This window comes from Helianthus annuus, chromosome 16 (assembly GCF_002127325.2).
Source record: "Helianthus annuus cultivar XRQ/B chromosome 16, HanXRQr2.0-SUNRISE, whole genome shotgun sequence".
Taxonomy (NCBI): Eukaryota; Viridiplantae; Streptophyta; class Magnoliopsida; order Asterales; family Asteraceae; genus Helianthus; species Helianthus annuus.
In genome coordinates, this window is record NC_035448.2 from 177,465,639 (window position 1) to 177,609,817 (window position 144,179).

General features: G+C 39.4%; 2 protein-coding genes, 2 long non-coding RNA genes and 1 pseudogene across 4 annotated transcripts in view; 3 read left to right on the top strand and 2 right to left on the bottom strand.

The window, feature by feature from the left end:
• LOC110917813 (ent-kaurene synthase, chloroplastic) overlaps positions 1 to 5,748 on the top strand; it is a 6,585-nt gene extending 837 nt beyond the window's left edge. The window contains exons 5-15 of the mRNA XM_022162258.2: positions 31 to 211; positions 281 to 489; positions 3,303 to 3,423; positions 3,497 to 3,594; positions 3,676 to 3,866; positions 3,948 to 4,060; positions 4,141 to 4,239; positions 4,314 to 4,529; positions 4,609 to 4,750; positions 4,834 to 5,079; positions 5,165 to 5,748. Coding sequence (XP_022017950.1) covers positions 31 to 211; positions 281 to 489; positions 3,303 to 3,423; positions 3,497 to 3,594; positions 3,676 to 3,866; positions 3,948 to 4,060; positions 4,141 to 4,239; positions 4,314 to 4,529; positions 4,609 to 4,750; positions 4,834 to 5,079; positions 5,165 to 5,455 — 1,907 coding nt within the window. The 3' untranslated portion in view covers positions 5,456 to 5,748. The remainder of the gene's footprint in view (positions 1 to 30; positions 212 to 280; positions 490 to 3,302; positions 3,424 to 3,496; positions 3,595 to 3,675; positions 3,867 to 3,947; positions 4,061 to 4,140; positions 4,240 to 4,313; positions 4,530 to 4,608; positions 4,751 to 4,833; positions 5,080 to 5,164) is intronic.
• Positions 5,749 to 13,567: 7,819 nt separating this feature from the next.
• Positions 13,568 to 15,218, bottom strand: LOC110917620. Its single transcript, XR_002580705.1, has 3 exons — positions 15,136 to 15,218; positions 14,944 to 15,070; positions 13,568 to 13,780 (listed from the first exon to the last, which is right to left on the bottom strand). It is a non-coding gene; the product is annotated as an uncharacterized LOC110917620 (long non-coding RNA).
• Positions 15,219 to 39,042: 23,824 nt separating this feature from the next.
• LOC110920061 lies at positions 39,043 to 89,358 on the top strand (annotated as a pseudogene).
• Positions 89,359 to 91,405: 2,047 nt separating this feature from the next.
• Positions 91,406 to 93,055, top strand: LOC110920060. The gene has a single exon (XM_022164298.1). It carries the CDS (start codon positions 91,406 to 91,408, stop codon positions 93,053 to 93,055), a length of 1,650 nt encoding a protein of 549 aa, XP_022019990.1.
• Positions 93,056 to 94,500: 1,445 nt separating this feature from the next.
• On the bottom strand, positions 94,501 to 96,725 carry LOC110917799. Its single transcript, XR_002580861.2, has 2 exons — positions 96,385 to 96,725; positions 94,501 to 95,268 (listed from the first exon to the last, which is right to left on the bottom strand). It is a non-coding gene; the product is annotated as an uncharacterized LOC110917799 (long non-coding RNA).
• Between the last annotated feature and the right edge of the window lie 47,454 nt (positions 96,726 to 144,179).

Below are 144,179 nucleotides of genomic sequence, written 5' to 3' on the forward strand. Positions count from 1 at the left end.
CATTCATTAAATAGTCGACTCTTGTTGTAGGTCTACGTTTTATCGAGTCGAATCTTGCTTCAGCTACGGACAAAAGTCAACCATCTCCCTTTGGTTTTGACATCATATTTCCCGGTATGCTGGAGTATGCGCAACAGTTGAACATAAACCTACGTTCAAAACAGACAGATTTTACTTTAATGCTACATGAGAGAGATTTGGAGCTAAAAAGGTCATTTTTGTTAGTGATTATTGCAAAGAAAATAACTTTGATTGTAATTAACTAATCGTAATCATATAGATGTCATTCAAATGAGATGGAAGCATACCTGGCATATAATTCAGAAGGACTTGGGAACTTATATGATTGGCATATGGTGAAGAAATATCAGATGAAAAACGGTTCTGTTTTCAACTCACCATCAGCAACCGCAGCTGCGTTTATTAATCGTCAAGATACCGGTTGTCTTAATTATCTAACTTCGCTTTTGGACAAGTTTGGTAATGCAGGTACGGGTTTCTTACTCAGCTATTTATCAATGTTTTAAATACTGGTATGAATCGGCTGGTTAAACCGGATACGGCCCTATACGATAAAGGACGGTAAAACCCAAATACGTTATGTCTTATGTACCGGCGGTAAACCGGTTCAAACCGGCTTGCATTATCTTAAAATTTGATTTTTAAATTTTAATCAATCAATCAATCAGTCGTACCCAATAAATGTTACAAATAGCAAAGCTATTGGTAAAGTCTGGTGAGTGTGAGATGTAGGCACACCTTACTTCTATCCCTAGGTATAGAGAAGATGCTTCCATAGAGACCCCAAACACCAAAGACATATAGTAGAAAAGCGAGAAACTAAACAAATCTATAAACAGAGCGCTACTAAATAACAAAAGAAGTCGTGGATAGGTAACATAGTGAAATACGAATCGCAAGATTCCACTTAAGCATATATGAAAAAAGAAACAATCAATGCAAAATCCGCCTAGACCATAAAGAAACGCTAAGCATCTACCTCAATGCTCAGACCTAATGAATATACTCCTAAAAGTTCTTAACCTTAATCCTAGGTCTTTATAAACCCCTATCCTAGACTATGTCCTCAGAGAGGTGTAACTCTAGCAAATCTTTCCTAATCCGCTCATCCCAAGTCAACTTGGGCCTACCTCGACTCCTCCTCCCTTCCACAGTTAAACCTTCTACTGCCCTAACTGGCGCTGTATCCTCTTCACATGCCCAAACCATCTCAATTTTCCTTCATTTATCTTATCTGAAATAGTAGCTAGTCCTACCCTTTCCCTAAAATCCTCAATTCTTATCCGGTCTAACCTTGTGTGCTCACACATCCACCTTAGCATTCTCATTTTTGCTACCTCCATCTTGTGCTCTTGTGCTTTCTTAATGGACCAACACTCTATCCTATACAACATAGCAGGTCTAATTGCAACCATATAAAAATTCCCCTTTAATTTAGTTGGGAACCTTTTGTCGCACAAAACCCCAGTGGCTGCTCTCCACCTATACCAACCAGTTTGGATGCGATGTGCTACATCGCTTTCTATCTCCCAACCCCTTCTTACAAACGATCCTAAGTACTTGAACTTAGTAACATGCGGAACCCCTTGACCATTAATAGTAATTTGAGTGTCATCGCCATCGCCTACACCACTGAAATTACAATAAAGGTACTGCGTCTTGGAGCGACTAATTCTTAAACATTTCCCTCTAAAGTTGCTCGCCACTCCTCTAACCTCGCATTCATGCTCTGTTTAGGCTCCTCCACTAACACAATATCATTTGCGAAAAGCATACACCATGGAATTGTCTCTTGAATCGACCTAGACAACCCATCCAACACTATCGTGAAGAGAAACAGACTCAACGTAGACCCTTGGTGAAGTCCTATCTCAATAGGGAAGAAATCGGTATCCCCTACAACCGCACGGACACTAGTTTCAGATCTAACATACATATCCCTAATTATGTCAACAGACTTCCCAGGAACCCTCTATCCTCCAAACTACCCCAAATTAATCTACGTGGTACACTATCATATGCTTTTTCAAGGTCAATGAACACCATATGTAGACCCCGCTTCTTCTCCCTATATTTTTCCATAAATCTTCTTAGGATGTGTATCGCTATTGTAGTTGACCGCCCTGACATGAAACCAAACTGGTTTAACGTAACCTTGGTTTCTTTTCTAATTCTAGTCTCGATTACCCTCTCCCATAATTTCATAGTATTACCTAGCAGCTTTATCCCTCTATAATTCCCACAACATTGGGCGTTTCCCTTGTTCTTATATAAAGGCACTATGACACTACTCCTCCACTGATCTGGCATTTTCCTAGATCTGAAAATAAGGTTGAACAAACTAGTTAGCCATTGAACTCCTTCCTCCCCTAAACACTTCCATGCCTCTGTTAGTATGTTGCCAGGACCAACTGCCTTAGATCTCCCTACGTGATACCCTTCACATCTTCCTAAGTGTTGTCTTCACCTCTCCCTACGTGATACCCCTACAATAGCAATTATTTTGTTTTCGCTTTTGAGTGGTTGGGTTTTCGCTTTCTTGTTGATGTGCGCCCTTTGGTTGTTGAATAGATTGTGGAAGTAGGTCTGCCACCTTAGCTTAATGTCATGTTCTTTGACCAAAACACGTCCATCCTCTGCTTTTATAAATTCACTACTTGTAAATCCTGTCTTCTACGCTCCCTAGCTTTAGCAATCTTGAACATATCATGCTCCCCTTCTTTAGTTTGTAGGCGTTCATACATCCTCTTATAGGCTATGTTCTTTGCTTTTGTCACTGCCTTCTTCGCCTCCCTCCTTGCCACTTTATATCTCTCCCTCAACCTTACTCTCTCATCCTCGTCTGTGCACCTTAAAAGAACCCTAAAACTATCATGCTTATCCCTTATTTTGGTCTTAACATCTTCATTCCACCATAAGGATGGAATTAACCTTCCATATTTCTGGTAATTAACCTAGTGACTTCTATTCCAATATTTCATCATTGTTTAAACTGTTACCCACCTCGTCCAATGTAATATTGTTTATAAGTAATAAAAATGCTCTTAAAATACTTAATAATATTTTACAAGAAAATAGTTGTTTTTAGATAAACACCATGATCAACTACATAAATTCTAGTTGTGACAGGATTAGTTTTTTAGATGAATTTGTATTTTATGAACCTGTTGAACGAGTCCAGCCGGGTATGATTTAAAAGCCGTTTTTAAAACATTGCTATTTATGAATGTCTTATGGAGAAATCCTACATTGAGCTAACAAATCTACGTGGTGAATCTCAGTCCCAACAGTTTATCCTCTTGATTTATATATCCGGCTTTCCATGGTTGATACACTTGAAAGATTAGGAATCGCACGCCATTTCAGTGTGGAAATTAAAAATGTTTTAGACGAAACATACAGGTAATTAAAAGCATTCACTTTTATCTAATAAAAACACCTGAAATATTAATGCAAATCATTTGGTCAAATTTAGATGTTGGGTGGAGAGGGATGAGCAAATATTCATGGATGTTGTAACTTGTGCTTTAGCCTTTCGGTTATTAAGGATCAATGGGTATGAAGTATCTCCAGGTATATCCTAAATAATAGACATATAATTATAAGTTGTTTATTCTACTTTCTGTTATATATTTCACTTCATCACTTGTGTAGATCCATTGGAAGAAATTACTAATGAAGGAGCATTCAAAGACGAATATGCAGCTCTTGAAGTGTATAATGCATCACAGATTTTATACCCAAAGGAATTATCTTTTGGAGAACAAATCTTGAAGTCGGGTGATTTCCTCAGAAGGATAACATCCACTGATTCAAACAGGCTCTCTACATTTATTCAAAAAGAGGTTCTGATTTTGACTCGTAATTGCGTCTCTTTTTCATGTCTATTTAATATGTAGATCTGAATATATGGTTAACTGAATCAGGCGGAGAATGCTCTTAAGGTTCCCTTTAATACCGGTATAGAACGCATAAACGTTAAACGATATATATATCATTACGATGTGGACCATACAAGAATTTTGAAAACTACATATCGGTGAGCTTTTATTTCAAGTGTAAATATTTAAAATATTAAGCAATGCATAGCTCTGAATATATTACCCTGATTGATGCTAGATCATCAAATATCAGCAACGAGGATTACCTAAAGTTTGCAGTTGAAGATTTTAACTCCTGCCAATCTATTTACCTAGAAGAAATGAAAGGTTTTAAAAGGTGTGTATCTGAAGTTAATTTTGTTATATTTAGGATTTGATTTGATTAACAAATAAGTGATGACATGGCGCCAGGTGGATAGCAGAGACAAAACTGGACCAGCTCACGTTTGCTAGGGAAAAGTCAGCCTACTGTTATTTCACTGCTGCTGCAACACTACCAGCTCCTGAGTTATCGGATGCCCGTCTTTCATGGGCTAAAAATAGCATCCTTACTGCAATAACTGATGACTTTATTGATGGTGGTGCTACTATCGACGAATCGATCAACCTAGTTTACTGTGTTGAAAAGTATAATCTTGATTCATGTATATAATTGATTTTCTTAATTATTTTGAACTTCTAAAGGGTTTTGTTTTTTAAACTGCAGATGGAATGTAGATGTTGACAAAGATTGTTGTTCAGAGACAGTTCGAATTCTATTCTCAGCAATAAAAGATGCGATATGTTGGATGGGAGACGCTGGTTTCAAGTGGCAAGAACGAGACGTAACAAGCCATGTTACTCAAATTGTAAGATGTTCAATCTTTTCTACTTCACATAAGAGGACGGCGTCCGTCTAATTTTTTTTATTTGTTTCTTTTTTTTTCTACAGTGGCTGGATCTGTTGAATAGTATGTTGACGGAAGCTATATGGAGAAGAGATGCTTATACACCAACAATGGATGAATATATGAAAAATGCTTCCGTGTCGTTTGCATTAGGCCCGATTGTACTGAACACTCTGTACTTTGTGGGACCCAAGTTGTCAGAGGAGATTGTCGAAAGCTCTGAGTATCATAACATATTTGACCAAATGAGCGTTATGGGTCGGCTTCTGAATGATATCTATAGCTTCATGGTATATGCTTGTAAATTTTATTTTATTAAAAAAACAAAAGAAGGTAGTATAGTAATAATGGGTTTTTTGTTAAATGTTAATGCAGAGAGAAATTAAGGAAGAACTAAATGCTATAGAATTGCAGTTGAGGAATGGAGAAAGTGCAACTGGGGAAGAAGAGATTATAAAGGAGATCACGACGGTGATAAAGAACATGAGGAAAGAGATTATGAAATTAGTCACGGAAGAAAAAGGAAGCATTGTTCCTAGAGCTTGTAAAGACGTATTTTTGAACATGAGTAATGTATTGAGTCTTTTTTATGCAACGGATGATGGGTTTACTGGAGACGCGATTCTTGGTATTGTGAAGGACACCTTTTACGAGCCGTTGAGTTGAATGGAAGTGAAGAACAAATGTAAATCATGTTTGAAAATCATGTTTGAAAATCATGCTTTTGATGGGGGTACTATACTACTGTTGTATGTCAAGGTAGTAGATAAATAAATACAAAGCATGAGTAATAAAGATTTTGCTTTTCATTGTTAGAGTGGCTTAATCAGGGAAGCAAGTTGGTTGGTTTGAGATCCAAACAGCCTGGTTCATGGTTTAGTTGTGCCGATTTAGCGGTTTGCCTTGTTTGGAACATGGAATCCTTTGGGTGAACTGAACAAGCTTGTTTTTTCTTTTCATTTTTTGGTAGCAGTATCATGAATCATCTTTACCGTTTAGATAGTTATACTATAAGGCATATGCTTTAGAAAAAAAATTGTTTGAACAGCCAAATTCAAAAAACCAGCTGGTGCCGATTCACCCAACTTGCCAGATTGGTTTGTCGTCATCCACAACTAACTATAGCGGTTCAGCCCAATGTTCTTTTGGAAAATTTCGAAATTGCTTGGATAAATCTGAAGTCGTGTAATCACTTTCAGATCAAACAATTGGAGTGGCTACCAATCTTTGATCGGATAAAATCAGATTTGATTCTAGATTTCTGTATGAGAATTTGATTGAGAGAATTTTGAGGAATTTGACGAACTGCTAATTCGTCTAGGGTTTTGAAAAGCGTTTGAAAGAGCGTATTTACAGTTTTCCATAACTGCCTGCAGTTTTTGTTTTGAACAAAAACACCTTTAGTCCCTCATGTTTCAAAAGTGCATATTTAGCCCGAAATTTAATTTCTGATGCAGCTCGACCCCAGCCAGGGGCTCTGCCCCTTGGACCCCGCCAGGGGCTGCCGCCCCTTGGACCCCGCTTCTCTCGGGGGCGCTGCCCCCGAACCCCCGCCAAGGGGGCGCTGCCCCCTTGGATCCCCCGTTAGTCCCGATGACATCCAAATAAGTGTGCACTCTTATTGTATGTCACGCGCAATCTCAAATTACACTAAAAAAATCCAACATGTTCTTGTATAAGATGGCTGAACTGGACCGTAAACACTCCTAGTACACACTACAACCACGAGCCACCTCTGTGATTGTTCTTAGTTCTTGCATCACCGCACATCACAATGAACCACTGGGTCATCGTCATCACAAACCTTGGATCAAGACCATCCATGCCATGCCTTGTCATGAACCATCGTCTTCACAATAACTGATTTTTCTTGAAAAACCCTAACTACCTTCATGTCCTAACCCGAGATCTAAACCTCCGATGCTGCCAATATATCTCCCAGACTCAATGGATCACTGATTGTTACGAGTGGTCAGTAGGTCAAACTGGGACTAAATAGTTAATATTCGATAGTTCAGGGGTTTAGTTGTAAAAATAGAAGTTAGGCTGTTGTATTCTGTTAAATACCGTTACACAGTTAATAACAACTCATCGTTGATTTGGACTATTCTTCTCTGTTATCTTCTTCTTCATTTCCACACACATCAATTGGTATCAGAGCTTTCCGATCCTCGGAACCTCCATATTCCGATCCTCGGAAGCTCTATAACTGATTGAATTGTTCGTTTCAATTCACTGAAATCAATCAACTGTTCGATTTAAATCAATCAACTGTTCGATTTATTTTGTTCGTTTCAATCCTGAATTGATCATTGTTCGATCAATTCTAGTTCAAATTCTATCAATTCATCGATCATTTGATAATTCGATATGACATCAACTCGAAGTCAAACATAATTGGAGAAAGTGATTAAAGATCACACAACATCATTACTACGATTTGAAGCTTTTGTTGAAAAAGCAGAGCAATCTTTTACTGATATTAGATTCATTCTTGAGAAATTGGCCAATAATCAATCCAACTCAGACACTTCTTCATCTCATCAGGAGAATAACAATGGTATTAACTGTTGGTATCATCGTCATCGGAAACCCAGGACCAATCGGAACGGATGGTATTGTGACCACACACACAATCGTTCTCGAACAACCCACAACAATCACAGTACTTCATGATGAATTGAACGAAAAAACAGATTTGCAAAAGATAACTAACCGAATTGAACTTTGAATGATAACTAGAACTTGAATAATAATAACTTGATTCTTCACAAACTTGAACACGATAACCGACCGGAGAACAAAGGCATGTGCAGCGGCTTTATAGCGATGAACAGGTATGTTCCAACAGTCACGTCGTTTCAAACTAAGGGATATGACGTTTCAGAGATAACCGCTCATGCAGTTATTTTGCTAATGGACATACCGATTCATTAAGCTTGGCCCAAACCCACTTGTTCTAACCGATGCATAACATACTGGACTAAACATTCTGTTTGACCCATACATGTGGCCTACGGCCCAAATAATAAACATAAACAAACTATTGTTTGACCCATAATTAACTAGACTAAAATAAAATAAACATAACCGGGCCGAGAGGCCCATTACTTGTACTCGGATGGACTTGGTTAACGTATCGTTCTTCATTCTCCCCCTTAAGCAAGAACATCCGAGTCCTTCGATCACGATCACTCCTTGCGATTGTTGGTGACCTCGATCTTGACCACCACGTCGTCGTCGCTTGAATCGTCGAGCCAACCGCAATTGTTGCTTGAGCTTTCAGCCATGCCAACTTTCTCTCTTGCACGCTCCTTCTTGATGTAGTCGAAATACCATTCGACCAACTCCAAATAATAAACGTAGGCGACCTTTATCTCGTAAGCGTCATCCGCTTCGTAGCCATACTTCACCGAAATATCGCCCCACATGTCTTTCTCCATTATCTCTTTGAACCCACCGTTATGCTTCACGATGCGGTGTAGTAGTATGAGACTGAGATCACGTCCATCAATTAACTCTGGTGGCATTGCTTTCTCACAAACAATCCCTAGAAAATCCGTGATGAACCAAACCAAAACTTCCTCGAACGGTGCGTCGAAGAACCTTGGGTGTTTCTTGATTTCCTCGTGTAGTGTGATAAGATCCCCCGGTTCCACGCAACTTTCCATAATCAACCCTCTTTCAACAACGTCCTCCTCGAGTTGAGAGAGAGTTATTGCCCGTTCTCGAAGCATTTCTCTTGATTGGCGCAGATTATCTTTCTCGCCTTCAATGTAGATTAACAATGCCTTTTTCGCTTTCTTGGAGTACACAACTTTTTCTTTCCTAGCGTTTGAACGTTCACCGTACACTTTCTTTTTGTTTTTCGACTTCTCGAATTCCCGTTCATAATAATCCCCCAGACACTCATGGAATTCCTTTTTCTCCTTCTTGTAGCCATTATCAACCCCAAGATTATCGTAGAAAGCATTAAGATAATCTTGTTCCAAATCGATTTCCAACTTGTCTTCGTATATGTCGAACCCTTTTGATCGACAACCAAACATTTTCTTCAACACACACTTCTCACCCATGGTGACCGTCTCAATCCCTTGAAACAAGAGTTGTTCTAGACTTAGAACATTCTTGTCAAGTCTTGGTGCGTAACTTACGCACGGGATTGTCTTATCCTTGCCGTCCACCGGCACTCTCACTTCTCCTATTCCATGTACAAACGAAAAGTCTTTCCTACTTTCGTTCGTTACAACCCCAAAGTGTCTCTTGAAACACTTAAACAAATTTCGATTTCTCGTCATATGCGTTTTAAACGTGGGATCAACAATCCAGATTGAATCCCATTTACCCCCGCAAGTATCTTTCACAATATAATCACTTTCTATTGGCAATGGTGATAACATGATATACTTACTAGGGCAAATTGATGCGATGTGGCCGAATTTCTTGCACTTGAAACACCGAACCCCCGGTTTTCTCGGCCTACCCACTGGTGCATTAGATTTCTTCCCGGACTTCTTCACGAAACCCTTTTGAAACACTTTCTTTGGAAACTTTTTCATTGGTGATTTCTCGGTCCGCATGGTTGGCTTCCCCTGCGCGTACTCATCCACTTCCGCCGCCCGGCCGCACTCTCCACTACGAACAAAATCCTCTTCACCATAATCGGTCACCACCGATTTCCCTTTGTTTCCACGAACCCGGTTTTCTTCTTGATCACAATCCCTTCCGCTTCCTGTTAAACCTTTGGCTCTGATACCAATGTTGGTATCATCGTCATCGAAAACCCAGGACCAATCGGAACAGATGGTATTGTGACCACACACACAATCGTTCTCGAAAAACCCACAACAATCACAGTACTTCATGATGAATTGAATGAAAAAACAGATTTGCAAAAGATAACTAACCGAATTGAACTTTGAATGATAACTAGAACTTGAATAATAATAACTTGATTCTTCACAAACTTGAACACGATAACCGACCGGAGAACAAGGGCATGTGCAGCGGCTTTATAGCGATGAACAGGTATGTTCCAACAGTTACGTCGTTTCAAACTAAGGGATATGACGTTTGAGAGATAACCGCTCATGCAGTTATTTTGCTAATGGACATACCGGTTCATTAAGCTTGGCCCAAACCCACTTGTTCTAACCGATGCATAACATACTGGACTAAACATTCTGTTCGACCCATACATGTGGCCTACGGACCAAATAATAAACATAAACAAACTATTGTTTGACCCATAATTAACTAGACTAAAATAAAATAAACATAACCGGGCCGAGAGGCCCATTACTTGTACTCGGATGGACTTGGTTAACGTATCGTTCTTCATTAACGGTGGTACCATAACGGATAGATTGTTTAGATTGGGGAAGATCGAGTTTCCGAAATTTAATGGTTCGGATGTGGAAGAATGGATTTGCAGATGCGAACATTTCTTTGATGTCGATGATACACCAGAAATTTTAAAGTGAGATATGCGGCCATTAATTTGGAGGGCAATGCTATGAAATGGCACTCTTCTTTCCTAAAAACTCTGGTCAAACCTATAACTGAGGTAACATGGTCTGAATTCACTGATCGATTTTCTACTAATTTGTTTCATGATGCTATGGGTCTTTTAACTTCAACTTTTCAATCGGGGTCTTTTGAAGAATATTGTGAGAAATTTGATGAAAATCTATTGAGAGTGAGTATTTGTGAAGAATATATTAGTTATATATATATATAAACATAATTATATTTATTTGTATGTATTAAACTTATACTTATTAGATATGTATGTAGATGGACGGATAGAATCGAATGGGTATGATGGTCAGATAATACCGTTTCAAACAAGCGGTTATTCCCGCCAAACATAACCACTCGTATAACCGTTTTAGTGAAGACATATATATATGGTTTACCGGCAATAATTAGCGGTAACAAGACATTCATAATTCAGTTTATTGTTTGTCCATTTTCTCTCAATTCCACTGTTACATCATGCCTTCAAATCGTGTGAGTAATCCCCTGTTTCGTGCCAAGACACCAAAACCTCTACTTAATGAATATAATGATCAAAGGCTTCCGCTAACAAGTGGTATCAGAGCCGGTTATGTAAGTGATGATGATTTAAAGCCATCTTCAACCATGATGCCATGCATGCACTGCACTGAAGAAAAACGTGAACGGAAATGGATGCAGCGATGTTGTTACTATTGTAACAGACCAGGCCATAAAATTTCTACATGTCAAGAGAAGGAGAAGGATGAAGAAAGCCAGTTACTCCGTCTAGCGGTTAATACGGGTACGCAGAAAGATCAAGAAGCCGAAAAGGATACACAATCCGATCAGAGACAAGAATTCGTGGTGATCGGAACCGACGGCGGATACTGGTCGGAAATATGGCATGTAAGTAAAACTTTCAAACATCACTTTTCTGGTAATTTAGACATGTTTAAGCGTATGAAGAATATGTCGTGTGTTGAAACGGAGACGGGGGAAAACAATTTCCTCTTTGTTAGAGGAATCGGTGTTGTTGATATAATAACTGGGTCAGAAAAAATTCGAGTACAAAGTGTGTTCTACGCACCCGACATTGAAAGAAATGTCTTAAGTCTCGATCAACTGATGATTCAAGGATTTACGGTGAAGTTTATGGGTGATGTATGTAAAATATTTCCAACATTTAGTGTTCCTATATATAATAAAAGGAATAATCATACCGGTTTAACGAAGGAGGAAGAGATCAGAGAATTAGAAAAACAATATGTGGTTAGTAGGAATTCCGATCATGAGAAATTCAAAACAGAATTTCTTAATGAATACTTCGAAAATTTGAATATTTCAACCGATGAACCGGACTGGAATATTCTAATTTTACAAGCAATGGTTTTCAAAGATTTTCAAGATTGCAAGGCCTTATTACACATGCTTGAAGATGAAGACTATGTCTTCAAGTATAAATGCTATCTTGAAACTGTTTTTGAAAACATGGTAGAGTGGTTTATTAAAGAAAAACTGGAGATTCAATCAAGACCGTTACCGGCATATGCAACAAACAATCGGAAAGTGGGGTTATTAGACTTATATATGGCAGTAAAGAGAGAAGGGGGCCACCGGCGAATCACAGAGAATGGTATGTGGTCGATGATAGCAAAAGACACAGGATTCGAGTATGAGGATGGTGAATACATGCGTCTGATATACGCTATGTATTTGGATGTACTTGTATACTACTACAAGTTCAAGTTAACACAAGAAAAAGCCATCGGAATGGAGGAAGAAAAGGTGGTGGATCCCCGGCAGTGCATGAGTGAAGGCGATAAGAACGATATAACTAGTGCAGGTCAATCGGAAATGGCTGAATGTTCGAGTAGTTCTGGAGCGGTGGAGAAGGAAGTAAAACAATATGCCTTGTTTGCAAATCAGACAGATGCAGGATTACAAGAACAATCGGAAGTCACTCAAGACATAGCTGAAGATCATTATGCATTTTATGGTGGCGGTGACTGGCATGGAATCAAGAAACTGAAACAAAGAAAAAGGTTCGACTTCACAAGGGCAAAGAAAGCAATCACTGAAGCTAATCACAGTGTCATCAAGACCTCCCTTAAATCTAATTATGTTTAGGGGAGAGTATTAGTTATATATATATATAAACATAATTATATTTATTTGTATGTATTAAACTTATACTTATTAGATATGTATGTAGATGGACGGATAGAATCGAATGGGTATGATGGTCGGATAATACCGTTTCAAACAAGCGGTTATTCCCGCCAAACATAACCACTCGTATAACCGTTTTAGTGAAGACATATATATATGGTTTACCGGCAATAATTACCGGTACCAAGACATTCATAATTCAGTTTATTGTTTGTCCATTTTCTCTCAATTCCACTGTTACATCATGCCTTCAAATCGTGTGAGTAATCCCCTGTTTCGTGCCAAGACACCAAAACCTCTACTTAATGAATATAATGATCAAAGGCTTCCGCTAACAGAATATGCTATAAGCATATTTTTGAATGGTCTTAAACCTGAGTTTGGTTGTCCAATTAGAATGTTTGAACCAAAGACTATGAAGGAAGCGTATAAACTTGCAAAGAAACAAGATGCGGCTAATCATTCCTTGACCATAAAACCTAAGTTCCACTCTAACCATCATGGTAAATTTTACCCTCCAAATCCAGTTCATAACCCTAGTCCTATAACAACACTCAAACCTCCTACAAATACTTCACATCTTCCACTTTTACCCTCACCTCCTATACATCATAAATCTCTTAATAGTAAATCACTAACTAGTAAAGCAATGGCTGTCAAAAGATCTAAGGGAGAATGCTTCTGCTGTAATGACAAATTTACCCCCACCCATAAATGTCCCAATAAACAGTTGTATAGCATTGAATTAATGGGTGAAGCTGAGGAATATCTTAATGTTCTTGAAGAAGGGGAGATAGTAATTGATGCAACAGTAACTCATCCATTAATTTCAATTCATGCTTTAACAGGTGTACCTTCTTTTTCTACAATGCAAGTAGACTCTGGGTCAATTCACAATTTTTTAGATGAAAAATTAGCTAAGAAACTCAATTGTTCTTTACAAGAGATTAGACCTATGCGAGTAGGGGTAGCTAATGGGATTCCACTTATTTGTAACAAGATTTGTCATGATTCCAATGGCAAATGCAGGGGTTATGGTTTAAAGCAAATGTTTTAGTCATACCATTGGATAGTTATACCAGTTCAAGGGTAACCATACAAACAAAGTGCTTTATGTTCAACGAGAACTATGAATGACGTTCTTAATCAAGATAGTCAGGCAGTTCACAGCCAGTTGTTTAGTTCAAAAATAGAAGGGAATGAAGGACAGTATCAACATAAGACTTTTTTTCATTACACAGGTAATCATGAAGTTATTGATACCTTATTGAATTCATTTGGGGTTGTTTTTCAAGTACCATCGTCTTTACCTCCTTCCAGGCCCTACGACAATAGAATTGTGTTAAAAGGTGAATCTATGGTAATCAATCTGAAACCATACAGGTATCAAATGGCCCAATGGATGTTATAGAGGCTATGATTAGAGAATTATTGGATACAGGGGTAGTAAGGGGAATTTCAAGTCCATTTGCAGCCCCTGTTGTGTTGGTAAAAAAGAAAGATGGCAGCTGGAGGATGTGTATTGACTATAGAAGGCTTAATGAGGCTACTATTATTCACAAAGCAAAGGAAGGTGTTAGTGGGAAAATGTGAGGAATTGCAGTGGGATATTATCAAATTATGTCATAGTTTTGCTATGGGAGGTCATGCCACTATTCAAAAGATCAAAGGTTTGTTCAAGTGGAAAGGGCTAAATAAGCATGTGAGACAATTTATATAAGGGCATGTGATGTATGTCAAAGGATTAAAACTGAAAATGTAGCATATCTGGGCTTGTTACAACCTCTGCCTACTCCAAAGTATGTTTTTTCTAATATTTCTATGGATTTTTTTTTGGGGGGGGGGGGGGGGTTCCTAGGGTGCAAGGTAAAGACACTATCTTGGTAGTGATTGATCGTTTGACTAAGTATGGGCATTCACTTCCATTGGGGCACCCTTACACTGCTGAGAATGTTGCACAACTCTTTTTGGATCATATCTTTAAGTTGCATGGATGGCCCCAATCTATTGTGTCTGACAGGGATCCTTTGTTTCTAAGCAACTTTTGGAAAGCTTTTACAAAAATGCAAGCATTAGCTGGCTGCATATCATCCCCAGTCTGATGGAGAGACTGAGGTAGTTAATAGATGAATCAAGTCGTATATTAGGAGTATCACAGTGGCTACAAACACTTCCTGGTTGAAATGGCTTTCCTTAGCTGAATGATGGTATAACACAAATTTTCACTCATCAATCAAGACCACACCATTTCAAGTACTGTATGGGTATCATTCGCCTATTCTTATCCCTTATATTCCTAATGACTGTTCTAATGAGGCAGTAGATAAGATGTGTAGAGAAAGGGAAATTACTATTCAAGAGCTTAAGCATTCGTTATATACAACCTAGAATAGGATGAAGCAATTAGTAGATAAACATTGAATTAAAAGAGAATACAAGGTGGGTGATTCGGTATTTTAATTTAAAAGGTGGGAAAGGTTGCATACCGGCTTGATTTACTTGATGCACAAATGCATCCAACTTTTCATGTGCCTCTACTCAAATTAGCAAAAGGAGATCATGCCATTGTTTCACCACTTCCAAAACAACCCAGATTTTTGTAAACACCTGCGACTGTAATTGAGCATCGTATGATTAAGAAGCAAGAGTGGAAGTTTTAATCAAATGGAAGGATTTACCTGTGTTAGCTTCGAAAATGAGAATTAGAACACAGAAGAGAAGTTCACACAATCAAAGCTGTTTATTCCAACTAATCAACAACTACTTATACTCGATTACAACTAACATAACTGCTCACTCAACTACTTCCAGCTAATTAACTAAACTTGACTACAATTTTCACACAAACGACCCCTGAACTTCCCTATTTGACACTTATAACCCTTCTATTTATATACAATAGTAACATAACTCCCCCCCCTCGAAAAAAACAAATCATTTTTGTCCTCCAGAATGAAAATCTGGAAATCTCAGTTTAAAATCATCAGCGAACTCCCATGAGACTTCTGAAACTGGCAAATCTTGCCAATGAACTAACACTTGTTGCATCATTTTGTTATTCCTTTTCACAACCCTCTTATCAATAACAGATCTTGGCGGCAACACGAATCTCAAACCAGCTGGTATTGGTAAAACAGGAATATTAGACCCATGATGTCACACCCTCAATTTTCACATGCGGAGTACTACCACAAGGCGTGTGACTGACCAGGATCAAGCCACCAATCATATTGAACAATCATAATAATAACAATAAAGTTTTTATCAAAACCAATACGATTAGTGACTAATAAAGTCCAAGTCCAATGTTTAAGTTTCAAAACAATGTTTAAAGATAATAGCGAAAGCATAAGTAAACAGTTCAAACAAAGTTTTCAAAGTTCAAAATTATCATAATGGAAATCCCATCACGGGTTTACGCGACCACTACACTTCCCAAGCTGCAAGCTCCTGCTGTCACTATGTACCTGCAAAGCATGCAATAGAGTATCAACATAAAGTTGGCGAGTTCACGAGTTGTCCAGTTTTAATTCCATAAAACTTGTTTTGGTTGTTAAGTTACTCGTTTATACCATGCCATGGGGAGCTACCCCATATGTAAGTTACTAAACTGCGTAATACCGAATACTTTGCGAACTCATGTTTTGTTGTTGCCGCATTTGTCAATGTCTATCATCATTGACGGTTTGCTAAGGTCTATTAGTTCACGACCGATCCTCTCCAGGCACGGTGTGAGGTTGGTGAAACCTAAATAGCGCTATCAACTAATAACCCGTTCGTCAGGCCCCGACGAGTAATCGGTATAGAAAGTAGGGACTTCGTGATAGAGTTTCATTTAGTACACTTGTTGCATCTAATATAAATAGTAATTAACTGTATTCCAAACTAGAAATAGTAAGCAATCCCAAACCAGGGAAAGTGTTGTTTGTACCATTCAAGCAAATCCCAAAACAGGGAAAGTGTTTTTCGTTCCGTTTCCCAACCACCGGGAATGCATGCTTTTAGTAAAGTGTGTGAACTCACCTTGGTTTGCTCGGCAGATAGTTTACTTGTTTTAAAGTTTGGTCAACCACTTCCTATTATGGTTACCAATATTGGTCAGGTGTTTGTTATGCAAATAGTTCACGTAATTGTACATATAACTAATCAAGTAGCACACAAGGTATCACAAGCCCAATAATATACAAGTAACACATCAGTCCACTGTACATATGTAGTTTGATTGTTCGGCCCAACAGGTCATGAGCCCACTAGAGTGTGCGGCTAGGTTAGATGTGTGTGACCCAGTTATTACATAACCAATTAATCAGGTGTGCGGTCCAGTTAAGATATTAGCCCGTTAAGTGTGCATCCCAATGACACATTGGCCCAAATAAGGGTGTGCGGCCTACTGCCTAGTGTGCGGTTCTTAAGCAGTGTGCGGTCATCCAGAAGGCAGTTGTACAACATGCACCAGATCCGGTAACTCAGTTAGTGTGCGGTCTCTAAGAGTGCAGGTTCAAGAATCTACGGTCATGCATGATCTGAGTGTATAGGATGCATCACGAGTTGTACCTCTTTGGGGTGTGCGGTACACGTTGCACACTTGGGTGTGCGACCTGTTTGGGTGTTGTACGATGCGCAGAATGTGTTGTACATTCATTGGGTGTACGGTATTATTCAGACAAACAGTAAAACAATCAGGTTTTCATATTTACATAGATCAAACACATCTTATCAATCTTTCCAACCTAACATCACATCTATCATCATTTCATCAGACAATCATCATCACCAACGTTCCAATCATCACATAATCAGATTTATGTACAGTTTCATCAATCATCCTTATTGTTCTTAGATTACTATTTCCTCAAACAATTCCTAAACAAGTTATTTCATCATTCATCCAAGCACACATTAACTCTGTTCTATTCACATGGCAATTAAATCAACTTCAATCAAATACGTTTAAACATTAAATCAACAACACACATGGGTTCAATCGGGGATCATTAACAACATCAAAAGATCTAAACCTTCAACAATTTTTAGCATGTTACTTGTCACAAATCAGCCATTTATTACACAAATTCATTACCAAGCTAGCACCTTTAACATCTATTATCATCAAACATGGAGATAGTAAGCTAACAAGTTAGACGAGAGTGAAAATGTGTGTAGAATCGGAAGGAATGAAGCTCCTTTGTGGTGACACTAGCTTCCGTTTGAGAATGATAGCGCTACTGTCGAAGGTTGATGATTATGCCGTCCAAACCAAAGAAGAAGGAGGGATTTTAAGTGTATTTTAGGGTTTTTAGAGAGAGAAAATGGATGAGGAGAGAGAGAGGGAATGTTCTTAGGGATTTGTGCCCTAATGATTTGCTGCCAACAATTCCCAGATGTCGGCTATGAGGGTCCTTTTATACACATGAGTATGCCACACACTTAATAGGTGAGCACCTCACAAGTGTGCGGTCTATTTAGGGTTCAAGTGGACTGATTCTTGGGCCTGATCCAACAACTGTGCGGTCCATCAGGTGTGAAATAGCAAAGGAGGGTGTGCGATGTTGTGGTGCGTGCAGGACAGGAAGTAAGTGTACGACTGAGCACACTTTGTAATAATGATAATAATTATAATAATTTACATGTTAACCACATAATTGTCAATTAGATTTCATTTAGTAAATTCACATAATCATAACGTAAAATCAAATTGTGTAGGAAAACCCGAAGTGTCACACATGCTCTCAACAACGACACATGAAACACATGATGCATCTGAGCACTTTCTGGTAGATCTAGCTTATAGGCAACAGTCCCTATTTTTTCCAAAATAAAAAATGGCCCAAAATATTTCGGTCCCAACTTTGAATGCTTCTGAGTTCATAAAGAAGTTTGCACAAAAGGTCGAAGCTTAAGGTAAACCCAATCCCCTATCTCAAAATGCCTTTCTGAGCGATTTTTATCAGCAGATTGTTTCATGCAATGTCTGGCTTTGATAAGAGCCTATTTCAAATTATTGATCATTAACTCTATATCTCTGTGTAACACTTCCACAGCTTCGAAGTTTGTATCATTAGGTATATAAGGAATGTGTAAGGGAGGTGGAAAGCCATATAAAGCTTCAAAAGGACTAAGCTTTATTTTTGAATGGTAAGAAGTGTTGTACCACCATTCAGCCAAACTCAACCACTTCACCCACTGAGCTGGCGAATGCATGCACATACATCTTAAATAGGACTCCAAGCACCGATTTAAGACCTTAGTTTGACCATCACTTTGAGTATGGTATGTTGTAGAGTATAACAATTGGACACCCTGCAATTTCATAAACTCCCTCCAAAATTGGCTCAAGAACAAAGGGTCTCTATCAGATACAATGGTTATTGGACAACTATGTAACTTAAAAATAGAGTCTAGGAACACCTAAGCCACTTGTGGTTCAGTATAAGGATGACATAAGGGCAAAAAATGAGCATATTTTGTTAGTTTGTCTACCACCACCAGGATTGTATCTTTTTGTTGAACTTTTGGCATAGCAGATATAAAGTCCATTGAGATATCTGTAAAAACAAGACTTAGAACATGAAGAGGTTGCAACAAACCAGGACTTGCTAGTGGCTCATACTTAGCATGCTGACATTCATGGCATTCTTTGACAAAATTATAGACTTGCTTAGAATACGCTTTCCAATAACAAAAGGCCTTAACTTTTTTCAAAGTTGGCGTGAACCCTGAATGACCTCCAATTGGTGATTTGTGGAAGAGATGTAAAATATCCTTTTTAAGTTGTACATCATTACCTATCCACAATTTCCCTTTATTCTTCAAAACCTGCCCATCCCAAGTCACCTTTTCTACCAACTGACCTTGTGTAATTCTTTGTATAATGGACTGCAAATGAACATCCGTTTCCCAAGTTACCTTGATCCTTGAGAACAACAAAGGATCTATGGAACTCAAACTGACCTCAAATAAAGCCAACCCATTAACTCTAGATAATCCATCCGCCACTAAATTCTCCGACCTTTGCTTATAAACTATTTCATATATATACCCCATGAGTTTAGGGAACCAGGTTTGTTGCAAAGGTGTAGTAATCTTTTGGGTAAGAAAGAATTTTAAACTCTTATGATCAGTTTTAATAAAAAAAACTTCTTAACAATCAGATACACCACCAACAAAATAGCCAGCAGCTCCTTCTCATAGACTGAAAGTAACTGTTGTTTTGTAGACAAGGCCTTTCTAATGAAAGCTAAGGGATAACCCTCTTGCATTAGAATTGCCCCATGCCCGTTTCTATCACAAACTCTTTATTAAAATCAGGCAAAGCAAGGACGGAGCTGTGGTTAGGGCCTCTTTTAACTGCTCAAAAGCCTGCTGAGCTGGATCTGACCATTCAAAAGCATCTTTCCTTAATAACTCATTTAAAGGTCTAGCAAGGATTCCAAAAGATTTAATAAATCTTCTGTAATATACTGCAAGCCCAAGGAACCCCCTCAACTGCTTCAAAATTTTAGGAATAGGCCATTGCTGAACTGCTATAATCTTTTGTGGATGAGTCTGCACCCCTTGCCCCGATATTATATGTCCCAAATATTCTATTGATGAACCCCCAAAAGAACATTTGGACTTTTTAGCAAGTAAGGAATTTGCTCTCAACAATTCTAAAACTTGTCCCAGATCTAAAACATGTTGTTTCAAAGTAGGGCTATAGACTAGAATGTCATCAAAGAAGACTAAGATAGTTTTCCTTAACAAGGGCTTAAAGGTAGCATTCATTAATGCCTGAAATGTAGCAGGTGCATTTGTCAAGCCAAATGGCATGAATACAAACTCTAACAGTCCCCGATGGGTTCAAAATGCCGTCTTATGCACATCATTCTCATCCATCCTAACTTGATGATATCCAGCCCTCAAATCCAACTTAGAAAATACAGTTGCTCCCCCAAATCCATCCAACAATTCCTCTATTAATGGAATAGGGAACGTGTTCTTCACTATGGCTTCATTTAGTTGCCTATAATCCACACAAAACCTCCAAGATCCATCTTTCTTTTTCACCAACACAACTGGAGAAGCAAAAGCACTCTTACTATTCCTGACCACCCTAAAATCCAACAATTCTTGTGTAAACTTTTCTAAGACATCCTTATGTCCAGCAGGATATCTATAGGCCCTCTGATTAATTGTTACATTCTCTTTTAGGATTCTCATCTTTCAAAATAATCCTATGATCACAATCTCTTTTAGGTGGTAAGGTAGTAGGTACCTCAAACACATCAGCAAATTTGTTATGTAAAGCTATTAATGCCTCATCTTTACTACCATCACTTATCTTGGCAGCATGTTGGAAATAATCACTTCCCTCAGTCTTTAAGCTAAACAATTGAATTGTTGCTACACCCTCTCCTTCACTTAGGATATGCTCCATCTTCTCAGTAGAACACAAAGAAACTGTATCAGCTTCTATTCCCTTTAACTCTACCCATTGTTCTCCCACTTTAAACTTCATGGTCGATTTCTTAAAATTCCACACTATGTCATTTAAGGTCTATAACCACTACACCCCAGAACCATATCATAGTTGCTCAAAGGTATTAACATCACATCTGCAACAAACCAATTACCCTGCATGACCCACTCGAAATCTTCACATAGCTGATTACAAGACATATGATCAGCTATGGTAATGTTCAGTGAACCAACTTCCTTAACTGGACACCTCATATTTCTGGCCAAATCTATATTCACAAAATTATGGGTAGAACCTGAGTCTACCAAAATATGTAAAGATTTTGTACCAATTGACCCTTTTATCCTCATAGTGGAAAAAGTTGGTACTCCCATTATCGCATTCAAATATATCTTGGCCTTTTGAATATCTTGCAACATTATCTCTGGAAAATTCACTTGATCATCATCTTCTACCCCTATTAATTCAATAGAGAATAATTGCTTATTTTTACAGATATGACTAGGAGCATACTTTTCAGTGCATCCAAAACATTCTCACTTTGCTCTCTTTTCCTCAATCTCTTTATGTGTCAATTTTCTTGAATTTAAGGGTTTTGGCTTACTATCAGGAGCAGGTAATAAGGGTAGATTATTGGTATTGTTTGTAAGAAATGGTTACGAATTAGACTCTCCACTTCTTATATTGTTGTTATATGTACCCCTTATCATATTTCTATTAGACTGAGTAGCATTTAAAGATTGCATTGTTGTTAACATATATGCTTCAGGAAAACTTTTTGGCCTCAACATTCTCACTGGATAACCAATTTCAGGCTTAACATCCTTCAAGAAAAGACTGATAGCATATTCATCACATATTGAAACGAGCCAAATCAAATTCCTTACACAAATCTTTCAATGATCCTGTTTGTCTGAGAGATGCTAATGTACCCATAGCATCTTGATTCAGAATTACCCCAAATCTAGTAGTAATAAAACTTATATACTCTAACCAAGTCATACTTTCTATGCTTCCTCCTCTGGATTGAACAAACGATTGGTGCCAAAGAATTGCCATGTCCTCCGTATGGACAATTACCATTCTGATCTTAAGATGATCTGGAGTTTCATCTATAGCAAGGAAATGTTCTACTCTACATAACCATCCTTCTAGATTCTCACCATTGAATTTAGGAAAGTCCATCTTAGTCAATTTGTTGTTAGAATTGTTGTAAGCGGTACCTGTCCCATTGATTGAATACTCTGCAAAACCTCCGTCATTTGGCTTCCATTTGGTTCTTAATGACCGCCAAATTTTCAGCGAATCTGTTCATTGAACTTTCATGATCTTGCATTCTCTGTTCCATAGTCTGATTACGAGTCGCCATTATTAGGGTTTCAAGGGTGAAATTGACCGAATCAATTATCAATTCGTGAGATTGAAATGAAATCGCACAAAATTTGACCGAACAATGATCAAATTCAAATGAATTGAATCGAATTTTTAGCTAATTAAATCGATGTTTATCGAGAGCTAGCCGAGGATCGACTGCTCTGATACCAATTATTAGCTTCGAAAATGAGAATTAGAACACAGAAGAGAAGTTCAAACAATCAAAGTTGTTTATTCCAACTAATCAACAACTACTTATACTCGATTACAACTAACATAACTGCTCACTCAACTACTTCCAGCTAACTAACCAAACTTGACTACAATTTTGACACAAACGACCCCTGAACTTTCCTATTTGACACTTATAACCCTTCTATTTATAAATGATAGTAATAACCTGTAAGTGATGTAACATGGGAAGATTTGCTAGAGATGCAGTGCAGGCTAGGTTCCCTGAATTTGTGTTTTAATTTTGAGGTCAAAATCGGGTTTTAAAAGGGGAAATTATTGTTACAAGTGGTCAATAGGTCAAACAGGGACTAAATAGTTAATATACGATAGTTCAAGGGTTAAGTTGTAAAAATAGAAGTTAGGTTGTTGTATTCTGTTAAATATCGTTACACAGTTAGCAACAACTCATCGTTGATTTGGACTATTCTTCATTGTTATCTTCATTTTCATTTCCACACACATCACTGATGATGTCTCCTGTTAATAACCAAGGCCGGTCCGTTGGGCTTTCCACCTTAGGCACGGCCCAGGGTCACGAAAAATCAAGGGCCTCCAATTTTTTTTCAGTCAGTTTTGTATATTGTATATGTATTAAGCCAAAATAAAAGGAAAACTAAACTAGTTGTTTTTATTAAAGGAGCCTAGATAAAAATTGTTTAGGAAAAAGGTCCCACATTTAAGGCCCAGTTTTGAATTAACCTACACACATCACTATAGGGATGAGCATTTAGTACCGGTACCGAACCGTACCAGGTATATTTGGTAGGTATATTTGGTACTGGTACCCACTTTCTCCGTTTTTCGGTACCGGTAATGGTACGGTACCGGTATTTACTACCGGTAGTTACTACCGGTAGTTACTACCGGTAGTTACTACCGGTAGTTACTACCGGTAGTTACTACCGGTAGTTACTACCGGTAGTTACTGGTAAATACCGGTACCGTACCGTTACCGAACCGGTATATTCTGTACCGGTATCCACTTTTCCCGTTTTTCGGTATCGGTACCTTCGGTAACGGAATGGGTTCGGTACCGAACGGGTACCGTGCTCATCCCTACATAATTGCAAGCCTCCAACAACTAGCGACCATTCAAGGACGCATCCCAATTCATCGAATCAACGGCTAAAAGACCTAAAATATGCTGCAATCATCGTTCTCATTTCCCATTGACAACCTGCTCTGTCGATAATCAATCATGGCGTCGGGATTGGAGGATTATTTATGGGCGGAATTAGGGCTATTTACTCAAGTTAGATTAACTTTAACAGCTAATTTTTCTATTAATCTCTATATATTTTGTATGATATTTAAAAAGGTCTCCACTTCGTAGTTCACTTAGGATATCAAAAAACATTGGAACGCTCTGTTAATAAAATCTAGGTTCTTCTGATCAACTCCAAATCAACAAATCTTACTAACTTTATTAAATCAAATTCATGAAAATTATCCCATGGATTCAAACTCACTATACAAACTTCAGGATTTGTATATCTACAATTGTGTCGAAATAGTTGAACTTATAATAATATATGTGATATTTGTCCTTTATTAGGAAAGCGTAAGTTGCAAAAGCGGAGGGCTTTTCACATGTGCTTATATTTTTTTATATATCCTATAAGGTTTTAGCATCTCTTACCCAAAATATAGTTATAAATAAGGTTTATATATGATTTAATGTATAAATCACTTAAATGTACAACCACTTTAGTTGCATGTATAACTGATGCGTGTGTAGCGTTATATATTTTTGTTTATATTTTAAGCCCTTTGAACACATTAGTCAAGTTTTAAATTTATAAAACACGATATTCTACTAACACTAAACACACATATGGGCAAGTGCACCCATCGTGAGCGTAGTATAGCGTTGGTAAGATACGGAGGTCGTCCAAGCACACAAGAGATTTTAGTACTGGTTTATCCTCAACGTCTAATCAAATAAAAATTTTTAGAAAAGGTTTTAAACATGAAAAATAAAAACTAAAAATGCTGAAAAAAATAAAAAGAAAATAAAACAGATAGACAAGATGAATCACTTGGATCCAACTCGCCTTTAATGTAACCTTTGATGATTTCTGCACTTTTACACTTTTTAAGAGATTATCTTAGTTATAGTAGTAGGCCCCTCTTTTGAAGGTGACGTTACTCTCAACCCAGTTGTTTGAGTCAGCAAGGATACAATCCCAAATGGTCGGAATATTGAAAGATAATTAATTAAGTTATTAATGCGTAATGTGGTAGGCCCCTCTTTTGAAGGCAACGTTACCTTCGGCTAAGTGGTTTGAGTCAGTAGGGATACAATACCAAGTATCCGGGTTAATGAATTAATAGTAGTTTACATATGAGGGGATCAAGCCATTCGCACCCCCGCCATCCAATACCAGTGGGTATTGAAGGAGGTCCTAGTAAGATTGACCTAGATCCTTGCAGGATCTATACACTAAACAAGGCAAGAACCTTACCAAACCATTTCCTTAACCCCCGACCATGTAGCCAACATATCTCTATATAGACTGTGGAGATATGAATGATGAAAATCTTTTATTTTATATAGACAGTAAAATAACGCCAAGACACCACAGACAAATGATAAGGAAGTTTCACTTTCAACATCAGAAAGTAGTTATTAAAGTCATTAATACAAAACCAAATAAAAAGTGTGAAAAAATTAAAAATCAAAAGTATTACATTAAATGCTTGTCTTCACCAAGTGATGTAAGAGACTTAGGCAAACATGGCCTTTGATTGTCAAGAACTCTTACTATCAATCTTGGATCCCGAGACTACTACACACACTCTAAGGTGGATGATGGATGATGGTGGTGGATGTGGGTGTTGTAGTGGTGGTGGAGTGGTGGTGAAGTGGGAGAGAGGTGGTTTGCCAAGGGATGCCTTTGAAGTAAATCAAGCACCCCTATTTATAGCATGTACAGAAGCCCGGACACGGCCCCGTCACCGTCCTCTTTCTCTTTCTTCATTAATTACAATTGTCTTCATTAGGCTCCACACGCCCCCGTGTTCGCTAGGCACGACCCCGTGTGCAGAAGTGTATCTGTACTATCAAGATTTGCAAGATTCTGCGAATCTTAGCGTTGACCACGGCCCGTGTTGAGCTGGGCACGCCCCCGTGTTGGGAATAGAAGCTTCTATCACTTTGTCATTTTCTGTAGACAACTGGCCGCTGTTTCTTGTTTTTGCTTGGGAAGATGCTGTCGAGGGGTCGGACATGCCACGTTTATTCCTTTTCTTTGTATTTATGTTAGATTTTGCTGCATATTTGTTCCTTTTGTTCATTTAAGCTCATTTGGTCCTGAAATACAAAGAGAAGACAAAAGCACACGTTTTCCAACATTAGTACTAAAAAATGTTTAGTTTTATGCCTCATTTGATGTAATTTATATGTTGCATTTTACACACATCAAATACCCCCACACTTGAATATTTGCTTATCCTCAAGCAAAGCTCTTTATTTTGTGGCTTACACACCCAAATGGAATGGGTAGAAGAGAAGTTTTGGGCTTGTCTTGAGTGTCGGGAATCCAAGATCTTTATTGGGTTTATTTTTATGCTGTTTACAATCCTATTCGTTATGATTTACTTAGAACGTTTCATAAGAGAAATTACTTATTTGGGCATAACATGCCTTTTTAAAAATCCATTTATATACAAGTTCACATACCTCACGGGAGATCACTCAACACTCGGGCGAAGATGTATTTTTGTGAAACACTCGGGACCGGCATGGAACTTACTTCTACCATATGCTTACCAAGCAATCAATCCTCCTCCTTTTTAACTATAAACCTTTGTAAATATCAAGAGGACTTTGGGGAAGGGTTAGGCTTGGGTTAAAGGTATGTGGTTTTGGGTTATTGGTTAGTAAAAAAGGGCTAAAAGCGTAAAAAGCGTCGGTCGTCGTAAAACTTTTTGTTTTTGTGACTTTTATTCAAACTAAACACTTTCAAACAAAGTTTCTTTGAGGAACTTGTTTGTTTATTGCTAGACTTCGTTTTTTTATAAGGAATGTTACAAGAAAACCGAGCTTTTTACTAAAATAAAGGGTTTAAAAGAAAAAGGGTTTGGTGAGTGAAGGGTGTTTGTTTTGTGTGTTTGTTTTTGGGTAGGTGAAAAATAATGGTGTTGAAAAGAAAATGGGTTAGTTCTAATGCCTCCATCATTTACTTACTTGGATTTTAGTTGGTAAGGACCGGGAATGTATCGTCATGGCAAGTTCTAGAGTCGTAAGAAACCAAGCGGCTATTCACACAAGAAACGAAAGATGAGCATTTAGTTTAAAGATGTATGCTTGTATGCTCAATAAAGGCTCAAAACTCACTTTTTGTGGGAATGGGTTTTAATGTGATCAAGTATATATAATCAAATTTTAACTAGATTTGTCATGCCGTTTTATAATTTTCTTATGTTGGTTCTTTTTATCACGACGCTATCGGTTGTAAATTTGTAAAAATATAACCTTTTTAAAACTTGTTATTCCTAAATTAAACCAAGACAAGTAAAAAAAAACGAAAAGTTTTTGAAAAAATTTGGGGTGATTAGCGGTTCCAATAGAGTTTTGTGTAAGGGTTGTTATTAGAACTTGCAAGATTCAAGGTTTTAGCATCCCGCCACACTTAAATTACATTGTCCTCAATGTGTCCCAAAAATAAGTTTTAGGTTGATTGAATGTGTAAAAATGTGTTTAAAAACAAAATTTATGTTACTGGGCGTCTGGGCACGGGCCCGTGTTGGTCCGGACATGTCCCCGTGTTCAGATCGCCAGTATCACAATTAACAGAAGGCTGGGCACGGGGGTGTGTTCAGTGAGCACGGCCCCGTGTCCAGTTACCTGAACTGGGTGTTTTCTATAGATCCTTGGGCACGGGGGCATGTTGGGATGAGCACGGCCCCGTGCTGAACTTGCTATAATGAAGAAAAAATTGTCGGGAGGCTCTGTTTTTGTGCATGGGGTGTGGGTTCAAGTTTCCCTTAGTAACCTCCACCATTTCGAGTGTGTTTTATTCCTGAAAAGTAAAATTAAACTAGAAAACATAAAAGTTAATCTAAACTAAAACTAAGGATAGTTCCGCGGAAAGCCTCCGTGGTGCGCCACGTTTATAAGGGTCCTTGGCTAGACCCAAAGTCATTCGTATGTTACCCAAGTGGGATGTTTTGCTTCCCATGTTGCACCGTCGGAGAGCATTATCCAAACTTGAGTCTATGACACTCTTGTAATTGACCGGGTCGTCGTCTTCTACTCTTTTCCCAACCCCGAACTCCATCACTTTGTCCACAACCCTCAATGTTAATTTCCCACCATTCATGTCCACCATTGCGTGACCGGTGGCTAGGAATGGTCTTCCTAGGATGAGTGGTAATTCGGTATCTTCCTCCATATCTAGTATGACAAAGTCGGCCGGGAAGACAATGTTTCTGACTTTTACCAATAGATTTTCGACGACACCTTGTGGATACTTGATAGACCTATCGGCGAGTTGTATGCTCATCTTTGTGGGGCTTGTTTTACCTAGTCCGAGTCGGTCAAACATTGATGCGGGCATGAGATTGATGCTAGCCCCAAGATCGGCTAGCGCATTGCGTATGGGTGATCCCCCAATGGAACAAGGGATGGTGAAGCTTCCGGGGTCGATTTTCTTTTGTGGGAGTTTGTTAAGTAGTACGGTGGAACATTCTTCACTTAAATTAACTAATTGCTGTGTTTCAATTTTCCTTTTGTGAGTGAGAAAGTCCCTCATAAATTTTGAATATTTAGGCATTTGAGTGAGAACTTCCACAAATGGAAGATTGATGTGCAATTGTTTTAGTAAATTTACGAATTTTGTAAATTGCTCATCGGTCTTTTGGCGAAGTAACCGACCGGGGTAGGGCACCGGGGGGTTCCTGGTAGGCTCTTGATTTGGCGGAGGAGTCGTCTCTTTTTGGGGTGTTGGTGAAGTTTCGGTTTGGTTAGACAGACTCTTTTCAGATGGAGGTAGTGGAGCTTCCTCGGGACCTACGGTACGGTTTCTCAATGTGATGAAATGCACTTGTGCCTTTGGCTTCGTTTCGGTATTGTTGGGTAACGCGTCTTGTGGTCTGTTGGAGAAATTTTGAGCTAGTTGATTTAGTTGCTTTTCAATGTTTTGAGTACTAGCTTGTTGATTCGTAAAGTTATATTCCATTTGTTGGAATCGATCCGAGTTTTTCTTTTCGGTGTCGGAGATGAAGCGTGAGATAGTATCTTCAAACCTCTCTCGTCCCCCTTGTTGTTGCTGAGAGAAATTTTGTGACTCATTTCTTGGTTGTTGAAAGTTTGTTCGTTGGTTCTAGTTTTGTTGGTTACTACTATTGATGGGTTCTCTCCAACCAAGTTTAGGGTGGTTACGCCATCCTTGTTTGTAGGTACCTGTTGGAGGACCTGACGGCCTAGGTCTATCATCAATGTAGTTTACCGTCTCCGTTTGATTATCCATTTCTTTCATATAACTCCAATTTTCATGTGGCCCACCGCACCCTTCACAAGCCATAACCGAGGCCGTTTTTGCCATTTCTAACTTTTTGATTTTCGAAAAGAGGGCCTCGATTTGGGCTTGTAAAGAAGTGCTTTCGTTTACCTTATGGGTGCCAAGGGTAATAGATTTTGTGCCTCGGGGAGTGTGCCACTGAAAATTGTTTTGAGCGATTTCCTCAATTTGATTATAAATTTCATTTGGGCGATGATTACCTAGAAGTCCCCGGAGCTAGAGTCAAGTATTTGTCTTGTGTGGCAACAACCCATTATAGAAAGTGGATACTTGTTACCATACCGCAAGACCATGATGCGAACATTTTCTTAATAGCTCCTTGAATCTTTCCCAAGTTTCATATAAGGATTCCCCGTCCTCTTGTGAGTATGTGTTAATTTCAGTCACTAATTTAGCCTTTTTAGAAGGAGGGAAATACTTATACAAAAACTTTTGGGCTAGTTCATCCCAAGTGTTTACCGAACCACTTGTGAGGGTGTTAAGCCAAGCCTTAGCTCAGTCTTTTAGTGAAAATGGGAACATTCGGAGGCGGATGGCGTCATTTGATGCTCCGTAGATCCGAAAAGTATCACATATTTCCAAAAAGTTGGTAATATGTAAATGGGGATCTTCGTCCGCAAGCCCCTGGAAAGTTGCGGAGTTTTGAAGCATTTGTATCAAATGCGGCTGAAGTTCGAAGTTGTTTGCATTAACATTCGGTGCATTGATAGCGGCGCCGAGATTACCTACTGTGGGTCGTAGGTAATCCATCAGGGTACATTGATCCGCCATGGGAAGTGAGTCCCCCGAAACTCTTTCTTGGATTTTAGCTTTAAGTCTTTTTCTTAGAAAGCGTTCAGATTCGTCTAGAGGTTCTTTTATGTCTTTATTGGAACTGGAGCTCATACACAGCGTAAGAAGTTCATGTGCGGCGCCTGGGTTCCAAGTCCTGCGATAAAAACAAAAAGATTGCTGGTCAGAAGTCTCACCACGGCCCTGTGGTCGCTGAGCATGGCCCCGTGGTCGTGGTTACATTTTTTGTTTTCTGGATCCCTGTTACTGGAAAGTTCAACACGGCCCCGTGTTCACCTTTCTTTAACTCAGAAAATAAAAACTGCCAGTAAGGATGCTGGGCACGGCCCCGTGCTGCAGTCTGCAGAAGCTGAAAAATTTAGAGAAATCCTAAAAAAACAGAAAAATAAGAAAAACGATTAGGCCGTTGATTCTTAACTTTCTAAAAATCCTTGTGTCCCCGGCAACGTCGCCAAAAACTTGATGCGTGTGTAGCGTTATATATTTTTGTTTATATTTTAAGCCCTTTTTAACACATTAGTCAAGTTTTAAATTTATAAAGCACGATATTCTACTAACCCTAAACACACATATGGGCAAGTGCACCCATCGTGAGCGTAGTATAGCATTGGTAAGATACCGAGATCGTCCAAGGACACAAGAGGTACCGGTTTATCCTCAACGTCTAATCAAATCAAAATTTTTAGAAAAGGTTTTAAACATGAAAAACAAAAACTTAAAATGCTGAAAAATAAAAATAAAATAAAACAGATAGACAAGATGAATCACTTAGATCCGACTCGCCTTTAATGTAACCTTTGATGATTTCCGCACTTTTACACTTTTTAAGACATTATCTTAGTTATAGTAGTAGGCCCCTATTTTGAAGGTGACATTACACTCAACCCAGTGGTTTGAGTCAGCAAGGATACAATCCCAAAGGGTCGGAATATTGAAAGATAATTAATTAAGTTATTAATGCGTAATGCGGTAGGCCCCTCTTTTGAAGGCGACGTTACCCTCGGCTGAGTGGTTTGAGTTAGCAGAGATACAATCCCAAGTAGCCGGATTAATGTATTAATAGTAGTTTACATATGAGGGGATCAAGCCTTTCGCACCCCCGCCATCCAATACCAGTGGGTATTGAAGGAGGTCCTAGTAAGCTTGACCTAGGTCCTTGCAGGATCTATACACTGAACAAGGCAAGAACCTTGCCAAACCATTCTCTTAACTCCCGTCCAGGTAGCCAACATATCTCTATATAGACCGTAGAGATATGAATGGTGAAAATTTTTTGTTTTATATAGACAGTAAAATAACGCCAAGACACCACACCACGGACAAATGATAAGGAAGTTTCACCTTCAACATAAAAAACTAGTTATTAAAGTCATTAATACAAAACCAAATAACAAGTGTGAAAAGATTAAAAGTCAAAAGTATTACATTAAATGCTTGTCTTCACTAAGTGATGTAAGAGACTTAGGCAAACATGGCCTTTGATTGTCAAGAACTCTTACTATCAATCTTGGATCCCGAGACTACTACACACACTCTAAGGTGGATGATGGATGATGGTGGTAGATGTGGGTGTTGTAGTGGTGGTGAAGTGGGAGAGGGGTGGTTTGCCAAGGGATGCCTTTGAAGTGAACCAAGCACCCCTATTTATAGCATGTACAGAAGCCTGGACACGGCTCCATGTCCGGTGGACACGGCCCCGTGGCCTTCCTCTTTCTCTTTCTTCATTAATTACAATTGTCTTCATTAGGCTCCACACGCCCCCGTGTTCGCACGCCCCCGTGTTCGCTGGGCACGGCCCCGTGTGAAGAAGCGTATCTGTACTATCAAGATTTGCAAGATTCTGCGAATCTTAGCGTTGACCATGGCCCGTGTTGAGCTGGGCACGCCCCCGTGCTGGGAATAGAAGCTTCTATCACTTTGTCATTTTCTGCAGACACCTGACCACGGCCCCGTGCACGCGTGTCCGCTGGGCACGGGGCCATGGTCAGCCTTCTGTTTCTTGTTTTTGTTTGGGAAGATGCTGTCGAGGGGTCGGACATGCCACGTCTATTCCTTTTCTTTGTATTTATGTTAGATTTTGCTGCATATTTGTTCCTTTTGTTCATTTAAGCTCATTTGGTACTCAAAATACAAAAGAAAGACAAAAGCACACTTTTTCCAACATTAATACTAAAAAGGGTTAGTTTTATGCCTCATTCGATGTAATTTATATGTTACATTTTACACACATCAATAACACTTTGCACAAAAACACCCTCAATGGAAGAAGCGAACGGCTCAATGGATTTTTTTCCCCAAAAAACACACTTTTTGTGCACTTCTTTTACAGAGCTCGCCTTATGTCACACAAGGCGCAACTCTTTGCACCTAGCGCACTTTTTTAAACCAGGACTACTTTACCATTAAACAATCTTTGTGAAAAGTCATGGACAGGTAGTTGTAAACTTGTAATAGACCTCTGATTAAATATGTTAATCTAATAAGACATTATTCAAATTAACTACGTAGGTAATAGCATTTGAACTAAAGTAGCTTAAATAACTAAAATCTAAAATAAAAGACATCCTAAACAAGATTAGCAGCTTTCAAGAGTGGCTCTATGTAGAGATGGGCATAAAACCCAAACCCAATTTCTACCTTATTCGAACCGTGTAGGGCTGTCCATACCGCTCAGCGCTCGTTGCTCGTTTGACGCTCATTCGGAAAACGTTTAGAAAATGCTCGTTCGATCTTTGGCTCGGTTGTAAACGAACCTATCGGCTTTGTTCGGTTTGTAAACAAACCGAGCACTAGCAAAGATCCGTTCGGCTCGGTTCGCTCGGTTTGGCTCGAATTGGATTTAAAAATATTATATACACACACACACACAAATAATGGGTTAGGTTCATTTGTGAACAACCTCCTTGATAGTGAACTGTGTGAACTAATCCTAGCCCTTGATTATCAATACACAAGTGTAAATTAATGGCCAAGATTTGTTGATGAAAATATACAATTGTATTTTACAATTCGATAATATAAATCAATGGCCAGGATTTGTTCACTCAGTTCACAAATACACTAGTGTTCACTCTAGAACCTTGCCCTACATACAATTATATATGTATATACACAAATATGGATTATATTTATAGTTTTGTATATACCACTGATTTTGTGCCACTATATACAAATATATAATTATATCTATGCATACTACCACAAACAGCTCAATATTAACTTTAACCCTAAATCGAAAAGTAAAGCCCTAAATCGAAAAGTAAAGCCCTAAATCGCTAAGCGATAGTCTTTGACCCGGACAATCTACTCTTCATCTCATTGTATCCCACTCTCACTATAAGTCGATCGGCTCTCGCTCTCACTCGTCATAGGTCTTCGCAGTCTAGTCATCGGCTCATCAGTAACAACTCAACTTCATTAGCGGCCACAACATTATCATTTTATAAACACTTTTATTATATAGAATGTGGTTGCTTTTTAAGGCATAAAACTTGAAACTCAATATTTTCATTATCCCTCTTTGCAAATTTAAACTGGAAACAATGGGGCTAACAAAATCGCTCGTTGCTCGCTTGACATTCGCTCAGAAAATTAATGCTTGGATAATGCTTGTTTGATTTTCGGCTTGGTTTGGTTTGTAAACGAACCGAGCACGAGCAATCTATACGGTTCCTTTTAACTCAATGGGCTTTCAAATTTCAATTTAACAAAACAGCCAGTTAAAAGAGGCCAGTTTGAAAACACGCCCAACTTGACAAACCGACCTGATGTCTCATCGGGCACTTGGGCAGCATGTTTGGATGAAACTTTCACGTCTCATCGGGTACATACGTATCCTGGGATTTTAATAACACGAATATTTTGAAAAAGTTATAATGAAAAGAGAGGAAATTCAAATAAAAGTAAACGAGAATGCAAAACATTCTCTCCAATTAGTGAGCAATATATAGCATTTAAGTTTGTTAATAGTTTTTTAATAGCAAACTAACCCACTTCTAAATACCTCTACAGTTGCATCTTGTGACGGAAGACACCTTACTACCGCATTACCAAATCATGTCCATTGAAAACACGAAACTCTCGGTTGATGACTACGCATATAATATCTTTACATAAACTAAGAAAATTTATGTTACCATAATAATAATAATAATAATAATAATAATAATAATAATGATAATAATAATAATAATAATAATCTATATTACTACATAAAGCATTTTCTATGTACAAAATTGTAAATTCTTATTAAATTTTAAGATGGTATATGAAGGGTAAAGTTAAATTGCCTAATTTTTTTTACTATTTTCTTCCATTCATACCCCATTTCCCCTAATCAATGGCATTTATGTCTAATAAATTTATACTATATATTAGATTATTTATAAATAATAAAAAATAAACTTACGGATAATAAATTCATCACATTTATCAAGAACATATATTCAATAATACATTTTATTGTATTTGTGTATTTGGACTAATGACTAATTAGTGAACCAAAATTAATCAAATTTAACATAAAATGTGTTTTATAATTTTAGAGAAGTTAGTTAAAAATTTAGATATAAATTGTTGACTCCGTCACGACACGCGGGTTTTCCACTAAATAAAAACTGTTGCAGCATACCACATATAGTGTTTATCATAAGGGTTTCACTGTTTATCATAAGGGTTTCTCATGCGTTGCAGCCGTGAAGCGCGAGTGCTTTTATATATATACACGCAATATAGACGATTTTTTAACGTTTCATATTTGAATTATATTCTCGGCTCATATTGTTGAATCTGCGCAGGGTCCCTACTATAATAATAAATACTCACATTTTCTTCTTTCTAAAAGTACATGGATGGTCCCTATGGTTTGCACTTTGTAACAAATTTAGTCCTCAGCCAACAAATCCAAAGGTTTTAACATATCCAAGTTAGAGACTAGATATGTTACAAAGTGCAGCCATCCATGTACTTTTGAAAAAGCTGGAGACTAAATGCATTACAAAGTGTAAACCAAATGGACCACCTATCTAAAATTGGAAAGCTGTGGACCAAAACCAAAATCTGGAAAACCGCAGGGACCATCTGTGTACCTTTCTCTCTCTCTTTCTCACCCCCCTCTCTCTCTCTCTCTATATATATATATATATATAGGTGCTTCGACTCTTGCATAAAGTTCTTGCTTCGACAATTCAAAAGTCGGAGAAGGTTTTTTACTAATGAATCGATAGTCAAACTCATTCCATACAGTATCTTTTACTCTATCAAAGCGGCGGATTTCTAAATTTTCATAGGGCCCTCCCGGAATTCCTTCTAGGGCCTGTTGAATAATTTTTATGGATTCTGTCATTTCGCTGATTCGTACTAAATAACGAGCTAACGAATCCCCCTCTTTTTGCCATTGGACTTCCCAATCAAATTCATCGTAACACTCATAATGATCAACTTTACGAAGCTATCGGTTTGCACTTTTACCCAATATGGGAAGCAGCATCCGTTGATGAATGGTTATACAATGGTGGTCCTTATGAACTAATTGTTCTACACTTCTTACTTGGTGTAGCTTGTTACATGGGTCGTTAGTGGGAGCTTAGTTTCCGTCTGGGTATGCGACCTTGGATTGCTGCTGCATATTCAGCTGTTGTTGCAGCTGCGACTGCTGTTTTCTTGATCTACCCAATTGGTCAAGGAAGCTTTTCTGATGGTATGTGATGAAACAATGGTTAACCGGGCAGGGTTAACTCACTGGTCTCGTCAAGAAGGGTTAATCCCTTCCTCTCGAGGATCGCTAGCTGGATCACTGGTGGGTTGATCTCCTGCACAAGGAAACAAAAAGTGACTCGTAACAAGGAGGATGGGGTGGGGGTGCTCCTTGTTACCACTCTCCGGCGTAAGAATCAGTATTCTGCTTGGGAAGCAAAGTAAGATTGTAGTAGTAGTGAGAGAGTTGTGAAGAGATACCTCAAACCTGGTTTGGGGTTGGTATTTATAGCCGAGGAGTGAAGGAGGAGGTGGATGGATAGACTGACGGCATGCTGCACCTTTGCATCAGACATGTCGGCCGTTGAGACGATGCCACGTCAGTCTGTCGCTTCCGTAGATCTGACAGGTGACTGCCATTGGTTCCACTTGCACTGTGGTGTCAGTCCCACTTGTTGAGCGTATAGGATGCGGTGCTAGCCGCATCGCTGTCTGCGGTAACATCTGATGTTATCGCGTCTCTTGCTAGTGATCAAGAAATACGCGAGATGCGGTGCTGGCCGCATCGTCGCCTGTGGTGACTGTTGGTGTTATCCAGCTTCCTTGTATTGATAGAAGTGTTCACTGGACGCGGTGCGAGGCCGCATCGCTGTGAATACTTCCGTTTTCATACACCAGATGTGATGCTATGTCGCATCACTCTACCGTTCTCATGTTCCATGTAAGTCCTCCTTCGTTACTAGATAGATTGGATTCACCCCTTGTGTCGATGCGTTCTCGCATGGGCACAAGTAGGTTGTTAACTGGTGGGGGTTTTGATAAGGGTAATGGTCACTCGCGGTCGATGCTGACGCGAGATCTGGGACCATACCCCTTCAAGTCCCCCCAGTCTAGTGTTGCTGCCACATACAAGTTGTATGTGGGAGGAGTACTGGACTATGGTGTTTAGAAGGTAGTTTGGAGTCTGGAGAAGATCCTAGACCATGTGGATGGTCTTTTCTGTTTGTAGATCAAGCTGGAGGTTTGGAAGGGTCGTTTGACGCCTCTTCCGTACCGGTGAAAATGTTTCGTCTGATGCGAAATTCTCAGCCTTTGGCTGGTTGCCACCTGTTGGTGTGCCGAACCAACTGTAGGAATTAGTTGGAGGAAGTGTACAAACTTCGAACCAATCTTTGAGATGTGGTTGAAGGTGTGCACAAACTTCGACCCAACCTTTGAAGTGGTGAATGAAGAAGAGAGCATGTTGTTCCCGTGATTGGATATCTAATGATGATTCCGTTCGTGGGGTGTTCATGTTCTTCCCATTAGCTCTCAAGTAACCGCACGTCTGTTGCGGTTACCTCGTTGCTTGACATTGTTGGCCACGGTTGTGAGAGCAACGTTGGGTACTTGCGTCATTGTTGGCCATGTTTGGTCGAACAATGTGATTCTGGATAACGGTCAAATAAACATGATCATAGGCATGGTAATGCCCATCATTGTTTATTCTATCCAACGTACAAGTAGGGTAACAAAGTCATAAGCAGACTTGTTACCACTTGTTCGACCGCTTGTTGTTCGACAAGGGCTCGTGTGATTATTGTGAATTTCGTCCGCATCTCTTCCTTAGGCACCTTCCTTCCCGCTCCAATACCGAGGAGTTTTCCTTGGAGTAGTTTCGTCCCTCGATGTGGAGTTAGTTGTGGCTCCACCGTAGCAACCATTTCCGGAAGCTATGGTTATGTCCGCAGTGACTCATGAGTGTCTGCGGTTTTGCATTCCCATATTCGCTCGAAACGGGTGTGTTGCTCGGATGTGGCTCTTGAAGGTTCAGGAGTCAGGGTTGCTGATGTGCGCGTGCGTACATTCCCTTCCTTCTTCAAGTTAAAGAAGGTGTTCATGTACCCTCTGCGGTTGTGAACCGGACAGGAGGGATTTGAAGCTTGAAGAGAATGAAGGCAATGCGGTTTACCTATTTCTGAGATGCGGTTAAGTCCAAAGAACAACGCTGGTTCTGAGTATCTGACACACCTGAATGGGCTCGTGTGTGTCATTTCCGCATATTCCACGTGTGCTCGTGGGTAGTGCGGAAAGGTATTATACCCCCTTATAGTGTGAAGACATATCTTTTTGCCTATTTTTAGGGGTATGTAAAAAAACGATATGCGGTATGGGTTATGGTGCGGGAACCAGAGAAACCGCATACCGCTTGCAATTGGATAAGGTAGTCGCTTTTTGTTACATACGTGGCTGAGCGCACGTGTGAGTTGGTGGAAGTTGGTGAGATTTTCTGGCATGTGCTGAAATGAAAGGACATTTGCACTGCCCGAGGCATTAAATGCACTGTAGCGAAGAGTGTAAACGTCTCTTATGTCAGGCGCGTAGGCGGCCACGCGCGCGTGATAACTGTCAGCGAAAACGGCGCTTGACACGTGGTGTCGCGCAATTCGTTCTTTTTGAACGTGATGATTCGTTTTCTCCCTCCGCATTAATTGCGATGGGTATATAAGGGGAAACCGTTCGTGGTTTCCCCTCACTTGTTCGAAATTTCAAAAATTTGCCGGTGAGAGAAACCTTTCCTTTGTCTTCTCCGACGATATTTGTTGAACTTCTGGTGAGGTTGAGTTTAGTTTTTCTACTCACTTTCTTTCGTTTCTTCAACATTTTCTGATGGCTGAACCATCAAGTCCACACAATGTGGAGGGTGAAAACCCTGAACAGCCGGTAGTAGCGGCTGATGAAGACGAAGATGATGACGTTGATGTTCCCGGTGGTGGGTTACCGGTGTTGAAGTGGTCAAAGGGTGGTTTTAAACTCCTGATGACCACCGTTCAGATGGCCGACGAGTGGGATGCTACTTACCCACAAGAGGGGGATACCGGTGCCGATGCTCCGGCCGGTTATATAACTTTGTGGGCTGATTTTTTCAACGACGGCAACCTTAGGTTGCCGGTGACGGTGTTCGTTGCGGAGGTGTTGGAGTATTATCATCTCCATATCTCCCAACTTAGTCCCTTTGGAATGTTCCGAATCCGGAACTTTGAATATACATTCCGTGCTCATGGCTTGCCCATCACCGTTGAAAATTTTCGGCGATTCTACCAGTTGACGGTGAACACTGGTTTTTTCTCGTTTACTCAACGGCATGGGAGCTTGAAGTTGATGACACCTCCTAAGGGTGTGACAGGCTGGAAGAAGAAATTCTTCTATGTGAAAGCCTGTGCGGTCTATGCCAGCATGTCTTTCAGGAATGTCAACGTTGGAGTTTCTGATGAAGATATTCCTGTTGCCACCGCAAAGACTGTGGATTGGTTCTCTAGGCTGCGGCCTATTGAACTTAAGAAGTTGGATAACAATCAGCTGTGGGTGTTGCGGATAATGCTCACTAGACCGGATAGGAAGGCAAGGCCCGTTTTGCGGGAAAAGAGTGGTGGTAAGTTTGTTACTCTTTGTTGTTTTCCTTACTTCCTAATCCTTGTAGTAACCTGCATGCATGTGTTGTATCAGTGGATGCGGTTGGCTTGTGGAGAATGTTCGAGCCCAATTTCGAGGGCCCGGTTGAGCTTATTGCGGTTGAGCTGAAGAAAGGCTTCAACCTAGAAATACTTAGCAACTTCCGCGTGCCGTCGCGCGCAGTGTTGGATGCCCCGGTGCCGGGGGACGCAAGAGGTAGTTCGTAAGTTGCATCTGTTTTTCCAGTTTATCGTTTTGACTGGTTTTCTTGATTGTTTCAATGCAGCTATCCTTGCGGATTTGGGGAAATTTGAGAAGCGCATCCCCAAAAAGCATGCGGAGAAAAAACCGGTGAAGAAGACCACGCGGGGTCGTGGCAAGGGGAGGGCTGAAGGCTCAGTTGCCCCTTCTTCAGTTTCTGAAGCCGCAGGTACCTATCGATCTTGTTATCGCGGGTATACCGATTACGTGGTAGTATCTGACACCCTTGAGGGTTTGGGTGTTATAGGTAGTGGTGCGGCTGCGGGTGGAACTGCTGCGGTTCCCCCCATTGTTGGTGAGAAAAGAGGACCAGAGCAGAAGGCTGCTGGTGGTGGTGAACCAAAGCGTCGGAGACTGCAGACCAAAAGGGCTGCTCCGGCGCAAAAGAAACCTGAGGTTGCTGCTGGTAAGTATATCCTTTTTCATTGTTTTGCATGTACAATATGTTGGATTAACAATTGTTGCTCTTTGTGTTGCAGAATCCCAAGATGCAGGTTATTCTTTCTTTGACTTCCCTACGTCTCCCCTGCATACCGCTGCTGCGGGTGCGGGCGTAACGAAGGAGCCTGTTGTGCCCAAGGAGCCTGCAGCCCCTTTTGTTTGGCCGGTTCGCGATCCCACCGTGGAGAAGACGGTGGAAAAGACTGCTGACTAGATATTCGACACTGTGGATTCCTCTGACAATCTGATCTCTCCTAATGAAGGTGATGGATTGGACTTGAGGTTTTCAGATGGTGGTAAGCAGAAATCTGATGCTGAGGTGCGGCAGCATGATGCTGAGCCGCAGAAGTCTCCTGCTGGTGAGAAGGGTACCGGTTCGTCTGCCGGCGGTGCGGGTTATGATGGGCCTCCAATTCAGCCTGGGGAGTCTGAATTGGAGTATTACTACCGCACCTATACCCAGGGTCGAAGTACTATTTATCACCGACCCCCCTGGACTGTTATGCAGGGGGATGATATTTCCAACGACCCTTCTGCGTGTAGGGAGATTCTGGGTGGTTTGGGCACCCCCTTGGAAGTGGAACGTGCCCGTGCCGCCCCCCGTGAGTTGCGCATCAATCAACTCTCCACCTTGTTAGTAGGAAGTTCCATAGTGGCTAACGCCATTTTGGAAGACTACAAGGTGTTAGGCCGCAGAGAGGATGAAGCTGCTCGCTTGCGGGCCGAAGCGGAAGAGTTGGTCAAGGCTGCTCGTGCGGGTGCGGAGCAGCTTGAGAAGGATAGAGCTGCTTTTGAGAAGCAGAAGCAGACCTCGGAGTGGGCTGCCACTGCTCAGCTGAAACAGGTTCGTACTCTTGCCAAACTTCTTTCTGATGAACGCAAGAGTTAGAATGAAAAGTATTCCAATGAGCGCAAGAAGTGGAATGAATCTTGGGCGAAGTAGAATGACAATCTGTTTCGTGCTCGTCAGGAGTTGACGAATGCCAAGGCAGCGAACGTTGCCTTGGGCAAGGAGAAAGCTGCAGCTGAAGCAATTGCGGTTAAAGTGCAACAAGCAGAGGCCCTGGCTGTTAAAGCGCTGGAAGAGGCCAAGGAAACGGGGGCCCGTACTGCGAAGGCCCTGGAGGAGGCCAAAGAGAGGGAGAGCCGTTCTTCCAAGGCTCTTGAAGAGGCGAATGCTGAGCGCATTCGTTTGGATAAAGTTGTTGCCAGCCTGTAGGTATGACTTGGTACCTTTGTTTTATATTTCCCTGCTTTTTGAGAATGTTTACTGAGTAAACTGTTTCCTGCTTTTTGACAGGCTGAGGTTCAGACCCGGGAGGTCGCGGTTACTGACCTCACAGCCCGCATGACTGCGGCGGAGGAGCGGGCCAGTGTTGCCGTTGAGGCCAGAGATGCTCTGACCTCTTCGTTTAACCAACTGGAGGCTGACCGTGAATGGATGCGGATGCATGGTATCGCGCGTGTAAGTATCCCTACCTTTATATTTGCTTGGATTAGTATCCGAGACTTATCCTTTGTTTACTGCAGATTGTTCAGGCCATTATGGATGCTCCTGAAACCGCAGCTGGTTTGGACTTGGTCAAGCAGCGTGCTCGTGACGCTGGCTTTAAAGCTGGTTATAACCGCTGTATTTCCCATATGAACGTCATGTCCATAGGCGGTGTTATCGAAGAGCGATCCGGCTTTCGGGACGTGGATACCGAAGGTCGTCTGAACGCGGCCGTAGCCTCCTTTTATGATACGTCCCTCTCTTGTGTGGAGAAGTTGGACGACTATTTAGAGGCTGCGGATTACGTTGACCGGCTGCGGATGCTCTATGCCGATGTAGAAGAGGAAGATCCCGCTGGTGGTGCTGGAGATGACACGGGTACCAGCGGTACGAAATAGGGTTTAGGTTGGCAAGTGTGCCCCCTTTTTGTTTTCCCCTTGTATATATGAGGAACTTTATGTAAATCCATTAAGCATCGCGTGGGTCCTTGAATTTTTTGAATATAAAGTTTTTTGTTCAGTTTGTACAAGTGTTTTTAATTCTTGCATGTTTGAACGTATGTATGCGGAACTTTACCCATTTGTGAATGGGGTCAAGTATACTCCATACTTTTGTCGTATGAGTACGCGTCAATTCTGTTATTTACCCCGTTAGGGTTTTAGAATTATGTAAGCTTTGTAAAAGCTTATATATCCGGAACTCTACCCATTTGTGAATGGGGTCAAGTATACTCCATACCATTGTCGTATGAGTACGCGTCAATTCCATTGTTTGCCTTTTTGGGCTCAGGAATTGTGTTAAGTGTTAACAAAAAACTTGTTTATCCGGCCGGATAAATATGCAAGTCTTTTTGCCTTTTGCTGGCCTATTACAATATTTGTGTGTGGTTACCACTTTGTATGGGTATCGCGAATGAAGATTTTGCCAATCTGTTTTTGGGATACCGCAAAGTGGAACACGCATTTGTAATAGTAGTAACAAACAATAATGTATAAAATTGCTTATTTATTTATTTGCCAATGGCCTGCGGCCCGCTATGTTACATAGAAAATGTAGGAACATGGCTTACATATAACAGCGTCGAAGCTGTTGTGCGTTCCATGTTCGTGCGATAGGTTCGCCTTCTAACGTTTGTAATTTGTATGCGCCTTTTCCTAAGACCTCTTTGATGAGGTAGGGTCCTTCCCACTTGGGGGCAAGTTTGCCTGGGCGCTCAGCATTAGATGCTTCGTTGTCGCGTAGGACGTAGTCTCCTGGATTGAAAGTACAAACGCGGACTCGCGTGTTGTAGTACTTTTCAAGTTTGGATTTATATTTGGCCTCGTTGATGGCAGCGTTTTCGCGCCTTTCTTCCAAGAGGTCCAAATCGATCCTGCGTTCCGTGTTGTTGTCTAGTTTTTCAATAGCCAACATTCTAGGAGAGGGGAGACCTACTTCCGCGGGGATAACCGCTTCTGTACCGTAGACTAGGCTGAAGGGTGTTTCCCCATTGCTTGTTTTTGGGCTAGTACGGTGAGCCCATAGGATACTTGGGAGTTCATCGACCCAGCTACGCCTGGCTGTTCCCAACCTTGCTTTGATGCCCTCGACTAGGCTTTTGTTGATACTCTCAACTTAGCCGTTTCCTTGCGGATGTGCCACGGATGAGAATATGTGTTCAACGTGTAGTTCTTTTAGCCATTTTTGAAATTCGTCAGCAGCAAAGTTGGTGCCATTATCGGTGACAATGCACATTGGTAACCCGAAACGGCAGATGATGTGTTCCCAAATGAATTTTCTTGTTATCATAGCAGTGGTTGAGGCGAGCGGTTTTGCTTCTACCCATTTTGTGAAGTAATCAACCGCTACTATGATAAATTTGACCGCACCCGGAGCGTCAGGGAAAGGTCCCACAACGTCAATTGCCCATTTCTGAAAGGGCCATGCGGTTGTGACGGGGACTAAGTTGTTCTTTGGCCGCAAAGTTTTTGGAGCATGACGTTGACAGTCGATGCATTTGCGCAACTCTTTGACGGCGTCCAGGTGCATGTCGGGCCAGTAATACCCGGCATTCATGATTTTGGCCACTACCATGCGCGGTCCAGCATGTATGCCACATATGCCCTCGTGTATCTCTCGGATGAGGTATGTGGCATCCTGGGGGTTGACGCATCGTAGTAGTGGTCCTAGGTATGATTTGCGGTATAAGATACCGTCTCCCATTTGATAATGGCACGCTTTGTATTGTAGCTTGCGTGCCTCTGATTTGCTTTCGGGGGTCACACCTGATTGCAGATACGCGATAATAGGTGTCATCCATGATGTTGTACCGTATTGAATGACGTTGACTTGGCGCAGGGGTACCGAAGGATTTTGCAGAATTTCGATGCGTATCTCCTTTGCCAAGTGCTGGAAGCTGGTGGATGCAAGTTTTGATAGTGCATCCGCGGACTTGTTTTCACTTCGATTAATATGTCGGATATTGAACGAAGCGAATTGGGATGTTAGTTGCAGGGCTTGCTCGAGATAGAGGATCATGATATCCCCCTTTGCGGCATAGTCGCCGCGTATTTGTCCTGCAACCAACAGAGAGTCGACGTGTGCTTCCAGATGCTGCACGCCGAGTTTGACTGCTAAACGTAGTCCTGCCAGTAGGGCTTCATATTCGGCCTCGTTATTTGTGCTTTTGAAATCGAGGCGGATGGCATATGTAAGCTCTTGGCCATCAGGGCTGACGAGTCGCAGACCTGCGCCCGCACCTTCCTCGTTGGAGGCACTGTCGGTAAATAGTGCCCAAGTTTCTGAGGAAGATGGCGTTGGTGCAGGGTTTTGTGCTTGTTCGCATTCTTGGATGCGATTCACCGGTACTTCGGCAGCGAAATCAGCTAAGATTTGGCCTTTTATCGCGGGGCGCGGTTTGTAGTTCAACGTGTGCGCGCCCAGCTCTATTGCCCATTTTGCTAATCTCCCAGAAATGTCAGGCTTGGATAGGATCGGGCCGATCCTGTAATTGGTTAGCACTGTGATGACGTGATTTGCGAAGTAGCATCGCAACCGTCTTGAGGCGTGCACCAATGCTAGCACCAATTTTTCCATTTTTGAGTACCTTGTTTCTGGGTCGTTGAGCATCTTGCTGATATAATAGATGGGTGTTTGAACCCCCTCCCGCTCCACTATCAATACCGCACCTACCGCGTTGTCCGCGGCAGATAGGTATAATATGAGTGGCTCCTCCTTGCGTGGTGCGGTTAAGGTTGGGAGTTGTATCAAACACTCCTTCATTTCCCGGAAGGCGTTTTCGGCCTCTGCGGTCCACTGGAATTGTTCTTTCTTTAAACAGTTCCGCAGGGTTTTGATGAAAGGATAAGACTTAGCTGCATGGTTGGCTAAGAATCTGTTGAGTGCCGCTAGCCTGCCGGCTAGTCGTTGCATATCTTTCATCGATGAAGGCGATGGCATGCGCTCGATCGCCTGAACTTTCTCCGGGTTTACCTTGAATCCATCTTTTGTCACGATGAACCCAAGGAATTTGCCTTCTTCCATTCCAAACGAGCATTTCCCTGGGTTGAGCTTTATGTTAACGCTTCGTAGAGTCTGGAATGTTCTTTCAATGTCTGTGAGCATGGTATCTTCCTCCATGCTCATGACGACTAGGTCGTCCATGTAGATTTCGACACTTTTTCTTATTTGGCCGCGGAAAGTGTCGTTCATCAGCTTTTGATAGGTTGCGCCCGCGTTGCGCAACCCAAACGGCATTTTTGTATAACAGTAATTCCCGGTGGGAGTGCAGAATGCCGTTTTGTCTTCATCCTCGATCGCCATTTGTACCTGATGGTACCCTTTGTAGCAATCGAGGAAACACTTCCATCTGAATGGTGCGAGATTATCGACCTTTTCATCGATTTCTGGAAGTGCGTAACAATCCTTGGGGCAGGCTTTGTTAAGGTCTTTGTAATCGACGCACATGCGCCAGCCCCCGGATGGTTTTTCTACCATAACTGGGTTGGATAACCAAGTCTGGTATTTGACTACCCGCAGAATGCCTGCGGAGAGCAGTTCTTCGACTTGCTCTTGCATCGCCTGATTTTTAGCGGACCCAAGGTGGGGTTGGCCTTGGATCACCGGCTTGATACCTGGTGAGGTATTCAAGTGGTGTTGCGCGATATCACGCGGGACCCCTGTCATGTCTGCGGGTGTCCATGCGAAAATGTCTTGGTTCCCGAAGAGAAGCTGCTTCAGGTGCGCTCTTGTGGTCGGGGACAAGGCGTGACCCAATGTAACCTTTTGTTCTGGGTATCTTGCGTTGAGAATCCATTTCTCTGGTTGGTTGTTGGGGGTAGGCCTTGCGACCTTGGCCGGACGTAGTTCGTCCGTCATCATGACGTCTTTTCGTGCGTAGATTATCGCGACCCCCGATTCGGTTGGAAAACCGACAGCAGAGTGGGGGACGGATGTAATCATATTGAAATCGCCTTGGGATTCTCTCCCAAGGAGTACGTCATATCTGGAGGTGTGAGGTAAAACCATGAAGTTTACCTCTTCTATTCTTGTGTGTCTGCCGCTGGTAAGACGCACAGGAAAAGTGATCTGGCCTAGGGGAAAGACAGTTTCCCCTGCGAACCCGGCCAATGGGTAATCTACTGCTTGCAACCGATCTTTGTCCTCCTGGTCGAACTGGTTGAAGCATTGTTCGTAGATTATGTCAGAAGTACTGCCCGGGTCGATGAATAGACGTTCGGTGCAGTAGTGTGCCAGTTGGCCTGTAATAACGACGGCGCGCCTGTCGCGCGGTCTGCCTCGGACTTTTGGAAAGACGACTTGCTCGTCTTTCCAGTCATTGTCCGGCCTTCTCGCCGCTTTGCGCGGCCTACCTTTGCCTCCGTTGATTATGTGGGTGGAAGCCACGTACATGGTTCTCTTTCCGGAGGAGGTACCTTCGCCATGAGGGGTGATGCGCTTGGTGGGTTTTTGCCCACCTGGCAAAAGGTGTTGCAGTTTCCCCTCTTTTAAGGCCCTCTCAATCTCCAGCCGGAGACTGATGCAGTTGTTGGTGGTGTGGCCTGAGTCCTTGTGATACTCATAGTAGAGTGTGAGGTCCTGATTTTTCTTGGACTTCATCGGTTGGGCCAGTCGCAAGAATTGCGGGTCCGCAAGAAGGACCTCGCTTGGCGACATGTTGATTTCGGTCCAGTTACGGTCCCGAGAATCTTTCTTTGGTGCCCGGTTGTCCCGTTGAGGGCTGCGTTTCCTCGGGTCAAACGGGTTGGTCCGCGGGACGTATGGTTTGGAAATATCGCTATTCCCTACGTCCCGGTTGCGTTTATTGTTACGCTTGGACCCGTGGTTGGAAGTTTCGGCCTGGGGTTCTGCCTTTGTCACATGCGGTTCGAGGGACCGCTGTGTCTGGGCATATGTCTTGACTGCGGTCATGACATCTTCCCATTTTTTAGGCAGGCCTTCTTTGCCGGAGATGGTCATGACCATCTGCCTATCTTTCACGGCACTGATGAAATGGTTCCGTGCCATTTGATCTGCCACGTCGCCTATTTCCAGGCACTCCTTATTGTATCGGACAACGAATGCTTCTAGGGATTCGTTGTCTCTGCGCCAGATATTCATGACGTCCAACGAGTCACGCGTGTGACGTCGTTGTTGGCTGAAATGAGCGAGAAACTTGGCATGAAAGTCCTCGAATGAGTCCAGTGATGCCACTGGTAAAGAATCGAACCAAGCCCTGGCCAGACCCGTAAGGGTCTGGGGGAAAAAATTGCACCAAGTGGGTTCGTCCCACTGGCCGTTGCACCCTGCGCCTATGAAAATGTTCATGTGGTCATCCGGGTCGGATGAACCACTATATTTCCCAACGTTGAATGGGAATTTTGTTGTGGTGACATGGGCGTGGGCTATTCGCGGGGCGAATTTGGAGTTTTCGGCCGCAGCTTTCGGCCTATAGGGCTGGTTCTCAGGGCGTTTTGCAGCCCTGAGGTATGTACTGCGGGGTGAGTGGGAGGAACATAGTTGCGTCCTCCCGGTCTGCTGCAGGTGTCATGTGAATCCCCACAATATGTACGGTCGTCCGGGTCGGTACGACCATACCCTTCGGTGTATGGTTGTGGGCCCAACCGGCTCTGAATTCCAGAGCCATGTGGGGATGCAGACCGTCGTTTGTCCTCAACATAAGGACCTAGGCGGGTATGCACTGGTCCCCTGGTGTGGGACTCGTATGCGGAATCATCCTCGTTGATTGTGTGGACCGAACAGTAAGATGATCCGCGGTCCTCACGTCTGCTTCTCGAAGCTGGACGTGAACGCGCCCTACCGTCGTATTGTAAAATACGATCGGCAGGGGTGTGCGGTGCTGGGGTTGGCCCAGCTTGTATGTGCGCTTCCGCACAAGCGCGGTTGTATGTTGCGGCCAGCAGGGTGGCCTGTTGGTCATACCAGATGTGGGGGTCCATGTTCGGGGGGATCACAGATGCGTACTGTGATAAGTCATGCCCGAACGTTAGGGATGGACCCCTTTGCGTTGATGTGCCGATATGGCCCGGATTCGGTTCCGGTGGGGTACTCCCCACATTTCCTGTGTTGGTGGGGAGTGGATTATCCCCTGTAGTATTGTTTTGGTGATCAGTCATGATTTTGAGAGAGGACAAAGGATGATCGAAAAAGTGCTAAGAGTAGCGGTGGGCGCCAATGATGAAACAATGGTTAACCGGGCAGGGTTAACTCACTAGTCTCGTCAAGAAGGGTTAATCCCTTCCTCTCGAGGATCGCTGGCTGGATCACCGGTGGGTTGATCTCCTGCACAAGGAAACAAACCGTGACTCGTAACAAGGAGGATGGGGTGGGGGGTGCTCCTTGTTACCACTCTCCGGCGTAAGAATCAGTAGTCTGCTTGGGAAGCAAAGTAAGATTGTAGTAGTAGTGAGAGAGTTGTGAAGAGATACCTCAAACCTGGTTTGGGGTTGGTATTTATAGCCGAGGAGTGAAGGAGGAGGTGGATGGATAGACTGACGGCATGCTGCACCTTTGCAGGTGTGTCAGACATGTCGGCCGTTGAGACGACGCCACGTCAGTCTGTCGCTTCCGTAGATCTGACAGGTGACTGCTGATGCATGTGTAGTGTAATATATTTTGGATGTATATTTAAGCCCCCCTTGTTACACTTTTAGCCAAGTTTTAAATTTATAAAACATGATATTTACTAACACTAAACACACATATGGGCAAGTGCACCCATCGTGGACGTAGTATACTCTTCGGTGTCTTGAGGAGGAATGCTCACCGGGACTCCTTGCACCACCCTTGGTTGAGGCATTTGGTGCATGGTGTGCCATTCGGCCGGAATGATGACCTCGGGTACTACATTCCACGCTCTTTGGGTTATCACGGGAACCAAAGGCGGGGAAGCGAGAAGGTTTAACCTCTGGTGCAGGAGGTTTAATTCTCGAAGACAGCCCTCCAATCCTACCGTCAGATGATTAATACGGTCCACTAATGCTTCTTCTACTCCCGTCATTTCGTCTATGGCTTCCCTCAAAGCGTAAACGTAGTTTACTAGGGAATCTTCTGCCGTGGACGACCTTCTTCCATTTCGGTTATTTCGTGAAGATGATCCGCTATTCCTGCTGGCCATTTTCTGTGAAAGAAACCGAAGATAACTAAACTTTTGCAGAACAGTACCTCGAACACGGCCCCGTGCTCAGTGAGCACGGCCCCGTGTTCAGCTGTCTGCAGGATTTTTGTCTAACGATTCTAGGGTTTTAAATTACTTTAACATTCTTTTACCGTGTTTTAAGCTTAGATAATTTAAAACAAAGTTATAGAACTAACTTTAAACAAGAATCCGCAGCCAAAAATCCTACAAACCATACATAGAAGTTTGGAATCATGGGGTTTCCAAGCTTCCATGGAGGGGATGTTTGAAAAATTTTGGAAGAAGGAGAAATGAACAAAAGTGGAAAAGACAAGATGGTCCTTGGGAACCTTCTTTTAGCACTTACCTAGGATGGTATATGTGAAGATCCCAGGAATCTCTGCTTAGTGAAGTGGTAAAAAATGAGCAGGAATCAGGCTGCATTTAAAGAAAACGACAGCACACTGGACACGGCCCCGTGTGCAGAGAAAATCCTGACACATTTTGTCCGTATTCTGACAAAATCAGCAGAGAATCTTCTGAGTGAACACGGGGTCGTGTTGACCGGGCACGGCCCCGTGTTGGGAGGCTGTTTGTTGCTACTAAGGAGCTTATTTATATCGGGTGGCTCTTGATTTGTGGGAACAACCCCAAAGTGCCTAAGATACCTTAATTGTCCTATACTAAGGCGAGAACGCAAAAGGTTATCGGTGAGGGTAATTCCTATTTTCATTCTAGGTGGACAAGTCCAACCCTTTTCCGGGCTCTCGTTAAAGAAGGTGTATGCCGAATCGCTCAGGTCTATGTATGCATCGAACGAAGTCGATGGGGAGTCCTTCACGGCACAATCGACACAGGGACGACTATCGTCCAAGTCTTTTCTAGGTATGAATGTATTTTCGGGAGCAACGAGGTTGTCGGAATGCGGTTCCAACATTTCCTCATGGTCATCATCTTGGGATGGATCTATAAAATCCTTCCTAAGTTCTTTTGACCAATTGAGAATTAGCTCTTCTAGTTGAAATAACTCGTCAAGGAGCATTTCTCCTAGAATATCTGGTTGGGCGCATTCGAGGGAGAGATAGTGCTTATTTTTACTTTCGCCCCTCTTAAGGTTACAAGGAATCGGTGGGTCTATATAGTGGGGCCTATAATTGAGAAAATAACATTTTAATTCCTCATGTTCGCCTCCACATAATCGACACCACATACCATAAGAGTGCCGAAAGTAAAAAGAATTACTATAACTCATGTTTGTGTCAGAAATTACCAACCGCCGGGATCTAACGGTTCTGTTTTCAGTAAGAGAATCTTGGGCACGGGGGCGTGTTGAGTGGACACGGCCCCGTGTTCAGCTTACTGTCTGACTTAAAACAGGATTGCCAGTTCCAATGATTGAGCACGGGGGCGTGTTCAGCAGGCACGGCCCCGTGTTGAGCTCTGCAGAAGCTGAAAATCTACGAAAAATCCTAAAAATTAAAAAAAAATGAAAATATGATTAGGCCGTTGATTCCTAACTTTCTTAAAATCCTTGTGTCCCCGGCAGCGGCGCCAAAAACTTGATGCGTGTGTAGTGTAATATATTTTAGATGTATATTTAAGCCCCCCTTTTTACACTTTTAGCCAAGTTTTAAATTTATAAAACACGATATTTACTAACACTAAACACACATATGGGCAAGTGCACCCATCGTGGACGTAGTATAGTGTTGGTAAGATACCGAGGTCGTCCAAGGACACAAGAGCTTTTAATACCGGTTTATCCTCAACGTCTAATCAAATAAAAAAGTGAGAAAAATGTTTTAAACTAAGAAAAATAAAAACTAACTAAATGCTGAAAAATAAAATAAAATAAAAACAGATAGACAAGATGAATCACTTGGATCCGACACGTGTGTTAGTATAACCTTTGATTATTTTCGCACTTTTGCACTTGTTTAAGAGATTATCTTAGTTATTGTAGTAGGCCCCTCTTTTGAAGGCGACGTCACCCTCAACCCAGTAGTTTGAGTCAGCAAGGATACAATCCTAAAGGGTCGGATTATTGAAAGATAATGAATTAAGTTATTAATGCAAATTGTGGTAGGCCCCGCTTTTGGCGGTGACGTTACCCTCGGCTAAGTAGTCTGAGTCAGCAGGGATACAGTCCTAAATAGCCGGGTTATAGTATTAATAGTAGGTAACTTATGAGGGGGTCAAAGAGTTTGGATCCCCGCCATCCAATACCTATGGGCATTGAAGGAGATCCTACTAAATTTGACCCAGGTCCCAAGCAGGACCTCTAAACGCTGAACAAGGGCAAGACCCTTACCAAACCGTTCCCTTAACCCCCGACCAGGTAGCCAACATACCTCCATATAGACCGTGGAGATATTAATGGTGAAAATCTTTTATTTTATATAGACAGTAAAATAATGCTAAGACACCACGGACAAACGATAAGGAAAGATCACCTTCAACATAAGTAACTAGTTATTAAAGTCATTAATACAAAACCAAATAAAAAGTGCAAAAGATTAAAAATAAAAAGTATTATACTAAACACTTGTCTTCACCAAGTGATGTAAGAGACTTAGGCAAACATGGCCTTGATTGTCAAGAACTCTTACGATCAATCTTGGATCCCGAGACGACTCACACACTCTACGATGGACAATGGATGATGGTGTTATGGTGGTGGTGGGTGGTGGATGGAGTGTGAGAGAGGTGGTGTGCCAAGGGATGAGATGGAATGAAACCAAGCACCCCTATTTATAGGCTGAACAGAAGGCTGGGCACGGCCCCGTGTCCGCTGGACACGCCCCCGTGCCCGTCTGACATTCTCTCTCTTCATTAATTGTAATTCGCAATTACAATTAATGCGCCTGCTGTACTTTCACCACGCCCCCGTGTCCGCTGGACACGGCCCCGTGGTGGGCAATGGAAGCTTCTACTGGTTTGTCTTTTCTGCTGCTTCTTGGGCACGGCCCCGTGTTCGCTGGACACGGGGCGTGTTCAGTCTTCTGTTTTCTCTTCTTTGCCTTGGGGGTTGCCGTTGAGGGTCCGGGCAGTCTACTTTTATTCCTTTTCTTGTATTTATGCTAGAATTAGTTGTCTTTTTGCTTCTTTTGTGATTTTGTGCTCATTTCATCCTGAAAATACAAAAGAAAGACAAAAACACTCTTTTTCCAACATTAGTACTTAAAAAGGGTTAGTTTTATGCCTTAATTGATGTGATTTATATGTTGCATTTTACACACATCAACTGCCATTGGTTCCACTTGCACTGTGGTGTCAGTCCCACTTGTTGAGCGTATAGGATGCGGTGCTAGCCGCATCGCTGTCTGCGGTAACATCTGATGTTATCGCGTCTCTTGCTAGTGATCAAGAAATACGCGAGATGCGGTGCTGGCCGCATCGTCGCCTGTGGTGACTGTTGCTGTTATCCAGCTTCCTTGTATTGATAGAAGTGTTCACTGGACGCGGTGCGAGGCCGCATCGCTGTGAATACTTCCGTTTTCATACACCAGATGTGATGCTATGTCGCATCACTCTACCGTTCTCATGTTCCATGTAAGTCCTCCTTCGTTACTAGATAGATTGGATTCACCCCTTGTGTCGATGCGTTCTCGCATGGGCACAAGTAGGTTGTTAACTGGTGGGGGTTTTCATAAGGGTAATGGTCACTCGCGGTCGATGCTGACGCGAGATCTGGGACCATACCCCTTCAGTATGCCTCTAGGAATTTCTGGTACTTTCAACTTCATGATTGTATATATATATATATGTATATATATATATATATAGAGAGAGAGAGAGAGGATTCGGTTCAATTAAGAACCACCACGAATTGTGAGAACCATAAGAACTCCTATTTGCCGTGCGAGTTGGGCTACCGGTTTTTGTACAAAAGATTAAAATGTTATAAACACATCTGAAAAAAATAACAAAAAAATTGCCAAGTCGATACGCGTGATGTAAATTTTGTTTATGCCTGATGCAAATTTTTTTACATCCGATGTAAATTTTTGCATGTGACATTTTTTTTTTTTGAAAACCTTTTGGAAGGCCTAGTTCTCATGGTTCTCACAACTCAAATTGGTTCCATATATCTTAGCGATCGGATCTAATTGTATTAGTATCTATAATTGATTTCTTTTGTGTAATACTAATCGATAGCGCCTCATTGGTAAGTGCTACAAGATGACAAGATCTGATGCATTGGAACCCATGGTTATGGACCCGAATCCATTATTGGAACATTTTCTTTTCCAAGTGAAATCCCCTAGTATATGAAAGAGTGAAAAAGTGATTTCGTTGTTGTGGAATAAGAAGCCTTCGTATCCGAAAGCACATATTTAATTTATTCGGATGTACTAGAGCGGGATCCACTTTATGTAGAATATGAGTCGAAGCAATAACAAGAATATTTCTAGTTTCATAATCCTGGAGAGAAGGTTCATTAATAGACCTAGGGAGAAGTAGTTTAACTCATTCACATCTAGATCATGAATGTTTTGAATCCATATTATGCAAGGGGATATATATATAGAGAGAGAGAGAGGGGCTGGTTATCATACAATAGGGCTTATCGTACATTACGTACGCGATAACCCCAGCCGTCAGATCTTCATCTCCCATGCGATTTCATACCTCCATGCGGACTGTACGAACTATGCTAATTCAATCTTCCACATGCGATTTTCTCCATCTACACACCCCATGCCATTTTTCACATTACCCCATGCTAACCATTTTTTCACATGCGATATTCAATTTTTCACATGCGATTCTACACACCCCATGCCATTTTTCACATTACCCTATGCTAGCCATTTTTTTACATGCGATATTCAATCTTCCACATGCGATTCTACACACCCCATGCCGTTTTTCACATTACCCCATGCTGCCATTTTTTCACATGCGATATTCAATCTTCCACATGCGATTCTACACACCCCATGCCATTTTTCACATTACCCCATGCTGCCATTTTTTCACATGCGATATTCAATCTTCCACATGCGATTCTACACACCCCATGCCATTTTTCACATTACCCCATGCTGCCATTTTTTCACATGCGATATTCAATCTTCCACATGCGATTCTACACACCCCATGCCATTTTTCACATTACCCCACCCTGCCATTTTTTCACATGCGATATTCAATCTTCCACATGCGATTTTGTCCATCTACACCCCATGCCATTTTTCACACTACCCCATGCTAACCATTTTTTCACATGCGATATGTATTGAATTCGCACCAGATCCGCACCAGATCGAACGGCTGGGATGATCGCGTACGTATGTACGATAAGCGCATTTGTATGTTACACTTTACCTGTGTGTGTGTGTATATATATATATAGGGTGAGGATCCTCTACAAAGTGTGTTTTTCATACGAAGTGTAGGAAGTGTTTTGGACCATTGGATGGGTGTTTTTAATGGTAGAGATCATCTTGATGACATTTTAGTAATTTTTTTTATGTTTTAAATAAGGATTGATTTAATTGATGGAGGAAGGGCAAAAAAGTCATTTGGCGGGATTTAAAAATAGCAAATAACTATCATTCAATAAAACCACTCCTTAAGTTTTGGAAACTTCTCACTTTTTCTCTCTCCATTTCTTTGTCTCTCTTTCACACACACACTTATCATCTTCTATACTTAAAAAAACAAGATTAATAATTCCTCGTTCAAGTTGTTCATCGTGGGGATCAGACACTAGTGTGTTTTATATTGTGTCTACATCGAATCAGACAAAAGTGTGTTTTATATTGTGTATTTCAGGCACTAGTGTCTATATCAAGTCAGACACCGGTGTGTTTTATGTTGTTTATTTTAGACACGGGTGTGTTTTATGTGTGAGGGGCGTGTTTAATTGAGGTAGCTGATATAACACAATGTAAAGAAGCCAAAAACTAATAAGACACAAGGTCAAGAAATAATGAATGTGTTTTATGTTTCGAAATGTGTGAGAGGTGTGTTTAATTGTGAAAATTGATATAACACAATGCAAAGAAACCATCAACTGATAAAACACAACGTCAAGAAATAATTAATGTGTTTCACGTTTCGAACTTCGAATGAATGAGTCGTGGATATGAAGGATGTAACTGCCGATTTTGAATAGTTAATAGATATATAGTTTCTATAAAATAGCATTTTATTGTTTAAAAGATATATCTTCCAAAAATAGAATTAATTATTGAATTACCTTTATGCCCTTTAATACAAAAACCCTAGATGCCGCGTGTCACTTTTAGAACACTTCCTACACTTTGTAGGAAACGTGGACTTTATAGCCAACTCCCACCCTATACACACACACACACTAGTGGAGTGCTCGAGCGATGCGAAGGAAAAAACAAAATTTTTGGTTTATCGGGTTTCGAGTTTCACAGCCACCCAAACCAAAATTATCATTCAGGAGATTTTAAAACCATTCGATTTTGTTATTGGTCGCCATTTGGTTCGGTTTTTCAGTATTCCGTCAAACCAAACCTTTGGCATGGGCTAATTTTTTCAAACTTTTTGTTAAAAATTAAAATCAGACCTAGATAAACATATTACAACTAAATGGGATGAATATTATACACATCTAATGAAAATACTAAGATTTAAACTCAAATAACAGTATTAAGTCTTTGTAGTAATACATATGGATAAATATTATACTCATTTAATGAAAATAATATGATTTAACCTCAAATAAGAGTATTAAGTCTTTGGAGGAATATATAGGATGCACATGGTTCAATTATTATCCTCAACCAAAGGCGAAACTGTATTCACAGTCTTTTGCTTAGAAATACATGAAATTAAGGTATAAATTGTCACAGCCCCCGACCCCACCCTGGGAGCGGAAGCCGTGAACCAGTCAAGTGGTATCGGTGTTTATTAATTTCGCAGCGGAAAGTTTCATCAGGATCGTAGTTAGGAAATATTTTATCAGAGTTAAACACCAAAACATTTAAAATAAAGAAATGGGATAAGACCCAAGTTTCTCTGACAATACATTTATAAGTGGGACAAAACCCGATTTCTCATTTTGATATATTTATAGGGAATAATCCCGATTATTGAAAACTATTCTCCTTTTTAATTAGGTAACTTTTATTGCCACTTTTCTAAGCCTTCAGTGTTCTCCAGCTGGCTTTTATTGGCTTCACACTAAGTTACCTGAGACACGTGTTTAAAACATTTTATCAGCAGGAAATACTGGTGAGTGAATCTCATTAATCAAGTTAAATAAAAACCATTGTACAGAATTTAGGGCGGTCTCGCAATTACATTTGTTTCCAAGTCATACCAATTACCACCCACGGTACTGTCAAACCCGACTTGTGGAAATGTTACCCCTCGCAAGGCAGTAACAAATTTTGTATACAAAACCCCCACATATCGATGATAATTTTATCCTTACAAATACTCAATAACTGTTTAATATATAATTAATTGTGTGAGGTTTTGTAAAAATAATTTGCAAAAAGGAGGTTACTCACATTGCTATTTTAGGTCTTTCCTTTGTGACTTCCTGGTTATAATCTATTAATTAAACAATGCACACGCGTTAGTAGAATAACCCAATTTACATTAGCTATACCCTTCCCGAGACAGAACTCCAACGACTACGTCGGGCAGAACCTTGACAGCCGTTACGGAGCACTAGATCAATCGGGCGGCGTATCTAATACGTAACCAGGGGTTAAAATACTTACAACGAGGCAGAGCTTCGCTAATGGGGGGGGGGGTATAATACCCGAGTATTACTTCTAATATAAGAGAATTCGAGAGAGATTGATAATTCTGAACGATTTGAGACTGAAGCCTCGACCTCCTATTTATAGTGCCTGATCGGCACTTTGTCGCGCCCCGCGTAAGAAACATCAAGGGGCTTCACGGCCCGCGAGGACCAGGAAGGCGGCGATAGGGTGGGTGAGTCACCGGTAGTTTTGACGCGTGTTATGCCACGTGGCGGCTCTGGGCCGTGCCACCTATCCCCTCGCTTGCGGCCCGCATAGAATCACAAGGAGTCTGTCGCGCCCCACGACAGACCTAATTTATTGTTTTTATTTGTTATTTAATGAGGTAAAGGGATTTTGGAGCCGGTTTTCATATACAGGGTGTATTTTAGGACAATTGGGGGTGTCTAAAATATTTTAAGGAGGGTTGGTATATCTTGAGTATAACTCCTGGATTATTTAATAATTTAATGCATTTGCATTAAGTATAGTAACCCAATTTAACTATATCCCTACGTCACGAGACAGAACCCCAACGTACTTAGTCGGGCAGAGACTTGACATGCGTTGGTGGGTCCTAAATCAATCGGACAGGGTATCGACTCAGTGGTCAGGGGTTACAATACTTAAAACGGGGCAAGCTTTGTAGCTTTATTGGGTATAATTTTAAAGAAATGGATGTAAACAGAGGCAGAGTAAGAGCCAGAGAACGTAGGAGAGGTATGAGTAAAATGAAAGCTCTACATCTATCTATTTATAGATGAAATCTTGAACTTGTATGACACGAAATTTGATTCCTTTTTTGACTTTAGGACGGGACACGTGCACCACTGAATTTAATTCAAAAACACACGTAACTATGTTAGTTTTAATATTAATGGAAAATCAAAGGTTATGGTTTTGTAGGTTGCCATCTCTAATCTCAACTTCATTCCTTTCTCTTTTTGTTTTTCTTTTGACTGTTAAAAGCTCATATCATGTATACATCATATATAAATTATATGAAGAAAAAGCCTTTGTAAATATTTAAAAGAATAAGAAAATCGATGGAATCATAAATATTCCTAAAAGTTTTAGTACTTCCAAAATCTTGCTATGGTTTCTTAAAAGGTTTTTAATTTAATTTTATTTATTATAATTAATTCAACTGCTTCACTAATTTGGCGTTTATAACTTAAAAAAATGACGTTTTATTAAATAACGAATATGCCATTAGAATGAGAATATTTTTGTCTACATTTGGGTCTAAGTTTCATTAAAAATGGAGTAGGCTCAAATATAAAGTATTTTTATAATCTAATTATTAAACGGTTCCTACGTTTGCCAGAACACCTTATATTTCTATCGGTCAACTTACCCATGACCTACTCCTGTAATAACTTTGTTTTAAATTTTAAAATTTTGGGAATGTTACATAAATACATGATATGGTTCGATTGCTATGAAATACATGATCCGAATGTATAAAAGCTTGAAATGTATGAAAAAATTAATGGTTCGGTTCGGTTCGATTAATTTTGGTTAAACGAGGGTGAAGTTACTAATCACTACACATCCTAAGTACTAGGGTTTATTGTGTAATTAGTTTAAGGATAGTTTAGGGTAGTTATGAAATACAAGGACCAAAGGTGTCGAATTGAAAGATTGTAACCAACAACCCTAAAGGGATCGGCATCTCCTTTGGGTCATGACTGTTGGAATTGGCGGCATCAAGAAACAACAAGGAGACACATCTTTTCAACAACAATCTCATCCGCATAGGGGTGAGCATTTTTAACTACCCGACCCGACACGAGAACCGAGACACTTATATAATCATACCCGATTTAATACCCTAAAGTATCGGGTCAGTTTCGGTTATTTAATAGTCTGGGTATATCGGTCCGGAGCAGAATACCCGACCCGACTCTTTACTACATCTTTGATTGTTTTCCCACATTATTTATTTGAAAGACACTATTACACACACAACATGAACGATCATCGGCATTCAAGCCTATAACTACGGTGTATTGTAAAGAATCTAATTGTGGATTACATGTTTCTTGTCTATTGATTCAGTACTAGAGTTAGTACCTTTAGAGCTAGTACCTTGTCAATTGAAGAATTAAGAAGAGAAGAAGCAGCTAATAATAAGTTGAATGAAGTTTAAGTGCATTCAATTGTAACTTGTAAGTCAAAAAGGAATTCGATTGATTGAATGATTCAGCGGCTGTAAATACTGATTAAGTTAAGAGATTAATTCTAAATCACTAATGGACCCAAGCAATGTCGAGAATGATATACTATATTGTATTTTTCAGTTCGGTTATTTTATTCTCGGGTTTCTTTGCCTTTCTGGACCGGAACCGACCCGAACCGAATTTTGGTCATAAACAGGAACTGATATACTATCCTACATGCTAAAGTACGGGTCGGGTTCGGTTAGTTAGTGGGTCGGTTCTCGGTTCTTTTTGGGTCGACGCTAAAAATGCCCACCCCTACATCCACAAGTTCAAGAGACACAACTGTTCGTGAAGAGACACGTTATTCATTCGCATCCATTGGTGTAGTATAAATAGGGCTTTAGATTTCAATTATAAAATACATGTATTCAGAGATTCAAGTTATATTCAAGTTCAGTTTGTTATATTCGATTCATGTTCTAGAGATCAAAGATCAATTGGGACCAACAATTGGTATCAGAGCACCAGGCTCTAGGCATTGGGTATAGCAAGGCAACGAATCGCAGGATGTTATTCGCGATCAGGTTTCATCATTCTAATTTTCAATTCGCAAGTCCAGTTTTATTTTCGATTCTAGGAGTCGAACCAGGGTTCTGTTCGAAATCTAGGGTTTAGATTTCGGGGTTATAGTGCGAATTAGATAGTTAGGATTTCGGTTATTACGCATTGTGGTTATACGCGGATTAAAGATTTGAAAGTTTATTGAATTCAAGAGAATTGAATTTTACCGGTACAATTGGTTTGTATTGGTGGTCAGGAAATTTTAAGAACACAAAAACTAAGGTTGTTTGATTACAAGTTTGTTTGTGAAAGTGAAAATCGTTCGTTTAGAAAACATGTCAGGAACAACCGGACCAAATCAACAAATTGTAATTCAAAAGGAAGGAAGTTCTCTTTCCTAATTTCAATGCCCAATTTTGAAATTTACAAATTACACTGTTTGGGCAATTCGCATCAAAACGATTTTAGAAGCGAACGGACTTTGGGAAACAATTAAACCGGCTGAAAATACACAACCGGATGTTAAGAAAGATAAGTCGGCAATTGCATATTTGTTCCAAGCAATACTAGAAGATGTTGTATTGCAAGTTGCAAGTTGTAAAACTGCAAAGGAAATTTGGAACACGTTGAAAATAGGACACGTTGGTGTTGATCAGGTACAAAAGGCTCGTTGGCATACACTAATATCAGAGTTCGAGTTATTGCAAATGAAAGAAGATGACATTTTGGACTTTTTCTCAGCAAAGATAAATAGTGTTGTTACACAGGCAAGTGAATTAGGACAACACTGAGTCACCCGACTCTGGTACGCAAACTCGTAAACGCCGTGCCAGATAAACTTATTCAAATAGTTGCATCGATCAAGCAATACTCCGATCTAGACACTATGACTCTAGACGAAGCTATTGGTAGATTAAAAACTTATGAAGAAATGTTAAAGTTGAAGAAAAAAGAAATCCCCGTGAATAATCTAGAAGAAATGTTGTATGCGGGTCACAGATAACATGTTGGAAATCATGGACGAGGGAGATTTCGTCCGTCACGAGACCGAGGGAGAGGCAATTATCAACATAAGGGGTGAAGGACACAGCTCTTACGAGTCGGAAGGAACCCACAAACCACAAAGGGATGATAGCAAGCAAGAAATACAGGCTATCAGAGATAAGTTAAAAATCACTTGCTACAGATGTGAGAAACTTGGGCACTATGCCTACCAATGCCCAGCCAAGAAAACTAAGGAAAATGAGACACTCTTGGTCGAAACAGAAGATGATGATGATGAACCAGCACTTCTAGCACTTCTGATGTGCCTAAACGATGAAGAAAAGTAAAATGGGAAATTTGGTCGTGTGAAACGATCAAAGTGGAAAAACCGTGTGATGCGGGGAGGAAGATAACCTGTGAAAGGTACATTAAATAATCCATTAGGTGGACTAGATCAGGTAAGAGTGGAGAATCCGTGAGGGAAGCAATCAGTATGAAGAACTTGTTGTGAGAGACAACCGTGGAGAGGATATTAAATTTGCGATAGATCAAAGAGAAGGATACAAATAATCTTATGACTGGGTAAAAAAAATTGTTGTGTGATACAACCGCAAGAGAAATCTAAGTGAGTCGGTTTATCTAAAATCTATGCAAGATGGATTCAATTTATGTGATATGATGATGGGCAAGTTATTCAAGACCGGGTGAAGTTCGTGTTGAGAAAACTACACAAGAAAAGGTTTGTGTTTTACAAATCAAGTGTGGTCAAGACTAGTGTGAAACAAAATGTCCGTGAGGAGCAAGGTTCGGTAATAAGAATATACATGTGAAGTGTTGGATTCCGAGGAGAATCGAGAAGATAAAACTGCTAGGAGTTCAAGATCTACAACTCAAGGATGTTCGTGATTAGGGGGTGAATGAAGTTACTAATCACTACACATCCTAAGTACGAGGGTTTATTGTGTAATTAGTTTAAAGATAGTTTAGGGTAGTTATGAAGTACAAGGACCAAAGGTGTTGAATTGAAAGATTGTAACCAACAACCCTAAAGGGATCGGCATCTCCTTTGGGTCGCGACTGTTGGAATTGGCGGCATCAAGAAAGGAAACACCCCTCTTCAACAACAATCTCATCCACAAGTTCAAGAGACACGACCGTTCGTGAAGAGACATGTCTATTCATTCGCATCCACTGGTGTAGTATAAATAGGGCTTTAGATTTCAATTGTAAAATACATGTATTTAGAGATTCATGTTATATTCAAGTTCAGTTTGTTATATTTGATTCATGTTCTAGAGATCAAAGATCAATTGGGACCAACAGAGGGTACAAAAAAATGATAACCGATTTTTGGTTGATTAGTTTAGGGTTAATCCGTTTTTAGTTAATTTAGTTTTTGGTTAATTTCGGTTCAGCTTCGTTTGTTTTCGGTTCGGTTTTAGTTAATGATCCAGTTATTGCTGACCCTAGACACTCTTAATCACGTAGCATATCAAATTTTTTTATATAACAAAAAACTATAGTAATACTATACTCAAATTAAACAGAACAAAATCAAACTATTTGTGAATTTGATCATGTTCAGCCGTCCTTGATTCTCAAACTTATTAGGGCTGGTTTTTCTTGATTGTTCGTATTATTCAATCCATGTATAAACAACTGTTGTAAATTTGATGTCCTTTGGTCGCTGGTTGTCCCTGTTTCAGCTGGGTTCAGTTTGACATAGTATTTGGTGTTTATTCATTATATCTTCTCTCTAGACTGACCGAAGGTCTTTGTAGTGGAATAGAGTCCTTCATCAGCACACAAAACACCTTGAGATTAACTTTCATTTTATTCATGACATGGTGCTAGTTCAGACTTTATGTGTTCTATACGTGACTACTACACTTCGATCAGCTTGCGGATCTTTTGACCAAAGGGTGTCTTCGGTTCGTTTTTTGACACTTTGCGGTCCAAGCTTCACGTGGAGTTTGATATAGTTAACTCTATCATCTATATATAGAAGTGCATGAGAGAAATTTGACGTGGAGTTTGTGATTAACATTGGGTTGTGAGAAATTTGACCACCGGGAAAAGTGAACCCGTAGGAAAAAAAAATGTTGGTTCCGCCATGGGAGAAAGTCACCTAACACTTATACTAAGGTTTTTTTTTTCAACGTCCCTTACGACCAATTGAGGCAGGGAAAAAAAGCAAAAAAAAAAAAAAAAAAATTGCTAAGGGAAACATCAGTGAATTGCACATATCGATCATGGGCTCTGTCAGCTGTTCACACAGGTACAATTCTGGAACTTCTTTCCTATTTTGACATGTTGCTCTTCTTTATTTCTTGGATTAATTCAAATTTCGTTTTTGAGCAGCACCTTCTCATACTAGACAAGCTAATCCCACTAATCGGGTATATTGCAGTCACATTTTTATGTGCTTGATGTTTTTATAATAATAAACTGAATTATCTGCAAGTTTTATGCAGGCCATTGATACAACTGCTTCTTCATATGACACTGCCTGGGTAGCCATGGTCCCTTCTCCAAGCTCACCCAAATCCCCTTGTTTCCCCGAGTGTCTTAACTGGTTAGTTAAAAATCAGCTTGATGATCGTTCCTGGGGTCTTGCTAATCACAATGGTACGCACTCGTTACTTAAAGATTCCCTCTCATCAACATTAGCATGTATAGCATTAAAACGATGGAATGTCGGGGAAGACCAAATTAATAAAGGTATGTATGTGTCTTTATGCTGCTTTCTTGCTTGCTGTATTTCAAGTGTTAGTCGACTCTTGGTGCAGGTCTACGTTTTATCGAGTCAAATCTTGCTTCGGCTACTGACAAAAGTCAACCATCTCCCTTTGGTTTTGACATCATATTTCCTGGTATGCTGGAGTATGCAAAACAGTTGAACGTAAAGGTATTCTTTTACTGATTATGCGAGTTATATTGCAAAGAAAATAACTATGATTGTTGTTAACATTATCATTTAGATGTCGTTCAAATGAAATGGAAGCATACCTGGCATATAATTCAGAAGGACTTGGTAATTTATATGATTGGCATATGGTGAAGAATTATCAGATGAAAAATGGTTATGTTTTCAACTCACCATCAGCAACAGCAGCTGGTTTTATTAATCATCAAGATGTTGGTTGTCTTAATTATCTAAATTCACTTTGGACAAGTTTGGTAATACAGGTGCAAGTTTCTTACCTAGCCATTTATCAATCCCAGTCCCAACAGCTTATCCTTTATTGATTTATATATCCGGCTTTCCATGGTTGATACACTTGAAAGATTAGGAATCGCACCCCATTTCAGTATTGAAATTAAAAATGTATTAGACGAAACATACAGGTAATTAAAAGCATTCACTTTTAATCTAATAAAAACGTCTGAAGTATTTATTGATAGTTAATTCCTTAATCCATATATGTCGAAAGTAGCGGGTAGTTTATGTAATTAGTTTAAAGTAGTATAGATAGGTAGTTATAAAGTTGAGGGGCTGAAGGTGACAAGACAGAAGTTTGTAACCACCATACTAAAGGAAAAGATGTGTCCCTTGGACACACCTCTTGTTCGAATTCAGCCACAAGAAAAGGAGGGGACGCGACTCTTGGACAAGGAGACACACCCCTTCACAATCACTCTCATCCACAAGATCTAGAGACACACCTATTCACGAAGAGACATGTCTATTGGATCGCCCTTTTAGATTAGTATAAATAGGGTTAGATATTTCAATTGTAGATACATACTCATACATTCATAATCTTTATTCATTCAGAAATAAAAGGTACTAGTTTGTTTATTATTGTTCTTTATTACTTTGTTCATCATCATCAAGAAGATCTGGGCAATAGTGGTATCAGAGCCAAAGGCTCGAATCGCAGACACGTTCTCAATTAGCGGAAATTGATGTTCTAATCGAAGGCACGTTCTCAATTAGCAGAAATTGATGTTTTAACCCAAGGTACGTTCTCAATTAGCGAAAATTGAAATTCGAATCAGTGTTCTCAATTAGCAGAAATTGAAATCCGAATCCGATCAAAAGAGGACAAAATCAAGCGGAGTCGGTTCGTGAATTCTAGGAGAAAACCAAAATATAATAAGGGAAATTGTTGAGCAAGAAATTTTGGGGGATTCAGGAGGAGGCTCTCCGTCAAATGCGGTAGTAATTAAAGAGAGTAGTTCGTTCTCCCAGTTTCAGTGTCCTATCTTAAAGTCTACAAACTATACGGTATGGGCAATCCGTATCAAAACCATACTTAGGGCAAACGGATTATGGGAAATGATAGAACCAAAGGAAAATACGCAAGCGGATGAAAAGAAGGATATGACGGCAACCGCTTACTTATATCATGCACTACCGGAAGATATGATAATACAAGTTGCAAGTTGCAAGAATGCAAAAGAAATTTGGGATGCGTTAAAGGCAAGACACGTCGGTGCAAATCGAGTGCAGAAGGCACGTCTTCAAACACTCAAAACAGAGTTTGAGATGTTAAAAATGAAGGAGGAAGACACTATCGATTCGTTCACTGCAAGACTAAATAGTATTGTCACGAGGGCAAGTAGTCTTGGATCAACTTTTGATAAACCGACTTTAGCACGGAAACTTCTAAGTTCTGTACCAAGAAGGTTCGTTCAAATTGTTGCAACCATTGAACAATTCGCCGATCTTGAAACAACGACGCTAGATGAAACAATCGGAAGATTGAAAGCCTATGAAGAAAGGACCAATCTGGTGGATGAAAACCTAGTAGACGATCAAGAGAAACTTATGTTGTTGGTGCACTACATCTGTTGACTTCATCTTGGATCGAGTCTTAGTCTTAGATTGTTAGATCATGGCACGTTTTACGAGAAAATATGAGATTGTATGAATGTTTGTGATAGGTTTCGCTTATAGGGACATATAGGCAGGTTTCGCTTATGTGTCACTATGTAGTTTCGCTTATACAGCAAGTATTAGTTCCGCTTGAATGTCAGCTGAAGGTTCCGCTTGAATGTCATGTACAAACAAGCGAAACCTTAGCACCTATATATAGTCTTACAAGCGAATCATTTGTAACGAAGTCTTGTAACTCGTACTGAAGTGCTGCCGGATCGGGATTTGAATGTAAATTGTCATTATTCAATACAGAAAGGTGTTTAAAGTGATTTGCTAGCTGTTTCTACGTTGATTACTTGTTTTCCGCACCTGTAATTGACGAAAACTCCTCTGAACGACTCGTTCGGGTCGATACACGATCCTACAATTGGTATCAGAGCTTCAGGAGGAGGAGTTCTACAGAGATTTGCTGGATTTCATCATATATTCTTATTTCTACACCTTCTTTCTTCATCAGAACGAGATTTTACGGTCGGAATCCACTCAAAATTTCACAGTTTGTAGATAATTGATCATAGTCAAATCCCTGAAAGTTTGAGCTTAAAAGTCACCTTAAAAATGGATCAAATGGACCTTCGATTAGGTTCCGCTTATTCGGACACTTGTTAGTTTCGATTTTTTGGACAACTAGTTTCGCTCCTGTGTCAACAAAATCCAGAGGTTTCGCTTGTAAGGTTCCGCTTCAAGGGACATATTTTGATAGTTCCACTCCTAAGAACATCAGTATTTCCGCTCTTGTGAACATCCATAGTTCCGCTTGAAAGGTTCCGCTTGAAAGGTTTCGCTTGAAAGGTTCCGCTTCAAGGGACAGGTTTGATAGTTCCGCTCCAAACTGCATCTTGTAGTTCCGCTCTTGTATACAACTTTGAGTTTTCGCTTATACGTACATCAGTGGTTTCGCTTCAAGTGTACCTCAATAGGTTTCGCTTACTTGAACCCAGAGGTTTCGCTTCAAAGGCATATTTGAGGTTTCGCTTTTGTGGACTATCTAGTTTTCGCTTATTTGTCATTGATATTGAAAAACATGTTATCAAATCATGGCCGAAGAGTTTTACAATGCTTTTGCGACACCGGTTGCACCTGTCACTGCTGCTGAGTCTATATACAGTGAAAATGAGACGTGTACTCATCAGAAACCACCGAAACTCATGTATATTGAAGATTTTCAGGGTTGGAAAACCGATTCGAGAACTGGGTTCAAGCTTACAGATTTGATGCATGGTGTTCATTGCTAAAAGATTATGAGAAACCAAAGAATGAACGTGGATTAGAGAAGGGTTTTAATGATTTTACAGAAGCTGACAAGTTGAAATACACAAGTGAGAAAATGATGATCAGCATTCTTCAGCAAGCAGTTAAAGAAGACATTTTTGTCTTGCTTCAACATAATGGTACAGCTAGATCAATTTGGGAAGCATTGATTCAGAAATTCAGAGGGAGTGCTGATATGATCAAAAACAAAAAGGCGTTATTGACGAAATCATTCGATATGTTTACAGCTTTCGACCATGAAACTACAAAACAGACCATTGATAGGTATTGTCATCTGGTATTGGAAATGGGTAGGTTGGACATCAAGAAAGAGGACGATGAGTGGGTCGACAAACTAGCTGAGGCATTACCACAGCATAAGTGGGGAACATATTTGATGGTTGTGAAACTTATGAGAAAGTCCGAGAGCATGAATTTGGCTCAGTTTATTCAGAAAATCGAAGAGCAGGAGCTGGATATTCAAAAAACAGCGATCATGACAAATCCAAATGCAAAGCAAGATGTCAGTGTGTACTATCGAGGGAACAAGTTTGAGGCCACTCCCAGTCAAAGTCCAATGATTAGTACTGCATTCAGTGATGATGGTTCTGCAAGCCCAAATGCAAGTACTACAACTCAAAGTGGTGGATCTACTTCATCATTCTCAAGCTTTGATCCAAACAGCAACACACCTAGCCCTCAGAAGCAAAATTCTACAAATCTGCAGTGTAATGTGACCTTGAACATTCAGAATGCTCAACATCTTTCTCCTGAGGTGGCAAAGCAACACATGGCATCTCTTGTTGCCATGTTAGAGTCGTATGAAAGTTTGATTGCTGGAAGAATTGGTAATCCGATGCTCACAAAGGAAGATTACGACCAAATCGATGCAGAAGAGCTTGAGCTGATGGATGTGAAGTGGTGCTTAGCTAGTGCATGCAGGAGAGTTGAAAAGTTTCAACAGATTACTGGCAGAAACGAGTTTCGAGGAATGGCTACCTCTCCACTTGGTTTTGACAAGTCAAAGGTTACTTGTTTCCGATGTAAAGGAAAGGGTCACTTTAAACGGGAATGTAAAAATCAAGAATCAACTGGAAGTCAAGAAAAGAGCAATTATTATCAGAAATCAATCTTTCATCAAATCGATCAACAACCTAAACAAAAGGAACCGCAAGCTGCTCATGGAAAATTGATTGAAGAAGCCAATAGGAAAGCTTATTTTGGGATAATAGATCAAAGTGATGAGGTTGTTGCACAGGGGTTTAGCTGGGACAAGTATATACCTAGTGGAACTAGTCCTGATGTTGCACTTGTTACCAGGATTCTGGATCAAAACGAGGACTGTCAGAAAAGGATTCCGATATTTCCAGATCTTGGAAGTGATGTTGATACGGATGATGAGGAAGAGTATCTTAACAAATGTAGAAAAAGCATTGATCCTGACAGTTTTAATTTTTTCTATGCAGATAAAATTGAGATGCTGAATCAGAAGAAGATTGCTCGATTGCAGAGAGAGCTAGAAGCAGCAAAGCTACTCGCTGATGAAAAGGCGAAGACTGAAGCTGTAGAAACAAAAAATGAAGCAACTGCTGAGATTGAAATAGAGAAGATTGTTGAAGTAGGGAAAGTAGTGGAGAAAATTGTTGAAGTCGAGAAACTCGTGGAAGTTGAGAAAATAGTCGAAGTAGAAAAGATTATCGAAAAGATTGTTGAGGTCGAGAAACTTGTAGAAGTTGAAAAGACTGTCGAAGTCGAAAAGATAATTGAGAAGGTGGTTGAAGTCACAAAGCCTTGTGATAAATGTTCAGAATCTTGTATAGATTGTGAAGGAAAAGACAAGAAGATTGCTGAGTTAGAGAAAATAAAGGAAGATCTACTGTCTGATGTTAAGTATGTGAAAGAGTCATACGATGTATTGAACAGGACAGTTGACAGTTTGAAAAGAACAAATGCAGAATTTGAAAAAGCAAATGACAAGATGAGTGCAACTTTGATGACAAAACAAAGCGTCATAAATGATTACATTGAAGATTGTGCTAAACTGAAGAAGGAGCTCGAACTTGAGAAAATTGAGAGTGAAAGGATTAACCGATTGTTGTTGAGTTATACTACTTGTGACTATCTGATTGATCGTGTTTATCCTACTGTTGCAGGTCTTGAAGCTTTCAAGAAGAAAGAAAAAGAAGAGGATACTGGTAAGAAACCAAGTGTCAAGTATAACAGATGTCCGCCTCCTATCTTTGAGAGTTATTCCCCCAGGAAACCAAATGAAGAACGGGTAGATAAAGCTCTAAACATCAAATTAAAGTCTGAAATCACTGATGAATTACCAGACAATATTGATGTCACATTCACAGCGTCTGACACTGATCATGAGTCCGAGTTAGTTAAGAGAGTTGTCGATCAGGTGTTGGATATGGATGAAGAGTCAAAGTCGGAGTCTAAGTCAGATAGTTCGAATCCATCTAAGAAAAGTCCGAGTTCGCCGGTTAAGAGGGTTTACAATAAAGAATTTCTGTTATCAAAATCAAATTTGAATGACGAATCAATCAAAGTAGCATATACGTTTCAGACAAATTATATTCTAATGAGGAATTCCCAATAAGACGTGTTAAAACTAAAATGATCAAAAAGGTTTTCAAATTAACAGAAATTAATATTTCTAAAATAAAAGATTTAAATCTTTCTGCAAAACCTAAACCTTACACTTCAAGGATTCAACAAAGAGTAAACAAGAAAATGGGTTATGGTTGTGGTTATAGTTTTCAAAAGAAACCAAACCATAATGGTAATCTCAAAAAGAAAGGTCTTGGTTTTATTTCACAAGAAAATTATAAAAAACAGAAAACTTATAAATCAAAAACAAAATTTGTTTCAGGTGGGAGTTCTGAAGATGAGCAGAAGAAACCGTTCTGGAAACAGTCAAGTCAAGAGTTTCTTGCTGAATTAAAGAAGAATGTGAGAAAATCTGCTCAAAGAGTTGACAGAAGAACCTGTTTCAAATGCCAAGAAGTTTGACACATAGCGTGGAATTGCCCCAAGACCAACTACCAAAAACAGGGAGTTTCTTCTAACTCTGTTTTGAGAGAAGCTTGTGTTGATAAGAAAGAACAATCTGTAAAAATTGTTAAAAAGTTTGAAAATTCTACTTCTGAGGAAGGAGAAAGTTCAAAAAGGTTTTACAAAAGAAGAGGTGATTTAAGTAAACAAAAATGGGTTGTTAAATCTGAGAGTAATTCTGACAATGAATCTGATTCCATAAAATCAGAGGAGTCATTGGTTGATAAAAGGATTGTAAATCCCATTCCAGAGGTGAACGATAAGAATTTTCCGTCATTGTCAAAGGAAAATTTGATGAAGAAAGTTAGAAAGGTTGAGATCTCAAATCAATTCTTCGCTGATAAAGGAGAATTTGATGTTGAGAAGGCTTTCAACGGGAAAGTCAAACATATTTTTGGGAAGATGGTTGATAAGAAGGTAAAAGGTGCTAAAGAATTTTATAAATCAAAGTGTTGGTGGGACAGATGTGTTCCAAAATCACCCAAGGCTGGTCAGGCTTGGGTGGATGTTATGTTTGATTAAACTCCTGACTTGCCGGAGATCCCAAGTTGGTAATCGTGGATCAGGAATCGGAATCTTTCTTGAGGATTTATCTGGTAACGTAAATCATTCAAACGGTAAAAGGTTTGTTTGTGTTTGCTTGCTAGTGGTATTTGGTGGTCATAATTAGAACTGGATAGGAAAGTTGATTGTGCAATGATTGCATATGGTAAATCAAGGACATTAATTTGTACTTGCTTTTTCCTACAAGTGATTGAGAGACAAGATGATGAACCACATCCCTGAACCTAGTTTGTTAAACCTACAAGTGGTAAAATCAATCAAACTTATTTTCCGGAAAAACCATTTTGATTAAAACAAACTTAAGTGTTTTGAAATCTAAATGGGAAAATAGTTTGTTGATAAGGGGAGTTCTGATTGTTTATGCCAAGTGAATGGTGATTTGATGTGATTTGATATCGGTTGTCAAGTTTTGTACAGTTTGTTTTGTGTTCAAGTGTGTCTAGAGCTTAGATATTTTTCAAATTTCTTTAATGTGATTGCATTTTAGGGGGAGTAGAAAATTTTTAGAAAATCCAAAAACATTAGAAAATTTGAAAAAGCCAAAAACATGATAAAAACTGAAAAATGAGTTCTTGTTGCATAAAAGAGGAAATGATAGTACATCAGTGGACTATCACAGCATGCTAAAGATTTGAAAAGTTAAAAGTGATAAACAATTTTACTGCGGACGTGTCAGTAGATTTTTGCACACTTAGTAAATTGAAACGAGATATAAACCTAAACTCAAACTTGCTTAATTCGTGGGTAACTATTCTTGGATATATGGGTAACCCCCGAAATCTTGTTTGAAAGGTCCCGTATTTTGAGATACTAGGTCTTTATACTCAGTGATATCTGGGGTATTATTCCGGGACTTCTGCTGTATGGAAGTACTGACCTAGTCCCCGGATAATGCTTTCTGCTAAATGCTTGAAACATAGCATCGCCCTCAGCAAGCAGATGAAACAATAAAATTGATAGTCGCTGCTGTTGTAATCAAAAGATCCTCTAAAGGGGACCCACCTAAAGTCGAATCCGTCATCTCTCTGCGTATACGGAAGTATCGACCTGAGCTCTTACGGCCCTCGCACATAACCCCTTTACAGATATCATTTGTGGTATATTCACCTGTAAGACTGAATATTGGGATTTGGATATGTAGGTCCCTTTTCGCGGAGGATTACGAACCTAAACCTTGTTATACTAACCCACTAGCAAGTGCGGAATCCAAGCTAGTAGGCAAACCGAGATGAAGCAAGTAGAGAAACAAACACACAAGATTTCACCGATTAACACCGCTGTATTAATACGTATGAAGGTTCCGGTTACAAGCACAATGTTTACAAACAGATTGCAAACTCTCAAAGTGTGTGTGTGTGAGTTTCGGACAGAAGCTCTCAACTCTCTAACTTTCTGTCTCTCTAAGTGTGCATCTCCCTTTCACACTACACTGCATGGGTATATATATACCCAGCACAGGTTGTCTATCCCGAAGGATCCGATAGATGGTCCGAAGGATCATCTATCGAGGACAAGTCATTCGAAGGATGAGCAGGGACCTCGAAGGATGATCCTTCGAGGTCTAACAGTCGAACCATATCTATCGACCATCTCGAAGGATCAACAGTATCCTTCGAGTCTATCCTTCGAGCCTATCCTTCGAGACAGACTAACATACTACGGCTTATTGGCCAAGTCAAACTAGGAGGATAGTTGACTTGGTCAACTTACAGACTAACTTAGGACATCGTTTACATACAGACCGAATACAGACAAAGTACAGACACAAGTGCACCAACAAACTCCCCCTTGGCTGTAGCTTTGTCTTTATCTTCTATAGTTGCAGACACGTCTTGAACTTCGACGGTCTTTGGTCTTCGAGTTACCAAAACTCTGATGTCCTTTCAAGTCTTCAATGTCGGAGGATCTTCAAAGTCTTCACGCCTTAAAAGCAGAGAGTGTATCAACAAACTACCCGTATCATGTAGGAAGTGTGTTGACAAACTCCCCCTTAACATAAGCTCCCCCTTGGGTCATACTCGTGAAAAGACTTTATCTTTATGAAGTGAGATCCTTGTGGTGTTGATGATGGCCAGCGGCAACTCGATCATCTTCAACAGTTGAGTGCCTTCACTTGTGTCTTCATCCCGAAGCTAGTCATCGACCATGTTCTCCTAGCCTTTAGAATCTGCACATGCAAGAAATCTAAACGCATAATGAGAACAACTGCTTGGAATATAGTATAAACAAATGACACACAAATGACCATGTCATAATCAAACACCGTCCGACAGTTTGAAAGTTTAATAAATTTCTCAACTTTAGACTTAACTTTCAAAACTTGCAAATTTCGACCGTTTATGAAGATTTAGTCAATTCGGTTTTCGTTCAGGTTTCAGGCAACGAAGGCTTGAGTTCCAACATCGTACGATCGAAAATAAAATAGAAAGAAAATCTTTTTGGCTTTTATAAAGTTTATATTAAAACACACATTTTAGGCGTGTTTTTTAAATTAAAAGACAACAATTTAAAATCCTTTGAGTGTTATCAAACGACATCACCGCTAATGTCATGCTGATATGCACCAAACGACGAAACTGTTTAAAAGAAACAATAAAAGTTAAGCAGTAAATAAATATATACAGACATTCTTTTGCGAGTTTCGAGGGTAAGAGAATCATATCAGTGTACGGTCATGCCAAAACACTCTTGTTGTTCAGTTAGCTATCATTAAGATAAGCATCCTATAACAATTATCGGTATTGTTGTCCACTTAAGCTCAACTTATCAGATGTAATCATGGCGAGGGGATACGTTAAGGTATGATTTATACTTACCGACCGGTGTTCATCCACATCACGACACATTCCCGTATCAAGGTATGCACGAGAGTTCATCTTACCGGTGAGTATACCGATTATCATCTGTTTGACCGTATAAAATGTGAGATACTCACTTATTTTGAATTGAAAACAAGCCCTTTGTGATATAATCACTTATTGATGAGGAACTTGATTTTCGTATGCATGAGGGCACAGGTGCAAGTCCGTGAACAGGTCAGTACTTCCGTACAGCAGAGAGACGAACTTGACACCCGGATAAATGTGATATTTTATCACTTATTTGAAGGGACATGTGATTGTTTATCACTTATTGAGGTCGAATGCAGTATGTAATATGTACACGTATGTATAGTATCATGGAAGATCTTAGACTTAGTCTATTTATAGAAGCAACCATGATACCCAGATGATAAGCAGCTTAAAAACCGAATATCTCAGAACCTCGGCAATCTATCAAACGAAATTTCGGTACTAAGACCATATGCCAATGAATGGTTCCCACCTGGTCTTCAGTCGATTAAGATTTATATCACCCTGCACACTTTAAAATGATTGTGAGCCTACCGATACATCTTATATAGAGCTGCTTATCGCTTTTCATTTAAGGTTTAAAGAGGTTTGAATAGACCACTGATGTACTATCATTTTCTCTTTTGCTCACCAGGAAACTCATTTTTGATTTTCTATTGTTTTTGTGTTTTTGAAATTTTTCGATGTTTTTGAATTTTCAGATTTTGAATTTACTCCCCCTAAAATCAACAAACTAAGATAAATTTAAAAACACAAAGATATTTACGAAAATGATTTTCTGATGTTGGTTTACTCTTGCTTGACCTTAATGCCATTTACCAATAATAAGAAGTCAAATCTAGATTTGTCAAAAGCTTTGGTAAATAAGTCGGCACGTTGGTCATCGGTGTGGACCTTAACAACATCGATTAGCCTTTTCTCAAAGCAATCACGTATGAAGTGATATTTGATTTCGATGTGTTTGGTCTTTGAATGCTGCACAGGATTTCTAGTGATATCTAAAGCAGCAGAATTATCAACGTATATAGGAGTAGTTAGGAATTCAAAACTGTAGTCCCGCAATTGTTGTTGGATCCAAAGAACTTGTGAACAACAACTTGAGGCAGCAATGTATTCAGCTTCGCATGTTGATGTAGCTACACACGTCTGCTTCTTGCACTGCCATGTGACTAGGCGATTTCCTAAAAACTGACATCCAGCCGTTGTGGATTTGCCGTCGATTTTACATCCGCCAAAATCAGAATCACTGAATGCGACCAAGTCAAAGTTATTATCCCTAGGATACCACAGACCGGTGTCGGGGTAAGCCTTCAAATAACGAAAAATCCTTTTGACAGCTGCAAGATGTGAGGCCTTCGGATTAACTTGATATCTGGCAAGTAGGCACGTTGGGTACATTATATCTGGCCTTGATGCTGTGAGGTACATAAGGGATCCGATCATCGCGCGATAGTATGAAGGGCTAACAGGTTCACCCTTCAAGTCAGGAGTAATTCCGTGATTAGTTGGCAGTGGGGTACCAATGGGCGTTGCATCGGACATCTGGAACCGGCTCAAGATGTCTCCAACATATTTAGTCTGATGGATGAATATCCCAGACTCCGTTTGTTGCACTTGTAGGCCCAAAAAGAAATTCATTTCCCCCATAGCACTCATCTCGAACTTATCCTGCATGATGCGCTCGAAATTCCTACACAAAACATCATTAGTAGAACCAAAAATAATATCATCAACATATACCTGAACCAGAAGAAGATCTCCATCTTGTTCTTTGATGAAGAGAGTACAATCGATAAGACCTCTTCGAAAACCGTTCTCCAGCAGATATGTAGATAAGGTTGCATACCAAGATCGTGGCGCTTGATGAAGACCATAGAGAGCTTTGTTGAGCAACCAAACCCGATCGGGATGAACAGGATCTTCAAAACCTGGAGGCTGTTCGACATATACCTCTTCTTCAACCACACCATGTAGAAATGCACTTTTGACGTCCATCTGGTAAACCTTGAATCCTTTGAATGAGGCATAAGCCAGAAAGATCCGAATAGCTTCCAGACGTGCAACTGGTGCATAGACTTCGTTGTAGTCGATCCCTTCTATCTGACGAAAACCTTGAACGACTAAACGAGCTTTGTTTCGAATAACCACTCCACGGTCGTCTTTCTTGCATTTGAAGACCCATCGAGTGCCAATCTTCTTGTAATTCTCAGGCTTTTCAACAAGCTTCCAAACACCAAGCTTGAGAAATTGCTGTAATTCTTCCTGCATGGCTTCAACCCAGGCACTGTCTTTCAAAGCTTCTTTCCACGACTTTGGTTCTTCTTGTGACACGTAACACGCGAAGGGCCAGTCATTCTGTTGACCAGATTCTCTTATAGCTGAATACAAACCAGCATTCCGGTTGTTTCTCAGCTGATTACGCGTCTGCACACCGCGATGGACATCTCCTATGATATTCTGCTGGGGATGGGTATCGTGAATCCTCATTTCAGGATTATCTGGCACACGAGCATTGATACCCAAATTATTCAGATTAAGATCAACAACCAGCTCCACACCTGGAATGTGGGTAGAGGTGGATGCATTCCCTTCAGCAGTATCTACATTCTGCGTATGAGGTGTATCACCAGAGGCACCTTGAACAGGAGCAGCTGGAGCTGAAGATCCTTCGGCTGCATCGTGATATTCATCATCTTCAGAAGAGTCATTATAATCAGCAGCATCTTCATAAACCTCATTTTGGACCATATTGTTGACAGACGTAGAAGCTTGAGGGTCAACAACAATAGGTCTAACCAATGGCGAGACAGCAGCGTTGTCACTTTCCAACAACATCCTAGCCGCTGCTGATTCTTCATCAAAGGTTGGCAGATTGAAGGAGTCAAATAGCCCATCATAATCGAACATCCACGGATCACCCGGAGCCCTAACAGGACTCGTGTACCTTTGAACCCTAACTTCACTCCATAGCTCTATCTTTTTGGTAGCTAGATTCCAAACACGAAAATTCGGAGTAGCATATCCAAGGAAGAAACCCTCGATAGCTCTTGCACCAAACTTTCCATCCGGTTCAATCATAGTACACGGAGCACCAAACGGTTCAAGGTAAGAAAGATCCGGTTTCCTTTTCTGAAGGAGTTCGAAGCAAGTCTTGCCATGTCTCTTAACTGTAAGAACTCTGTTCAACGTGTAGCAAGCAGCCGATACAGCCTCTCCCCAGAATTGAATAGGGAGTTCCGACTCTACTAACATTGTTCTTGCAGTTTCAATAATAGTTCGATTCTTCCTCTCAGCGACACCATTTTGTTGTGGAGTATAACGAGAACTGTACTCATGAAGAATGCCTTTAGAAGTACAAAACTCATCCATAACTTGATTCTTGAATTCAGTTCCATTGTCGCTTCGGATCCTTTTCACTTTCAACGTATAGAGATTTTCCAACATTGTAAGAAGATCCTTGAGGATGCCAGGAGTTTCACTCTTGTGTGCCATAAAGGATACCCAAGAAAATCTAGAATAGTCGTCAGTAACTACTAAACAATAAGCATCACCAAACGTTGTCTTGTGCTTCATAGGTCCAAAAAGGTCCATGTGAAGACGTTCGAGAGGCATGCTGACAGTGTTGATTTTCTTCAAAGGGTGAGACTTCTTTGTTTGCTTCCCCTTTTGGCACGAGACACAGATATCTTGCAAATGAAAACTTCTTACAGGCACACCATTCACAAGATTATTTTTCACCAAATGGTTCATTTTTCTCAAGTGAATGTGTCCCATTCTTCTGTGCCAAGATATAGACTCCTTTTCTGTGGCTTTTGAGACAAAGCAAGTAACTTGTGCAGATGTTGTAATCGCCTGGCTCATGTCGAGAATATAAAGATCATTAACTCTTGGAGCCGATAAGAGAATCCATTCTTGTGGAATTTTGAATCCAGGTTTCAGCACATAGCAGCCAGCGTCATCAAAAATCACTGAGAACTTTTTATCGCAGATTTGCGACACACTCAGAAGATTGTGATCAATTTGCTTCACATAATTGATCTTATCAAAGCACACGATGCCATTGGAGATACTTCCTTCTCCAGTGATGTACCCACCTTTATCACCCGCAAAAGCAACATATGTAGGTCCAGGTTTCGGGACCGAAACCGTGATTTTATGTTTATGTTCAAAGATGGAAGAGATAAGAGAGATGATAAACAAACAAACTTTGTATTAATCCGGTAGTAAACATTACAAGTCGGCCCGGTTACATGACAACCGAACTAATACCAAAGAAGTATACATCCGGGGAGAAACCAAGTGGTGATTTCTCCCGGTGAGGTCTCAGACCTCCATTCTCTCTCTAGCACACATTTGTGCTTTCACTCTTGTGTTTTACAAGACAAGGTGTTGGTATTTATACCAAACACAGGTTGCACTGTCGAAGGATAACACTGACTGGTCGATAGATCATCTGTCGACCATCCAGCTTTCGAAAGATACACACATGCCTCGAAGGATACCATATCCTTCGAGGTCCATCTTCAACCTTCGATGGATATCTTTCGAGCTCATCGAAGGATATCAACAATCCTTCGATGCCCTATCCTTCGACACCAACATAAGCAACCATAACTTGTCTAGCAAACACACACGGTCAACCGAATAACCCTCTCGTTTGACCACTTCAAACGAGCGGGTCTATACAAGTTCGATAGACCGTGTCACTAACTATTACAAATTCAGCGTAAAGTAAAACTAATCTATTCGACAAGCATCGGACACAAAATCTGCATCAACAAATTCCCCCTTGTCCGTTGCTGTCGAATGCTGAAAATGCAACTGCAATCAATCTTCAGTCAAGTATTCATCTTCTCTGTGTTGACAAATTCCCCCTTGACCGATGATCCAGGTAAGTAGTATCTTGATGCTCATTGTATAATATTTCCCCCTCAGAGTACGCGCATCCGAGTTGAGTGTTGTGCAATTTCCTCAAAGGACTCAATTGACCGATCTTCCGCTGATCTTCCAATACTCCAACCGGCATTTGATAAGGGTTCCATTCTTTAACAACTGCATCAAGTCTTGATCTTCAAGCATACTACATTGATAGAGATTTCTGGTGAACTGTCTTCTGTAAACCGTCTTTGTGGAATCGACCAAGTAATGCACTTTAATCTTCAGCATCAACACTCAGGAAAGTCAGCTAGACCAAGTGTATCCCTTGCAAGCTCAACCAAACGGCACGCTTAGTTGAACTACATCCAGATCTCATTGTCTCGCCTTTGTGAAGTCGACCACGTAATGCACTACGGATCTTCAGCATCAGTACCCAGGAAGTCAGCTTGACCAAGTACATCGTTTGCAAACTCAACGAATTGAGTTACCCCCAGATCCCTGTAAAATCCCAAAGAAACATCAAACCCAAAACCGAATCCTGCAGGTCTTCAGCCTTGAACTATCAACTTCTATAAAGATTCCCCCAGGTCTTCAGTAAACAGCGCTTTGAAACAACTGTCGACTTTAGATACCTGTATGTTTCCGTGCAAAACCCTTCACGCTGGCTGGAGAATTAATTAAAATCCTCAAATATGTGTCTGTGCAAAACATTCCACTCCGAACCGCTTGTATCACCAGAAAAACCACAAACTCTACCACCTGTGATTGCGTTTAGAAATTTACCGAAGAAATTCAACAAATGAAAATTTTTATCCCCCCATTTCTTTGGTAAAATCTCTAAACCTTAACAGATTCTTTCCACTTCAAAGAAACTGTCGTCAAATGTTCACCAATTCCCTCCACTGAGCGGAACTGTCATCAATCTTCATTGAATGTTCTCGGTTCCGAAAATTCACGAACATGACTTTCTTCTTTGCATAATCTAGTTGAATAAGAACGTCCCCTGGTACCCCGTAGGATCTGACTTGTATCCCCCCAAAGACCAAAGTCTTTGTGAACTCGTTAGGACCGGTATAGACGTTCCAGGTTCATACGTACGTCTTCAAATGCGAGAATATGACAATAAACAAAATCCTTTCGAACATTTCCGAATAACCGGTAACAATCATAAATACTGATGCGCGGAAGCGAACATATCGTGTTGTTTTTGGCCCATAATAGTCGCGTCACCATTTTTGCCATTGCATCGGTAACCGTGACTACCCCACATTTTCAACAATCAAGTCTTCATCATTTCTTGTTTTCATCATGCCGCATCATCCTGCACTCCCAAATCAAAGGATATATTACAAGACCTTTGAAAGATCTAATCAACCGAAGGATGATTGTGCCACAACCGAAGGATGATCCATCGAAAGACTCCACACTGTTTCCCACAATCGAAAGATATGATCAATCGAAAGATGATCCTTCGAAAATTCGTGCCAAGAACGAAGGATATGGCATATCTTTCGAACATATCTTTCGATCCTTATGTTTCGAAAACATATATCTTTCGAAGTTGTTGAAGGTTCCCACAAATATCTTGATCTTTCGATACCCAACAGCTGGATCTTTCGTAACAATTGGTATCTTTCGATCCAGATCTGGATCCTTCAACCCAAAGACTCATCTTTCGAGCACCCTTTTCATCTTTCGAAATATCTTTCAAAAATTTGTATCCTTCGAAATATGAAGATCTGTCACGAACTTCAAGAACATCAAGAACACAGGGACTGTTCATCTGCAGATCCGACGAAAACACTTGTACACGTTGTTTTGATGAAGAAAACTTGAGTATTTTAGAGAAAAACATAAAACCCAACACCCGGTTTAGCACAGATCTGGATATCCGGGTCCAGATCTGGGTTTTTCTCATTTTCACCTTTTTTACATCTTGAACAAAAACCCACAAAAATCACAGATCTAGAGCACATGTGACTTAGTAAACGGTTAGTTTTACTAAATCGGGCACCATGGCTCTGATACCAATTGTAGGTCCAGGTTTCGGGACCGAAACCGTGATTTTATGTTTATGTTCAAAGATGGAAGAGATAAGAGAGATGATAAACAAACAAACTTTGTATTAATCCGGTAGTAAACATTACAAGTCGGCCCGGTTACATGACAACCGAACTAATACCAAAGAAGTATACATCCGGGGAGAAACCAAGTGGTGATTTCTCCCGGTGAGGTCTCAGACCTCCATTCTCTCTCTAGCACACATTTGTGCTTTCACTCTTGTGTTTTACAAGACAAGGTGTTGGTATTTATACCAAACACAGGTTGCACTGTCGAAGGATAACACTGACTGGTCGATAGATCATCTGTCGACCATCCAGCTTTCGAAAGATACACACATGCCTCGAAGGATACCATATCCTTCGAGGTCCATCTTCAACCTTCGATGGATATCTTTCGAGCTCATCGAAGGATATCAACAATCCTTCGATGCCCTATCCTTCGACACCAACATAAGCAACCATAACTTGTCTAGCAAACACACACGGTCAACCGAATAACCCTCTCGTTTGACCACTTCAAACGAGCGGGTCTATACAAGTTCGATAGACCGTGTCACTAACTATTACAAATTCAGCGTAAAGTAAAACTAATCTATTCGACAAGCATCGGACACAAAATCTGCATCAACAACATACCCTCCTCTAATATTTCTCACGTCGTATAGGAGCCGTAAGTCGCCAGTCATGTGCCTGGATGCTCCACTATCAACAATCCAATGACTATTAATAGTTCCTCCTAGAACATCCTGCACATGTCAATTAAACACATCAGTTGAGAATGGGGACCCAAGCCTTAGTGGTCTTGGGTCGTCCCTTGGCATCACGATACGTAAGCTCTATCTCTTGATGGTTTTCAAGAACAACTGCTCCCCCTGAATTGTCACCCGACTTAGGTAACCAAGTTTGTCTGTGCCTACCAGTTTTTGAAGATTCTGGTTTTACAGGTTGTGACACACTTGGTTCCTTTTGCACTGTTTTAACTTCAGATTTTAAAGCTTTTTCAACAGTTTTTATGTTCTTACGTCGTTGTTTAGTTTCTTGTTCTTTTACAGTTCGTTTATCTTGTTTAGGTGAAACTGACCGACGTTGAGGGTGAACTGTTTCAGGTGGAGTTTTCTCAACAAATTTCTTCTTTGGAGCATTTGGGCAATTTCTGATAATGTGCCCAATTTCTCCACATTTGAAACAAGTTCTCCTTTCAACAGACTTAGGAGAACTTGATCGACTACCAGATGTTGAACTTGTAGAACCTGAGGTACTTGCTCTTTCATCACACCCGTTTGTGTGTTGGGTGTAATTGTTATCACTGTTACGTTTCAAAATTTTGACTTGTTGTACAAAATCAGTGTTTGATTTGTTTTCAAAAGTTTCAATTTTATCTGTACCTCTTGATGCTACAAATTTAACATCTTTTCCTTTCTTCACGTAACGAGCTCCTTTTGATTCAACCTTAGCCTTTGGCTTTGGAGCTCGTTGTGGTTGTTTACCCTTAGAAGCAGTAGGTTGTTGAATGGTTTGAGATTTTTGATTACCAAATTGTTTCCTAATCTCAGCCTTAGGAATTGGATCACATTGTGTCACCACAATTCCCGGAAGTGTTTTTCCCAAAAATTTGTTTGTATTGTCTTCAAAGACTTTATCAATCAAAGATTTATTTACATTTTTAATTGGAAAAACATGATCTGAGTAGATTTTATTATCTCCAACCAAAGTGTACAACACATTACTGCTTTTAACAGTAGACACACTTGTCTTATCAACCTTGACAGGATCAATCACTTGCTTCATAACAGATGGAACCTCAGGAGTATCAGGATCACAAAGGATGTGATTCTCTCGTGGAATATCTACTCCTTTCATCTTGCTAAGTGATTTATCCTGATCACTTACAGCCACTTCTGATTCATCATCCGATGTCTCATAGTCCTCGATAATTGGAGGACTTTGCTTCATGGATGGTGAAGTTTCTTGTTCCTTAGAGGCTGTGTTTGAAGAATTGTCCGGTTTGAACCCAAGGCCAGTAGTAAACTCCTCAACATCAAGAGGCACACTGGGTTCATACCGAGGCATTTCTTCCTCGTCAGGCATCTTGGTATAGTTGTTCATCAAAGGGGGTGGACATTTGTTATACCCTATGCCTTTCTGATTTCCCTTTAGTTGTTGAACATCGATGATGTGATCAAGCACAAATTTGGAGTTAGAATAACTATCCAATTTCTGTTTGATCGCATCATGTTCGCATTGGGCAATGGCTAATTGCCTTTTAGTTTCTTCCACAATGTTAATATATTCATTTATACTCACTTGTTTGTGGTAAACTACTTTGTTAACCTCGGACACATTTTTCTTTAAAGTTTCTATTACAGATTTAAATTCTTTTTCATTCCGGGTTAAAGCCATGTTTGCCTCTTTGCATTTCGACAGTTCAACAACCAAATTCTGGTTATGACTATGAAGCTTTTCTGATTCAAGCTTCATCTCAGCACATGATTTACAAATACTAGGAGCAGGTGGTTCAGAAGTTACCTGACTGGTGGAGGCTGAGCCGTTTGCCATAAAGGCAGTTTGAAAAGAAAAAGCTCCATCTTCAGAAAATAGCTTTTCCATTTCCGTTGATGTAGCAGCAGCCTTCCTAATCAGAATTGATTTCTGACATTTAAGCTCATCAGCTTCATTCAGAAGATCCTGAATATCTTCACCTTCTTCCTCCTCATCAGGCTCTGAGTGATTATCCCCAGAAACAGAGCCTTCTTCATCCGAACTGCCAGAATAACCAGAACTGTCATCGCTTCCAGAAGATTCTTCTTTTTGAACCTGCTCGATGACCTTAGCATACAATGCAGTTCCACTTCCCTGATCTCCTTCACCAAACTGCACTGACCAGTCACATCCTTCATCAGCTTGAACAGCTAAAGCCCGATTGTGATTGGTAGTTCCAGGCTGTCCCTGATTGTTATTTACTGCCACCATCCTCCGTTCACGGTTTTCTTGTTGGGCATTCACATTCGTCTGGTTTCTGAAAGGGTTGTGATTGCCGTGTTTTGTTGGTCGAGTGCACTCACGTTTAAAGTGCCCTTTCTCGCCACAGTTAAAGCACGTGACGGCATTAATATCAAACCCATACTTCGTGTTTTTCTTTCCTTCCAACGAAGTTCTTCCAGTTCGTGCCATGAAATCTTTCGCCCTTCTAACCGCACTAGCAAAAGCCCATTTAATATCCATCAACTCCATTTCTTCCTTGTCGATCTGATCATAATCTTCATTGGTCATGTTGATGTTTCCAAGCTGACCTGCTACCAAACCACAGTATGCACTGACCATGGTGTTGATAATCTCCATATGTTCCTTAGCAACTTCAATACTAAGGTGTGAAAGATTTGAGTTGTCGACTCGGATTGTGTGATGACTTTGGGGTTGAGGTTGAGGATTGCTTGTATAGTGAGCTTGCTGTTGTTGTTGTTGAGGTTGTGGTTGTGGCTGTGTTGGAACAGGAATGTAAGACCTCGGATCGAATTGAGGTTGTGGTGGAGCAGCTGTTGACTGAGGAAACGGAAAGGAACTAGAACTTGTATTGGACACAAATGCAGTCTGCAGCTTAGGTTGCTGTTGCTGAGCTGCAGCGGATCTTGCCAAAGCATCGAATCCTGGAAGATACATTTCTGTATTCTGAGGAGCTGGAGCACGCCTCGCTTTCCTAATTTCTTCATCATTTTTATGTTCCAGCTTTTGAATGAACTCATAGATGTTGACTTGATCTAGAGTTCCAGTATGTTTCAACAGTTCAATGAAAGAACTCCACTTTGGAGGTAAGGCGTCAGCAAATCTACTCACCATTTCTTGTTGAGTAGCGACAACTCCATAAGCACACATCTCACTAATCAAATGATAGAAACGTGTGATCATATCATTCAGAGTCTCGTTTTCCAAAAACTGAAAGGATTCAAACTCTTTCTTCAACAAATCATGCCGAGATTTTCGAGCAGCTGCATTGCCTTCTCCTCTAGCAACTAAGGCATCCCACAATGCTTTCGTGGTCTTGCAATATGAGAACTGATGGTAGATGTCTTTGTTGAGTGCTTGAGTAAGTGTGGCAAAGGCCTTTTTCTCCAATTCATAAGCCTTCTTGTCATTTTCAAGCATATTTGCATAACCCTCTGAAGTTGACGCAGCAGTTTCAAGATTAGTATTGAACGCATTGATGAAACACGTCCAAAGATCAGTGCTTTGCCCTTGAACATATGTGTGAAAACGGTTTTTCCATGATGGAAAATCGTTCATATGGTTCAACTTAGGTGGACGATTGTTGCTGCCAGTTTCACTTTCACTAATCAGAAGGTTCTGAAGACTTTGACTTTGATTGGATACCAAAGCCCATTGACTTGGACTGATTGATGGCTGTGGAATCATACTCTTTGCCCAATCTGCAGCAGTCACTAACTCTTGATTGTTTCGTGAGTCCAAACTCCAATCCCATGGACTTGTACAGCTCATTTTGATCAAATATAAGTACCAAACCTAAACACCACAAACTGTTAAGTGCAAAAACAGATAAGAATTGAAAGATAAAAACCTGTTCGAAGGATCAAGACTAGTTCGAATGATCAACAGTGATCGAAAGATTTCTGTTGAGTTTCGAGCAAAGTCTTCGAAAGATTCACAATGAAAGATCCTTATCTTTCGACCAACTATCACGAAAGATTCACAGTTCGAAAGATCCTTATCTTTCGAATACTGATCTCGAAAGATTCACAATGAAAGATCCTTATCTTTCGAGATGAATCCTTATCTTTCGGACTACTATCTTTCGAAAAGATTCCAGAAACGAAGGATGATCCTTAGACTTCGAAAGACTACTCGAAAGATGCTAATCTTTCGAGCTGTCCCTAATCGAAAGATGAACTTTCGATATCGAAGGATATCTTTCGGAAGATTCTGACACAACTGACACAAGGTTGACGGGTAGGTGGGAAAGGTGATGGGTTGGTGCACAACTTTCGGCAGAAGGTATGTGCAGACCTGACTTTTCACCAACTTTTTGGACTTTCAAAAAGTTTACCCAAAATAGACACAATCTTATCCAAACCAGTCACCGGAATATATGATCGGAAAATGGCCGGAAAAATCAAAGTCTCGTAAAAACAAGTTTTCAAGTTACCCAAACCAACCTTGAACACTCCCGAAGGTTTAGAAACCGTTTTTCAGTTTAGAAAAGCAAGAAAAACCACCAAAACGGGTGCTAAACCTAGTGTCCAAACACACCAAGAACTCGAACAACTCGGTTTTAAACAAGGTAAAGAGCAAGGCTCTGATACCACTTGAAGGTCCCTTTTCGCGGAGGATTACGAACCTAAACCTTGTTATACTAACCCACTAGCAAGTGCGGAATCCAAGCTAGTAGGCAAACCGAGATGAAGCAAGTAGAGAAACAAACACACAAGATTTCACCGATTAACACCACTGTATTAATACGTATGAAGGTTCCGGTTACAAGCACAATGTTTACAAACAGATTGCAAACTCTCAAAGTGTGTGTGTGTGAGTTTCGGACAGAAGCTCTCAACTCTCTAACTTTCTGTCTCTCTAAGTGTGCATCTCCCTTTCACACTACACTGCATGGGTATATATATACCCAGCACAGGTTGTCTATCCCGAAGGATCCGATAGATGGTCCGAAGGATCATCTATCGAGGACAAGTCATTCGAAGGATGAGCAGGGACCTCGAAGGATGATCCTTCGAGGTCTAACAGTCGAACCATATCTATCGACCATCTCGAAGGATCAACAGTATCCTTCGAGTCTATCCTTCGAGCCTATCCTTCGAGACAGACTAACATACTACGGCTTATTGGCCAAGTCAAACTAGGAGGATAGTTGACTTGGTCAACTTACAGACTAACTTAGGACATCGTTTACATACAGACCGAATACAGACAAAGTACAGACACAAGTGCACCAACAGGATACATGAGTATATTCGAGTGGAGTGATACACAATTAAGTTTAAGTTTCTAAAACACTAATATCGTATCTCAAATCGATTGAAATTTGTGTGAAAATTTAAAGTGGACCAATATACTGACAATCTAGGTAAATTGGTTAGAACTGAAAATGTTTAAAGCTTAACGGTGTTAGTGATTTGTCTCAAAACTGATATGATCCTCTTGCACAAACTCACAAAAATATTGTCTGTAAATATTTCATTTCTGCGTTTTTTTTGTTTTTCTAGTAGTGTCAGTTATCATCTTTCAGAAAATTCAAAAAGATTTTTGGTGTGTTTTAGCATAAATTTTGAAAAAGTCAAAAAGATTTTTGACGACTGATATTGAAAAGCAGATTTTTCAAAATTCTAAGTGCTAAACATGATGAACAGACGGCTTGGGAAAGTGTGTTGTTTTGATGAGAAAAATGTTACAATTCCAAGTGGTACATCATTATCTGATTGATTGATGTGTTTGTGATAGTTTATATGCTTAAATGTTTTTCATAAAAGTTATGTTTGTGATAGAGTTTTTGTGCAGAAAAAATCAATATTTGAGGGGGAGTGCATGTTGGAGCTGAGGAACTTAAAAGATGTCAACATCCAAGAAAAGAAGTTTGTTGGTGATAAAAGAGAAGATAGAGAGAGAGAAGCCCAGAGACTGATCAAGACTGAAGGTGCGAAGACTCGACATTGTCGTGACTCGATGGATGACTCCGTCAACATCTGAGGGGGAGTCTATTGGTGCACTACATCTGTTGACTTCGTCTTGGATCAAGTCTTAGTCTTAGATTGTTAGATCAGGTCACGTTTTACGAGAAAATATGAGATTGTATGAATGTTTGTGATAGGTTTCGCTTATAGGGACATATAGGCAGGTTTCGCTTATGTGTCACTATGTAGTTTCGCTTATACGGCAAGTATTAGTTCCGCTTGAATGTCAGCTGAAGGTTCCGCTTGAATGTCATGTACAAACAAGCGAAACCTTAGCACCTATATATAGTCTTACAAACGAATCATTTGTAACGAAGTCTTGTAACTCGTATCGAAGTGCTGTCGGATCGAGATTTGATTGTAAATTGTCATTATTCAATACAGAAAGGTGTTTAAAGTGATTTGCTAGCTGTTTCTACGTTGATTACTTGTTTTCCGCACCTGTAATTGACGAAAACTCCTCTGAACGACTCGTTCGGGTCGATACACGATCCTACATATGTTTACACGGCGCGACAAGAACTATGGTCGTGGAAGGAGTTTTGGAAACCATGGACAAGGAAGGTTTAATTCATCACAAGGCAAGTGGCGTGATGAAAAGTTTAGACAAGAAGAAAGAGGCGGAAGTATCTCGCGTGATGATTCCAAGAACAAGGACGAAGGTTATGATAGGAGGAATAGAAACCCTAGAGATCAAAATCGCTTCAAGAAAGATATGAGAGAAGTGGAGTGTTACAATTGCCATGAGTTTGGACATTATGCCTCTCAGTGCCCGAAAGCAAAACAAGCACGGGAGGAATCACACTTGTTAGAAGAGGACGAGGAACCAACACTCTTGATGGCAATTACAGAAGAAGAAAGTTCAGAAACAGAAAGTGACATGAAAAGAGAATTAGAATCTTGGAAGTTTGATATGCTCCAGGATTTTGAAATAAAGAAACAAGAGTTCGAGACTGAGATGAAAAACAGAGAAATACAGTTCGAAAGGCAAATGCATGAAAGGGAAACATCATTTGCAGAAAAGATGAGCAAAGAAATTGAAAAATTGAAGTCAGAAAGCATACAGTTAGAGACAAACAAGAGATGCAAGGGATGCGAAGAGATATCATCCAAGAACGGATTATCACCAGAAAACAACATTGTCAAAGATGACAAATCAAATTGCAAGAACAGGAAACATGAAGTAGTTCGTGATATACCATCTAAAGACGAACCTGACAAAGACATAGAAGATGACACGCATGTTAAATATGGTGATATTCAAACGTGTGAAGACATCAAAGAATTTGCTCATGTTCAAAACAAAGTTCGTGTTGCAAGTGTTGGAGAATCTGATCAAGAAGTCAATCAAGAAGTCAAGCAAGTGACCAGTAGAAAACCGAAGTTTAAAGACAAGGATCTTCTGCAACAAGTTCGTGATAAAGATGGAGAAGCACATGATGGCAATCAAGACATGGAGAAAGACCAAGGTGCAAGGAAAGAAGTTCAAGTGGAAAATGAAGACTTCATTCTCTTAAAGAATGAAGATGCTAAAGCATGAAGATGTTCAAGGCATGGATTAAGAAATTAGGGGGGAATATTAATAGTAAATTCCTTAATCCATATATGTTGAAAGTAGCGGGTAGTTTATGTAATTAGTTTAAAGTAGTATAGATAGGTAGTTATAAAGTTGAGGGGCTGAAGGTGACAAGACAGAAGTTTGTAACCGCCATACTAAAGGAAAAGATGCGTCCCTTGGACACACCTCTTGTTCGAATTCAGCCACGAGAAAGGGAGGGGACGCGACTCTTGGACAAGGAGACACACCCCTTCACAATCACTCTCATCCACAATATCTAGAGACACACCTATTCACGAAGAGACATGTCTATTGGATCGCACCTTTTAGATTAGTATAAATAGGGTTAGATATTTCAATTGCAGATACATACTCATACATACAGAATCATTATTCATTCAGAAATAAAAGGTACTAGTTTGTTTATTATTGTTCTTTATTACTTTGTTCATCATCATCAAGAAGATCTGGGCAACAGTATTAGTGCAAATCATTTGGTCAAATTTAGATGTTGGGTGGAGAGGGATGAGCAAATATTCATGGATGTTGTAACTTGTGCTTTAGACTTTCGGTTATTAAGGATCAGTGGGTATGAAGTATCCTCAGGTATATATCTGAAATAAAAACATATAATAGGTCGTTTACTTTATATCATTATATTATTGTTATATAGTATTTCATTTCATTGGAAGAAATTACTAATGAAGGAGCTTTCAAAGACGAATATGCAGCTCTTGAAGTGTATAATGTATCACAGGTTTTATACCCAGAGGAATTATCTTTTGGAGTGCAAATCTTGAAGTCGGGTGATTTTCCCAAAAGGATAATATCCACTGATTCAAACAGGCTTTCTAAATTTATTTGCAAAGAGGTTCTATTTTTCACTTTTACTCTGACTCGTAATTACATCTCTTTCTCATGTCCGTGTAACCAACATATTTGAATGGTTAATATAACCAGGTGGACAATGCTCTTAAGTTCCCCTTTAATATCGGTTTAGAACGCACAAACACTAGGCGATACAAGAATTTTGAAAACTACATATCCTTGAGATTTTGATTTCAAGTGTAAATATTTGAAATATTAAGCAGCGCATAGCTCTGAATATTTTACTCTGGTTAATGACAGATCATCAAATATTAGCAACAACGATTGCCTAAGGTTTGCCTAGCTCCTGCCAATCTATTTATCTTAAAGAATTAAAAGGTCTTGAAAGGTGTGTAACTGAAGTTAGTTTTTGTAATATTTACATTTTGATTTGATTAACAAATAAGTGATGATGTGGCGTCAGGTGGATTGGAGATACAGCTTTCAAATGGCAATAACGAGATGTAAAAGCCATGTTATTCAAAATGTAAGATATGCAACGTTTACTACTTTATATACTAAAAGGTGTTCATTTATTTATTCTCCACATATACAAAAACCAACTAGAGGAATAGTGTCACACAAACCAACTAGAGGAATAGTGCCACACAGCTGTGTGGCACTCCCTTATTGGACCACCAGTTTTATTGTTTTATATTCGTTTAAAATTACGATTTCGTCCTTAATTTAAAATAAAATTATGTTTTCGCCCCCACTTCAAAATAAAATTACGTTTTTGTCCTTCGCTCAAAATTACGACTTTACCCTCGGTTCAAAATTATGATTTTTTCCCCAGATTACAACTACAATTTTGGCCCCAGTTCAAAATAAATTTTTGCTTTCGCCCAAACTAAAAATGACGATTTCGCATTTTCGCCCCTTTCAAAAATTATTATTTCGCCTTAAGTTTAAAATTATGTTTTTGCCCGGTTCAAAATAAAACTATGCTTTTGCCCCCTATTCAAAATTACGATTTTGTCATCAGTTCAAAATTTTGAATTTGCCCGAGTTCAAATTAAAAATATAGTTTTGTCCCCAGCTTAAAATTACGATTTTGTCCTTAGTGCAAAGTTATATTACGCTTTTGTCTCCGGTTCAAATTTATAGTATTGCCATCACTTTAACTTTTGCCAAATTACGATTTTACCTAAGTCAACAAATACAACTTTGCCCTCAATTACAGTATTGCTATCGTTTTAGTTTTTTTAGCAAAATTATAAAAGTGTTTTTTATTTTACTTGACTGGATTTAATTTTTTTCCATGTCAAGGAGCTTACTAAAAGTCGCTCATTAATCCTTACAAGCTACAGTTTTGCCCTGAGCTCTGAACTACGGTCTTGTCATCGTTTTAGTTTTTTTCCTAACAAAACTATAATAGTGTTTTTTTAATTGATTGATAATTATTCGGCCATCGCCCCGCAACGCGGGCGGTGGCATTAACTAGTTGTTTACATAGTGGTTGGATGCGATGAATAGTGCGTTGAGGGAAGCTATGTGGACAAGAGATGCTTATGTACCAACAACAAATGAATATATGGAAAATGCTTATGTGTTGTTTGCATCAGGCCCGATTGTACTCCCCTTATTTATTTTGTGGGACCCAAATTGTCAGAAGAGATTGTCAAAAGCTTCAAGTATCATTATCTATACGAGCTAATGAGCACCTAGGGCTGGCTTCTGAATGATATCCATAGCTTCAAGGTATATGGTCAACGGCAGAGCTTGAACAAATATATAGGGGGATGAACTCAAGAAAATCAGGAAGGACAACAATTTTTAGGCAAAATTAAGTATATACAATTTCCAGATGAAATACGTGTAGATTTACACACCTTAGAAATAAAACGGGGAGGGGGCACCCCAGTCGCCTCTTAAAAGCTTTGCCTATGATAGCAATGAGTTAGAAACAATATGTGGGTCTTTTGAAATGGGTGGGTTAGTAGCCCATGGGTCACGATTGACACAACTGGAGGTTCATGAAAAGGGCTAGAGGAGTTAAAAATTAATATTCCATGCATGTTAAACTACCCATGTCGCCACCACCAACAATTTCTTTTAATTATTTCCATATTCTCATGCAGTTAATTTCTATGCTTTTGCAAGTTGTATTTCTTGCTTATTAGGTAGTACTAATTGGTTTTTATTTGCTTTATATGTACTGAACTTTTATTTTAATGGAGGTGGTTGATTTGTTTGGAAAAAAAAGTTTATTCTCTGTGTTTCTCTTTGTACATGAGTAACCAGATTCCTTTGCTAATCTAAGTTTGGCAACTTGGGTGGTGTTTCTGTATCCTGGTTCAGTTTTAGGTTTGCCCAACGAATTCGATTGAGTGGTGTTTCTGTATCTTAATCGATTCGTTGTTATTCGATTACATACTTCATATCCGTTACTTACTCTGATTCCTATCATTTGGTATCAGAGTCGAAGACACGATTCGTTTTCGACTCATTTTCCTTTCTTCAACATCACAAAAAAAAAACCTCAGTCCCAACAATGGCCTATGAAAATAGAACGATGGAGCAACAGTTAAAGGAAGTGCAAGATCAGATGCAGGCGTTGACGATAGCCATGCAGAGACGAAACACTGACCGAACCCCTCCTTGGTATAGGCCTGATGATGATGATGACGACAGTGATACCTACTCAACTGCCGGTGACTACAACCCATACGGGCGCCGACATCGTGATACTCATCACAGGAGTGATATCAAGGTTGATATCCCTGAATATGATGGACGTTTGGATCCTGACGAGTTTGTAGAGTGGCTACGTACAGTCGAAAGAGTGTTTGATTACAAGCAAACAGGGGAGGAAAAGAAGGTAAAACTTGTTTCTTTAAAGCTAAGAAAGTACGCTTCAACATGGTGGGCAAATGTGTGTTTGCAAGGTGAGAAATTTGGCAAAGAAAAGGTCCGATCTTGGAGTAAGATGAAGAAACTCCTCAAGACAAAATTTATGCCTCCGTACTATCTTCAAGAAAGCTTTTCTAAACTGCATTTTATCAAGCAGGGATCAAGAACTGTCAAAGAGTATTCCCAGGAGTTTGAACATCTACTTATGAAGTACAATTTAAGCGAAGACGACCCCCAAACACTAACACTGGTGCGATACCTTGGTGGGTTAGAATCATCAATTTCTAACGTGGTGGAGTTACAGCCCTACACAACATTGGCTGAGCTTACATTATTGGCGCACAAGGTGGAGGGTCAGCAAAAGGCATGGGGTAAAGTTGAGGCGACCAAACCATCACACAAAACAACGGTTCATACACCTATACCTACACCTAGTTCAATCCCATCTTCGAGTTCAGGCACTTTAAAAACTTTGGAGTTACCAGAAGGTTCAGCCACCGCCTCGAGACACACCCGCCGTTGTTTCCAATGCCAAGGATTAGGTCATATTGCGTCTGAGTGCCCTAACAAATGGATCATTACACGTGCTGAGTTTGAAGACCTGGTTGGACCTAAGTTTGATGAAGAACCAAACCGGCAGCAAGATACAAATGAGGTGGTAATAGGTCCAGATGAGGGAGATTGTTTGGTAATACATCGAGCTCTAAATGTGACCGCTATTCAATGCGAAAACCTGCAGCGCGAAGCTCTTTTCCATACCCGTTGCACCATTCGGGACAAGGTTTGTTCACTTGTTATTGATGGTGGGAGTTGCACCAATGTTGCATCCCAAACCATGATATCCAAACTGAGTTTGTCTACCGAACCACACCCTTCTCCTTATGATATCCAATGGCTAAATCAAGGAAAAGGCATACGTGTTTCAAATCGTGTTTTACTTTCATTCTCTATTGGAAACCTATACAAGGATGAAATTTGGTGCGAAGTAATTCCAATGGATGCATGTCACGTCTTGTTAGGTCGTCCTTGGTTGTTCGATCGTCGGGTTGTTCATGACGGGTACAAGAACACGTATTCGTTTGTCCAAGATGAAAGAAAGATAATGTTACTACCCATGGTCTACACTAATGCAATTGATTGTCGCACCATGGTTATCTCTAAGTATGCTAACATGCCTTCACAAGACCTTATGAGGATTAATGAGTTTCTGCATATTGAATTTAGTAAGCCAAAAGGAGTCCACAGAGGTACTGTTCGTGAGCCAGAGATTACTCATCTAAGTTTGAGGTCAAACTTTTTCAAAGGGGGATAGGATGATAGCAATGAGTTAGAAACAATATGTGGGTCTTTTGAAATGGGTGGGTCAGTAGCCCATGGGTCACGATTGACACAACTGGAGGTTCATGAAAAGGGCTAGAGGAGTTAAAAATTAATATTCCAGGCATGTTAAACTACCCATGTCGCCACCACCAACAATTTCTTTTAATTATTTTGATATTCTCATGCAGTTAGTTTCTATGCTTTTGCAAGTTGTATTTCTAGCTTATTAGGTAGTACTAGTTGGTTTTTGTTTGCTTTATATGTACTGAACTTTTATTTTAATAGAGGTGGTTGATTTGTTGAAAAAAAGTTTATTCTCTGTGTTTCTCTTTGTATGTGAGTAACTAGATTCCTTTGCTAATCTAAGTTTGGTAACTTGGGTGGTGTTCTTTGGACCCTAATAGTGAACTAGGTGGTGTTTTTGTATCCTGCTTCAGTTTTAGGTTTGCCTAACGAATTCGATTGAGTGGTGTTTCTGTATCTTAATCGATCCATTGTTATTCGATTTCATACTTCATATCCGTTACCTACTCTGATTCCTGTCAGCCTATGTATTAAAAGTGTTTATGGCATGATAATTCTCAATGTTTTGTATTGATAATTAACACCATTTAAATAGGGAAAATACAACCGTATTTTAGGAATAGATATACATTGATTACAAGATATAAAATATAATGTAATCAGATTTGCTAAGACTCCCCCGCAGTTTGAGCGGGTGGCGGACAAACGCTCAAGCTGGACCGAAAAGACTAGAATAGTTGCCTGGATAATCTCTTGGTGAATAGTTGTCTGGATAATCTCTAGGTGAATATGTCAGTGTACTGAAGAGAGGATGGAGCATGTAGAACACGTATGTGCCCAATGCGGACCTTTTCTCTAACAAAGTGGATGTCAATTTCTATGTGCTTGGTTCTCTGGTGCTGAACTGATTATCTGATAAATAAACGACAGAGGTCTGTCTTAATGGCATATGGAGCTCAAGTAATAGATTCCGAAGCCATGTTTCCTCTGCCATAGCATTAGCCACACCTTGATATTCTGCTTCCGCTGGATCTTGAAACCATTGGTTGACGCTTTGATGACCAAGACAATAGAATATCCCCAAGGAAAACACAATAACCACTTGTAGAGCATCTAGAATCATGGGAACAACCATAGTCTGCATCTGAATAGTCCACTAAAGCATGAGATTTGGACTTCACAACTCGAATACGATAGTTAATAGAGTGAATTACAAGTTTTGACCTTAATTTTTATACCTAATTTTAGACGGTGTCCCCTTTAAAATTGACGAGCTTTGTACTTAATATTTCAAAATCTTACATGGTTTGTCCCAGTTAATTTTTTTGTTAAATCTAATTACACAAGGGTAGTTTAGTCTTTTTGCCCATATATATAAATATTTTAATTAACAAATAAAATATTATAATATTATATATATAAATAATATATGTATAGCATTGTCACACCCCGGTATTTCTACGTCACCCGGTGGGCCCAGGTTTGGGGTACGTGACTAGATTGATAACAAATACATAGATAGCACAGTGGAAGTCTTGGATTTAAAATATTACAATATAAATGTCCGAGTGTTCAAAATATTATACAGACGGATAATGTATCAAAAGATCCACAGGCGGATCGTAAATGTACAAAATGAAATAACAGACTAATAGGCTTCTAATGCAAGGAGTCACAAATTCCTCTTAAGCATTACTGGCACTTCCAGCCTATTTTGTAACCTTGGAACCTGTCACTTAGTCTTTTGAAGATACGTCAGTTTACATCGTTAGACACAAGTAACCGACAAATTTTGAAAATATTTCAAATTGTTTTAAGTGCACAAAGGCACATGTAATTTTATAAATAACTTGGGACAATAACAATTATCTTGTATACAGTTTTACATGCCTGTTAATACATATGAGGCCTTGTACAGAAACTAAATAACATGATTAACCGACACACCGCTTTTAACCCATAAAAAGGTATCCCCAATATGGGTAGAAAATATTTTATAATAGCATTAACATCTGTCAGGTGTATGCCTACACCCCATGCTTAAGTCGTGGCCATTTGCCATTAAATGAGCTGAGGATATCAGACAAAATAAATTAAAACAGGTTATGTGGATTTTCTAGTCACAATCCAACATTTGATCGCATGCCTGACCAAGCAGTAAGAATTTACCGTATCCCAAGCCTGTATAGGAAAAAAAGGTTAAGAGTATTTACCTGGCTTAAACAAGTCTTACAATGCAAGATAATATAATAAGCACAACCCTAATCAATTAACTAAGCTTGGTTGCAATCTACTGGAATGCCTCTGTCTGGAATGAATGGTATAATAAACAATTATATTGTTAACGGACCTTATTCAAGTCATAGACTTCGACCGGTTAACTTAAAATAACGAAAACGGTACGATATGCTAGATTAAGCGATGACCGGATAGAATGTAGTTTAAACCCTCACAAGTACTAAGACTTGTATAATGTGGGTAAACATGTTTACATTCTAGAATTTGAAATAAATTGAGAAGACTTGACCCGTTTTGGTAAACTTACGTAAACTAGTTACATAAGCTAACCGTACGTGCATAGTCGGTATCGGGTATTGGATGAGCTATAAACAAGTTCAATATGCCAAAATACTTTAATTATGTTGTAACATCAGTAGGTTATCAAATTATATGACCATTATGGTTTTAAAATCAAACTATGTACCGTAAGGGCATTTTGGTCATAATGTGGCATAATTCATGAACTTGTATAAAAACTTATGTTATAAACAAGTTCATTCTGCCAAAACATATTAGTTATATTACCATATCAGTAGGTAATCAAATTTATATGATCTTTATTGATTAAAACCAAGCTTTGCACAAAAGGGCATTTTGGTCATTATTAGGCATATTATAAGAACTTGTGTAAAACTCAAAATCTGATTATGATCAAGTAGTATAACTACAGAGGGTTATTTTACACTATATTATGATCATAATGCAACTAATAATCAGTAGCTAAAGTTGCTAAATCGGGTCAGAATTGAAAGTCAAAGTAGAAGTCAAACTGCTTGACTTTCGGTTGCAAACCAACATGTAAACAGGAAATGACGGGCGGAACATGTTCATACATTTTATAATATTAGTTACCAACTGATTTAATGTTAAAAACTTCAATTATAACATTTACAAGTTCATTTTATAAAGTTTCCAAAAATCTGCCCTTTGACTTTTTATTTAACTTAACTTTAACCAGTCATTTGACCAACATAACGTGATTTCTAGGATGTGCCCTTTTGAGAGATTAACACCTACCTTATTACGATCACGTAGCCATGTTCGATTCGAACAATTGCTGGACCATAATGGTCTAAAATGAAAGTCAAAGCAAAAGTCAATTTGCTTGACTTTCGTCTTATAAAAGCCTATAAAAACGAAAAGAGCTGGAAAGGAACACTAACAAGTGATCCTTAGAATGTTTGGAAATTAGAGGGATGCTCCGATATGACCAGGAACTTCCAGATAGAGAGTGGAGAAGAAATATGTGAAGGTGCAAGTATGAAGGCTTGAACTATGCTCCTATTTATAGTTGAGGAGGTTTGTTTAGGATGAAGACATGTGTTAGGTGATGTGTGAAAAATGTGTATATTAATTTCGAAAAAAGTTTTAAAATGGAATCGCTTCTAAACCACACACAATCAGCAAGTGCACCGGTCGTAATGTAGTGTAGATGGCAAGACCGGATGTCAATCCGTGGACACCATGGGCCAAATTTCGATACTTAACCTCTATAAAAAAAACCTAGCTAATTGTGATAGAAATTTTGTTTTGAGAAAAAATATTTTTAAACTAAAAAAAATTAAATAAATAGACGACCAAACAGTAGCAAGCGCAGACAACTAGAGACTGGACTGAAAATCCAGCCTAATACATAATGTCATTTATGAGCCCCTTGACTTTTAGAACTTTTTCATTACCTGTGATGGACGTTAAGCAAAATACAAGAATTAATTAGATATGACTACTAATTCAATTTAAGTTTCTAGCTCATTTAACTATCAATTATGATTTTTCTCTAATCACTGGTTGAAATTTCCAATACATTAAATTACTTTATAAATAATCAATTCTAATATTTCTCAACAATAACGCTAACTCACATTAATTATCACCATCTATTTATTTTTAACATTTCTACTCATTTTAGCTTATTTTCTCATCAAACCGTTGAACTTAGAATATCAAGTAGAATTTAATAAAAATAACCGAAAAGTTACTCCAAAGTGTAGGAATTATTATATAAAAATATGTTTAATTTAGAGTATATCAAATATCCTCACACTTTACCTTTTTCGTCCATCAAAAAGACTGCAATGGAATCATAATTAGGATAGGTGGTTTCAAAATTTTTGGTTACTTTAATTAAGAAGATATAAGCACGTATAACAACGATTAACGGTATTATAATCCACTTAAACCCAACAGCCAACTCATCAAGCCCCTTTTCATGCTAGCATTATGTTCAAGTTAAAAGTCATCTAATGGTCTCACACTCAAGGTCCACAAAACCACCTAATCCCATATCAAGCTTATAAGGAAAAGATTTAAAATCTACCACTCTATATAAATAACCCTTATGTATTTAAAATTAAATTTTGATAGAATAATGGATGATGATGAGCTTTAGCAAATTTTTTCTCTTATGTTAAACTCGGAGGACATTATCACCAAGTCGCTATCCCAGTGGGAAATACCATGAGCCTCACATTTTTTCTTTAACTTCCACCTATCGGGAACCCACCTGAGTCACCATCCCAATGGTTAATACGATAGGCTTCAGACATATTTATAAAAATAGCTCATATAGATGGACGATGGAATTTTTTAAGCGCCACCAGAATCCAAATTTATTTTCATAAAAAGGATTGGGCGTGCAAATTTAATTTAAAATACATATAGGTTATTTACTTATAGTGGTACCTTTTATACCCTCAACAGTTTCAGCTTTTCTATTTCTCCTAAGATGAAAACCCACAAGACATTATGATTATTAATAAAGTATATCAAAAGTAATCTAGGATCCCTTTAAGTTGGCAAGGCCTACCAGTACATCTCAAAAAATACGTCTTTTATCTAATTTATCTTTTATATATAATATTTCAAAAACTAAAAATCTCAATTTTTCTATCATTTTCCATTTATTTGCAAAGAAATTTATAGAACACTTTCTCTTTTTCTATATACTATTTTTCTTTTTAAAAATTTTTAATTCTTTAATTTTTTAGTTATTTTTTTATTTTTTATTCTTTTTTATTCAAATCTACTTAAAAAGACGTAGTTTCCCATCCCCACACTTAAAATCTACATTGGTATTTTCTTTAAGTTGGCTGGGCCTACCAGTACATCCCAAAAAAATACGTCTTTTATCTAATTTATCCTTTATATATAATATTTGTTATTATTATTAGTTATATTTTCTGTTTAGAACAGTGTTCACCAAAGAGATTTTTTTATTAACTCAAAACACTATAGATATATTTAATTGGTATTTTTATATATAAACCAAAACAAGAGTTATATTAAAATGATTAAAAGTATATTTCTAATTATGAAAAAAAAATAAAACACAAACGCAAATATTTACAGAATTGATATAATAGAGGAATAAATGTGTTTTATAGGTTTTCACAAACGGTTAGGAAGATATTAGCATCGCTGGTATTATCATAGAAGATCGCTTAAGGTATGGATTTGTGGTCTTTTTCTCGTAGCGTTTTATATTATTATTGTACTCGTAATGTCTAGGTTATTGAACCGTTGTCATTGTTTTCTAGTAGTATGCTTCTTGCCATCGATTTGCATGCGATAGATAAATTTCGTAGACTCATTATCGCATGTTCCTATTGATCATTGATTTTTGCCATAGAAATGCATTATTGTACGAGTTGTCTTGATTTAAGTGTACCGTTTTATTGACCTCAATACCCGAGCACATCCACCTATGGGGACATAGGGCGTCATCATCGGCACCGATGACGTGCACCATCCGTGATAGTGCGATTAGTTCACGGCGTCTCTATATTAGAATTTATTGTTTATTGATTATTGAGAGGCGTATGGATCAATCCTAGGATATTATTGTTATTTATTGGTACTGGGATAGGTGTGTGTGCCCACATCCCCTCTACATATTGGTACATTGGAACTGCAGCTAATGTACACATTGCTTATTGTTTATTGTCATTGGCTCACATGGGTATTTCCACATAGATTCTTATCTATTGATTGGCCATTTATTAGTGTTAATTGTATCGTTACATTGTTATTGTTACAGTATCGTTTCACCATTGATCGAATACTGTATTGATCATTCTCATTGAATTACCGTTATTGTTATTGTTTTTCCGTTGCTGGAGAAATTTTGGCTTAGCCGTGTTTCTTTTATTGTTTTCTCTTGTTTCTTAAACAGGTACTTAGGGGAACATGGGGAAAAGTGCAGAGAGAAAACTAAATGGCTAGAGTTGAAATAAGGAGTTTAAATAAATTGCTATTTAAAATTTTAGACATTTTTATTTTTGTTAAGACCGTTGTGTGGTTTTAGATTTTTAAACCTTTGGAGTTAATGCTTTATCTGAGTTAAGTTTTAAAATGTCTCTGATTACTGTATTGGGTGACACGTCAGCCATATTCGGGCCGGGTGTTACATTTATACTTATATGCATAGTTACACATTTATGTTCATACCTATATTTATAGTCGTACTCATGCTCACACATTTCATGCTTATACTCATACTCATATTTATACTCATACTCACACCTTTTATGAATCTCATATTTACACTCATAATAACAACGATACGTTTCATGTTTATACTTATACTCACCCAATACGCTTTATGCTTACACTTGTACTCATAATTATACTCACATTAATACATTTTATGACCATACCCATATTTATGTTCATACTCATACGTTTTATGCTTATTCCTATATTCATATTCATATATATACATTTATGTTTATTATTATACTCATACATGTATTCATATACTCATGTTCATAACAATATGTTTTATGCTCATACTTACTCTCATACTTATACGATTTGTGTTTATACTCACATTTGTATTCATACTTAAACTTATACTTATGCTCGCACTTTAATCATACTCAAAATTTATACATTCGCACCCATGCGCGAGTGAAACCCGAGAGATTTTCTTACGTGGGTCTCATGTTGTAACACCTCGAAAATTTACGTCCAATAATGTATTGACACGTGTCATAGACTTTGCATATGCAAAAACATACTTTAGAGGGGCTAAAGTTGACAAACGGTGAAAACTATGGAACGTAAGGGTCCAAAGTGTCAACAATGGAAAAATAGACTCTATGATAACCCTACATAATGTTTATAACCCTAAACGGATGGATCATGGATCATACGAAGCGGAAAATGCACGAAAGTGAGGAATTACAAACTGGAGGGGCCAAAAGTGTCAACATGTTGAATTTATACCTCTGAGTGATCTTTTGGCAGACCCGAAGCCTTGTAATGCAAAAATATACTCACTAGAATATGTGGTAAAAATTTCATGAAGTTTCGTTATAGTATGAGAAAGTTATGGCCAAAACCGTACTTGAGGGCTTAAAAGCGTCAACGTCGAATTTCATGACTTTTCGGGTGAGCGCAAAGTTAACCGAGGACATTACCATTTTGGTAAATGTCCCAAGGTTCTTAAAAACCAAGTTTGAAGGTTTACAAGTCAAGATAAATAGCCGAAACCTCGCGTGCAAAGACAGGGACCAAAACTGCCAACATTGATCAAAGTTTGGCAGCTGCAGACCCAGGCGGCCCGCCTGGGCAGGCTGAAGCGGGCCGCGACCCGCGCCCAGGTGCAGCAGTTCGCGAACAGGGCTGTTTTAGTCCGAATTTTGAGTGCATCACAGCTGTGAGCACCTCTAAAACTCACCAATGGGTGGACATGCAATCAGTTTGATAATCAAAAATAGCTTTATAATGAATGTAAGAATATGTTTTACCATGATCAACTCGACAATCTTTAGTATAAGCCCGGATTGGAACCGAAAGTCTTATAAAACGACTTTTTCGTTGACTCTCGATTCGGATCCGTGCATGCATGTTTGAGATCTGTATTAGAGTATATTTTTGACCATTTTTATTTATGTTTAATTCTCTGGAATTTTTACTACTTGAGTCTATGCTTAACCGATTCATATGCATGTTTCCGATTTATGCTTAAAGTTGACTATTTTGCCCTTTTTGATATAAAACGTGATTTTTGGAAAAGTGAAAGAGTAGAAATCTTTATTTCTGATTTATAGACTTGCACCGAAAATTTGAGATCAGTTGGTGGTCCAGATTTTGAGTTATGGCCAATATCGTAAAACTATAGCTTTATGTTAAATAAACGGCGCATTTAGCGTGTAATCTATTTAAGGCCACTTTTTGATATAAAACTTTTTACCCACTGATGTTATATAATATTTTGGGATTTTTGATGATTTTTATTTAATTTTTGGCTGATCGTATCATAGGTCGCTAAGTTGATTCGGTTAATGCCGGTTTTGACCGTTTAAGCCATAAAATGAGTTTTATAAATCCTTTTGACCCCAAACCTTTTTCTACTGATTTTATTTGTTAAGTAAATTATTTTGAGCATTCCGGAAATATAAAAATCTCAGCTTTCTTTTAAAAACCCGGAAACGGCTCTAAATCGCACTTTTAAGCGTTTTTAACGCATAGTATGCGTTATACCCAAATTAAGCATATAAGATTCATACCTACTGATGTATTTAGCATATTTTCATATAATAACAGTAAGTATAAGATTTTGAACTCAGATTTCCAGTTTTGACAGTTTTAGCCCTTGTGAAATTACTAAAATACCTCTACGGTGCATAGTTTGATTTTAAATGATAAGTTTTGTTTATGGGTCATAACCTACTGTTATAATATGTCAAATTAAGTATAATTACTGTATAAACCAGACCTGTAACACAGATTTCCAATTTAACTCTTTTATAATCTTTTAAATGACCAAAATGCCCTTATAAGGCATAAATTGAGTTAAATTCATTCGGGGCAATATAGAACATAACTTGCTGATATTATTTCATATTTAAAGCATATTATCTCAGGGAACTTGCATATGACTCTTTTGGTTACCCGTAACGCCCTTTAGCGTTCGGTTCGGTTTATGTAACTAGTTTGCATAAATTGACCGAAACGGGTCAAACGTTATCATTTTTATCTCAAAATCCAGAATGTATTTAGTATACCCGCATTAAACAAGTATTCAAACTTGTCGGGTCTAAATCACATTCTATCCGGTCTTCGCTTAATCGTGCGCTTGTACCATATCGTCCTTAAAACTAACCGGTCTAAGCTTAGGCTTAAATAAAGACCCGTTAGGAATCTAATAGGTTATTATAAACCTTTGTTCCAGAATAGGAGGCCCAGTAAAAGCTGCCCTCACTTGCCAATTGTGATTCATACTTACTCAGGTAAATACATTTTGACTTATTTTCCCTATACGGGCTTGGGGTACGGTATATAGAATACCGCTTGATCGAGCGTACAAATCTTGCACCCTTGGGTATGCAATTGGAATAATTTGATCGGCTCGTTTAAACAGTCTTGTTTTACTTTAAGCCTTTGGGGGGTTAATGACCGTGTCCCGGATATCCTTGGCATTATCTTACGAGATGGCCACGACCAGAGCATGGGGTGTAGGCGTACACCCGTCGTGTATAACTCTTTAAATGTGGTGTGTCTATTAATCTTTAACCCGGACAAGATCCCGGGCTACCAAACGTACGAGTAGCATGTAATTCGTTCACAAGTTTATATTGCATAATTATCCCAAGTTATAAAAATATTTATGCCATGTGCATTTAAATCAATTTTCAATCATTTTCAAAATGAGTCAGTTAATTTGTATTTACCAGTGTAAACTGACGTATTTTCCCAAAAGGTTAAGTGCAGGTACTATACGTACTAGGCTGGCTGTTTCCTAAGAGCGTCCACAATAGTCTCGCAAGCTCGGACGACAATAAACTGTTGAACAATTATCTTATTTTATTTGATCCGCCTATGGATCCGTTTCAACTACTCGTGATATTTATTATTACATTTTATTTAAAGTTGAAATGAATCTATTTCTGCTTCCGCTGTGCATTATTATATTGTGTTGTTTGTCTATGACGACGCCAACTACGTCACCATACCCCACACCGGGCCCACCGGTGACACGTGGAGATCGGGGTGTGACAGGTTGGTATCAGAGCCAACGCTGAGTGAATTAAACACTAGTCTTCTGTGTTTAATCTCAGTTACACAATTGCACAATCCTCGATTTTCGAGTCTAGACAAAGAACTTAGGAAATGTTCAAATTTCTTTTATTTTCTAACTTTGTCTTATATATATCTTGTTGTGCCACTTGTTTGATTTTTGACAGGTTCAAGATGCCGCCACGTGTACGAGGAAGGAGACGAGGAGCATTCGCAAACTCGCATGACCATGAGGCAGGTCCTTCGCATAGGCGAGCCCCATCAGCATCCCTTAACACTGATGCCCGAGATCTTTGGAGATCGTTCGCTGAACCCGCTAGGCACTCATTGAGTACCTCACCTTCCCTACCACACTCTTTTGGGCCTCATTCTGAAAATGAGCCCCACAACTCCCATGGATCCTTCATTCCTCTTCACCAGTCACCTTATGATTACCCAGCACCTGTTTATCAGGGCCTGTACAACCCTGATGCCTATTTGGAAGAACCAGTGGGTCATAACCCACTTGGACCTGAAGACCACTTTTCGGGTGGCAATGAGATGGAGGTCGATGAGGATACCGATCCTTCCATGCCACCGTCCGGTACACCGAACCACCCCATTGAGATTTCAGATGGGTCACCGTTCAGGGGATCACCTTACAACGGTCTCGACAGTTACGAGGAGAGATTCAAGCAGCACGACTGGGTTTTTACCCCTAGTTACCATAACTCTCCCATGCACCAGTCCTACCACAGCTCTCCCGTGCACTCCCAGCATCACTCCCAGCAGCAGCCTCAGCAGCAGGATCCTTCAGAGGGATTCTGGCGCGACGTGGTCACTCCGCCGCCGCCACCACCTCCGGTTTTGCCTCCTCCGCCTCAGAGGCAAAGGAGGAACGCCCGTATGTCTACGCGAGGAGGGATACGCATTGGCACCCCTTGACATTCAGGTAGCAGCCGCTACTCGCCGCTTCACGAGGAGTCAGAGATGGGAGAATCTCAGCATCCCATCTCAGAGGTGACTTCTGCGCCTATTGCGCCACTGCCACCGCAAAACTTTGGAGAGCCAATCCCTGCGTATGCTAGCGCTGCACAGTTCAACCCTTTCGAGCCGACTTTTCCCCCAGGTTATGACTATACAGGGGATCCCTACTGGATAGCTTCAGGCTACAACCCTCTCAATCGGGAGAGTGCTTTTGGAGGTCCCTGGGCTACGGGACAATCAGCTTTTGGATACCCACCGCATGGATACCAGCAGCCGCAGCCTCCTCAACCACCGCAGTATCAGCCACCGCCGCCGGCGCCGATGATGTCGCCACCGCAAGTCCAAGAAATCCTGCAAGGGATAAACGACATGCGACGTGAGTTGCGACATGAGATGCGGGAAGATCGCCGCCACAACCGCGGAATGTTTAAGAAGATGGTTGACTTGATCAAGGGTAAGGGTAAGAAGGATTATTAAATCCTTTGTTTGTTAGCTCATTTACTCATGTCCCTGCGAGGACATTTATTCCTGTATTCTACCCCTGCGTGGGTATATTTCTCTTGTTCTACCCCTGCGTGGGTATGTTGTTTCTGTTTAACCCCTGCGTGGGTTTGTTCTGTTTGTTTGTTTTGTTGTTTGTTATTTGGTTTAACCCCTGCGTGGGCATGCTATTTGAGAAAAAGTCCCGTTTAGGGCAAAAGTTGTACTAGTCTACTTCTATTTAAAAATGGTTAATTTAAGTATTTCATTTTATCTATATGCATGAACATAATATACAAATAAATGAAAAATATCAAATGTTATTTTGATTTACCATTCTAATAAAAATCTTAAGAAGGTAAAACCTAGCTTGAATGTCTTATTAAAAGGACTGGCCAATATGGTAAAACCTGGATAAAAAGATTCAAATCTCTGTTAACATCTGCAAACATGTTAGCATTCTTGACTAGCGTGATCTGTAAAATCACACATGTCACCCTTTTAATAAATTATCTACAGATTGTATCTGTATACATGTCTGATTATGACATGATGCCTACGGGTTATGACTATGTCATATATAACAAAAAGGCAGTTCTGGTTTATAACTCCCTGCCAAGCAAAGGATTATTTGTTTAATTATACAAATTTTAATCCTATAAAAATTCTAAATTTAAAATTTAGAAGTTGTCCGAAGTGACTAGGCCTATTGTGCCAATATATATATTTCATTCTATGATATAGTTGCTATTAAAAGTGCTGAATGAAATTAAATAAATTAACTATTATGGTTATTAATACCATGGTTAATAAATCGTCAAGAACGATAATACTGTTAGGTTTCTAAATAGACCTTGTCCTTACTTTATTGTAGCTCTTAAAGCTACATGGCAAAATCGGAAGAAACAAACAGTCGTTCTGAGGAACACCCTGATAATACCAAGATTCATGTAACTGGTGCGGAACTACAAGCACTGGTAGAAAATGCTGTTGCCAAGGCCATGGATAGGCAATTCAGAGAATCAAGCGAGACTCGGAGTAGGACCCGAACTGTATCGCGTGTCAAGCCCAAGACTCATTCGGAGGCTCATAGTAAGCCGCCTTCTAAGAAAAATGAGCCGAAGAAGGATGATGAGGATAATCACTCCTCCAACCACAGCAGTGTACCGAAACAAGAAATCAAGCAGAAGCATGATACGCACAGTAAGTCCTGTACGTACAAGTATTTCGTTTCATGCAAACCCAGAGATTTTACTGGGGAAAAAGGAGCAGTCGATTGCATGACGTGGTTAGATGAGATGGATACGGTTGTTGATATCAGGGGGTGTGCTGATCGGGACGTAGTAAAGTACGTGTCCCAGTCATTTAAAGGAGATGCTCTAGCATGGTGGAAATCGCTCCTACAAGCTGCCGGTAAGGCCACACTGTACGATATGTCATGGGATCAGTTTGTAGCCCTGATCAAAGAAAATTTCTGCCCTCAACACGAAGTCGAAAGGATCGAATCAGATTTCGTATCCCTGGTAATGAAGAACCTCGACTGTCAGGCATATCTCACCACATTCAACACCTTATCTCGATTAGTGCCATATTTGGTGACCCCAGAGCCACGAAGGATTGCCCGTTTTATTGGGGGTTTGGCACCAGAGATCAAGGCGAGCGTTAAGGCATCGAGGCCTACGACATTCAGATCAGTAGCTGATCTATCTCTCTCACTCACTCAGGATGTAGTCAGATTGAGAGCTCTTAAGAACTCTGAGGAGAACAAAAGGAAACGTGAGGATGACACCTCACGAAGATCGGAGAAAAGACACCGAGGGAACAACGACCACAGGAAAGGGTCGGGATTCAAGAAGGGAGATCATCAGTCGGGTGAGAAACCCAGATGCAAGGTTTGTAGGAAGCATCATTTTGGGAGATGCAGGCAGGAGTCTAGATCTCAATCGCAGCAGAAATTATGTGGAATTTGTAAGTCCCCGGATCATAAGGCATTGGATTGTAAGAGGCTTAAGGATGCAACTTGTTATGGTTGCAATGAGAAAGGGCACATCCGGCCTAATTGCCCTAAGAACGCAAAGAAAGCCGATGAAGGAAAGAAGACCAATGCGAGAGTCTTCAAAATGGACGCCAAGGAAGCAGTCCTAGATGACAACGTCATTACAGGTACTTTTCTTGTAAATGATGTTTTTGCTAGAGTTCTATTTGATTCAGGAGCTGATAAGTCATTTGTAGACGATAAGTTCTGTAAGTTATTAAACCTACCTGTTAAAACCTTAAGTGTGAAGTGTGAGGTGGAACTAGCCGATGGAACCATAGAAACCGCCTCGACTGTTTTAGATGGATGTGTTATATCCATTAGGAATCATTCATTCCTGTTATCCTTGCTTCCCTTTAAGCTAGCTGGATTCGATATTGTGATAGGCATGGATTGGTTATCGCGTAACCAAGCCCAGATCGTGTGCAACAGAAAGCAAGTGGTAGTGAAGACTCCGTCTGGTGAGTCACTCACTATCCAAGGGGATACTCAGCATGGATTGCCTGAGCAAGTGTCCATGCTTAAGGCATCCAGATGTCTGCAGAAAGGTTGTGTCATCTATATGGCACAAGTCACTATTGATGAGCCAAAGCCGAAGATTGAAGATATCCCTGTTATCTCAGAATACCCTGAAGTATTCCCTGAAGAACTACCCGGATTGCCACCGGATAGGCAAGTGGAGTTCCGAATTGATATCATTCCGGGTGCAACGCCTGTAGCAAGAGCACCATATAGGTTGGCACCAACGGAGATGAAGGAGTTGAGGACGCAGTTGGATGAACTGTTAGCTAAGGGTTTTATTAGACCTAGCTCATCTCCTTGGGGAGCGCCAATCTTGTTCGTTAAAAAGAAGGATGGATCGATGCGTCTGTGCATCGATTACCGTGAGCTTAATAAAGTCACTATCAAGAATAGATATCCGTTACCCAGGATCGACGATCTGTTCGATCAGTTGCAAGGAGCAAGCTATTTCTCAAAGATCGACCTGAGGTCAGGTTATCATCAGTTGAAGGTCAAAGATGAAGATGTGCACAAGACAGCGTTTAGGACTCGTTATGGACATTATGAGTTCCTAGTGATGCTGTTTGGGCTCACTAACGCACCAGCCGCATTCATGGATGTCATGAATCGTGTCTGCAAGCCCTATTTAGATAAATTTGTCATCGTCTTTATTGACGACATCCTTATCTACTCGAAGAGCCAAGCTGACCATGAGAAACACCTTCGTTGTATTCTCAAACTTCTGCATCAGGAGAAACTTTATGCCAAATTTTTGAAGTGTGAATTTTGGCTTCGAGAAGTCCAGTTTCTTGGACATGTGGTAAGTGAGCGTGGTATCCAAGTGGATCCCGCCAAGGTAGAAGCAGTCATGAATTGGCAGGAGCCGAAGACTCCTACCGAGATTCGCAGTTTCCTCGGATTGGCAGGATACTATAGGCGATTCATCGAGAACTTTTCAAGGATTGCTGCGCCCCTAACTTCGTTGACTCGTAAGAAGATTAAGTTCGATTGGGGCCCTAAGCAGCAGGAATCCTTCGACATCCTGAAGAAGAAGTTGAGCAATGCACCAGTGCTGACATTGCCTGATGGTATAGAAGATTTTGTGGTGTACTGTGATGTGTCACATACTGGTATGGGCTGTGTACTCATGCAAAGAGATAAAGTCATTGCCTACGCTTCGCGACAGTTAAAGGTGCACGAGAAGAACTACACCACCCACGATTTGGAACTGGGTGCAGTTGTATTTGCATTAAAACTGTGGAGACACTACTTGTATGGAACCAAGTGTATAATTTATTCGGATCACAAGAGTCTTCAACATTTGTTCAATCAGAAGGAATTGAACATGCGTCAGAGGCGATGGATGGAAACTTTAAATGATTACGACTGTGAAATAAAATACCATCCAGGCAAGGCGAATGTAGTTGCCGACGCCTTAAGCAGAAAAGAAAGAGTGAAACCGATCAGAATCAATGCCAAGCGTATTGAAATAAGGAATAATTTGAACGAAAGGGTGTTAGCTGCACAGAAGGAAGCTGTGTTGGAAGCTAACTATCCTGAAGAGAAGTTAGGAGTAACTGAGGAGCAGTTATCCTACGACAAAGATGGAATGCTAAGACTAAACGGACGAATATGGGTTCCAGTTTATGGAGGACTTCGGGATGTTATCCTCTAGGAAGCCCACAGCTCTAAATATTCCGTTCATCCTGGAGCTGATAAGATGTACCAGGATCTAAAGGCAAACTACTGGTGGATTGGTTTGAAAAAGTCCGTAGCAGAGCATGTAGCTAAATGTTTGACTTGTGCTCAAGTCAAGGCTGAGCATCAGAAGCCGTCAGGTTTGCTTCAACAACCTGAAATTCCCAAGTGGAAATGGGAAATGGTGACAATGGATTTCATCACCAAGTTACCAAAGACGAGAAAAGGAAACGATACTATATGGGTCATAGTAGATAGACTGACGAAGTCAGCTCATTTTCTACCCATCAAGGAGACGTATAGCTCCGATATGTTAGCTCAATTATACGTTGATAAGATTGTAGCGCTACATGGTATACCTGTATCTATTATCTCCGATAGAGATACTAGATATACGTCGCATTTTTGGAAGAGTTTCCAACAATCATTGGGCACTCGTTTGAATTTTAGTACGGCCTATCATCCTCAGACCGATGGTCAGAGTGAGCGTACTATTCAAACTTTGGAAGACATGCTGCGTGCATGTGCGATCGACTTGGGTGGTAGTTGGGATAAGAACCTACCACTGATTGAATTCTCCTACAACAATAGCTACCATTCCAGCATAAAAGCTGCGCCTTTTGAGGCCTTATATGGTAGAAAGTGTAGATCGCCCATCTGTTGGGCAGAAGTTGGAGATGTCCAACTATCAGGACCAAAAATCGTTTTTGAGACGACGGACAAGATCGTTCAGATTCGCGATCGTTTGAAAGCTGCCAGGGATAGGCAGAAAAGTTATGCGGATCCTAAGCGCAAAGATTTCCACTTCGATGTAGGTGATAAAGTGTTGCTTAAAGTATCACCCTAGAAGGGGGTGATGCGATTTGGTAAGAAAGGCAAGCTAAGCCCGAGATACATAGGACCTTTCGAGATCATCGAACGTGTCGGGTCAGTCGCTTACAAGTTAAACTTGCCTGAAGAACTTAGCGCTATTCATAATGTGTTCCACATCTGTAATTTGAAGAAGTGTTTCGCTGACGAATCACTGGTCATACCGCATATGGATATACACATAGATGAGAGTTTGAAGTTCGTGGAAAAACCATTGTCGATTGAGGATCGACAGGTTAAGAAGCTCCGGAGGAAGTATATACCTATTGTAAAGGTCAAATGGGATGCCCGTAGAGGTCCCGAATATACGTGGGAAGTGGAATCCACGATGAAGGAAAAATATCCTCATTTGTTTCAGTAAATCTCGAGGTCGAGATTTCTTTTAAGGGGGTGAGGATGTAACACCTCGAAAATTTACGTCCAATAATGTATTGACATGTGTCATAGACTTTGCATATGCAAAAACATACTTTAGAGGGGCTAAAGTTGACAAACGGTGAAAACTATGGAACGTAAGGGTCCAAAGTGTCAACAATAGAAAAATAGACTCTATGATAACCCTACATAATGTTTATAACCCTAAACGGATGGATCATGGATCATACGAAGCGGAAAATGCACGAAAGTGAGGAATTACAAACTGCAGGGGCCAAAAGTGTCAACATGTTGAATTTATACCTCTGAGTGATCTTTTGGCAGACCCGAAGCCTTGTAATGCTAAAATATACTCACTAGAATATGTGGTAAAAATTTCATGAAGTTTCGTTATCGTATGAGAAAGTTATGGCCAAAACCGTACTTAAGGGGTTAAAAGCGTCAACGTCGAATTTCATGACTTTTCGGGTGAGCGCAAAGTTAACCGAGGACATTACCATGTTGGTAAATGTCCCAAGGTTCTTAAAAACCAAGTTTGAAGGTTTACGAGTCAAGATAAATAGCCGAAACCTCGCGTGCAAAGACAGGGACCAAAACTGCCAACATTGATCAAAGTTTGGCAGCTGCAGACCCAGGCGGCCCGCCTGGGCAGGCTGAAGCGGGCCGCGACCCGCGCCCAGGTGCTGCAGTTCGCGAACAGGGCTGTTTTAGTCCGAATTTTGAGTGTATAACAGCTGTGAGCACCTCTAAAACTCACCAATGGGTGGACATGCAATCAGTTTGATCATCAAAAATAGCTTTATAATGAATGTAAGAATATGTTTTACCATGATCAACTCGACAATCTTTAGTATAAGCCCGGATTGGAACCGAAAGTCTTATAAAACGACTTTTTCGTTGACTCTCGATTCGGATCCGTGCATGCATGTTTGAGATCTGTATTAGAGTATATTTTTGACCATTTTTATTTATGTTTAATTCTCTGGAATTTTTACTACTTGAGTCTATGCTTAACCGATTCATATGCATGTTTCCGATTTATGCTTAAAGTTGACTATTTTGCCCTTTTTGATATAAAACGTGATTTTTGGAAAAGTGAAAGAGTAGACATCTTTATTTCTGATTTATAGACTTGCACCGAAAATTTGAGATCAGTTGGTGGTCCAGATTTTGAGTTATGGCCAATATCGTAAAACTATAGCTTTATGTTAAATAAACGGCGCATTTAGCGTGTAATCTATTTAAGGCCACTTTTTGATATAAAACTTTTTACCCACTGATGTTATATAATATTTTGGGATTTTTGATGATTTTTATTTAATTTTTGGCTGATCGTATCATAGGTCGCTAAGTTGATTCGGTTAATGCCGGTTTTGACCGTTTAAGCCATAAAATGAGTTTTATAAATCCTTTTGACCCCAAACCTTTTTCTACAGATTTTATTTGTTAAGTAAATTATTTTGAGCATTCCGGAAATATAAAAATCTCAGCTTTCTTTTAAAAACCCGGAAACGGCTCTAAATCGCACTTTTAAGCGTTTTTAACGCATAGTATGTGTTATACCCAAATTAAGCATATAAGATTCATACCTACTGATGTATTTAGCATATTTTCATATAATAACAGTAAGTATAAGATTTTGAACTCAGATTTCCAGTTTTGACAGTTTTAGCCCTTGTGAAATTACTAAAATACCTCTACGGTGCATAGTTTGATTTTAAATGATAAGTTTTGTTTATGGGTCATAACCTACTGTTATAATATGTCAAATTAAGTATAATTACTGTATAAACCAGACCTGTAACACAGATTTCCAATTTAACTCTTTTATAATCTTTTAAATGACCAAAATGCCCTTATAAGGCATAAATTGAGTTAAATTCATTCGGGGCAATATAGAACATAACTTGCTGATATTATTTCATATTTAAAGCATATTATCTCAGGGAACTTGCATATGACTCTTTTGGTTACCCGTAACGCCCTTTTAGCGTTCGGTTCGGTTTATGTAACTAGTTTGCATAAATTGACCGAAACGGGTCAAACGTTATCATTTTTATCTCAAAATCCAGAATGTATTTAGTATACCCGCATTAAACAAGTATTCAAACTTGTCGGGTCTAAATCACATTCTATCCGGTCTTCGCTTAATCGTGCGCTTGTACCGTATCGTCCTTAAAACTAACCGGTCTAAGCTTAGGCTTAAATAAAGACCCGTTAGGAATCTAATAGGTTATTATAAACCTTTGTTCCAGAATAGGAGGCCCAGTAAAAGCTACCCTCACTTGCCAATTGTGATTCATACTTACTCAGGTAAATACATTTTGACTTATTTTCCCTATACGGGCTTGGGGTACGGTATATAGAATACCGCTTGATCGAGCGTACAAATCTTGCACCCTTGGGTATGCAATTGGAATAATTTGATCGGCTCGTTTAAACAGTCTTGTTTTACTTTAAGCCTTTGGGGGGTTAATGACCGTGTCCCGGATATCCTTGGCATTATCTTACGAGATGGCCACGACCAGAGCACGGGGTGTAGGCGTACACCCGTCGTGTATAACTCTTTAAATGTGGTGTGTCTATTAATCTTTAACCCGGACAAGATCCCGGGCTACCAAACATACGAGTAGCATGTAATTCGTTCACAAGTTTATATTGCATAATTATCCCAAGTTATAAAAATATTTATGCCATGTGCATTTAAATCAATTTTCAATCATTTTCAAAATGAGTCAGTTAATTTGTATTTACCAGTGTAAACTGATGTATTTTCCCAAAAGGTTAAGTGCAGGTACTATACGTACTAGGCTGGCTGTTTCCTAAGAGCGTCCACAATAGTCTCGCAAGCTCGGACGACAATAAACTGTTGAACAATTATCTTATTTTATTTGATCCGCCTATGGATCCGTTTCAACTACTCGTGATATTTATTATTACATTTTATTTAAAGTTGAAATGAATCTATTTCTGCTTCCGCTGTGCATTATTATATTGTGTTGTTTGTCTATGACGACGCCAACTACGCCACCATACCCCACACCGGGCCCACCGGTGACACGTGGAGATCAGGGTGTGACACATGCTTATTTGAACACAAACATGCTTAGAAACTACATTCTTATACAAACGCAATCTTATTTTCGGAATTTATGAATACCTTAATTCATACGCAGCTATTACAAGCTATGCGGATCATGCGATGATCAGTATAATCGCGGGTGTACACGGGATTATAGGGATAAGCGCATGAGAACCATAGAGTGTACTACTGTGTATGGTAAGACACGGAACGTAACATTGCACCGAATAACGAAATGGACGCAACGTGGTCAAAACATGGTGGATACGCCGCTAGTACTTCCTATATATAAGTGTTTTCACCATGTTACCAAACTTTCGTAAAACGTGCCATGAGAAATTCAGTGTTTTGCAGATCTTTTGGACATGATGCAAACTTTAAACAACTCACAAATGCATTATATCCGATTATCAACGACGAGACTTCACTCTTAACACATCGCTTTCGTTTATCCAATACTTATGCCATCCTTATACTCGTATTCATCTATTACATCAATCATTCACTCTTATACCTCCATCATTGTCACACCCCCAAAATCCACCTGCGGATAACACCCGCTTCGAGGGCGTGACTGACCAGGATCCAGCCACCAATTATACTGAATAACTAAGTTGATAACAAAAGCAATACTTACTAACCATACGATTAGCCGGTGTTAAGTTTAAAGTTCAAAGTCTTAAGTTCAGAGTAAAATGTAGCGGAAGCATAATTAACAGTTTTAAACATTGTTCAAAAGGTAGACATGATAAATGCCCAACACACGGGCCGACGACCACTACACATCCCAAGCAGCTGCTCCAGTCACTGGCCACCTGCAAAGCATGCAGTAAGGGGTCAACAATAATGCTGAGTGAGTGCACTAGTTGTCCAGTTTTAATTACCAAAAACTTGTTTCACCAGTTAATTTATCCGTTTATACATGCCATGGGGAGCTACCCCAAAAGTTTAGCGACTAAACTGTTTTTCCAATACCGAACACTAGGTAACCGTTTGCGTTTCCGCAGGATGCCCCGATGTCAATGTTCTATCATCATTGACGGATGCCTGAGTACATTAGTTCACGACCGATCCCATACCATGGCACGGTGTGAGGCTGGTAAAACCTAAATAGCGCTATCAACTAATAACCCGTTCGCCTGGCACCGGCGACTAATCGGTATTATGTAGTAGGGACTTGAGTGATAGAGTTGCGTTTAGTGCCGTTAGTTGCAATCCGTATAAACAGTAATTAACTAAAAAGGTTTCCCAATACAAGGGAAGATAAAGTAAGTTTGTTTCCCAATAACTAGGGAAGGAGTGTAGACGGTATCCCCTTTACAAGGGGATAGGGTTGTTTTAGTCTCGTGTCCCAAACCACCGGGACGCATGCTTTTAAGTTGTGAACTCACCTTGGGTTGCTCGGTATGATACGTTACTTGGTTAAGTATGTTGGTCACCACGTCCTAACATGGTTACCAAATATGGGTCAAGTCGGGTACAAGTAAACACGTATAGCATGCACGTATACAAACAGTTAACAGGCAGAACTACAAACAGTAACATATGTACATACAGTAGCAGATCAGAATGAAGTCCAGTCAATAGGAGGCCCAACAGTTGAAGCCCAAAACAACAAGACAAACAGTCAAGGCCCAATAACATAAAACAGCCCAGTCGAAACTAAGGTGGTTGCGACTCGCAACCGAGGTTGCGACTCGCAACTGCGGTCTCGGTCCGTCATGTTTTGGTTACGACTCGTAACCGGAGATTGCGACTTAGCAGGTGTGGTTGCGACTCGCAACCAGGTTTGATGCATGCTGATTGCGACTCGCAACTGGGAGGTTTCGACTGGTCACGCGTGGTTTCGAGTAGCAACCAAAGGTTGCGACTCGCAACCGTGATAACTTGCATGGCAATCCCTTCTAGAACCTGCAGACTTGTACTATCCAATGAAATTGCATTTTCATGTAAATGTTGTACCATTTCCACTAAAACATGTTTGTTTGTCTGATCATTAGCCAAAACAGATCAAATATACACATTTCAAAATATTTATCATGTTCATAACACATTCAAATTGTTCTTCACACATTCAACATATTCAATCACAAGTATCCAAATGACAATTAACCAAAATCAGGTTATTCAAGCAATATTTAACCACAATCTCAAATCATGAAAGTCATGAACACTCAATCCAACGTCATGTCCAAATCCCCTTTAACCAAACCCTTGTTAACCGGAAACAAAACTATCTCCCCACAAAACCGAATACTCACATACTTTTATAAACATTCACCCTAAGTTATCTAGGCATGCTTTTCAAACATAATCAAGCATCAAATCTTTTATCCGAAATTTATACCATCATCCTATATTAATACAAGCAAGAATCATGGTAACATATAGTGACCTTACTAACACATGAACATCTAGAAAGAGCTAAAACCACTAACCGGCTATAGATTCAAGGTGTGCGGGTATGATGGATCGATGAATGAGCTTCCGGTTGGCGGTTCCGAGCTAAAACCGAGTAGGTTCTTGATGTTGGTTGACCCGAGAAGAAGGAGAAGGATGAGAAGAGTGGTCTTGGTTGCTAGAGCTTTAGGGTTTTGGGGTTTAGTGAATAAGATGAGAGGAGAGTGTGAGAAGAGGGTGTGTAAAATGATTAAGGGAGGTGGGGTTGGGTTTATATAATGTTCCGAGTTGGGCTAAGGGTTCCGGGTTGGGTTTAATTCCTACAAGGCCAAGGCCTAGCCGGCCCAATACTAATGTTCACTCGAGACCATGGTCTCGAGTCGGGTTGAGGTCTCGAGTCGGGTTTATATATATATATATATATATATATATATATATATATATATACATATACACACAAAAGTAAATCGGCATATAACACATAATAACAAATAATTCATCGTTTTCATTTAATAAAATACGTACATGAAACGTTGCATCAAGAAAGTTTCCCCGGGAAGGTCCGAAGTGTCACATTATCCCCACGTTTTAGGTACTTTCGTCCCGAAAGTTAAGGCAGCCACTATCAAGCTAGTGTGAGTAAAAGCGTTTCAACGGGGTGTCACATCATCCCCCCGTTAGTTTGGAATTTCGTCCCGAAATTCGTTCGTAGCTTCAGTGCTGGGGTTTTCGTTTGGGAACAACTGGGGATACTTGTGCTTCATCTGGTCTTCCCGCTCCCAGGTATACTCTGGGCCACGTCGCGAGTTCCAACGAACTCGTACAAGAGGTATCTGGCTACGTTTGAGGATTTTGATCTCTCGATCAGTGATCTCAATCGGTTCCTCAGTAAAGTGTAGCTGTTCGTCAATCGTCAGTTCCTTAAAAGGAATCACAAGTGTTTCATCCGACAAACACTTCTTCAGGTTGGATACGTGAAAAACGTTGTGTACCGCACTCAGTTCTTCAGGCAGGTTCAATCTATAAGCAACCTTACCGATCTTCTCGGTAATTTCGAATGGTCCAATGTATCGCGGATTAAGCTTGCCCCGTTTACCAAAGCGAACCACACCCTTCCAGGGTGAGACTTTAAGTAGAACCCGGTCACCGACCTGGAATTCCAATGGTTTCCTACGCTTATCAGCGTAGCTCTTCTGACGGTCACGAGCTGCCGCCATGCGTTGTCTGATCTGGGCAATCTTTTCCGTTGTATCTACCACCATCTCTGGGCCCGTGATTTGACTATCACCGATTTCCGCCCAGCAGAGAGGTGACCGGCATTTACGACCGTACAATGCCTCAAAAGGTGCTGCCTGAATACTGGTGTGGTAGCTGTTGTTGTAAGAGAACTCTACTAACGGTAGATGTTTCTCCCAGTTCTTGCCAAAGTCGATCACACACGCTCTAAGCATGTCTTCGAGAGTTTGGATGGTGCGTTCAGACTGTCCATCCGTTTGCGGGTGATAAGCGGTGCTCATATCCAAACGTGAGCCAAAGCATTTATGCATAGCTTGCCACAGTTCCGAAGTAAATCGAGCATCTCGGTCGGAAATAATCGAGGTTGGCACTCCGTGCCTCGAAACTACTTCCTTTAAGTAAATCTCCGCCAAGGTAGAAAACTTGTCTGTTTCCTTAATAGCCAGAAAGTGCGCGGACTTGGTCAATCGATCTACGATTACCCAAATAGCATCATTTCCGCGTTGAGATCTAGGTAACCCTGTAACAAAATCCATGGAAATTTGCTCCCATTTCCATTTCGGGATTTCTGGTTGTTGGAGTAGGCCTGCCGGCTTCTGGTATTCTGTCTTGACTCTCGCGCAAGTCAAGCATTTGCTGACGTACGTCGCTATGTGGGCCTTCATACCAGGCCACCAATACGTAGTCTTCAAGTCGTGGTACATCTTGTCCGAACCAGGATGTACTGAGTAGCGGGACTTGTGGGCTTCGTCCATCACGAGTTCACGCAAACCTCCAAAGAGTGGAACCCAAATACGCCCTGTTACATAGTAAGCACCATCTTCTTTCTGTTCTAGTTGCTGTCTCGACCCTCGCAGAGACTCAGCCCTGATGTTTTCCGGCTTCAATGCTTCAACTTGAGCATTTCGAATCTGGGTAGGGAGGTTAGACTGGATGGTAAGTTGCAGTGCTCGCACGCGCTTTGGTATAGTGTCCTTTCGGCTGAGGGCGTCTGCCACGACATTGGCCTTGCCCGGATGGTATTTGATGGCGCATTCGTAGTCGTTCAAGAGTTCGACCCATCGACGTTGTCTCATGTTCAACTCCTTTTGCCTAAAGATATGCTCGAGACTCCTGTGATCGGTGTAAATAGTGCACTTGGTACCGTACAGGTAATGTCTCCATATCTTAAGAGCAAAGATCACTGCTCCCAGTTCCAAGTCATGCGTCGTGTAGTTCTTTTCATGCGTCTTGAGTTGTCGTGAGGCGTAGGCAATAACTTTCTCGCGTTGCATTAACACGCAACCGAGTCCATGAATAGACGCATCGCAGTAAACCACAAAGTCGTCAGTACCGTCGGGCAATGAGAGAATAGGAGCGCTACAGAGGTTATCCTTAAGCCTCTGAAAAGCAGATTCTTGTGCTGCATTCCACTTGTAGGCGACGCCTTTCTGAGTGAGTGTTGTGAGAGGTTGTGCAATCTTTGAGAATCCCTGAGTGAATCTGCGGTAGTAGCCTGCTAAACCCAAGAATTGACGAACTTCAGTGGGGGTCTTAGGTGTAGGCCAGTTCTTTATCGATTCGATCTTAGCTGGGTCGACGTGGATTCCGTTCTCATTAACTACATGGCCGAGGAAATGGACTTCTCGAAGCCAGAAGTCACATTTAGAGAATTTGGCGTACAGTTGCTCGTTGCGAAGGAGTTCGAGGATAAGGCGTAGGTGCTGTTCATGCTCTTCTTGACTTTTTGAATAAATCAAGATGTCGTCGATAAACACAATCACGAATTTGTCGAGGTAAGGCTTACATACGCGGTTCATAAGATCCATGAACACAGCCGGCGCATTGGTCATTCCAAAAGGCATAACGAGGAATTCATAGTGACCATAACGAGTCCTGAATGCAGTCTTGGAGATGTCTTCATTACGAACTCTCAGCTGATGATAGCCTGATCGCAGGTCAATCTTTGAATAGTAGCTCGATCCTTGCAACTGATCGAATAGGTCGTCGATGCGCGGGAGGGGGTAACGATTCTTGATGGTAACCTTGTTCAACTCACGATAGTCGATGCACATTCGGAATGTGCCATCCTTCTTCTTGACAAAGAGCACTGGGGCTCCCCAGGGTGATGAACTAGGACGGATAAATCCTTTATCCAAAAGTTCTTGTAGTTGCGTAGAGAGTTCCTTCAGTTCTGCAGGGGCTAGACGGTACGGTGCACGAGCTATGGGTGCTGCTCCGGGAGCTAGCTCGATTTGGAATTCGACCTGACGATGGGGAGGGAGTCCAGGTAGTTCCTCAGGAAATACCTCGGGATAGTCGCGTACTACAGGAAAATCTTCAATCCTCTTTTCCTTTTCGCGAGTATTGGTGACGAGTGCTAAGATAGCGGTGTGCCCTTTCTGCAAACACTTCTGGGCTTTTAGAAGCGAGATAATGCCTGTGACTTCTCCACCTTTGTTGCCTTTGACGATGAGGGGTTGACCAGAATGGCGAGGTATGCGAACTGCTTTCTCTTGACAGAGGATCTCAGCACGATGTTTGGATAACCAGTCCATACCAATAACAACGTCGAAGCTTCCAAGTTTGACAGGGAAAAGATCGATACTAAACGTATGGCCAGACAATTCTAGGGTGCAGTCGTGGATCACATGCGTGGCCTCGATGTTCTTGCCATTAGCTATCTCGACGGTATGCTTAGAACTTAATAATGCGGGCGAATGCTTAAGTTTCTTACTAATGCGAAGGGATACATAACTGGCATCGGCACCGGAATCAAATAACACAGAAACATAATGATCATCAAGTAGGAACTTACCCGCCACGACGTTGGGATCGTTCCTAGCCTCTCCAGCTCCAATCACGAAAGCTCTGCCCCTTGCATTTCCAGCATTGTTGTTTTGCTCATTGTTCCCAGCTCCCTGATTGTTGCGATTCTGATTCAGTTCAGGGCAATCCTTTCGCATGTGTCCTGTTGCCCCGCATTTAAAACATGCTCTGTTGTTTCCCTGCTGCTGTTGCTGTTGGGGTTGTTGCTGATTTTGCCTTGCCGGGAACTGACTTCTACAATCCTTGGCTTCGTGCCCCATCTTGTGGCATCGCTGACACTGACCCTTGTTACATGCCCCATTGTGGTGCCTGTTACACTTGTTGCACTTAGGGTAGTTTCCCCGGTAGCCACCCTGTTGCTGAGCGCCTTTGTTGTTGTCAGTTTTCCTTTGCTGAGCTGGGGCTTGAGTAGGGTTAGCATCCTTGCCCTGATTTCCATCCCACTTTCGTTTGCCATCACTAGAACTTCCTTCCGCAGCACTGATCCTTTTGGGCAACCTGCCCTCTTCCACAGCCTGATCAGTAAGTTTGTGAGCAAGTCGAACGATCGGCTGAATGGTAGTGTGGTTGGCTGAAGTTACATGGCTTCGGATTTCTGGAGCCAGACCCTTGATGTACAGTTCGATTCTTCGATACATAGGTCGAGACATGTTTGGACAAAGAGCAGCATAGTCGTTGGACAGCTTGGTGTAGGTCTCAATCTCTGACCCAACCATCTTGAGTTCATAGTACTCATTCTCAAGCTTGTGGATGTCATCCCTGTGACAGTACTCTTCCTTGATCATATCCTTGAAATCTTCCCACGCAGTAGCGTTTGCAGTCTCCAAGCCAAGCATTTGAATTTGCGCCTTCCACCATGAAAGTGCGCTTCCCTCTAGAGTACCAGTAGCAAACTTCACCCAATTAGCAGTTGGGCATTCACAGACAGCAAAAACAGCTTCGACCTTCTCAATCCAGTGCAGAAGGCCTATGGCACCCTCCGTGCCATTGAAAGGAAGAGGCTTGCAATCCATAAAGGTCTTGAAGGTACAAACACGTGGTTGCACAGGTGCAGGCTGACCTATCGGGTGAGCTGCGAAAGCTGCAGCCACAGTGTTGAGCAGGCTAGTGAACTGAGCCGGGGTCATGTTGACGTTTCCTCGTCCGCGTCCACTCATTGTCTTCATAACCAGAAAACATAGTATGAGTGTGATGTCGTAACATAGCGAGAATAAGATAGAAGAGAGAAGACACATCTATCTAATCAGGTAACTAGTACGTATAGTAAAGCAGAAAGCATAAGACAAGTAAGCAAGTAACTATGGGTCCGAGCTATGAGGTCAGATAAGTCGAGCCTTGTACTTGGAGTGTAGTGTCGTCACGAGTCACGGGTTATAGTCTGGTTTTTCTCAAAAAGATTTTTCCCCTTTTTAAAACCAAGTTCACTATAACCAATGGCTCTGATACCAATCTGTCACACCCCCAAAATCCACCTGCGGATAACACCCGCTTCGAGGGCGTGACTGACCAGGATCCAGCCACCAATTATACTGAATAACTAAGTTGATAACAAAAGCAATACTTACTAACCATACGATTAGCCGGTGTTAAGTTTAAAGTTCAAAGTCTTAAGTTCAGAGTAAAATGTAGCGGAAGCATAATTAACAGTTTTAAACATTGTTCAAAAGGTAGACATGATAAATGCCCAACACACGGGCCGACGACCACTACACATCCCAAGCAGCTGCTCCAGTCACTGGCCACCTGCAAAGCATGCAGTAAGGGGTCAACAATAATGCTGAGTGAGTGCACTAGTTGTCCAGTTTTAATTACCAAAAACTTGTTTCACCAGTTAATTTATCCGTTTATACATGCCATGGGGAGCTACCCCAAAAGTTTAGCGACTAAACTGTTTTTCCAATACCGAACACTAGGTAACCGTTTGCGTTTCCGCAGGATGCCCCGATGTCAATGTTCTATCATCATTGACGGATGCCTGAGTACATTAGTTCACGACCGATCCCATACCATGGCACGGTGTGAGGCTGGTAAAACCTAAATAGCGCTATCAACTAATAACCCGTTCGCCTGGCACCGGCGACTAATCGGTATTATGTAGTAGGGACTTGAGTGATAGAGTTGCGTTTAGTGCCGTTAGTTGCAATCCGTATAAACAGTAATTAACTAAAAAGGTTTCCCAATACAAGGGAAGATAAAGTAAGTTTGTTTCCCAATAACTAGGGAAGGAGTGTAGACGGTATCCCCTTTACAAGGGGATAGGGTTGTTTTAGTCTCGTGTCCCAAACCACCGGGACGCATGCTTTTAAGTTGTGAACTCACCTTGGGTTGCTCGGTATGATACGTTACTTGGTTAAGTATGTTGGTCACCACGTCCTAACATGGTTACCAAATATGGGTCAAGTCGGGTACAAGTAAACACGTATAGCATGCACGTATACAAACAGTTAACAGGCAGAACTACAAACAGTAACATATGTACATACAGTAGCAGATCAGAATGAAGTCCAGTCAATAGGAGGCCCAACAGTTGAAGCCCAAAACAACAAGACAAACAGTCAAGGCCCAATAACATAAAACAGCCCAGTCGAAACTAAGGTGGTTGCGACTCGCAACCGAGGTTGCGACTCGCAACTGCGGTCTCGGTCCGTCATGTTTTGGTTACGACTCGTAACCGGAGATTGCGACTTAGCAGGTGTGGTTGCGACTCGCAACCAGGTTTGATGCATGCTGATTGCGACTCGCAACTGGGAGGTTTCGACTGGTCACGCGTGGTTTCGAGTAGCAACCAAAGGTTGCGACTCGCAACCGTGATAACTTGCATGGCAATCCCTTCTAGAACCTGCAGACTTGTACTATCCAATGAAATTGCATTTTCATGTAAATGTTGTACCATTTCCACTAAAACATGTTTGTTTGTCTGATCATTAGCCAAAACAGATCAAATATACACATTTCAAAATATTTATCATGTTCATAACACATTCAAATTGTTCTTCACACATTCAACATATTCAATCACAAGTATCCAAATGACAATTAACCAAAATCAGGTTATTCAAGCAATATTTAACCACAATCTCAAATCATGAAAGTCATGAACACTCAATCCAACGTCATGTCCAAATCCCCTTTAACCAAACCCTTGTTAACCGGAAACAAAACTATCTCCCCACAAAACCGAATACTCACATACTTTTATAAACATTCACCCTAAGTTATCTAGGCATGCTTTTCAAACATAATCAAGCATCAAATCTTTTATCCGAAATTTATACCATCATCCTATATTAATACAAGCAAGAATCATGGTAACATATAGTGACCTTACTAACACATGAACATCTAGAAAGAGCTAAAACCACTAACCGGCTATAGATTCAAGGTGTGCGGGTATGATGGATCGATGAATGAGCTTCCGGTTGGCGGTTCCGAGCTAAAACCGAGTAGGTTCTTGATGTTGGTTGACCCGAGAAGAAGGAGAAGGATGAGAAGAGTGGTCTTGGTTGCTAGAGCTTTAGGGTTTTGGGGTTTAGTGAATAAGATGAGAGGAGAGTGTGAGAAGAGGGTGTGTAAAATGATTAAGGGAGGTGGGGTTGGGTTTATATAATGTTCCGAGTTGGGCTAAGGGTTCCGGGTTGGGTTTAATTCCTACAAGGCCAAGGCCTAGCCGGCCCAATACTAATGTTCACTCGAGACCATGGTCTCGAGTCGGGTTGAGGTCTCGAGTCGGGTTTATATATATATATATATATATATATATATATACATATACACACAAAAGTAAATCGGCATATAACACATAATAACAAATAATTCATCGTTTTCATTTAATAAAATACGTACATGAAACGTTGCATCAAGAAAGTTTCCCCGGGAAGGTCCGAAGTGTCACAATCATTCTCCAATCTTGTCATTTATACAAACCTCGTTTACAGTAAATCGGTTTAAACGTTCGAATCTTAATTTACCTCCTTACTTTTAAAACTACCTTTCTATTCTTTATGTGCAAACACTCATAGTTGGTCGTTACCTCCAAAACCGTTTTATGTAACACGTCAAACCTTCTCGTTCCTCTCAATAAAATAATTTTCTACAAATATGCGAATTGATACTATCCTTTAAACTTTCCATGTAAACTACCTCACTTGTCAAACCATTTAATACAAAATTTTCCTTCTTAAACACGACACATTTTTTAATACATCTCCAATTTGAGTTATTCAAAACTATTTAAGCCCATTTCGTCTATGCACGCACGTACACGTTTTCACTTATGTTTGATGCCTCAAATCATTTTAAACAAACGAACTCTTTTACAAACCTATCTTTTCGTTCTTCAAAACTTCATACTTTCCAAAACGTCTAAAACTTCAAAGTCTCAATTTTAAACAATCCTCTTCTCTTTGCCAAAACCCTTTCAAGTCTTCCTTCTGAATAAATTTCAGGACCGAATTTCCTAAAGGAGGGGAGACTGTAACGCTCCGCTTTTTCGTAACTTACCTAATTTAGAAATCGTGTCTTGTAGAACTATTTTTGGAAGCTTGTCTCGTTCAAAAATCGTAATTCGTTGTATCGTCATAAATCCAAGACTTTATTCGTACAAAAATCTATTGTTTTTATTTCAAAATCTCATCTTCACTTATTCATTATACTTGTACACTTATAATTCTTTACAATGATGCCACATTATACGTGAATCATGCTAAACACGTTAAACCTACAAACATGTGACTTATACGCCAACCTACGCGAATTCGATACTTAACCTCGGCAAGTAAACTTATTTACACTTGTTTTTTATTTGTTTTAAGATGTTATTTCATTTCATACCCTTTTATATGGTTCTTGTACCTAAAACATATTGAAAATACCATAAATACATCAAGTAATGAAAGTCTAGGGGACAAATTGTACAAAACTCAAACTAGAAACACCAGGGGGCGGCTCACCGCGACCCCCTCCCCCTTCCGGCTCGCGGCCCACGAGGCTGGTGGATCCGCAGATTCGTGAACAGCAGCTACAGATTGGTCATTTTCCTTGTGTTTTGATTGAGTTCTTTATGTTTCTTGCATTAAATATGCACCAACAACTAACCAACCCTTTCCCCCTATAAATCCCAAGCATTCACCACACATTTTTCACTTTGAAAACACTCTAAACTCACTCTCAAACACTCTCAATCAGCTAGAAATCAGAAGAATAGGCAGATTCGTATCATGTCACTAAAGTGAGCGTAACTTCTTCATTTTTCAACCTTTTTCATTGATTTTTCTTTCGAAACACTTGGAACAACTAGGTATGTTTCCACAGGTTTTCCATGGAAAACCAAAGTCTGGAACATCACTAACACAGGCTCCAAAGTGAAGTAAACTTTCTGTTTAGATTGAAACACTTGTTAAACTACTTAAACTTGAGGTTTCTCATACACATTCCTATGTCCATATGCTCATAATAAGGTCTATGATTTGTTGGGCTTAAAAACAAGGTTGTGACATGTAAAATCAGAGGTTTAAACCTCATAAACATTCTATTTTTGTTAGGGTTTTAACCCACAAGTGATGTACAAGCTTAAAGCTTGTAGTTTGTGTGATTATAAGGTTAGCTTGGGCTATCCTACCTGAAAATCCACACACCACTTGATCTTTTCATAGATTAGTTGTATGTATCTCATTCTTTTATTGTATATTCTTGACCCTCCTTGTTGTTTATAACAACATGTGTAGTGGTGAATACCAAAGGGGTACCTAAATGGAAGATTCATCTTCCTACCTCATGTATGACTTGTAAGATGATCTTGTGCTATATGAATGGACCCAAGCTATAATATAAACTATATAACCTATGTAATATCTAAGTAACTAAACCTTGATGATAGCCTAGTGGTTATTTGTCAAGTGTTAAAGTTACATCATCTAAGACCGTAGCACTTGTTATGATTCTAATGGGCATTTTGACCCATGAAAACATTCTAACTCTTTGAGTTTCATAGTGTCAAGAACAAGTATTATGTGTGCTAGGTGATTACTTTTCTTACGTCTATTTTCATGCACTTTAAACTCCGAATCCTTAAACCCAAATGTAGACTTTCCCTTAAACTCCAAACCAAACACGTTCATCCTTCTAGTCTCGATAACTTCGTCACAATTGGATAATCGGAAAGCATATGCAATTTTGTGAGTATACTCGAACCCGTTTTACTTTTAAAACACTTTGGGTGCAATATATATTCTATATAAAAGCATGAAACACTTGAACTATTTAAATCACACTTTATCCATGTTTAAACATGAAACTATATCATGCTTGTTAATCTCGTATGCTATGTAAACTTTTCGTGTCAATATGCTCATTAACTTTGTACAAGTCTACCTTAACAATTATAGCGCTATACGATTAATGCACCGCCCACGAGTCTTGGGGTATTGTTAAGTTAAACATGTTAACCTCCTGTTATTCTTTGGGATAGGCAAAATTAACGCGTTGGATACTTGGGTTTGAACATATAGTACACCGTTTCAGCATATTAGTAACTTGCATATTGTTATTCATGTTGGATATGAGCCGTTAAACGATTTTAATCTATATTATGCTATGTATAAAAACTTGTATACTCGCCAACTTTTGTTGATCGTATTTTAATACATGTTGCAGGTTGATAGACAAGATGATGCTAAGTGAAGAAACAAGATTTAGGTGTACGTAGAAACACACTTAGATTAAATTATTTCGTAAATGTATGTTTGAAACAATGTTGTTTATGCATGATTCTTGTATGACATTTCTAGCAATTTATGAAATTTAATTTAAATTATATGGTCACGTAGAGTTATGATGTTTTGAGCAATTTGTTCGTCTCATCCCGATGTTTACGCCATCGGTTGGGGTGTGACAGATTGGTATCAGAGCCATAACTATAGGGAATTAGGAAAAGTAGGAATTCTTTTACCTAGTCTATAGTTTAAGAGCTTTATTTTTATGTTTTGCTCGAAACTACTTGCATGTTACTTTATTTGCTTCTCATTTATTCTCTTTAGGCCTTTTAAACATATATGTCATTTTATCTTTATGTGCTATTCTTGACATGTTTTACTATGTGTTTATACTTGTTTGTTTATTCCCTTAACATACGCCCTTCCTAAGGCTTTTTGCTTGATTATTCTAAATCCGACAATACTCGTATTATACAAACGAGACGACTTCACCAAAATAGGCGTGAAACCCACAATTTGGTGAACGACTCTCAATCTACCTATTCTTTTTACACGAAATTCACCTTCAATTTAGGAGTGAAGTGTCACACCCCAACCGATGGCGGAATCATCGGGGCGCGGCACTAGGCGAATCAGATTGCTCAAGAGAATCCATAACAACTGTATTGCGATAATATTCATTACATTTGTCATCCCATACTAACAAACAATACATTCACATAAGTTATCATAGATTTCTTGTCCTCTCGAACAATTCAAATCCGTCAACCTAGAGTTTAGGTGAGTTTCTAGACTTCCTAGCTTGATTTGATGTAGACTTCGACTAATCCTGCAACATACGTTAAAATATTGTCAATACAAAAGTATTGGCGAGTATACAGGTTTGATATGTAATAGTATAATAGATTAAAAGTGCTGCGAATTTCCATATGCATAAACGTAATACACGACATATATACTCACAAAACTGATACTACCAGCCAAGTCCTCGATGCTCGACTCTTCGATGGCATAACTAGACCCCGTCGGGCGCAATAGTACTATACTAGTCTGGGTGGGACGTCACGAGTATAAGTCCTAGCATACATGCAACTAGCATCACGTATATCTATGCAAACAGTTATTCGCAAGTGATAGATTAACAATCTGAACAATTCGTTTGATAAGTTCGATTTATAAGGAATGTATGCTACACCCAAAATTCGATAAAAGGGGGGGTCAAGTATATTCACAGTGCGTATTCGGTTGGATTGCCGGGATGGTGCCTGAGAATGTCCTGATTTCAGACTAATTACATGAGTATTGGGTTACGCGTTAAACGGTATCGATTTACGTGAAATCGGACGAAAAATTGAATTGAGCTGGCCCATTCGGATGGACCGCTCGATCGGCCGGGCTGCTCGATCGAGTGGGCCGTTCGATCGAGTGGGCCGTTCGATCGGCTGGTCCAGCCGATCGGCTGGGCCGCTCGATCGGCCAGCCTGTCCAGCTGTTCTTCGACGATTTTCGCATATTTTTCGGTGGTTTTGGTCGAGACGTTGTTGTGACGTGCTGAACAACTGAAATCCCATCAATTCCGACCTGTTCTAATAGCCGGGAATCACCCCGTTTCGTCAGAACTGGCCGTCCTTGGTGGTTTTTCCGTGTTAACCCGAAATTGGTCCGCTCTTCGGTAGGAATCAGATCCTTGACCAACCCGACACTAGGAATGAGTAGAAGGTCAGTCTAAGCTCTGTTTCTACCGTTTTTGGGTTTAGATCTGAAGTAAAAACCTTGATTATCTTTATGGGATTTCTCAGATCCGAGTTGTTCTTGGTGGAATGAGGCCAACACTTGAAGTTCGTAAGAACTTCATGATGACATCACTCTAGAACCTCTCAAATCCGTAACTTCTTGATTAGAAAACATGGATTTGGACGAGATTCATGAAGAATCGTATGGAAACCATTCGGATCTGAGTTGTTCTTCATGGGATGACATCACCCTTGAAGAACTCCATGGTGACATCACCCTAGAACACTCCAAATCCGTTGATTTCACGGTTAAAAGTCGAATTTTGAAAGATAGAAAGATGAAGGATTGCATATAGATCGAAGTAGTACAAGATTTGAGTGAAAAACTTACAAGAATCGTGAGAAATCGGGAAATTAAGGGGCTGGAACGTCTTGGTCGAGCAGCAGCAGCAACCACAAGTGTTTGGGGTTGAAGAGGGGTATTTATAGGCAAGGAAGGAGAGAAAAGGAGGAAAGGCGGGCCGGATCGGCTGGCCCGTTCGGTCGGCCGGCCCAGCCGATCGGCTAGCCTGTCCGATCGGACGGCCCGGCCCATCGGCTGGTCCGTTCGATTGGGCGGCCCAGCCGGTTGGCTGTTCTGTCCGATCGGCCGGCCCAGCCGATCGGCTGCCCGTTCGATCAGGCGGCCCAGCCGATCGGCTGGCCAGTTCGATCGACTGGCCCAGCCGTTTGGCTGGCCCGTCCGTACGGAGGCCTTTAGTCCTCGTTTTTGGCGCGTTTTCGACTGTTTGGGCCATATTTTCGTATACTTATATTATTATTTAATTATTTATCATAATTACACACAAAAGGGCCGTATATACGTATCTATATAACCAATATTCAGTGCGATGATTGAGTTACGCGTGCCTTCGAGTGCGTTCTTCGATGTGATGTGCCACAATGATTATCGGGGCACTACTTGCTCGTGTTGCCGTCATCGTCACGATGGCTGGAGACATGGTACTCACCCGATAGTCTTTGTTAGCGTTGCTTGTTTAGGTTTTGACACCTCACGGTTATCGAGGAGGGTAGATTAAGCCCTCACTCAACATCATCATGAGTGTTATAATTTATGAAAATAGGTTTGAAATAGAAATAGAATATGCATAATTATTCGATTATACTCGATTTAGCGATATATCTGATATAGTTACATTATGATCCGAATCTCTGGTGCTAGGCGTAACGAGTGTATCGAGTAGTAACAACGCACGAAGGTGCGGGTTGTTACATGAAGTCCTCACCTTGATGAAGAATTTCAATTTCAAAATTCTAGTGGACCCTCGTCAATGTGTCGAAATTAAATTTTGACCCAACGAGTACCAACCACACTTAGGGTACGAAGTCGTCAAGCTAGGGGTGAAACCCGCATCTCGTCGACTAGTTCCACTCCTTGATTTTCATAAATCCCGCCAAGTCTCGAATTTTTGATTGAATTAGAAAATGTAGTAACAAGAAGGATGAATACCGTTAACCGACATGTCGGCGAGAGTATACCACCTATTAGGCCAAAGCATGTTTCTCAAATTCAACAGACTTTTCGATCACGTTGGTTTGTCAAGGTTCCGTTTTGGAACCATCCATGTTTTAAATCGAACTTACGTTTTACTATTCTTGATCTTATATGATGCAATCATCTCTTCTCAAGTTCAAATTATTTTGAGATTTTACTTTTTACGCACACATCATGCTAGAGTTTTTCATACAATTACACATTAGGCATATGCATGACTTCACATAATTTTATCTACATTCTTTGTAACAACAAATGGAGACATGTCATCAAGATAGGAGTGATTTCCTTACCTTGACGATTAACTTCCGTTTCTTTTCTCACCTCACAACGACCTCACCAACGGATTAGGGGTGATTACCTTACCTAGGTGATCGTTACCAAGACTAACATTTAATAGACTATATTATGTAAACACGGTCATGTTTATACCTAAATCGTTAATCATTGGTCAAAATCTCTATCTATTTCAAAATGCATTCTTTATTCAAACGTATTTCTTATCCTACAATCTATTTCCACATAACTCACATACACAAAATTTTTAAATCACACCATAAGCGCTTGTTCCTCGATTTTCAAAATTTTACAGAAATGCTACTCATCAACTTAGTCGGTCTAATAAATCCATTGCCTACAAAATTTCGTATTCAACATAATTATTGAAACACGCTCATCTCATATCATTGTACTAAAGATTTTTATTTTCAATTGGGAATCAAACCAACTTTTCGTACACACCAACAAAATGTTACAAATATTGTTCGATCATTCACTAAAACTCTTTACGAAATCAATAAAATATTTTATTAAGAACATTTTCAACAATCACTAAGTTCATATATTTCCTAAGGATCAATATTTTCACAATAACCTCTAAACTTCGAATTTCTTCTTTAATACAAGGTCATTTAAAACAATACAGACTTACTAACTTCTGGAACTTTTTCAAACATCACACAATACGTCAATTTTGACTCAAAAACACGTGGGTAAGAAAACTTCATAGGAACCGACAATTTTCAACTTATGTAAATTCTTTTAAAACAAGAGTAGCATTTCCATTGTTTCACAAAGTACAACACACATAACCAATAGATGTTTTATACCCTCTTTATTCATTCTACATTCCATGCCAACTCAACCTATTTTGATTTAATAAACTACACGTTTTGCTCAAACAACTATACATGCATATCATCTTACACGCTTTAGTCAATATAACGCGACAATCTCACGCATATCACTTGTTTTTTTTCTTTCATACTCAAAACTTCTTGACCTTTTTATGTGCTTAAATTCGTATATTTCGATTAATACTATATACAAAACCATTGTTTCTTACACTCATATTCATATTCGTACTTATACATCTTATGTCTACACTTATATTCATACTTACACATTTATGTTTAGATTCTTATTCATTTTCATACTCGCATATTTTTACGTTACACTCATACTCACAATTATACATTTACGTTATACTTATGTTCAAATTTATATTCATATTCATACAATTATACGTCTATACTTATATTCACATTTATACATTTACGTTTATACTTATATATGTATTCATATTCATACATTACACGTTTATAATTACATTTATCCTTATACATTTATGTTTACACATATATTCATATACATGTTGATACTCATGCATTTTACTTATATTCACATTTACAAGGATTATGCTTCCACTTATATTCACACTCATACATTTTACTCATACTTATACAATTATGTTTACACTTATATTCACACACACATATTTTATTCATACATATACACTTATGGTTACTCTTATGTTCATGTTCATATTTATACTCATACAAATTAAGCTTCTACTTACATTTCTACTCATACACTTAAGTTTAAACTTATACTCATATTCGCATTTATACTCATGCCATTTACGTTACACTTATAATTACGCTCACACACACATATTTTATTCATACCTATAAACTTACGGCGTTGGCTCTTCAAACTAACTAATTTTAAACTATCCAGTACGGCTTGAATCTCCCTATCTCTTTCCTCCTTAGCAGCCTTAACCCAATCATGTAATTCCTCTGTTGTTCGTTCTGGTTGCCAATTCCAAGGCTGATATGATTGTGGCTGCACATAAGGGTTAACCACTATATGATTCTGGTGGCACCTAAAAAATTCCATCATCCATCTATATGAGCTATTTTTATAAATATGACTAAAGACTATGGTATTAACCACTGGTATGGTGACTCTGGTGGGGTATACCCGCTAGGTGGAAGTTAAAGAAAAAATGTGAGGCTCATGGTGTTTCCCACTGGGATAACGACTTGGTGATAATGCCCTCTTAGTTTAGCATAAGAGAAAAAATTTGCTAAAGCTAATCATCATCTATTATTCTACCAAAATTTAATTTTAAATACATAAGGGTTATTTAAATAATGTGGTAGATTTTAAATATTTTCCTTATAAGCTTGATATGGGATTAGGTGGTTTTGTGGACCTTGAGTGTGAGACCCTTAGATGATTTTTAACTTGAACATAATGCTAGCATGAAAAGGGGCTTGATTAGTTGGCAGTTGGGTTTAAGTGGATAACAATACCGGTAATCGTTGTTATACGTGCTTATATCTTTTTAATTAAAGTAACCAAATTTTTTTAAACCATCTATCCTAATTATGATTCCATTGCAGTCTTTTTCAGGGATGAAAAAGGTTAAGTATGGAGATATTTGATATACTCTAAATTAAACATATTTTTATATAATAATTCCTACACTCTGGAGTAACTTTTGGGTTGTTTTTAGTAAATTCTACTTGATATTCTAAGTTCAACAGTTTAATGAGAAAATAAGCTAAAACGAGTAGAAATGTTAAAAATAAATAGATGGTGATAATTAATATGAGTTAGTGTTAATGTTGAGAAATATTGGAATTGATTATTTATAAAGTAATTTAATGTATTGGAAATTTTAACGAGAGATTAGAGAAAAATCATAATTAAGAATTAAATGAGCTAGAAACTTAAATTGAATTAGTAGTCATATCTAACTAATTCTTTTATTTTGCTTAAAGTCCATCGCATGTAATGAAAAAGTTCTAATAGTCAAGGGGCTCACAAGTGACATTATGTATTGGGCTGGATTAGTCTAACATGACTTCGTGATGGACTTTAAATGTGATTTAAGTAATATAGGAGAGATCCTATCGTATGAGACAGGGCCGTCCTGAGAATGATAAAATACTTTTGGACCCTGTGCGAAACAAAAAAAATTGGGCGCCTCCCTATAATATAAACTCACCAATCATATATCAAAAAACCACAATACGACTATATTTGTTATAAAATAAACAAAACAAAAGTAGCGTAGCAAAAAGAACTGAATATATCTAAACTACCCAAATTAGTTTGACAACACGAACCTTTTCATATAAAAAATAGAACTAGATACTGAGCTCTTTTAAGTTTATATTGTAAATGGTTAAATGAGAAATAAAAAACCTACAAGAAAACATGTAAAGTTTGTTACGTAAATGATTAAATGAGAAGAAAAAAATAATGAACTTGCAAATTTGTGAAGGCCCAAATTTAGATGTGAAAAATAAAAATTAAAACTAAAAAATAAGCTTTGAAAGGTGCAATTGGTGTGAGCATAAATCAAAATTAAAACTAAAAATAAGCTGGGAAAGTTGCAATTGGTGTGAGCATAAATCAAAATTAAAACTAAAAATAAGCCGGGAAAGTTGCAATTGGTGTGAGCATGAATCTAAATTAAAACTAAAAAATAAACTTGCAAAGTTGCAATTGGTGTGAGCACATAGAACTTTTTCCCCCTACTGATAAAACAAGCTAAATAAGCCCCTTGAAGCCCAAACAAAAACAAAACATCAATTAAAAATGAAAAACAAAAAAAAGAAAAATAAATCATCAATTAGAAATGAATAACAAAATATGAAAGAACCGACGGGGGGAATCGAACCCGGAACGTCCAACTTTAAAATTAATTGCTGTATACATTGAGCCAAAGGAGTAACATGTATAATTTTTCCTACAGAAAATTTATAAATAAAATATATATTAACTTTTAAACGATTTTGGGCCCCTAAATGTTTTGGGCCCTGTGCGATGGCACCTTTTGCATAGGCCCAAAGCCGGCCCTGGTACGAGGGATTATTATTCTTTGGAGGATGTGGACGGCAAACCGGTTATTGACAGCCGGAGAGTATCTCAAGAGTCTTGGAGCAGAAATCAGAGAAGCTTTTGGGATTAAAGAAAGACTTGGCAGTTTAATACTTTTCTTTGGTTAGACTTTGTTTATTTGTTTGGGTTTTATTAACTTGAATATTTAGACATGTTTGCTAAATTAATTTGTTTTAAACATGCTTGTGCTTCGTTTATAGACATGAGCGACTAAATTTTTTATGATTGCCTAGGGTTGATGAACTAGACAATTTATTTGAATGATCAACTTTTGGTTTTAAATAAATGTGATGATTTGCATGTTATAATTTTTGAACCCGATTCTAATTATTTGTGTGTTGGTGTTGATTGGCTTAATAATATATTTGTTGGTTCCATTGCTCTAGATACTTAGAAATAAACTATAGAGCCGGGATTCAGTCTAGGTTGTAATTTTTTGGTCCAGACCTTGAAAGTGAGAAATCTAATTCAAGATTAATAATTATTAAAACCAATTAATTAAAAAGTGTAATATTTTCTAGAGGTGAGAAATCTAATCTAGAACTGCTAGGTTATTAGCTGGGCGTTGTTTGGCAGTTTGGGTGACATATAACTCGGGTTCATCTGTTTATTCACGTCTAGAGTTTCCTAGGGTCTCGGTGTTCTTGGTTATTTCTGCTTCATAATTTAAGGGTTTTAGTAAATAAATTACTTTATACCTAATAGTTGGTGGTCGATAACTCGAGTCAATCCATTTTAGCATTTCATCACTTGCCGTACTCTTAGGTTCAGTTTACCTTCCGGGGGTTTATCGAGTTAGACAGAGTCTTCATTCGAAACCAAGGTTAGGATTTTATTAATAAGTCTACGGATTCTTCCCTAGGTAACCTATTTTTCTCATACTTGAGTTTCAGTCCAGTCTCTTGTTGTCTGCGCTTGCTGATATTTGTTCGTCTATTTATTTAAATTTCTTTTTAGTTTAAAAATAATTTTTCTCAAAACAAAATTCCAATAACACTTAGCTAGGTTTTTTATAGAGGTTAAGTATCGAAATTTCGCCCATAGTGTCTACGAATTGACATCCGATCTTGCCATCCACACTACAATGCGACCGGTGCACTTGCCGATGTTGTGTGGTTTAGAAGCGATTCCATTTTAAAACATTTTTCGAAATTAGTATACATATTTTTCACACATCAAGTTTTTGGCGCCGTTGCCGGGGACACTGGCAATTTCGAGAACGACCTGAGTCATCAATCTAGTTTTTACTTACTTTGACTAATCTTATTTGTTTAATTGGTCTTATTTGTAGTTTGAGTCTCTCATGGTTTGTGTCTAGTCGTAGTGTTCTAGTCGCATTTGTAAATATTTTTTTTATTAGTTGGTTTTATTTTATATATTTTTTAATCATGTGTTTGATCTATGAAGGGTCCCATTACACCAAATATTGTCCTAACCCTTATGTAAATATTTTTTTTATTAATTGGTTTTATTTTAAACCATTGTTTACATAAGCGATTCCTTATGTAAACAATTCGGGGTGATCTAGTCGCTTTTGTATATATTTTTTTACATGGATTTCGAAGCCAAGTTGTACTAATCCAGCCCAATACATGTCATTTATGAGCCCCTTGACTTTTAGAACTTTTTCATTACCTACAATGGACTTTAAGCAAAATACAAGTTTCTAGCTTATTTAATTCTCAATTATGATCGTTGAAATTTCCAATAAATTAAATTACTTTCTAAATAATCAATTCTAATATTTCTCAATATTAACGCTAACTCATATTAATTATCACCATCTATTTTTTTTAACATTTCTACTCGTTTAAGCTTATTTTCTCATTAAACCGTTGAACTTAGAATATCAAGTAGAATTTAATAAAAATAACCCAAAAGTTACTCCAAAGTGTAGGAATTATTATATAAAAATATGTTTCATTTAGCGTATATCAAATATCCCCACATTTAACCTTTTTCGTCCCTAAAAAAGACTGCAATGGAACGATAATTAGGATAGATGGTTTCAAAAATTTTGGTTACTTTAATTAAAAAGATATAAGCACGTATAACAATGATTAACCGTATTATTATCCACTTAAACCCAACCTCCAACTCATCAAGCCCCTTTTCATGCTAGCATTATGTTCAAGTTAAAAATCATCTCAGGGTCTCACACTCAAGGTCCACAAAACCACCTAATCCCATATCAAGCTTATAAGGAAAAAATTTAAAATCTACCACTTTATATAAATAACCCTTATGTATTTAAAATTAAATTTTTATTGAATAATGGATGATGATGAGCTTTAGCAAATTTTTTTCTCTTATGTTAAACTAAGAGGGCATTATCACCAAGTCGTTATCCCAGTAAGAAACACCATGAGCATCACATTTTTTCTTTAACTTCCACCTAGCGGGACCCTACCCGAGTGACTATCCCAATGGTTAATATGAGCCTCACATTTTTGGCGCCGTTGCCGGGGGCACCGGCAATTTCGAGAACGACCTGAGTCATCAATCTAGTTTTTAATTACTTTGACTAATCTTATTTGTTTAATTGGTCTTATTTGTAGTTTGAGTCTCAGGATTTGTGTCTAGTCGTAGTGTTCTAGTCGCTTTTGTAAATATTTTTTTTATTAGTTGGTTTTATTTTATATATTTTTTAATCATGTGTTTGATCTGTGGAGGGCCCCATTACACCAAATATTGTCCTAACCCTTATGTAAATATTTTTTTTATTAGTTGGTTTTATTTTAAACCAATTGTTTACATAAGCGATTCCTTATGTAAACAATTCGGGGTGATCTAGTCGCTTTTGTATATATTTTTTACATGGATTTCGAAGCCAAGTTGGACTAATCCAGCCCAATACATGTCATTTGTGAGCAGTGGCGGAACTAGAAAAAAGATTCAGGGGTATCCCAAAAAACCTTTTGGACCTAGAGGTATGATAATATTTGCGGCAGGAGATAGCAACAAAAAAAAAAAACCCAAATGTACAGGCGTAATATAACAAAAGGTATCGACACATGTTTGGTTCGTTTCTTTTTGTATTGAAAGTATTTCGAAACATATTTAAATAAAATTAAGTTGAAAGTACATGGTATTAGTTGTTATCTAATTTGTAATTATTTATAAGAAATGATGAAACTATTGTTCTCTAATGCATACCATATATCAATTAAAATTATAAAAAAAGGCTGAAGAAAAAAAGCCTCTCAAGAAAAGAAAACCGGTTAGCATCTTAGTGGACACAGACTCGAACTCACACCCTTCTCTTCTTCTGTTTGACTTCAAACAATGCTACCACTGAGTTGCATAGAACTTGTAAATAGTTTAACAAATATGATATTTAATTCATATTTAGACAATGGTTAAGTACTCCGGTGACGGTTCCGGCGATAGTTGAGGGGTAGCCCGGACTACCCCTCCCTCCTTCATAGATCCGCCCCTGTTTGTGAGCCCCTTGACTTTTAGAACTTTTTCATTACCTACAATGGACTTTAAGCAAAATACAAGAATTAATTAGATATGACTACTAATTCAATTTAAGTTTCTAGCTCATTTAATTCTCAATTATGATCGTTGAATTTTCCAATAAATTAAATTACTTTCTAAATAATCAATTCTAATATTTCTCAATATTAACGCTAACTCATATTAATTATCACCATCTATTTTTTTTAACATTTCTACTCGTTTAAGCTTATTTTCTCATTAAACCGTTGAACTTAGAATATCAAGTAAAATTTAATAAAAATAACCCAAAAGTTACTCCAAAGTGTATGAATTATTATATAAAAATATGTTTCATTTAGCGTATATCAAATATCCCCACATTTAACCTTTTTCGTCCCTGAAAAAGACTGCAATGGAACGATAATTAGGATAGATGGTTTCAAAAATTTTGGTTACTTTAATTAAAAAGATATAAGCACGTATAACAATGATTAACCGTATTATTATCCACTTAAACCCAACCTTCAACTCATCAAGCCCCTTTTCATGCTAGCATTATGTTCAAGTTAAAAATCATCTAAGGGTCTCACACTCAAGGTCCACAAAACCACCTAATCCCATATCAAGCTTATATGGAAAAGATTTAAAATCTACCACTTTATATAAATAACCCTTATGTATTTGAAATTAAATTTTGATTGAATAATGGATGATGATTAACTTTAGCAAATTTTTTTCTCTTATGTTAAACTAAGAGGGCATTATCACCAAGTCGTCATCCCAGTGAGAAACACCTGAGCCTCACATTTTTTCTTTAACTTCCACCTAGCGGGACCCTACCCGAGTGACTATCCCAATGGTTAATATGATAGGCTTCAGTCATATTTATAAAAATAGCTCATATAGATGGATGATGGATTTTCGCCACCAGAATCCAAATTTATTCTCATAAAATGGATAGGGCGTGCCAATTTAATTTAAAACACATATAAGTTATTTACTTATAGTGGTACCTTTTATACCCTCAACAGTTTCGGCTTTTCTATTTCTCCGAACCTATAAGAAATTATGATTATTAATAAAGTATATCAAAAGTAATCTAGGATCCCTCTAAGTTGGCGAGGCCTACCAGCACATCCCAAAAAATACGTCTTTTATCTAATTTATCTTTTATATTTAATATTTCGAAAACCAAAAATCCCAATTTTTCTATCATTATCCATTTATTTGAAAAAAATTTTCTAGAACATTTTCTCATTTTATATATATATTTTTTATTTTTAAAATTTTTTATTTATTTTATTTTTTTAGTAATTTTTTATTTTTTATTCTTTTTTTTACTCAAATCTACCTAAAAGACGTAGTTTCTCATCCCCACACTTAAAATCTACATTGCACTCAATGTAGGATGGAAGACCACTAAAAAAATAAGAAATAAAATCCTAATGTAATATACAAAATACAAAGAATCGGAAAGAACTCAATGTAGGATGGAAGACCACACTTAAAATCTACATTGCACTCAATGTAGGATGGAAGACCACTAAAAAAATAAGAAATAAAATCCTAATGTAATATACAAAATACAAAGAATCGGAAAGAACTTAGCTGGTTATGATAAAAATCAGTGCCAGCTGCGCGTGTCTTCAATCCGAACCCGTACACGACCGTATAGCATTTCCTTCGCGATTGTATCCAAAACTGATATACCGGGGTTGCCCTTTACGTAGTGATAAACAGCTCCAAAATTCTCGTCCATATGGAGATTGAGTACGGACGGGTCGATCAAACCTGCACAAGACAAAACAAACAAACAACCCCAGCATAAGCATAATATCGACTCAAAAATAAATGTAACTCATAATACAAACTCTACTACTCGGGTGATATCCCCACACTTAATCCTGAGCTTCTCCTTTATCAAACCCTTATCTAACCCGTTCAATTCCACCCGTTTCTTATTATTAATTAAATTTTTAAGGGTGGAATGTATAAACCTTTTATAATTTCCAAACGAGTCAGGCCACCAATACTTAAACTTACCTGGACCAAACCTAATTCGTGACATGTAATGAGAAGGATGGTGCTGTGCAAACTTGTAACACCTTGTAAAATCACGTCCAATGATGTGTTGACACGTGTAATAAACCCTAATAAGGTCCAATGTTGAATTTAAGGGACTAATTTTTCGAAAAATCGAAAACTTTGATAATAAAAGGACTGGAAGTGTTAGCATACCTAAAATAAGTTTCCAAATAACCTCTCACGATGATTATATTCACAAATGAGACACTTGTCAATCGAGTGTAGTCGTTTGCGTAATTAATTGGAAGTTTGCGCAATAAAGGGTTAAAAGTGTCAGCATGTTAATTCTTACCTCTGAGTGACCATTTAACAAACCGGGAGCTTCATGATACTTTATTATACTCTCGGGAATGCCAACTATTGGCCGTCTAAGGTTTTTATGTCTATAAGTAAAGTTACGCGCAAATTTGCAAGTTAGAGGGACTAAAAGTGTCAATATGTTTAATTATACCTCTGAATGACCTTATAGCGAACCCAAAGCATCGTGATGTTTAATAATACTTTCAAGAATGTCTAATATGGATAATATGAGGCTTCAATGCTACTAAATGAGGAGATGCGCAAGTTTGCGCAATAGAGGGACCTAAAGCGTCAACTTTTGAATCTATGCCTTTCGGTGACCATTTAAGTGAACGGGAGCGTAGTAATATTTAAACATATGCTTGGGAATGCCTATTATGGGCCATGGAAGGCTTGGATATCATTAAACGACATTCCACGCTACTTTGCGCAATTAAAGGACTAATTGCGTCAAACTACAAAAGTAGGTCGATTTGTATGGTAACGGACCTTTCGGAATATGTCCATGAGTTAAACATACCCTATTTATTCTTTATATAGCTTAGATATAGGCTTAGAGGTGTTTGGTGCGCAAAAATAAACTTTTACGTCATGCAGGGACTAAAAGTGTCAAAAAGTGCACAAGTTTGCATTTTCGAACATCCAAGATCAATTCCCTCCTTGCTTGGACCCTTTGTAAGTGTCCTTTCGTGCTTAGTTTAATTTTTAGCGGTTATAACCGAAAGTCAAGCATTTTCGACGAACGCTTTGACTTTTAAACGGTTAAGCCATTGTTCGCAACGAACATGGCTACGTGACCGTAATTAGGTAGGTGTTAAACCCTCAAATGTGCACCTTCTAATTACCACGTTTACTTAGTTAAATTGTCGGGTCAAATAAAAGTCAAACGGGTGAGTTTTAAATAAAATACATAACTATTAATATAAAAGTCATAAAATTAGTTTTCTCACTTTAATAACTTGGTAAATATTAATTGAACATGCCTAAGCATGATTCAACCAGACAATTCTAAGTATAGGCTCGGTTCGGAACCGAAAGTCGCAAAAGTTGACTTTTGCTTTGACTTTCAGTTCTGACCCGATTTAGCTTAGTTTAGATATGCCTTAGTATTCCATTAGGACCATATTATAGGTTAGTATAACCCCCCGAGGTTATACAACTTGGTTCCATAGAAATCCTAGTTCATGCATGTTTCCGTTAAATGCCTAAATGTTGACCGTTATGCCCTTTTGACCTTAAAAAGATATTTTTGAAAATGTGAGAGGATATAAACCTTCACTACTGAATTATAAACTTGTCCCTAAAATTTGACATCAGTTTGAGGTTTAGATTAGGAGTTATGCTCTTTAGCGTAAATGAAAAGCTTTTTATTAATTAAACGACATAATTAGCGTATAGCCTATCTAAACCCAATTTTTGATACCAAACTTTTTACCTAATGATAAAAAAATAATATTTTGGGATTTTTGGAGATTTTTATTTATTTTTAGGCTGAGCATAACATAGGGTTCTAAGCTTGATTCGGTAGTTGTCGGTTTTGTCGTTTTGGGCTATAAAATGAGTTTTACAAATCCTTTTGATGCCAAACCTTTTTCTACTGATCTAATATGATAAATAAAATATTTTGAGCCTTCTGGAATAATAAAAACATCAGCTTCCCTTTGAAAACCCGGAAATGGCTCCAAATCGCCTTTTTAAGCGTTTTAACGCATAGTATGTATCAAAACTATTTTAAACATATAAGGGTTGATACCTACTGATATATTCAGTAAATTTTCATATTTTAACAGTAAGGAAAAGTTTTAAACTCAGGTTTTCAGTTTTGACCTTTTAAGCCTATGTGAAGTTACCAAAATGCCCCTACGGTGCATAGTATGGTTATAATTAACAAATTTCACATATATCTGATACCCTACTGTTATAACTTATTAAATTAAGTATATTTACTGATTAAATCAGACCTGTAACTCAAAATAATATTCAATCTCTTTTATAACCTTTAAAATGACCAAAATACCCCTACGGGGCATAAAAAGGTCTTAAACTCGTTTTGGGCATAATAGAAGGTATCCTACTGATATCACAACATATTTAAGGCATGTTGACTTAGGAAACCTGTTCATGACTCTTTTGGTTACCCGTTACGCACTTTTCGCATTCAGATCGGCTTATGTAACTAGTTTGCATAAATTAGCCGAAACGGGTTAAACCCTATCATTTTTATCTCAAAATCCAGAATGTGTTTAGTTTACCCTTATTACACAAGTATACAAGCTTGTCGGGTTTAAACCACATTCTAATCCGGTCTTCGCATAATTATGCGTATTGAACTATATCCTCCTTTAAAAACTAACCGGTCTAAGCTTAGGCTTAATTAAAGACCTGTTAGGAATCTAATAGGTTATATCAAACCTTCGTTCCAGATTTAGGAGCCCAGTAAAAGCTATCTGTACTTCCTTGGTGGTATACGGCTGGGACAAATTGTATAAATTTGCTCAGGTAAATACTTTTAACTTATTTTCCCTTATACGGGCTTGGGGTACGGTATATAAAATACCGCTTGGTCGGGCATTCTACCTTAATCGATTAGTGGTTAAGTATTATCAAGATGACCTGTTTAAAAATTTGTTTTGTTTGTTTAATGCCTTTGGGGGTTTAATGACCATGTCCCAGATATCCTTGGCATCATTCATGAAATGGCCACGACCTAAGCACGGGGTGTAACCACCACAACTGGCCTAGTGGTGGAGTGACTTGGGTTCTCCAATGGAGACCCAAGTTCAATTCCCATTAGTGCCACTTTGGTGGCCACCGACACCCGCTTTAAAGCCGGACCGAGGACACTCGAGGTCTCGGGTTTGAAACATGTTTCTTACCCCTCTTTGATGGCTATGGGTATTTGCCGCCATGGATCCTTGTCGGGTGGTGAACTGGGAAGGGAGATCCCTTTCGCGGTCAGGGGTACCGTGCAACTACCCTTTTTTTTTAAGCACGTGGTGTAGGCATACACCTGACAGCTGCATATGTAAAAACTAGTATCCCACTTAAAGGAATAACCTTGTGGGCATTATACCTGTGGTGTGTCTATTAGTCTTTAACCCGGCATGATCCGGGCAACTGAACGCATAACAAACATGTAATTCTTTACAAGTATTATATTCAAATAATTATCCCAAGTTATAAAAATCTTTTGTGCCATTTGCACTCAAATCAATTTTCTTAAACATTTTCAAAATGAGTCAGTTAAATTGTATTTACCAGTGAAAACTGACATATTTTCCAAAAAAGGCTAAGTGCAGGTACTAATCGGAATAGGCTGGCTACTCCTAGCATCAATAAAGAGTCTCGCAAGCTTAAGATGCCTAAGTCTGTTGAACAATGTTTCATTTATCTATGATCCGCCTGTGGATCCTTTACTTTCCGTTGTAATACTTTGATATTACTTTATATCGGATTGTAATATATTTATCTTTTGCTTCCGTTGTGCATTTGAATTGTGTTGTTTGACTATGACGATATCAACTACGTCACTATACCCCCACCAGGCCCACCGGTGACACGTGGAAAATAGGGGTGTGACAGGTTGGTATCAGAGCCAACACTAAGTGAATTAAACACTAGCCTTTTGTGTTTAATCTCAGTTACACAGTAGCACATTCCTTGACCTTCTGAGTCTAGACTTAACATAGGAATACTCCCATCTCTATTCGGAGAATTATTGTTTTCAATTCTATATATTCTAATATGTCGCCAAACAAAGAAACCATAATGGAAATTCTCCCCATTTGAAGCCTAGGGAAGGCCGAGCTTCGTACTGCGACCAGGATGAATGTGCAACCAAGGAGAAAGCATTCAGAAATAAAATGAAGAAGAAACTCCTTTTGCTGAAGTTCGTTTCCTTAGTAAGTCCTTATAAGGGCATTTTTATCTTTCAGTCCCTTCAAGGACAACATTATTCCTTTCAAGTCCCGCTTAGGGCAATTCTGTACCTCCTTTAAAAATCATTGGAATGTTTTATCTAAATTTCATTTATATCATTGTATATGAATATAATATATGAAATAAATTAAAATAACATTCCTTTTATAAGATCTACCATTATAATAAAATGGCAAAATCTAAAAAGGACAAGACCTAGCTTATATGTCATTTTAAGACAGGGCCAAGATGGTAGTTCCTCAATTAGATTCAGATCCTCATTAACATCTCAGTTTAGGATTGTTCTGCGTTAAATATTGAAAAGAACCTTAAAAGTAAAACCTAGCCTAGATGTCATTTCAGACATGGCCAAGATGGTAGAACATATTCAAAAGAT

Excerpts from the sequence above, each read along its gene's own strand:
- LOC110920060 (XM_022164298.1), top strand. The coding sequence starts at position 91,406 with ATGGAGCAACAGTTAAAGGAAGTGCAAGATCAGATGCAGGCGTTGACG.